Source organism: Tiliqua scincoides, chromosome 1, assembly GCF_035046505.1.
Source record: "Tiliqua scincoides isolate rTilSci1 chromosome 1, rTilSci1.hap2, whole genome shotgun sequence".
NCBI lineage: Eukaryota > Metazoa > Chordata > Lepidosauria > Squamata > Scincidae > Tiliqua > Tiliqua scincoides.
In genome coordinates this window covers 280,041,388-280,184,251 of record NC_089821.1, presented here as the reverse complement: position 1 = coordinate 280,184,251, position 142,864 = coordinate 280,041,388, and the positions used below count along the sequence as shown (strand labels likewise).

The following is a 142,864-nucleotide window of genomic DNA, read 5'->3' as shown; positions in this document are numbered from 1 at the left end:
GCCTCTGAATACCAGTTGCAGAGGAGATGTCTGCCCTCATCCTTTGCTTCTGGGCTTCTTTTTAGGGCAACTGGTGGGCCACTCTGGGAAAAAGGATGCTGGACTAGATGGATCTTTGACCTGATCCAGCAGGGCTTTTCTTGTGTATTTCTGGAAGTCTAGTTGCCAGCTGGCCAGGAAAAAAGGCCCATGTGCCTATGATTTTAAAACCAAAATTAGTTTGGTTTGCAAAAATCAACAAGTGAAGCTATTCATGCATGGTGGTAAGAATGACCAGCTGCTAATGTACTGTCAAGCTGCTGCACAGGAACAGGTAAAAAAAAGTTGGCAAACCGAATTGAAAGAGAAATGGGAGGGGGAGAGTGAGTGTAGCAAGAGGTGGCAAAGAACTGGAACTTTCAGTCTGGTTTCTGGAAAGCAGGATCTCTTAAGACCTTTGCTGCTTAAAAAAATTTCTCATACCTGGACCAAATAAACAAGACAAATAGGAGATGGAACAAAGGGACCAAAGAAGGGAACAGAGCCCTTATTCTGCTCCCTGTCCCCACTCAGACTGGTGGTGTAATCCAGCTGTCACATCTGCCGATTCTTCTAACACAGACAGCTGAATTGTGCTTTTGACAAGATTGCTGAAATATCCAACTATTGCTTTCATGTTTGGGATGCTAGCGTCCATATGCACAAAGATGTAACCTAATGAAAAATCCATGGGATTGTGTTTCTTCACTATTGTTGGCATGGTACAGAGCTTCCATGGGGTGACAAAGGAGCCAGGAGCCTGATCAGACTGCAGGTGGTCTAACACTACATACCCATATACCAACTAGAAAGCAGTTACCCCTACAAGGAGAAGGTGGCAGACCATAAAGGGTACGACTGTTAATTACTTGATTATTCAATGTCTATTTTCAGAACAGATTCAAGGCAGCTTATTTACAGTATAAAAATGCTTCAGCTGAAAGGCAGCTGAAACCTTTTTTCTAACTTAATAGATTGTAGAGGTGTGCAGATCCAAACTGGAACAATGGCAGGGGTTCTAAAAGGGGTCTGCGACCCCTTTGACTGTGTTTCAAATACCCTTGCACTATTTAAACAACACCACCACAAACAGCCATGCATTGCATGTAAAATGTGATTTGGCTGCAAAATGGTCCATAACAGATTGTTTTGTGGAGTGATTCTGACTGTTCTCATCATCAAGGCCTGCTCAAGGTACTGTAAAATTCCTGCTTTTCCTAAATTGATGATTCATCCTATACCTGTAAGGATCTGTAAAGGAGTACTGCTAACTAGACAAAGAGGCACTTTTAAAAGTGGTGTCCTCCTGTGATATCACTAGGGGGTGCGGGGAGGGGGTGCTGACAGCACCAGGTGACACCCTTGGGGGGGGGTTGACACAGAGACTTCTTGGCTTACGATTCAGTCCTATTCCCCACCAGTCCACAGCATGCAGTTTTCATATTGGAAAGTTGACATGCAAGAAACCTATCCTCTATGTAAGCCTTTGCATCCCTCATGTAAAGGCGACAGGGGTGACTGCAACAACTACCGTGGCTTCTCTCTCCTTAGCGTTGTAGGAAAGTTGTTTGCCCGAGTTGCACTAAAGAGGCTCCAGGTACTTGCAGAGAGCGTTTATCCAGAATCACAGTGCAGATTCCGAGCCAACAGGTCCACCACTGATATGGTATTCTCCCTTAGACAACTGCAGGAGAAATGCAGGGAACAACGACAGCCACTCTTTATAGCCTTCATAGATCTCACGAAGGCCTTCGACCTGGTAAGCAGGGATGGCCTCTTCAAGATTCTCCCCAAGATTGGATGTCCACCCAGGCTCCTCAGCATCATCAGATCCTTCCACAAGGACATGAAAGGCACTGTTGTCTTCGATGGCTCCACATCAGACCCCTTTGACATCCGAAGCGGCGTGAAGCAGGGCTGTGTTCTTGCACCAACCTTGTTTGGGATCTTCTTCGCTGTCCTGCTGAAACATGCCTTTGGAACTGCAACAGAAGGCATCTATCTCCGGACCAGATCAGATGGAAAGCTCTTCAACCTCTCTAGACTGAGAGCAAAGTCCAAAGTCCAGCTGAAATGTCTGCGTGACTTCCTCTTTGCCGACGATGCAGCTATCACTACCCACTCTGCCAAAGATCTCCAGCAGCTCATGGATCGTTTTAGCAAGGCCTGCCAAGATTTTGGACTGACGATCAGCCTGAAGAAAACACAGGTCATGGTTCAGGACGTGGACTCACCTCCCTGCATTACAATCTCTGCACATGAACTGGAGGTTGTCCATGACTTTGTGTACCTTGGCTCAACAATCTCCGACACTCTTTCTCTCGATACCAAACTAAACAAACGCATCGGTAAAGCAGCTACCACGTTTTCCAGACTCACAAAGAGAGTCTGGTCCAACAAGAAGCTGATGGAACATACCAAGATCCAGGTCTACAGAGCTTGCGTCCTGAGTACACTTCTGTACTGCAGCGAGTCATGGACTCTTTGCTCACAACAGGAGAGGAAACTGAACGCTTTCCACATGCGCTGCCTCCGACGCATTCTCGGCATCACATGGCAGGACAAAGTTCCAAATAACACAGTCCTGGAACGTGCTGGAATCCCTAGCATGTATTCACTACTGAAACAGAGACGCCTGCGTTGGCTCGGTCATGTCGTGAGAATGGATGATGGCCGGATCCCAAAGGATCTCCTCTATGGAGAACTTGTGCAAGGAAAGCGCCCTACAGGTAGACCACAGCTGCGATACAAGGACATCTGCAAGAGGGATCTGAAGGCTTTAGGAGTGGACCTCAACAAGTGGGAAACCCTGGCCTCTGAGCGGCCCGCTTGGAGGCAGGCTGTGCAGCATGGCCTTTCCCAGTTTGAAGAGACACTTGGCCAACAGTCTGAGGCAAAGAGGCAAAGAAGGAAGGCCCATAGCCAGGGAGACAGACCAGGGACAGACTGCACTTGCTCCCAGTGTGGAAGGGATTGTCACTCCCGAATCGGCCTTTTCAGCCACACTAGACGCTGTTCCAGAACCACCTTTCAGAGCGCGATACCATAGTCTTTCGAGACTGAAGGTTGCCAACTACTACATATGTAAGCCTTTGCAAGAATTTGCAGAGATGGCCTTAGGTGAGGGCCAGTTAGTGAGGGACGGGCATGCGATCAGTCAGCAAAGTCATGGTCCAATGCTAGGAAAAAACATGTATTCCTGAAATGATGTCAAAAGGACTATAAAAACAGCAAGCAAGAACTGAGTCAGGACGAAGCCCATCATCAGCAATGATAAGGTGTTGGTGCACCACTCTCATCTCAGCCTTTCATCACACCAGCTACTGGCAGCCAGTCGAGCTGTGTGCAAGAGAGAGAGAGCATGAATCTGCTTGCAGGGGGTGGTTTACATGGCTGTTCAGGTTTGGTCTTATTTAGACTTCAAGAACAAAGACTGTTCCACCTGGCACCTATTGCAGCACAATTTTTAATAAAATCAATTAACTGTTCCTGTTAACTGTTCCTAAGATGTGTTTTCTACACTTGCCCCTTAACAACTCCTTTGTTGACCTTCGACAACACCAGATGTTCCTATTACCATTTCTACAATATGTTTGAATACCCATTCTTTTGGAAGTATGGGAGCTTCAGACAAAACCAAACCATCATCATCATCATCACACCACTAAATGACTAATTATTATGGGATTGCTTCATTTATAATTATGGAGCAAAACAATTGTGTATTACTGTGTATTTAAAATTAATTAAACTTCTGCGGTGCCAACAGAGAAGGCCTTCCACTGGCAGAAAAATAGTTCCATCAGTGGGTGGTGCTCATAGGATTTGCCCCGAATCTGCAATGATTTCCTCCATTGCCATCCCACTTTTGTATTAGTATTTTATTAGACCTTTTATCTTTCCTCTACTACCGCCTTTAGACTGAAACAAACTGCACACGGGGCTTGATATTATACCTTCTTCCCAGAAATAACTTTTTCCTTTCTGTGGTGTGCCTGAGAATGAACTCTGAAATTCTAAAGCTGACACACTTCTTTGAAAATATTGGTTGGTGCTGATAATGTATTTATTTTTATTATTACAAAATACCTAACTAATTACAATCCTTAGAACATTGATGAGGGAATGAAATGAAAGATGACAATTATTGTGAACATTTGAAAATATAAGAATGTCAAAACTGACAGCAGATCCCACATGAATAGCAGGTCACACCCTTGACCTGTTATTTGCTCAAAGGGAGGTGAGTGATACACACTTTGATGGAGTCTGTGGTTGCACCCTTGGCACAGACAGATCAGCATCCAGTTCAGGCATTTGAGCTCCCTGAATTACAGGTGCTCTGAATTATGGGCAGCTGTGTTGGCACTTTTGCAGAGGTACAACACCATCTGGTTGGCAAGAGCTGGGTCTTTTGAATGACACGTGTTCTGACTTCTGTGCAGATCTCCAGATTGGTACCAGTATGTACAATGGGGACTTGTGACCCAATCCTGTCATGGATTGGGACAGTGTGTGGATGGCTTAATGACAGCGGAACACAGTTCCGCTGTTGTAAAATGGCCCCCGGCAGCAGTCATTTTAGGTGTGCTGTTGCACTGGGGGACATCACTGGAGGTGAACCACCAGACCTACAAACGTAGGTACAACAGTGGCAGGGGTCAAACAAGGTGGGGGGGATGGAATGGGGTTGGAAGGGATTCAACTGGGCAGGGAGGGAGGTGGACTAGGGAAGGTATTAGCAGCACTCGTGCACCAATATCTTATCTCCGTCTGTCTCCCTTACCGCCACGCCTTGGATATACACCTGCTGAACAGCAGGCAAAGATCCAAGGAGTCCATGGCTGGTGTGGAGGCTTTCCCTGGGGGAGTGAGCAAACATTCACTTGCCCTGAGGAGGCCTTTCTAATCCCATTGATACAGTGCACTGCTTGTGTTCTAAGCCAGTGGCTCTCAAACTTTTAGCACTGGGACGCATTTTAAGAATGAGAATCTGTCACGACCCACCAGAAGGGACGTCATGACCGGAACTGACATCATCAAGCAGGAAAATTTTTAACAATTCAAGGCTGCAATCCTACCTACACTTAACCAGCAGTAAGTCTCATTTACTATCCTTATTAAAAGCTTATACATAGTAGCCTGTTAAAAGTACAGATGTGTAACATTTCCCCAAATGCAGTCACATATCATAGTAACATCAAGTCTAGTATATTCAAAATAAAATATTGAAATGAACCCACCTAGTGGGTCCCGACCCACATATTTTTCACATCCAATGGAAAGAACAAATAAATGCCCAGGTGATCTGGAAGTGCTGCATTTGCAATGAAAGTTTCTAAACATCTTCAAATGCAGCTTGCCACAAACAGGAGACACCTCCATGTGAAGAGCATCTTCCCTGCCTCTTTCTTGGGTTTTACCTCATTTATGAGGAGCTACTCTTCTCCCCCACATAGCAAGTGCCTCTTTTTCTGGCTCTGATGTGTCTTTGGTGGGCAGACTTCAATGCTAGATTAAACATTTTAATTTAGCTCTTCTGTCATGGAGAAGTCATGGTTCCCCTTGAAGAAGTCCTTCCTTCCTTCCTTCCTTCCTCTCTCCAGACTACTTTGCCACCTCAGCACTGAGAGAAAATGACCATTACAAGAAGCGAGAAAAGAGGCTTCTATGGCTATATTGACACATAAGAGTAGGGCTGTGAGGGGGATTCAATTTGGCAGGGGGGGGTGGCGGCGGCTGAGTTTTGTTAAGTGAAGTAGGCATATAGGATGGAGCAGGTGGGGTGGTGGTAGAACCAAGGAGAGACCCTTCTTCTTCCTGCTCCCCAGAGCAGGATGGAGGTCAGCTGCCTCCTTCCCACCCTTTTCAGAGGCTATTTTGCTGCTTCAGCCCTGTCAGAAAACAACAATTTTGTTTGTTTTTTTATGGATGGGAAAAGAGTGTGCCAAGGAAATCCAGTGTGAGGCTTTAGGGGGTGCTAACAGAAGGGCTGTAAGTGAGGGGGAGGATAAGGATGATAGAGGAATGTATGGCTATGGAGAGAGAAATAGAGGAGGGAGGAGGAATGGAGGAGGGGAAGCTGCTAGTGTGGCACATTCATGGCCCAGTATGCCACAGGAGAATGCTGCATGCCAAGGGCTCCATAGTATATCATATGACACCCCACACACACACATTGGAGCTGCAATGCACCATGTGCAAATGAGTGCTGCCACCACACACCAGCTTGACCTGCAGCACACACATCAAAGTTATATGCCATTTGTTGCCTTGTCCTATGTCTATTGGGTTGTTTTGTTGCTTGTTGTATTAGCTGTTATCCTGGCTTTGTTAAGTATATACAGTATTTGTTTTTAAATGTTCTGTGAGCTGCCCTGAGTCCTTGTCATGAAAGGCAGGATATACATTTTAAAAAGAAACAGGCAAGGACATGGGCAATGCAGGACACGTGCAAGTAGACACGTCAACATGCAAATGCACACTACAACATGCCACACAGAGGTGTGCACCACTGTTTGCCACATAGGTCCCAGCACCTCATGTGTAAACACACAGCAGCATGCCACCCGCAAACAGTGCAGTCAATGTGTTCGCAACATGTGCTGCAACCTGTCAGTCGAACATCACACACAAACTTATGTGCCACTTCAAAATAAATGCTCAAACCAAAATTTTAATTTTAAAACATTATCATGAAAAAACAAAGCAAAGATATTATAAAACAGGCAGAGATCTATGCAAGAAGAGAGCCAAAATAGATGGGTCTTAACCTGCCATTTAAAAACAACTTTTAGAACTTAGTTAGCCCACCTCCCAGTTCCCCCCCCCCTTGCCTCAATTTTTTGTTGCCCTGTAGTGATGAAGCAAAGTGTTGTGAATTTTTTTGGGAATGATGAGGGGGGAAAAATTTAACTGCAAAAATAAAATACAGTCTAACATTATAATGTCCTTTTTCTTCTTCTTTGCTATGAGGATCACCCCTCTCCACTGAAAAAGTGCCTTGCTCTATTGTTTTCTGCAGTACCACTCCCTGCGCTCCTCAGTGACACAACGGCCCTGTGACATAAGGCTCCAACAAAGGAAACAGACCCACGTGCCGCTGGCTAGCAGCTGATGAATAACCGAGACAGCAAAGGGGTAGCTAGCAGGATGCTCAAGCCTGCTGCACACTCTTCCACCTGGACAGCATAACCAGCTGCAAAGAAGGGAGGGCAGCAGCTCTCTCAGTGCCTCTTCGAAGGGATTTTGGCTGCTGCCCTGCAACAGAACTTGCTGCGATTTCTCCTTTGACACAAACTATAAGAGAAAAGGGACAGAAACAGTCCCCCTCTGGAGTCTGTCACTCTACACCTGGAAGAGTGTGTACCCAGGGGCTGTAGCACTTGGGGCAGTAACATCATGATGACAGTGTCGTGTCATCAGTTCCACTTCCATCTGTGCTGCCACCCAGCCCAAGAAAGCAGCCATCTCGCCCAACTCCAGTATGGTCACAGCGCTGCAGGCATGCCAGAAAAACAACCTCTCGTGGCTCTCCAGCTCTTCGGTCACCCACCCCAGAGTCTTCATTGCGCAACTGGGAGGCAAAAGTGCCTGGCTTTTTTTTTCCTTTTTAAAAAAAATTGTGTCCCCCTTGATGTAGCACCTGGGGCAGATGCCCCTCAAGCACCGCCCTTGTTACACCTCTGCCCAGAAGCCTTTCTCCCAAGTTTTCCCTTCAGACATTTCACAGGACATCCAGAAGACGACACGTGCCAAGATGCATGAGTTGTGCAGGCATGAACTTCTGCATCCCTTTGATGAGAAACTTTTCTCTTTTATGTAACATTTAAAAATAAAGTTTGGGAACCATGGTCCTGATGTTCATAGGACCTTCTAACTTCAGCCCAGTACATCTAGTCCTGCCTGCTACAGCAGCAGCAAACAAGTCGGCCCTCTTCCAGATGTCAACCCTCCAGGTGTTTGAAGAGGATTGTCAGGTCCCCCTCTTCCCCAGGCTAAAAGGACATAACCTGTTCCTTCAGCCTTTTTTCATAGATCTTGTTTGGCAGATCCCAACCCTGGTCATCTTCTGCAGCCAATCCAATTCTTAAGTGTGTTGCTCAGGACCAGGCAGTGCTCCACAGGAGGTCTGACTGATACAGAATCAAACTGCTTGCTTCCTACTTGTGACTTGGAAACAATACTTCTGTTACAGCCTCCAGTGGCAAGACCAAAGAAAGGCGGTATATAAATACCTGTTATTATTATTATTACTATCCAGGGTTGTTGCAAAGACTCCATCAGGACAACACAGATGAATTGGGTACGATTAATCTATTCTGCTATCAAAGTCAGACTGGTTGGCTTGTAGTTTCCTAGACTCACCATTTCCCCTTTGTGAAGACTGGGCTGACATTAGCCTCAGATGCCCTCCTTCCTCAACCTCCAGGATTTCTCAAAGATGATAGAGATTCCAAGAGTACTTCAGTACATTCTTGTAGTGCCTCAGGATGCATCCATCTGGTCCTGGAGACTTGACCTCATTTTCGGTACACAGATCCTATTGAATGCTTTATGGGACTTGCTTGAACATTCCAACTATCCCCATCCATGCTGCAGTTCCCCTCACAGAAGCAGACAGAAGCACTGTCCCTATTTCTACCAACACTGTACTTGAAAGTGGCTGATTCAGATCCTCTCAAACTCTTAGAGGTCATATTTATAAGTCAGTACTAAAGAAACCAGCGGCCTAACCATAATCACACAAGAGGGCAAACTGGCCCTGTTTACTCCATTAATGAGACTTGCATCCAAGTAAGCATTCTTGAGAATGCAGGGTAGGGTTAGGATTTCAGAAAGAGTTTTGTATCATGTAGCATTTCCAAAAACAAACTATTCCCTGTTTTCAAGCACCCTTTTACAGTGCCTTAAAGGTGCTATAAATTAAATATTGTCTATATTTGCAACTAATCTCTTGAGCAAACTTGCTGTGGTCAGATAAATTTCATTGTCTGATGAATGGAAAAGTTCATGCAAGGTTTCACGTACGTTTATTTTAGTGATCAATACCAATCAATTACTTAGGAAACACTTTTATTTTGAATACAGGTCTTTTTGTACAAGATTATATGCTGTGAGGCATTCCCTAAAAAACAATTGCACTAAAATATGCACCGCAACAGAAAGCAGAAGCATTGCAAAAGAGTGCCTGGCTGACTCAGCCTGCCTCTAGCAAGCGAGCTAAGCCACAGGGTGTGAGACACAGTGCATGGTCCACCTACTCTGGGGGAAAAAATTCCCACTGTATCCCCAAACCTGGCAGTCAGCTTCAGACTCCACAAATGAACAACACCTACCCACAGAGACATCCCGAGTAGGATCACCTACTTGATAAAAAGAAATCAGCAGGTGCAGCTTTTTACTGCACAGAGCCAGTGTCTGCAGCTCAATCTGCTGCAAAAGGCACATAAGCCAGGACAGATGCTAGCAATGCTCACCCCAAGGGGAATTTAATTGAGTCCATCTTCCTACAGGGCAGCACCCCCTAGCTGTGGTGTATCCCAATGTTGTTCAGAGGAAGTGTTGAGGTGTGCATGTGGGTATTTTGTTTTCTGAGGAGGTGCCTTTTCCTGCTCCACACAGGCAGCAATGTAGACAGGATGGAATATGCTGGAGTGCCACACTGCTTTTTAAATCTAAAGGGCCTCCTTCTGCAAGAGGGGAAGATGGTAACCTTCAAATGGAACAAAAGAGCTGGGATGATTCATTCTTCCATAGCTGTGATGCAAACAAGGATGCTACTAGAAATCTCCAAGAACCTTCTCCTCTACCACATGAGAGCCTCAGAAAGGGTTAACTCCTTCTCCACTCAACATACACCCATCTGAATAGGGAGGTGGTGCCTTCTGATTGGGTGGTGATGACATAATGCTGTTCACTTACAGCCAATCAGGCAGTACTTTTGCTATTTCAAGCCTTTTCTCCAGTCTCAATAAATCTTTTGCTTTGCCTGCTGCAGTAGAGAGGCGATGGTTTGATGATGAGGCTTTAATTATAGCCTCTTCTGCTGTTCCAGAGAGAGAACATGCAAGGATGAAGTTCTGCCAGATGGTTAGTGAGCTGCTTGCAATATTCCTCCCCATTTTCTCCTGCTTTTCCCTTTACATCATCACTGCCCCCAAACATGGACTGCAGTGTGCTGGGCTCATCTCCTGTGGATACTTCCATGGTTATTCACTGAAGTGTGATTAAGCAATTGGGGGGCGGGAAGTGCCCTGCATTGTGACTAAAATAAAGGCCCTTACAAGACACATGCTGGATGGAAAACAAGGTAGCCCAAGAGAGTTTAGTGCTAGATGAAGCAACCAGATGTCCCCAATTTCATTAATCTCTGCTGCGGGGGGGGGGGGGGGGTCCATGAGACACTATCCAGCCCAATCCTACTTGAAGCGGAGTTGGCAAAAGTGTGGGCAACATGAGGCTGCACCACACCTTGGTCCTTCAAAATGGGCACACTTTGTAGAAGGAGGGTGCAGAGCAAAGGCCCGCCCACAGGGCCAGTTGCTCAGTCTTGTGCACAGCTGCCATCTTTCATAAACGTTATACCCATAATAGGAGGAACTTGGAAAAGTGACTCTTATAATAAATCAAAAGGATGAAAGGCCCTGGGTCCTGATCTATCTGTCGCCCCTTCTGCCAACCACTACTACCCAAGGCAGCCACATCTTCTTGCCTCCGACAGGTGAGCATCTTCCAAATGCTGACACACTGGATAGCTAAAGCAATACATTCTATTTACTGTAGCTATATCAGGTAGTATACGCAAGCAGTCACAAGGCCTTGAGGGTATACAGGTAAAACTGAATACAATGAAATACAATACAATGTTTGCTCATTTTGGATAATCTGCCTTGATCCTCACCTGAAGTGGGCAGATCTTGACTGGCTCAGAGTCCACAACATCTGTGCTGCAGATGCAGAAATATGGAACAACTTCTTCAAACTTATCATGGAAAGTGTAGATGTGGCTCTTGCGTTCAGCATCATAGAATGAGAGCTCCCCCTCATCACAGTCCAGCTCCACTCTGACCCTCTTGAGGCTCTTTGCACACCCATTCTCAGACAGGACTGACTTGGAAGACAGGCCATTCTTCTTCCTGGCGCCCTGCATACGGTACATGTACCCCAACCCCAGCCGGGTATCACAGCCAAGGCTCCACTGGTAGCCACATTGCTTCCTGGCCACTCCAAGGTACCAATTCTCAGTGCCACCAACATCGACCTCCCAGGAGTGAGAACCTTTGGAAAAGGTCTTGGAGCCCAAGACACAAGGCATGCCGGTAGCAGAGACTCGTTCTGGGACATCCACCAACACCCTGTAGTCACAGATGGCGACGCTGGTGAGGTCATCAGAGACAGCCAGCCACCCTGCAGCTGTGTTCGGGTCAAAGCTGAATGGGACTGCAAAGGATACAGGCATGAGGAACGGGGGAAGCACAGGAAGGGAGAGTCAGTAAATACAACCCAATACCTACTCCTCCATTTTACACACATTAGATTTGTCACACAGCAAGGATAAAGCTAAAGGAAGCAGGGACGTGAGCAGGGACAGTTCACCTCTGAATGCTGATACTGGGGACAGAGACCAGCCAGCACCATCATGCTATTTGAGTGCCCCTACAGAAGTGCCCCTACAGGAGTCTGGTTTGACACTGTTGGAAACCAAATGCTGGACTAGAAAGACCTTGTGGCAAGCAAGGTTTATGTTCCCGGAAGGAGGAGAACTGCTTCACAATAGCAGCATTCCTGTTTTATAACTTCTTAGACTTTGTTCCAACTTTAGCTTTGGGCCTGCTGTTGACATGCATTGCCCATAGTTAGAAAAAGAAAATTAATAAGTGCAAGCTGATCAGTCTGCATGTTATATTCACAATTCACTGGGATACATTTTTAATCATAATCGTCTTCTCTTTATCAACCCTCAGGACCCTTAGTGGAATTGGACATTCCACTAAATTTGCAGTCAGCAACCACTGCCCCGTGACTGGTTGTCCCACTCTGATTCATCCCTCATGGTGTGCACCTCTACCAGAATAAAAAGGGAAACACAATCCAATGAGGGATTAGCTTCAGTGCTGCCTTGTGAACAGGCACATCAGTCTACTGCTTGACACAGCAGGGGCACTACATGCAAATCTGCTGTTCCAATGGCCACTCTGCACAAACTAGGTTTTTCCAGTGCCAAGGCACAGTGCAAAAGTTAGTTCCTGATTTTGGTTTGATTTAAAAATATGGGGGAGGGGGGCAGGGAATGGGGAGGTCAGACTGTGGAGCAAAAGTAACAGAACACCAACACTCTGCCAGGGTAAATTTAGTTGTAAAAGCCACCCTGGAGAAAGAAGTTGTACAGTGCTTCTTGAAAGATGCACATGTACACCAGCACGCACACACCGTTCATTTAGGCCAGGGGTGCCCAAACCCCGGCCTGGGGGCCACATGTGGCCCTTGGGGACTCCCAATCTGGCCCACAAGGAGCCCCCAGTTTCCAATAAACCTCTGGCCCTCCAGAGACTTGCTGAAACCCATGCTGGCCCAACACAACTCTTAGCATGAGGGTGACTATTCAATCTCTTGCATGAGCTGTGGGATGAGGGCTCCCTCCACTGCTTGCTGTTTCACATCTGTGATATAGCAGTGGCAGTGAAGGAAAGACCAGCCTTGCTTTATGCAAAGGCTTTTATAGGCCTTAAGCTATTGCAAGACCTTCATTCATTCATTCATATAAGTTCCATCGCTAATATATTCATTTATGTAAATTTATGTAAATCTATCCAAATTTGAAATGTAAATTATATTCTTTCCTGGCCCCCGAAACAGTGTCAGAGAGATGATGTGGCCCTCCTGCCAAAAAGTTTGGACACCCCTGATTTAGGCAGAAAAGCTTGTAAAGAGTATGCTAACCGCCCACTGCTGCCCTCTAGTGGCTATAATAGGCACCCAACTGCCCAACCAAAACAGGATTAGAACCTACAGGACCACAATTTGAGGAGGGGGATGAAGACTTGCAGCAGCTTAATGGGGGGGGGGCATTGGAGGAGAAATAGCTTCTTATCACACACACCCCCAAACGATGTTTCCTGCTGTGGTGTTCAAAACATGTGCTTTAGTCCATATCTACTACTAGTTGCTGCTGCTTTTCCATTCCAATTCCCTCCCTACTGCTTGATGTTGCTTTTCTAACAAAGCAGACTCCTGTATGGATGCTCTAAACCTAACACACAGTTGTGTATAGTGTGTCATCCCTTCAGCAGAGCCATCCACCAAATGTCACGTTGTGGATTAAACAGCAAGGACTGGAACTATTCCTTGGCTCCATTAGTCATATCCTTAAGAGGGGTCAGAACTCATCTCCCTCGCCCACCTTTCACCCATGTGTCCTGAAAGTGTGGGGGGGGGGGGGAGAGAAGAGATACCTTTGTACTATCATAACCAGGCAACTGACATTTAAGGATTGAGTCATTGTCAACTCAGGAGTGAGAAAGTTTTGCCCCCAAATACAGGCACTCACATCTTATCTTGCAGGCTGAGTTTTAAGAGGGCTACAGTTGCCATTTCATCAATTAAAAGCCAGCTCAGGACAACAACCCTCTCCGGAGCTACCTAGCTAAACTGGATCTTCCCAGTCCAAATGGAGATTAAGAATGAGCTTTGGCTGTGTTGCAACCAGATAAATGGCTGGTCAGTTCAATCAAAGGGCTAAATTCAGCATCACACCCTACTGCCCATTTAGGGCAGGCAGATCATACTGTTGCAGTGATGGCAGAAGCAAGAGCTGGCAGGATTCTCCAGGGCGCAATCCTAACCAACTTTCCAGCACTGGCATAGCTGTGCCAGTGGGGCATGCGCTGCATCCTGCAGTTGGGGGGCAGACATGGAGGCCTCCTCAACGTAAGGCAATGTTTGTTCCCTTATCTTGGAGTTGCACTGCCCTTACCTTGGTGCTGGAAAGTTGGTTAGGATTGCACCCACAGACTCTTATGCTGATAGGTGTTCTCTTAGGGCCTGGATCAGGCAAGCCTAAGTTTCCTTGACCCACTATTCCCCATCTCCTACACTTGCCCTTCCCTTCAGATTCCAAGCTCTGCCCTTTCCTTTGGGCTTCCTGCTTCTGAGGTTCTCTGTGTTCTGCTCACAGGGCTCACTTCCCACCATTAGGAGTGATGGGTTCTGAAGCCAATTCATAGACTACAGAACAAAAGGCAAGACAGCATGTTGCCAGCATCTTAAGACTAGCAAAGGGTCACATAAGAGCTCAGGTAGGCTCTATTTGCTTGTCCCGTTTCTTTTTAGACCATGAAGACCACTAAGGATCTTTCTTCCTCCCCCCCCCCCCACTTCTTCCAGTGATCAACATGTGTAGGGATAGAAGCTACAGGAGTTTCATTTCATGCATTCCCTATTAAGGCAGTCCAAGGTGGTTCCTGAAGTTTCTCCTGCCTGCTACCCTCAGAAACCTACCAACTTTGATGATATCCAGCATCTTCTTCCACATATTGTACTGCAAAGAATCCAAGTACCGAGTGACTTCTATCAGCATCCCTGTAGGGACAGCATCTGGTGCTTCTACTGTCCAGGCAATTCTGGGAAAGACAGTCAAGACAGAAAAGGAAACAAGTGATATGACAGACAAGAATCCATTGTTAGGAAGCACCAGTACATGACAGACAATCTAAAGGCTCATTCCTCAATTCAGCTTCCTGGGATCACTGCATTACTTAGAAAAGTCATTTGCTTTGTCCCTATATTGCTTCACTTTCTTCAGGCAGGTACCAGCTCGACCACCAGACCACACCTCCTGCGCATGGGAATGAATATATAGATAATAATAAATTTATTATTATACAAAATCTCATATATGGGAATCTCAAATTCATCTGAAGACAGAGATTCTAGTCCTCATTGTTCTATGCCTTCAAATATGACAAGAAGTCAGCCCACTCCAGTGATCTGCTCTGGATGCTTCAACCTGCAGTAAGGTATGGAGCTCCGGACATGTTTTCTGCCTTCAGTCCAAAATGCACAGGCAAGGTTCCTTCATGAAAATAAATGGGGACATATGCGAGTACCTGGAGACCTCTGGACAGAAGTACGTTTCCACCCACAGCTTAGGTGTAGAGAGAGGCTGGAGCTTAAATAAAGGGGATCTAAGAAGACAAGCACTATGAAATTTAAGACACGATGGAGTGAAAGATGAAATGTGGGAGGGGGGTGTCAAGGAATAAAGATCATCTACTTTTATTACCTAGAGAACTACTGCCAGAGATCTCATTCAGCCCTGCTGAGTGACAAGGCAGAGATAACTCCTGCCTTTCAAAATGGAAATGCTATGAATCAGTAACAAGCATAATACGCACAGGGCTGGCTCAGACACACAAGTGGACTAGGCAAGTGCCCAGGGAGATATTGGGTCAATGGGTCCTCGCCATGTATGGGCTCCTTTGCCCCATATGATCTATGGTGCAGCTGCAGGGAGCCCTGGCAGCTGGCTGCAGCCCAAGGGGTGGTGAAGTGATGATGGTATCCCTTGGCGCTGCCTGTTGGGAGGAAGCTGGCAGCGAGTGAGCTGCCAGCAATAATGAGGAAGAGGAAATTCGATGAGAGCCAAATTGGATGTGGGGAGAATAAAAGGAAACAGACAGGCTTCAAACCAGTCTCCTCCCAGAACTCCTTAGCCTTTGGTGGCCAGAGGGTAAAGGGCAGAGTGTAATGTCTACTGGCAGAAGCCTCAGGTGAGCCTTGGGAGTCCCCCTCCCTGTGGGGTGAAGGCAGATGCTCAATAAGTGGGGTGAACTGCAGCAGGGGGAAGCCCTTGCATCCATCACACCCCCACTATGATTCTGACTATCTGAAGAGACCCATAACGGACTGGACTTTCCATCATAGCTAGAAACATGCACCAAGCAAAGGAGTATCTCGAATCAACTACTTCTTTGAGCAGCATTTCTCATCTCCTCCGGCTAATCATTTTTCGATGAAGCCACCCCTGAGCAGGTCATGTCTTACCCCTGCCCTAGAATTGCAGATCTGCTCCCTTGGGATGACCTTGAAGAGGCAGAGGGTACCTGGCAGAGACATCACTCAAGTCTTGGTCCTTGCACCCCTCCATGCAGAAACAGACTATGCTCCAAAATGCTTGGTGCCCTCAAGAAAGCACACCATGCCCAGAATGGCAAAAAACATGGTGCTGACAAGAAAACCAGCTGCTCCATGACCGAATTAGGGAGCTTCTTACTTCCTCCCCACCCCTTATCACCACCACCCCAAGGCATGTGAATATGGTGCTCAGTTTGTGACTGAACGCTCGGTGACCTACCTGCGTTTCCGGTTTTTGTGTTTCTGAAAAAGAGGGTAGAAAAACATGCATTTGAGAAACTGCATTTTTTCAGAACCGCGAGAGAACTTGAAAACATAATTGTGGTGCAGCCTTGACTGCACAAGGGGACAGGGGTGCTCCAGTGGACTTTTACTTGGGGCTTGCCAACTGCTATGGTCTTTTATAGAAGGGTCACAGGCCCTTGAACACATTCTCCGGTCCCCTAATCCTGGTATGTTGAAAAGCTGACCTGCTCAGGGTTGCATTAAACCCTCCCATCCCATTTGGCTTTCCAGTGGCATCACTGTGGCATCAGGTTATCAGGGCAGGCCACCACCTGCTTTGCCCTTTCTGTGTCCAGTACCTACCCGCACATTCCCCTAGCATGTTCCTAACTGGGCAGGTTGCAGCTTAGGATCCATCCACTGAAAATACTCCCTGTGATTCTCCACCAGAAAAAGAACCCTTGGCTCCACTGCCTCACTTCTCCCTCTGCTCCTTCTAAAGCTGCTCCTTACACTCAGTGAGTTTGACCAGCAGGGCCTTTTCACTCTTTTTGCTTCCATTGGACTCTTCTTAATAGGAGCTTGCAGATCTTTGCTACCTAGCCCCATGGCTTCTGCACAGCTTCAGATCAAGAACATAGACAGCCCTGCCACAAGATGACCTGATACAGCTTGTTTCAGTGGCAGACGGTGGGAAGCAGCACATTTGGGGCATCCCATGGATGTGAGCCACTTTGAACTGTTACTCACTTGTTAAAAGTGAGTGAGAATTAGATTCATTTCCTTACCATGCTCCATCACACAGTTTTCACAAATCTGAAATTGCAGAACTCTGATTTTATTTGCAGGGACCACATGAACAAAGGAACTCCTTTGTTTGCCTGGTCACTAAATAAAACCAGAAGTCCCACACTTCTGGGTTTTGTGGAAACCATATGATGGAGCAAGGTAAAGGACTTTATTTCCAGTGCGCCACAGCAGAAGTGGTGGCAATGGACTTCAGATGGCAGTGTTGGGCAGTATCCCAGATCATGTAGTCACTGGTCCAGAGTATCACAACCAATCCAGGAGAATTACAGAACTTAGTTGCAAACTCCTTTGGTCACTACCTTCTTTCCCCTCTCCTTGTGCACATAACATGCTCTAATGCTTATTCCCCTGTCTCAGAGCTTCTATCACTTTGCTGTATTCCCTATACCAGTGGTTCTCAAACTGGTGGATCGCGACCCACCAGTGTGTGTAAGGCTTCCTCTGTCCCTTTAAGGGGTAGGGGAAGGGGAGGGAGGCAGCAATGCGATCCCCAGGATCGTGCTAAGGGGGGTGGGGGGGTGATTTGCACTTACTTTCAGGGCTGCAGCAGGCTACAGGAGGTGCGGGGAGCCCTGCACAGCGCTCCTCAAGGCTCGGAACTTTCACTAAATGCGGGCACAAAGCACTTCCGTTTTGCAGGAGGTGCTTTGCACTGGCTTTTAGTGAATGATCCAAGCCTCAGGGAGCACTGCGCAGTGCTGCTCAGGGCTCCCCGCACCTCCTGCAGCCTGCTGCAGCCCTGCCTACATAACATGAGTGCAAAGCACCCCCCCTTAGCAACACGATCCTGGGGATCGTGTTGTTGCCCTAGACCCTCCCCTGCAAGAACTTGCTGAAAGAGTAAAGCTCCCTCAAAGTTTGAGAACCACTGCCCTATACATTTCTAGAGCCTGGGAGTTTGATCCATGGCATTTCAAATCCTTTCAAATTCCTGCCAGTTTGTATCAGTACCTTTTACTCTTGATTTCCCCGCTCTCTTTTTGTACAATTATTACTATTGTGTTTGTACCTGTATCTCCATCTCTCTCTTCCTAGCAAAATGGAAGTTCCCATTGGGTGATGCCTCACACAGGTTGTCCTCCTGTGTGCATGTGTTATCCGGCTTATCCCAGACTATGTCTGCTAACAGCATACACGGGATCACGGAACCTAGATTTTATGCTCAGCTGTTAAGAGACTGAGCATGCAGTCTTACCAGTCAGTTTAACCCTTTGGTGGACCAAGCTGTTATTGTGGTACAAAAAAACCAGACCGCACAAGGTGGAAAGACAAGCCATGCCACATCAGTCTGTGAGCAAGGTAGATAAAGTTGCAGCCTGATTCTTTACAGCCCTATCATGTCATGGCACGCTCACAGCATAGCAGCTGCCGGTTCTTCCTGTTTGGCTTGGGGTTGGAACACCTGTGCACCAGCCTTACCTTGAGGAAGGATATATCATCTTCTTTCAGGTCAGCCTGCAGATGGCTGACCTCCTGCAGCAGAATTTGGCTTTCTTCAGACAGCTTTTTTATTTTGTCTTCAATCAGGTCCTGCTTCTTCTGGGTCTCCTCCCGCAGCTCCTCCAGCATGATCTTCTCCTCACTTTGCAGAAACTCATGTAGCTGTTCAAACTGTTTTCTTATCTTCTTCTCAAGTCTGCCACTTTCTGCCTGATTGGTGTGGTGGAGAGGAGAGGAAGAGATAGGCAGGAAAAAAAAGACAGAGTGACTGGGGGAAACCTGCCATATTTTATCATCAGAACTGTGATGCCATGGACTGTGCCAGGGCTAGTAAGTTGGCAAGGGGGCGTTTTGTGGGTGGGGCAAGCAGGAGATGGGTAAGGGGATGGATGTTGACAGAAAACACAGTTGCCAGATCTTTATCAGTGAAAGCGTACATACTTGCTTAACAGAGGATAGTTTCTTACTTACCTGATGAACACAACATACAGGCATGCAAAGTAAATGCTAGAAAAATGCAGCCAGAACATTAACAGGAAGCAGAAACTGTCCTGCTTCTTGTTAACATTTGGTTAGTCTTCTCTCTCTGGTGTGCAGGCTGCCTGCCTGCAAGTCACATTCCTCAGTTAAGCAAGAAGCTGACCCTCTGTTAAGGAAGAAATTGTGTGCTTTCACTGTCAATAAAGAAAAAAAAGAATGGCACGGGGGCATGTTTGAGTAGTGTACTTTATATAGAGTCCCCCCATATCCATGGTTTCTGTATCCATGGGGGGGGGGGGAGAGAGGCTGGAATGGAACTGCCGGGGATATGGAGAGATGCTTGTACGTCTGTATCACCTTTCAACAAAAAATAGTTCACAAAGCAATTTACATAGCAAAATAAATACAACTAGGAAGCAAAGAGACAGCCTTGGGGAGGAACCTGCTCCTCAACACAATTCAGCCCGGCCTTTGAGAGTTCAGCTGCTTCTATTAGCATAACCCTGCTCTGTGTTCTGTTTTGAGCAGCCCTATCCTACCTAAATCACTCCCTGCCAATGGAGCTGCACCCCCTGAGTGCATACTGCATTCTGCAGGGGAGGGCAGAAAACTCAGAAGGTTCATTACCAGCTGGGTTTACTCGGACCTTTGCTATTCAAAAGGACCTGGAAAGGTAGACTGAGGGTGGGAAGTGGGGATAGGATACTTGCAGCGCCACTGCAGCCAATATCTCCCCCTTCCTGATTCCCCTCCCCAGATATTTAGCTAAGGATTCAGACTCCCCCTGCAAAAGGGCCTCCCTCGCATGACTACCTGTGGAATTCAGACCCCCGTGGGTCATCTATGGAAGACTCACCCTCGGATCAATTCAGAGCACAGCATGGCACCCTGTTCTTCCCATCTGTCCACTCAGGCATGGCCACTCAAGCATTGCACAGACAGCACCTTCCCTTGAAATTCAGAAGCAGCGCACTCACCTTGTTGTGGCTAGCAATGCGTCTGTAATTGGACTGCACTCTTCCAAATTCTTGCATCTTATCCCGCAGGGAGTTTTCCATGTCTTTACATTTGGCCTGGGGTTAAAGAAGAGAAGAGCTACCAGCTCAAGGGGTATACTGCTTACATGCACAGCCAGCCTGACCCTGTGAACAAAGTTACACCCAGGGAGCTTCCTGACTTGAGAGTATACAAAGTTTTAAGTGACACAAGAGAAGGGTCTCCAGCTGTCCTTGCCAACTCCATGGATAAACTTGATGAAGGCTTCCACCTCAACTGAGCCACTGGCCTCAACAGCTAGCTGCTGCATCTTGGGCAAGAGAGCAAAACAACAGAAGATCCGTTTAGGGCTGGCAACGAGCAATCAAGGGCCATCCAGTCCCAAAAGAGGGTTCCTTGAGGAGTTTACCCTCCAAAAGATTCCACAGGTTCTATAGGTAGAAAAGGTAGAAAACCTGGGTCCCAAGACTCCATTTGTCTTAGTATTTGACCTTCCTTCCTCCTTTGGATGCCTTGCTGTTGGTATTGTCATTTGTTGAACTACTCTAGCTTCTTTTCCTCCCCCAGCTCTCCTCCTCTTCTTCCTTCTTGCTACAGCAAAACCCCTGGTTTACAAGTCCCAGTTCCCCCAGGGGAGCCCTCCCAATTTCTCCACATCCCTTTTCTTCCCTCTCCTTCCTTGCTTGCGCCATCAAGTGCCCCCTTTTCCTTTTCAAAATTTCTTCTTCTTTCACTTCACATAGGAACTGCTTATGTTTTAGCCAATCGTATGAATGGCTAAGAGTGCGATCCTAACCAACTTTCGAGCACCAAGGTAAGGACAATGCAGCTCCAAGGTAAGAGAACAAAGATTCCCTTACCTTGAGAAAGCCTCCATGACTGCCCCCCAACTGCAGGATCCCACTGGCACAGCTAAGTGCTGGAAAGTTGGTTAGGATTTGGGACCAAAAAACACTGCACTGCTTTTTAATTTCTTATTAATCCCACAATAAAGTTCTTGGTGTTGTACTTTTACCCTTCCCTCTGCCTTCTCTACCCAACCACTGAGCTGTGCCACTGCACATGGTCCCAACATACATAACAGGTTTCCCCATGTGTGCATCATTATGTGTGTTCTAAAAAGCACACCTAGTAACAATTCCCTAAACAGTGGCCTGAGGCCCAGAATCTGTATTTTGCCACATGAGTGCCACCCTTCTGCTAAGCAGCGAGGACTGCCAAGCTATGCAGCACATGTGTTCAGGAAGAGAATTATATATAATTATGTACAAACACACATGCCATGCAAACATATAAGAGAAAAAGATGTACTTGCTTGTGTTATTGACTTGGGGGGGGGGGATTCCCAATGTCCAAGCTCTCTCTAATCCAGCCTAACCACTCCTGTATGCTGAATCATGCATGTTTCAAGCCATCCCACCTCCCACCACCACCTCATCCTCCATCTTGGCTTAAAGACAGGAATCAACATGAGGTTAAGTGACTCACAGCAGCTTACTCTGTGTCAGAGATATACGGGAATTCAGTCTGGAAAATGTGATTCAAAAGTACATCCAACCACCACTGTCTTGACCCTCCCCCACTCAAACTGTTTCAAACTATCTTTCCTCCCCTCCAAGCCATAAGAACAATCTTCTAACTCTTGAGCTCATGTTAAAGACACTTTCTGCACAAGACCCAAAGTCTGTTCACTATTTCCACTTCCCTTCAGTCCCCCGATTCCAAAGCAAAATCTGACTGTATAGCTACAGTGATAACCCCACAATAATCCGGCCAGGGCAAGTCCCAAACCACACAAATGTTTCAGTTACTGTGACCCACACTCATTATTTTCAGCATGTGCTTTCCATATACTGTAAATGCTTCAGGATATCCAACCGGAAACACCAGCCAGTTTGCTGGCTGCATACCTCAGACAAGACTGTCAGTATTTCACGCCATCTCAAGTGCCCCTGGGAATGGGAAACTTGGCATGAAGTCTGGTTTGACAAGAATCACACACAGACACACACACACTCTTACTCTCTTCTCCCCCATTTGTTTCTGGCCAACATTTAATGAGATGTTTTTTGGAGACTTTGGAAGCACATAGGCCTGACTGACTGACATCAGAGGATGGCCATTTCTTCTGTGGAATTCCCTCCCTAACCACGGCCTCCAACAGGCCAGTAGCTTCTCTTTCACCCAGGCCTTTCCAGAGGCAGCCCGAGTGGCAGCTGTGCAGTGCTTCCAAAATGCTGCCTCTGGCCACAAGATGCACTGTTTCCCAGTTGATCTGGTTTGTATATACTGTAGTCAGAATTTTAATTTTGCCAATTGACTGGAATGCTTTGCAGAGCCATTTCTCAAACAAGATTCTGCTTGGCCACACAGTTGTTCGGGACACAAAGAACTTATAACACATGCAGTCACCACTGGAAGACTCAGTACCAAATGGGGTATTTTGTGGACTGACAAGTGAGTACATGGGCAGCGCTCATTCAGTCCACCACCCTATTCTGCAGCAGTAGCCCCCATACTTCAAATGGTTTTCCCCAGGAAAGTCCATCCAGCCACCCAATGCTCTCATTTCATCATCATGTGGAGATGTTTTTGTTTAGGAAGCTGCTCCCAACTGGTAAAAATTTGACTGTTCCAACTCAGTGTTAAATTGTAGGCTTACTAAGCTGTAGCTGCCTTACTAAACTGTGGCTGCAATTCTCAAAGCAGCATGATGGAAATGCAAGCTGCACGCTTCAGTCCCAGCAAACCCTGCTGCTATCAATCAAAACCCCTGTACACCACTCTCCACTCCCTTCCTTTTCTGCACTGCCTCCTCTTCCGTTTCCAATTCAGGAAGCAGGGAAAGCGACAGAAACTGGCAAGTGGGTGGACAAAAGTGGGTCCACATCAGCAATTTGCTGCCTTTGGTGTCTATCTCAGTTGCTCACAGGGATTGATCAGCCTCTGCTAGACCTCACTCAAGTTTCCAATCCACAGTTATGACTCCAAATTATTATTTTCCCCACAGCCATAGAGAGGGTGGGGTTGCTTGGGATAATTTCCCAGGCCCCACACATTAACTGCCATCCCAAGTAGGGTTGTCACCCAGCCTCCAATGCTGTCCAGGGGCAGACCTACCCTAAAGGAATGAATGCAGCTCCCAAATGCCCCAAAGCACATCTAGGTTGCTGATTTTCCCATCCACATCTCCTTTCCAAGTTTTACACAAATCTTGTTGTGCTCCTACTCCTTTCCATTCAATTAACTTCAGCTCAACTGGGGCCTCTGAGGTAGAGGGCTCATGTGTGTGCATACATCAGATGGCAACAACATTCCATTGTCATGTACGTACCTAAGCAAATTGTAACCCAGTCAAACTTCTACCCTACCCTGCCATTCCCTTAGCATGCAGGGCTAAGAGTGCAGAAACAGAGACACAGCAGCAGCACCTTGCTCTGTTACACAGCCAATGGCCAGACATTACGACGGATTCATGCAACAGTTAAGGGACTTCTGTACAACTACCAGAACCAACAAGGAGAACATCTGTACCCCAAGGGCTGGTTATCATACTGCACTCCTGCAGAGGGTGACTGTCACTGACACAAGGGTGACAGTTCCTTGAGTAAACTGGATGACACTGTTTAATTAACTGTGAAGCAGTTTGGGTGTAGCCTGGTAGGGGTCAAGACAGGTAGAATTCAACCTTAACAATAAGCAATGGACTACATGCTTTTCTAGTACATCAGTTGTCCTTCCATTCTCTCAGTCTGGCCTTCTCATTTGCCTGCCACAATGCAAGGCAGCAAGGGGCCTAAGATCCAGCTGTGCAAGGCTTCTGCACCAGCACAACATTCCACAACTATGAAGTTCTGCACCAAAGCAGAAAGCAAGGCCCATCCTGTGCGCTGTGTTCACCGGCACCAGTCACCACATGAAGATACACTACGCAAAGACCCCAATTCATGCAATGAATGCTGCTAGACATTGCATCTGGTGGGAGGGGACTCAGGCCTCTTCTAGGATTATGAGATGAAGAAGAGCTTCTCTCTCCATACGCACTTACCCTGCAGTCCTTGGCCATCTCTGCCACAGGCCTCATTTTGTGGTCCGCGTGCTGCTTGGAGTTTTGGCACACGAAGCAGATCAGCTCCTTGTCGTCCAGGCAGAAGAGTTTGGCCTCCTCCCCGTGCACAGTGCAGAGGGCAGAAGCCTCACCTGCCTGCTGCTGCTTCTCCTGCTTGAGGAACATCTCCACGATGTTAGCAAGCGTGTGGTTGGTGCGCAGGTCCTCCGGGGAGCACAGCGCCTTGCACACTGGGCAGACGTGGCGAGGCTGGCCTGCCCAGGAGCGGCTCACGCAGCCTTTGCAGAAGTTGTGGCCGCAGCAGAGGGTGACGGCATCCTTGAAGGGCTCATAGCAGATGGGGCACAGCAGCTCCTCCTTGATGGTGGCAGCAGGCAAGGATGGGGAGGTCAAACAAGAGGCTTGCTTGGCCATCGCTCTTCTGGGGCAGAAGAAAAAGAGGCATAAGGAGAGAAGGACTCCCTGGAAAACACCCCAAGGCAGCCAGTAGACCAAGACGACGCCCCAGCAAGTGAGTCACGGCTGAGGACTGCCAATAAACTTTGCATGCAAACGCTTCCTGGCGCCCGCCCGCCCCCCGCATTATTTGAATACAGGAACTATTTGGAGTGACAGGCAATGAAGCCAATGGAAGCAGCAATGGCTCCCTAACCAAACCAAAACTGCCATCGCGCTCTCAAACAGGAAGCAGGTTCTTCTTGCTGGCTGGACGGAGGATCGTCCCTCCCAGCGGGGAAATCCAGGGGGCTGGGAGGGGGATGGAGCAGAGGACAGTGGCCATTTCACTCCGGAGCAAGCGCGGGGGTTCCTCCACCTGGAGGAAGCGCTGCAGTCCAGATGCAGCCCCCCCCACGCGGGAAGGGGGCAGGTCTTCGCTTCCCGCGTGGGGCTTCTCCCCACCACGATGCTGACCCCCCAAGCACGCCTTCCTTCCCCTCGAGTCTCTTGGAGGATGGGGGGGGCACTACCGTGCCACGCATCATCTCTTGCAGGCAGTGAACTTCGTGGCGCTCCAGGAAGGAGAGGAGAGGACTTGAATCCGGATTAGCCCCCCAAGTCCAGTGCATTGCCCCGAGAAGGAGGCCCAGGAATCCCCTTTGTGCCACTGACTCCCTCCTTGCGTGAAAACTGGGAGGGGGAAATCGCTCCAAGCAGGAGCCAGTCAGGCGTTGTGAGCCTACTTGGGAGGGAGTAAGAGCCCAAGCCGATGCCAGTTTACTCAGAAGTAAGTCCCAGTATGGTCAACAGAGTTTACTCCCAGGAAAGGTGGACGGGATTGCAGCCTAATCCTATGCCGGTCTACTCAGAAGTAAATCCCACCGATTTCAGTGGGGCTTACTCCCAGGAAAGTGTGGCTAGGATTGCAGTCTAAGAGTACAATCCTTTGCCGGTCTACTCAGACGTAAGTCCCATTATAGTCAATAGAGCTTACTCCCAGGAAAGTGTGGATAGGATTGCAGCCTAAATCGCGGTAAGGTGACCGGGGCTTCCTTCCTTCCTGCCCAGCCATCCCTATGAGCTCAGCGGGCTGGCCAGAGCACAGCGGGGGGGAGAGAGGAAGGGCGGAGGGCGCACGCTTGCCCGCTCTCCAGCCGGGGGAAAGAAAGCCAGCTAGGGACGCGCTCGTGTAAACGGCCGCACCGGGCTGCCGATTCGGAGCGACTCCGGTTCGAAGCGAAGCGGTTCTCTGGTCCTCCTGCCCCCGAGATCAGCGGCTTGGCTGGAGAGGCTGGCCAAGGCTCCGGCTTGAGGGTCCTGAGTGCTGCCCCTCGCCTTGCCCTGGATGCTCTGCACACTGTCCCGTAGCCCCCACGGACCCCTTGATTCTCCCCCCCCCCGGCCCTCACCTCGCTCCGGTCCAGGTGGACGGGGGGCAGGAGGTCCTGGAGCTCCTGCGCCTGGGGCTGCGGGCCAGATTCTCGGGGAAGAAGCACGCCATGGCCCCCCCTGCGCGGCTCCCCCAGCCCAGAGAAAGAGCCTGAGGAGCTCCGCCCGGCCTTTTATGTCCCGGAGTCGGGCTGGCGCTGGAACTCCGCCCCGTCACTTCTCCGGGCTGGGCTGAGCTGGGCTCTGCCGAGCTGCCCTAGCAGGTCGAGCGGCCCTACCTGGGCTGGGGCTGCGAAGACCCGCTTGGCCTGCCTGCGCTGCGCAGCTTCGCACCGGCCCCTCGGCTGGGCGGCAGCGCCTGAAGTCACCGTCTAGGACGGGTAAGGAACGTCCCAGCACATGGACGGAGGGGGTCGAGTGGCTGCAGGTCGCCTCTGCAGGTTCGCTCCGACGTGCACCGAGGTGAGCGCAGCCTCCCTCCGTGCCGCCTCCCCGGCAGCCTTCCAAGAGGTGCGAGCCTAGGCAAGTCCAGCCGCCCCGCTGGTCCCGTCTGCCTCACGGGCAGCACTTGAGCGTTCCTGCAGGTGATGTCTCCGCTCAGACCCAGAGCTCTGCCCCCCTTCCCTTCTCTGCACCGCTGCTTCTGACTGTGGAGGAAGGCAGGGACAGATCCAGTGTTGCTGATCACTACCAACTCCAGAGCCCAGGTCTACCCGGCAGGTAGATCTAGGCTCCAAGTTCAGGTGGGATTGGAGCCCAGATCTACCAGCTGGGTAGGTCTGGGCTCCCACTCCAGCCAATCTCGCAGGCACCCCGCCTAGTGGGCGTTCTCTTTCCCAGTCCCCCCCCCCCCACAAGCAGGAGCCCTTTCCTGGTGCCAGACAGTAGGGAGGGCCACGCACCCATGCCCCCCCCCCATTCTCTTTTTGTATGTTTTTGATGCAGCAGGATGAAGAAAAAAGTTTTCTGGTCCTTATGGATGGTTTTTGTTGCTCGCTGTACCTTATTCTGGGACTGGGGATCACACTGGGCACCTCCCCTTAGAGCCTCAATGGTTTGCAGTGAATATGAAGATATAAACCTTCCTGACCCAGGAGGAATCCATCAGCTCTTGCAAGGGCATCCCTGCTTTGCCAGTCACGGAGATGGTAAACAGACCAGAAGTAGATCAGGGGTCTCCAAATTTTTCAGCAGGAGGGCCGCATTGTATATCTGACACAGTGTGGAGGGCTGGAAAATAAATAAATGGAAAACCGATTACTGGATACAATAAGTGGGTGGGGATGGAAGGAGGAGGGGAGCAGAGGGCAAAATTGATTTGCATGGGAAAAGGGGGGAATGGAGTTTGAAAAAGCATCAAGCAACCTATGATGCAAATCACAAACTTTTTTGTCTCAGTTTCTGCTCCGTTTTAAATTTAATGAACTTGAATTTACACTTATATTTATGTTCCAGGTCTCCCAGCATCTGTATACACATCATTCAGTCACTAGCAGTGCTGAGTGTAATGCAATGTAATTGAATAATTCGTTGCTATTAGATTGCATTATGGTAAGCACCTCTAGTGGCTGAATGAGGAATATACCAGGAAGTGCATCTTTTGAGTTATTTTTACCCTTGAAAGGCTGGGGAACCTTGGGGGCTGGATAAAATCCTCCCAAGGGCTGGATTTGGCTCCTGGGCTGAGGTTCAGAGATTTGCAGAATGGACCAAATTGTTCAGAATGCCAAAATCCAAAGCAGACTGAAGGATTCCAAGAGTACTTTGCCCAAACAGATGACAAAACAGCAAGTCAGATTCAGCATCAGTATGAAGTGATGCTCACAGGAGCAGAAATCCCAAATTTACAGGTACACTGATCAGGTCAGAAGAACTAATTGTGACTATCTCGGAAAAGAGTTCCAGGGTTATGATGGACAACTGTGGAAAAGGCAATTTTTTGGGAGAGGGGCTAGGTGTTTTAGGTAAGGGAGCAATAATGAAATTGCCAGCATGGTTTAGAATAACAGGTATAGCTGTGGTGGTCTCATCGCAAAAGCATTATGTAAAAGGGACAATCAGAAGCTTCTGAAAGCTCTCAGGTAGAGCATGGAGGTGCTGGCATTTATTTATATTATAAAGGATTTATCCCCTGCCTTTGTCCATAGCTTCAAGGCAGCTCACAAAAGAAGCTATTATAAAAATAAGAAAATAGGATAAAACCTATTTATAGGATAAGGAAAATAGGGTAAGACCTGTGGTGATGAGACACAGGTCTATACATGGTATTCTAAATGATGTTGGCAATTTCATTGTTGCTCCCTTGTAGAGAACATCACAAAGCATCAGGAGAGAGAGAGAGAGTACAAATGGTCAAAAGTAATTGAAACAAATACTTTTTCCATCTTCTTAAAAAAAGAGGGAGGAAATAGGCAAAACAAATCTCCTGCATGAAAAAATTCCACAGCAACGGGACTATTGCTGAGAAGGCCCACAAGCTGCAGCTCAGTGCGATATGCAAGAGCATCTTCCTAGAAGTTCTTGGGGTACAGGCAGACTTGTGGAGGAAAGCAGTCCTTCAGTTCCTTGGTCCCAGGTCATGTGGGGCTTTAAAGGTCATAACCAACACCTTGAACTGTACCTGAAGGCAAACTGGCATCCAATGAGCTAGAATAAGGAAGGTGAAATACAGTCATGATATCTCAGTTCTGTGACCATTTTGTGGCAGTGGAAGCCTCTGGTGGGTCTTCAAAAGCAGCCTCATGATAAGCACATTGTAGTAATCCAAGTGAGAGGTGAACAGGGCATAGCTAAGCAAAGCCAGGTCTGACTGACACAAAACAGTAACCAGAAAAAAGTCCACACAAACTTTGCCCATGTGGGTTAGGGTTAAGGTGGGGGAATTCAATGGGTTAGGGTTCAGGTATTTTTTCTGTGGGCAATTCTTCAGGGGGAAAATTCAATTTTCTGTGGGTATTTTTCATGTGGGCTTTATTCATAGTGTTGCAAGGTCAGCAGCAAAGTTCAAAAGCAAACTCAATAGGCAAGAGTGGTGATCGTCTGCAAGCTTTATTTCGTTGCCAGCAACAGGCTTCTCAGGAACTCCTGTCCAAATGAAGAGAGCAATGAGAGCTATGTGGGAACTCTCAGTGCCTCCAGAGAAAAGCAATGTTCCAGTGTGAGCCTTCTGCTTATATAGCATTTTGGTTTCTTTGTTTGAGAGTTGCACACTGTCATTGGCTGGGGGTATGACATCAGAGATGGAGGCTTTCTCAGGATTGGCTAGAGATCACTTTACAAACATTTGATTGGCTAGTTTCAATTTATAGATGCAAAATTTACATTGAGACATTATGGAAAACAACCACTAGATGGCACTCTTTACTCAATTATATTCAAAACTGGGTTTTTCTACTTACTTGACCCTGACAAGAACCATCTGCTTATCTCTAACATTCTTTGTACCAGACTCGTGGGGCTGTGTGCCAGTATTGTTTTCTTTAGTTGTAATCCCATATGTTTGTCTTAAAGGATGTTTAATGATGTATTGTGGTGTAATTATATTTATTTAATACAAGAAAACCTAACCTTTTATTGTAAATAAGGATTTTAAGAGACTTTTCTCTTTATTTTAATTATATCCAGCTTTCTCTGTCAGCTTAGAGGCTCTGACAGAGATTCTCAGGAATGTTTGCTAATTAGGGGCTTTTTCATATTATCTTGTTCCTGTTTCTGCTGATGTCTGTATCTGCCAAACTCTATTTTAATTAGCAACAGATTTACTGTCTTTGCCACGGTCTTCTTCCCCATTAAAATGTCTCTGACCTGTGTATAAACTCTTAGTTATCTGCTATAACTCTTCCTAATTAACAGTGCAAGTGTATCCTGACTACTCCTTATCTGTCTCTCTTTGAGTTGTAATTCTTTCTAGTTCCAATTAAAAGTGACAGGCGGGACATACAGAGTTAGGAATGCCCTCGCCTAGTTAAGAGTCTTATCTGTAAACTGTAACTTCGCTAGGGTCTCCTTGTCAAATTCCTAATTAACTTTAGCCATGCACCTGCCTTTTCAGGGTTGCATTCTGAATCACTTTTGTGGCTTTTAATTTACTGGCTTCCACTTATTCTGTGCTTTAATCAAATTATTTTAACAGCTAAAATTCACTTCTGATGCTACTAACATTAATTTACACTTCTAAGCAATAACTATTAAAATATTGAAACATTATTTGGCTTACATGCTAACTTGGTGATCCTTTGAAATGAACCTTTGGTGTATTAGCCCCTCCCAGTCTTTAATATATGCATTCAAGACTGTATTTTGGTTAAAAAAGGAACTAATAAAATAACAGGAAAGCCTGTCTGACTTATGTCTTAGAATCCAAAAGCCTTCTTCTCTCTGGTTTAAGGAAGCCTGAATGCAAAAATGCTTTTTCCCTTTTAATTCTCTGTTCAGTTGTTCTGACATTCAAGCTTGGGAGTGTATTTCTGATTTAAAATCAAACTACAGCTTAGCTTCATTTATCATACCAATTAGACGTGACAGCTGGGAATTCCAGCTTCTTTCACAAACAGTGCTTTGAAGCTTGAACCTTATCTTGTTCTTGACAGTTCTTAAGAAACATTCCTTAATTTACAACCTGTCTACTGGCTGCAGCTTCAGAGACCAAAAATGCTTTCTTTGTCCCAAACATTGCTAAACATAATATTTTCCTATTTCTTGAACATAGAAACTACTTACTAATTTAGCTGTAAACACCCCTATAACATTGACATTTAGTTCATTAACATACCGTGTTTCCCCGATAATAAGACACTGTCTTATTATTTTTTTTGGACAGAAAAACACCAGAAGGCTTATTTTCAGGGGAGGGCTTATTTTAATGAACATTGACAGCAATTTTAATAAACAGGTAAATGTGAACAAATCATGCCCCCTGAGTTCTTCTTTTATCCTCCATCATGCCCCCTGAGTGCTTATTTTATCCTCCATCATGCCTCCTGAGTTCTTCTTTTATCCTCCATCATGCCCCCTCACTCCCGCTTACATACCGGGTTTTTATGTTGTCCTGCCTCAGCTCTCCTCCGCGGCACTGCTCTCAATGGCGCCAGCAAGCAAATCACTGGGGAAGAACAGGATGACGCGCTCACTGCTGCAGCTCTGATTGGATGCAGCTCGGAGCGCGGCGTGCGTTTCACCCGGGGGGGGGGAGACGGTGCATACAGATGGTACCGTAATGTAGCGTGTAGCGCAGGGGATCACCTTCACTACAGTAGCAATCTCAATAGGGCTTATTTTCGGGGGAGGGCTTATTTTAGAGGAATCTTACACAGTAAGGGGAGGGCTTATTTTCGGGATAGGTCTTATTATCGGGGAAACACGGTAAGTAAACATTTGAACATTTTCCCTATTAAACTGCTAAGCATTTGCTCTGCCCAAATGATCTGTTTTAACATAATTGACTGGCTTTTATTAGCCTATATCAATAGAACTGAAACTGACGCATAGGCATATATCTTTGGACATTTGGAAATCTTTCTTAGAGATTTCTCAATAGATTGTTTATTAATATTTTTATAGCTTGCTTATGAATATGCAATCTTTATGCATTTTGCCTACATTAAGTACCGTATTTTCATTTTTTTTCTTTTTGTACTTGTTTTTTATTCATAAATAAAAGGGGGAAAGGGGGGAAACTTAGACACAGCTAGGCACACCGGCTGGAGAGAAGCATTCCAGGGCATCCAGGAGGAAGGCTAGGTCCAGAAGTATCCCCAGGATGTGAAATTTGAATATTCCCAGGGAGTGCTATCCACCTAGATCACATCACTACTACGTCCGCAGGTCTCCTAACCAGTGGCATTCCTGGGGTGTCGTACGCTTGAGCTCACTCCCAGGGTTTTGGGGTGCTCAGAGTTGTTGGTTCTGAACCCTAGAGCCCTCAAAGATCCCTGTTCGCTTGTACTGCCACCACCCTGTAAGAGCCAGTGCCTCAGTCCAGGGACACCGAGACCCTCTAGGCTTAACTATATCCCTTGTAGGCACTGAGCACTTTCTTTACTTAAAGTCTCAGTCCTCAAGTTTCTAGTCCACAATGAGGATTTTTGGTAGCTTGCTGAACGGCTAGGCAGGATTCTGAAACTTTGTCCCCAACAGACAATGAACCAACATGGTAAAAGGATTTTTACTTTATTAAGTACAAAAGGTTACAAAAAGTTACAAAAGGCAGCAAATGCTAGAGGCATAAAAACTTCTAGGAAACATATCAGCATAAAATAATAAAGCTAACTGGCTATCTCTATTATTTCTTAACGCTCACCTGGGTCAGCTTCTTTTGTCGTTCCTCAGTTACCTATGAGGCCACATGGTCCTGGCCTGGGGCAGGATGTGCATCCACACCAAAAGACAAAGACCAAAGACGAAGACAAAGGGCTCGACACCCCTTTGGGCTTTGTTTTTTATACTTCACAGGCTACCAGGATGGGGTGACTCTGCACTCATTTTAAACTGTCCAATCAGAAACCCTTGAGGTCAGAATCTTCTCGAAGTGGGGCTGGATGCTAGTTCTCTTAGTTCTCTCCCTCCCCACTGGGGATTCCTGGGCGCCTCTCTGGCTACTGAGGTGCTACATTTATCACCTTCCATGAGTTGTAAATACCTTTCAGCTAGGATTCCAGCCATTCTATGTTACTGGGTTACTTTGGTTCAGGCTTTGCAATGCTACTAGGCCTGAACTGCACATATTCATGACATGGGGGACCTGCGCCCAGGGCAACCCCCCATTTTCCACTCCCCCACACCTTTTTCTGCCCCCCAGCCCTGATCCGGAAATAATTGTGGTGACATCATCATCACCACAATTACTTCCATGCACCTACCTTCCCTGTTCCCCTTGTTTTCAAGAGGGAATGAAGGAGGCAGCCGAGGCCCCGACGGAGCCTTCTGCACCACTGGAAAGGTTTGGGGCCACTGGAAACAGCCTCACACCACTGCAATGGAGACCTCCGTGCTGCTTACAAGCGGCGCGGAAGGCTCCATCGGGGCCTGGGAAGTGGCACGCTTCCCCTCTGCCTCTGAGGGACACCCTCAAAGGCAGAGAAGGGGCGCGCAGGAGCACTGTGGAGCAGCAGTGAGAAGCTGCTGCTCCAGCAGCACCAGACTGGGCTGCCCCTCCCCTCCTCCTTTATAGGAGGAGAGGAGACAGGCATCCTAGAGCATTAGCGCGACAGGAATCGCAATTCCCATCGTGCTGCCTCTCCAGGGCACCCTCTCCCCTCCTCCAGAGGAGAGGAGACGGGCGCCCTAGAGCATCAGCTCAATGGGAATTGCGACTCCTGTCACGCTGCCTCTCTAGTGCGCCCCTTTCCTCTCCTCCTGTAAAGAAGGAGGGGTGAGGAGGCAGCCCAGTCTGGCGCTGAGGTGCTGTAGAGGCAGCTTCTCGCTGCCTCTTCACAATGCTCCTGGGTGCTCCTCCTCTGGCGGGGAGGTAAAGCGAGGAGGCATCCCCAGAGGGTTGGAGCCCGGGGCTTTTGCCCCATTTGTCCCCCTCCAGGTACGCCAGTGCTCCTGACCAGGAGAACCTTTGTCTTGTCCAGATTTCATTTTTTCTTCTTCGCCCACCTTCGCCCACATCCACTGGCATAATGATACCACCTGCCAGACCCTTGAATGATCTCTCCCAACGGTTTCATGTAGACATTAAACATCATGAGAAACAGAATAGAACCCTCTGGGACACCACAGTCCAGAGCCCACAGCATAGTCCATCCAGCATTACTTTTTGAAACATGCACTCCTGGAAGGACCAGAGTCCCAACACCAATGGCGCTAAGGTGAGTGCCTTGCATACTTGGGAATCTTCTCCCATTGTAGCAAATGTGCATTAGCATCATTCACATGTTTGTTTTTCACATATTTCTACCGCCCTTCCTGCAAGTAGTTCAGGGTGGTGTACATGGCTCACTTCCTCCTTTAGTCTTCACAACAATTTTTGGTTTAGGCTGACAGGTAGTGAGTGCTCCGAGGTTACCCAGAAAGCTTCATGGCTGAGCAGGAATTTGAACCTGGATCTTCTAGGTCTAAGGCTGCAATCCTAGACACACTTACCTGGGAGTTAGGATTGTGCTGTAAGACCAACATTCTGGCCCTGCTTTTCCTTCTTTAATTGTCACCATATTTCCCTCCAGCTAGTGCAGGAGAAATTATATATTATAATTATAATTATATATGTGTATGTGAAGAAGTAAGTGACAAGTGTTTGCTCCCTTCACACACACTCATTGGCCTACCCATATACCACAGCAGATGCAGTTCAGATGCAGCCCTCCCCCAGTGTCATCCAGATCTCAGGCAGAGATCCAGTCCTGCTCTGCTGCTGCCTCTGCTGCCACGTGCTTCTAGATGGAGACACAGGAGACGGAGCCAGGCTACTTCTGCACGTGACACGTGCTTTGCCAGCCACTGGGTCATAACATCAGTGCATAGTGTCAGTTGAGGTGCAGTGCTTCACTTCCCTTTTGCCAGCCAGGCAGGAAGGACTTGCTGTCCCACATTGGCCAGAAGTCTCATCCATGTCACAAATGCCTCTCCTTTGTTTTCCCTTCTGCATTAAAGGAGAGTCACCGCACATGTATAAATAACAACAGGCAGGCAGAGAGAGGCTCAAAAGCAATTAAACATCAGTGTGACAATTCACTAAGTCCCTGTCAGACCAGTTTTCTATCCATAAATGGAGTATCCTACTGACCTACATACTCTCTGCAATGTTATTGCAGGGTGGATGAAGTAATGAGTAGGGTGCTGTCACAGACTCGCTGCCAACCTCCCCTTGGGCTCTAGGAAGCCTGCTTCAAATAACAGGGAGTTGGATCACTCCATTATTATCACCCTGTATGCTTGTACATCTGGACTCGAGATGGGAATCAGCTAAAAATGCTCTGGGCACTGCAGCTCAATAGGCTGTTATGCTAACACTTTTGTTGCCAGTCCTGTAGACCAGGGGTGTCCAAACATTTTGATAGGAGGGCCACATCATCTCTCTGACACTGTGTTGGGGGCCAGGAAAAAAAAGAATTAATTTACATTTTAAATTTGCATAAATTTGCATACATGTATATATTAGAGATAGAACTTATGTGAATGAATGATATTCTTGCAATAGCTCAAGGCCTATAAAAGACCTTGCACAAAGCAAGGCTGGCCTTTCCTTCACTGCTGTTGCTGCATCACAGACATGAAACAGCAAGCTGTGGAGGGAGCCCTCATCCCACAGCTCAGGTGAGAAGTCGAACAGTCTCCTTCACCCTGAGAGCAGTTGCATCAGGCCAGTGTGGGCTCCAGTAAGTCTTCAGAGTGCCAGAGGCTTATTGGAGATTGGGGGCTCCCAGCAGGTTGGATTGGGAGACCCCAAGGGCCACAAGTGGCCCCCAGGCCAGGGTTTGGGCACCCCTGATGTAGACAGTTGATTTTCCAGTTTTTAATCCTTTGCAAGTTGTCAAATGCAGGTGGGCCTGCTCCCTTTACGGACAATGATAGGGCCATTCACACATTATTACGCAGAGAGGCAAACCTGGGTTTTCCCCTTCACTCAACAAGGAACTGCACCCCACCATGTTTTCCTTGCAAATAGGTCATATTCACACTTCACATGTTGTAGGTGTGCAGCTGGGACATCTGACTTGTCTTTGGTCATAGCTTTTGATTTCAGCCACCACTCACTTTTAAAATTATTCCATCAAGGATTGTGTAAATACACGTCCTCCCAGAGTATATACTTCCCTTAGAGTATAACAACATAGCAGTCACTAGGGATAAGACAGGAGCATAGCCAAATTTGCCATCCCTTTCTACTACACTGTAGAATCACACCTTTAGGAATTTAGTGCACTCCTGCAACAGGTACACATTAGAATTTGCCTTGTTCCTGTTGAGGAGATTCAATTTGATGCACAACCGAAGGCCAGTCCCAACCCAGCAAGTCTTCCATTACCTTGTTGTCTGACACTTCTATTTTCACATGTTCATGATGCTGGGTGCATGCCAGGCAAGCATGACCCAGACCAGTCTCATGGTATTTCGCTTGGGCCAGTTGGCAAGGAAGCCCCAGGACCCACAGGCCTTTAAGGAGGACAATTATTGTTGGAGCAACCCCTGTCCTCTCTAGCTGGCTTGTCTTGGAAAGTGCTCTGAACATCTGCGCATTCAAGCTTGTAAACATCCTGGGAGTGTCCTAACCGAAGGAAACAGGTTTGTTAGGAATCACAAAGGAAGTGCCTTCAGCCTTGGTTTCCCTCACCAACTGTCATTCAAACTCAATCACAAACTTCATGTTAACTGAGGAACAGGCCTCTGGAATAATCAAGGTGTCCCCTCTACCCCCTCCAAATGCAAAGCAATAGCGGACCTTCCCTAGCTAGGGATGGATCAAGAGACATGAAGACTCAGAAGAAGTCTTTTCTTTTCAGAGGGCTCCTCAATGAGCTCACATCAAAACAGCCTCTATGTTATTCTGTTTAGTTTGTCTATAAAAAGCTGCTGCTGTCCACCGTGTTCACCATGCTTCTTCTGTTGCCCATAGTTGTTGTTGGTACTCAGGGACTGCTCAGTTAATAGCTAGGGCTGCATCAAGCACCCCCATTCCCTCCACTGTCCACGAAAGTCTGTGCCAGCCAACATCCAGGCCAGGGATTGGACTGCTCTCTTCTCTTTCTGGCCTTTCCCCCTTCTTCCTTCCACTCTTTCCTCCGAGCAGTGCCCAAAACTGCATCTCAGACATCTGCTGAGCAGCCTGCCAAGATGCAAGCAATCTCAGCTCCCTGGCCCTGCTGATCTCCCTGAAAGTGATTGCCTAATCCTCCTGGGTTTGCCTTTCTTCCCACCTGAAACAGGAGATGGCTATGTCTTGGCACACTGACCCCTGCAACACTAGACTCATCTCAGCAGATGCAAATATGTAATGTTGGCCTTTGGAACCCCAAACACATCCCAAATCTGATTACCTTCTGTGTTAAGTCAAACTCATAATGCATACCTCTGTCCCGTCCTCTGTTGGTTTGGTACAGTTGTTGCGAGTGTGTTTTGAACTCCAGGACCACTTGCTCTATTTTTCTAATGCTTAAGGGGGAGGTCTTGAGGTTTTGTCCAGGGCAGTGAGCACAACTGCATCAGTGGCAGAAAACTTGGAATCAGGGTGTCACTTTTCTGGAGCATGCAGGTGATGTAGTTGCCAGCTGTTTCTTTTCCAGCAATTTCCGCATTGTCTTCTTTCTTTTTAGACCTGATTTGTAATTTTTGTCCTTTGTAATAAAATGCAATTGCAGCACACTGTAAATGGTACTGGTTTTCTGTAAATAAAAAAAGGGGGAAATGAGTCAAGGAAACAATTAACACCTCTCCTTTAACACTAATGGGAGGTGCATTAGTGGTGGATCTCACAGCACATGGACAGTGTAGAACCTCCATTTTAACCCCGTTTGATGCTAATTCTAGAAAGGCAGAGGCTCAGCAGGGCCAGAAGGTTGTAGTGTGGAAGTAACCAAGCAAGGGAATCACAACCCATGTGGTTGCACAGGGCACTACATAGCATCCTGCACCTGTTGAGAGCATAGTAAGAAGTCAAGGTAGCTGAGCCTCAGAGCCATGGGAAACCCAAGTACCTGTAAACTTTTAAAAACAAGATAGACAGGGTAGCGCAAGGGATCATGACAGATAAGCAGGTGGATGACTACTGAGAAAGGGCAGAAATCACTGTAATATCTGTGAATCACAATTTCATTGTTGTTGCTGATCTTGTTGCAAGTCACCAAGTTCTTTTGGGGATCTCTTTAAAGTGCAATCTGCACTACAGACTTGTCTTCAAATGTGTCACGGTCATGGCTCCCCTTAAGAATCCTGGGGACTCTTGTTTGGAAAGGGTGACAAGAATTCTTTGTCAAAGAATCCTTCTCTTCTGCAAAGAGCTGCAGAAATGCAGAAAGACTGGATGGAACATGCATCAGATCCTTTAGTGTCAGCGAGGAGCCTTTGGTTTCAGTTCAGTCCTAATACCTAGCAATGTGGGGTCTTTTCATGTTTGGGACACAAGGCTGGTGTACAGGAATGACCAAGGGTGTGAACCAGAAGGCCCCATTTTCAGTCTCATTTCTGCTGTGATCGCACATGGTGGCCTTGTCCAAACACCTCCTCACAGCCCAGGGAAAAAAATACTGAGCTGCTGATTTACTTGATTAATGTGTGTGAACATGCTGCATCTATGTCAAGGGTTCTCCAGTAATGTACAGCTCAATCCTAGCCACACTTTCCTGGGAGTAAGCCCCATTGACTCTGATGGGACTTACTTCTGAGTAGACATGCATAGACTTGGGCTCGTAATCTATGAACATCTAGCTAGCAACTTTGAAAAACACTGACTTGGTATGGCAACAGTGTTTATCCAGGGTTCACTGGCCCATGATAGCGTTTCTCAACCTGTGGGTCGGGACCCACTAGGTGAGTCACATGCCAGTTTCAGGTCTGTCCCCATGCATTTCAATGTGTATTTTATTTTTAATATATTAGACTTGGTGTTACCATGGTACGTGAATGCATTTGGGGAAATGTTACAGATCTGTACTTTTAACTAGCTACTATGTATATGCTTTTAACAATGATCAATGGGGCTTACTCCTGGGTAAGTGTGGAAAGGAAAGTGTGGAAAGCCTTTGGGATGTTTGGGGAATTTTTTTTAAACAGATTGGCAACTGCTTGGGAGGGCTTGGAGGGTTCTTCTTTATTTTAAATAAACATTTAGACTTACAGTTATTGTAAAATTTTAACTTACTTCTTACTTACAAACTTGATTGATTGATTTTATTTGATTTTTTTCATATGGGGGGGTGTTAAAATTTTTCCTGCTTGATGATGTCACTTCTGGACATGACATTACTTTTAAGTTAATGATACAACTTCCATGGGTCCTGACAGGTTGTCATTCCAAAAAGTGGGTCTCAGTTCTAAAACGTTTGAGACAGTCATGTCCAGTCACTACCCCTTTGTCATAAACACTGAATGTTTCATTCCTACTACTGCAGGAAAGATTGTGTGTGAAAAAAGGCTCTTGCACTTCTCATATAATGGCTGCAACTTAAAAATAGTTCTCCACGCAAAAATGCTCTGCGCATAGAACATACATACACTTGCAGTCCTAGCCTTGTGCTGCCCAGAGCCAGGACTGCAGAATGCCACCCCCCCCCCCACTGTTGCATATGGGGGACCTTCAGAGGGCTGGGGGGCCATGCTCAGCCTCCTCCAGCCCTCTGAAGGCCTTCTGAGGCTTTTGGAAGGCCTAAAACCCCTCTTCAGGTTTTTGGATGAAAACTAGAAGTGATGTTTTAGGCCCTTAGAAGGCCTTTGTTGAGCCAGAGAGTCCTCACTGATCCTCCAAAGGCCTTCTAAGCGCATAAAACCCCACTTCTGGTTTTCATCCAAAAACCAGAAGTGGAGTTTTAGGCCCTCTGAAGGCCTCCATACAGTGCCTCCATACCAGTGTGCTGCAGGAGGGGGAAGCAAGGGGGAGTGAGTGGTAGTGCAGAGGTGCCCCCTCCTCTGTGCCACCTGTGGCATTTGCAACCCTGGCCCCCCAGGTACACCAGTGCATACATAAGAACATACATAAGCCACCTTGGGTCCCCTTGGGGAGAAAGGCAGGGTACAAATACTGAAAATAAAATAAATAAATAACATATTGTAAGAAGAGCCCCACTGGAATGGGCCAAAGACCCATCTAGCCCAGCTCCAGATGCCTCAGGGAGCAGACAAGGCAACAAGAGACCTGCATCCTGTGGTCACTCCCTTGCACTTGGCCTTCTGAGGCTGCCTAGAAAACAAACATATCTAAGGCCCTTCTCCCTGACATGCTAGTTTTCAAAATTAAAAGAATTTTTGGGATGTGGAGTAGTGTCTGAGCCATGCAAGCCCCCTCCTACGACCTGAAGAGGTACAGCCATGACACCATTGACTACTTCAGTGAGGAGAAGGCTTTTGTGCCTCTGATTGCAGTAGTCTTTACTCTCAGGTCAACCTGCCCTGCCCTGAGCTCAGTCTTAGCCCACACAAATCCAGCACTTCACTCTTCATTCCCAGGTCTCCCCACATGGTGGCAGCACAGGCCCGAGCACCAGGTTTTGTGTGGGTGGGTGTTGCTTGGGTCCCTTTATTTTTAGCTGGGGCATCTTTCCAAGTCTTCTGTGCCTTTCAGTGTTCACCTGTCCCTCTGGGCATTTCCTCATGGCAGACGGACAGATGTGCTTCTCAAAGTAAGTTTATGCTTCTTTAGGGGTGGAAAGAAAACCCTCTTAGGCCGGGTAGTCTTCACTTCCTAGTTTCATTATCAAGGAGGAAGCAACACTATTCAGAGTGTTACTGAGAGGTTTCTGGAGGTTCTGTAGGGGGGAAGCAAAGTGTCATCTGCTGACTACTTTCCTCCCTTGCCTCCCGTGGCTGCTGCTGCTGTCTTCCAGGAGGCAGCGATAGCAATGGAGAGGCTGCAATCGCAGGCATGGTGCATTGTTTGACGCTTGGCCCTTTACCTGCCCAGCCAAACTCCCCCACTGTGCACAGCTCGGCTCCTTGTACAAGCTGTTGAAAGGAAACTGAGCGCCACCAGCAGGGATAGGATTGGGCTGATGCTCCCCTCACCTTTGGAGTACCATAGACTCTCACTGGTGATCTGAGGCTCCCAGAGGTTTTGCTGCTGGGACCACCACAAGAGCACAACTGTGAGCACACTGACATACTTACATGCTCCAGTGTGGTCGATTTTAACATTCATTTCAGACATTTATATCTGCCTGTCTGTTAAAAATAGTGCCCAATCATTGCTTTTTGAAAGGTCCGTCTGTGGCTCGTCTTTTCAATGTTTGTGAAAAGGAAGGGCACATTTCTGTATGCATGTTTGAACATTGGATGTCATTTTTTCCATCCAATCTATATGACAGACCTTCTGTGTCTGGTGATCATGTGAGGCAGGTATGCAGATTTTCCATTCTCTTCACATCAGACATCCTCTACCTGTTTTCAAGTTTTGGAGTTGCTAAGCTCAGCACTAATTTTAACAATATCTTTTTTTTGGGGGGGGAGCTGCTTTATTCATTTATTTTTATTGATTTATACTGCTGTGATGTGAACTACTTTTTGCTGAAAAGTGGTATATAAATAGCCTGAACAATAACTAATAATTTGTTTTTGCCCCAAAAGGGCTTCAATTTGGGCTGTTGTCAGGGGATCTATTCGAAGGCTATGTTAGAAAGTCCTCTGCTGACATTAGATGCAAGCCTTTGTCTCACGCAGAATTCATCACCTGGTAATCAAAGGCTCTGTGTGACACAAAAATGGTGCATGCTCTGACACCAACCAAGACTGCTCATAAAAGAGATTCCATTACCACTTCATGGCCCTCATCTCATCAAACATGATCTATTCTGAATCAGGAGGACCGGTTTCATTTGCTGCCCTTGTTTCCTGCGTTGCAGTTATGACGGAAGTCTTTACTTGCAGAATATTTGTGTGTGAGTTTTGCACTCTTCTCTCCTCCTCTTTAAGGAAGTGTGCAGTTAGAAATAGGGGGAGTGGTTACACATAATAATTGTGAGGGGGAGAAAGGGGGGAAAAAAAAACACCACCCAGCCAAATCATCCCTCCCACTCAGCTCTAGCATTCGTGCAGGGCAGGCAGGCAACTCAGAAGTTCTGTTCACCTGCTCTGGTTGCCGAAGGACTGGAACGTTCCTCGCTAGAAGAGAGAGAAACTCTAGCCCCCAAAGGCCATCCAGGATCTCTCCCAGGTGAGTCCCCCTGAGTGTTTCAGGTGAAGGCAAGGTTGCAAAAAGGTGGTGGTTTCAAGTCAAGGCAGGTTCCGCCTTTACTCTGAGGAATGTTATGGCTTGTGCAGTGTGCTGTTGATTGCAGGCAGAGAGAAGGGGAGAGCAACCAGGAAGTAGGTGAGAGAGTGCCTTGCACAGTCAGGGCCTACAGGGCAGGTGGGGAGTTTCTTTCACTGTGACCTCCTGCCTGTTTCCACCTCCTGACCTCTGTCCAGCTGCAGAACTGGGCTGGTGTGTGGCCCTTAAAGTCCCCTCCAAGCAGTTCTGGCTTCAGAAGTGGGCAGGAAAGGAGGAGGTGAGTGACTTGGGCTTGTTGCAGGGGACTGATCTTTAGGGCTCCAGATGTGTTGGTCCCTGGTACACCAGCAGCCCTGCTAAGACTCAGTGGCTCTGGAGGCAAAAACCTGGACAGAGTCTATGACGTGCCTGGCCCTACTGCAGGAACGGAAGCAGATCTATGCTCACTGCCGGGAGGCACATCTTTTAGGCTGAATACTGGTGCCTCCTTTGCCAGCCTGCTCTGACTTGCCAGCCAGGCTCCAACCCGAAGCCCTAATCCTGACTGCTTCTGGGAGTGACTGTATCATCTCTGAGGTAGGATGTTGCATTTAATGTTTGTGCTGAAAAGGTGGCGTTGGTCCTCAGGCCAGTTATGTCTCCTGGAAAGGACAGGCAGACCCCACGGGAAAGCCTCAAAGGCCCTCTATGGGGAGCACCCCAAATCCTCTCACTGGAACAAGAGGTGTGCATAATCACCCCCTTGTATAACTTGCAGGGCTTTCATCCACATGTTCAGTGGGATGGAGTGAGCTGTTTTGAGTAGCTCGTTGATCACATTGGCAGAATTTTTGATCAGAGGAATCTTAATTTTCTGACCAGGGCAGGGAGAGCACCAGGCATTTGTTTTCCTGATGTACGTGGGGTTTGCCAGGGCTCTGCTGCCTGTGTTGGCATGTGAGGAGGGCTGAGGAGCACGTTGGACTCCTGCATATCACAGTTTCTAGTTCTGGAAGAGTATAGCGCACATGTGAAGAGAAAGAGCATGCTGTCACCTTTGGAAGCAACCAACGTACTGTGGCCTCCTTGGCTTTTATAGACCAGTCCAGCAAAGTGACAACTCTGGCAAAGTGCCCACCAGCAACAAAAAACCTGTTCTCTTCTGAGGTGCCAAGTCTGTGTTGTTTTTGCCGCCACAGGCTCATGCAGCTGCTCCCCCTCTGAAATTTGTCACAAACGGTTAGATTGTACTTAATTGCCTGCTTTGTGTTTGGTGCCTTTCAAGAGCCAGCTCTTCGTGCGGACTTTAGAAATATTATCCTGTTGACATTTGGAATGATAAAAGGGGTGGTGTGTGTGTGTGAGAGAGAGAAAGAGAGAGAGAGAGAGAGGGAGAGAGAGAGAGAGAGAGAGAGAGAGGAGCTGGAACAAGTCTCCCGCCTTCCAAAATACACCCCAGATTTTGCTGTTGGAACGGAGAGCACCAGGTTGACTGTTACTTAAGATGCATGCTTTCTGTGTAGGCACAGCACACACTGTGTTCTCACATTAGCAGAATTTAGAAATCTTATCTAATATGGCTTATTATACGGGGGGGGGGGATCCAAGACTCATGATGGAGGTGACTACTGGCCTGTAGAGATGAGTCTTTTTCATTGTAAAAATAAGCGCAGGGGCTTAAACACCCTCCCTAGGTTACTTTTCTCTCTTTGGAAGGGACTACAGCTCTGTGGCTCAATCCCTATTTTGTACACAAAAGGTCCTGTGTAGCACTGGGTAAATGGAGGCCTAAGACCCTGAGAATTGATGACAGTCAGTGCAGACAGTATTGAGCTGGATGCCCTAGTGGTCTCATTCTCAATACAGGGCGGCTTCCTGTGTTCAGATGTCCAAGAAGCCTTGCCCCCCCCCCCCGTTCCCCAATGCATGGAACAGAGTAGTTGTGGTTAGCCAATGGGGAGCAAAAGATCGATGTCCCCAGAACATATGATTCAGCCACCTTGCCAGAGCTAAGCTAGATGAGGTTTGGTCAGGGCCAGGAAGGGAGGTTGCATGGGAGTTTCACAGATACTGCTTTGATAGACCGAAGGTGGGAGATAAATGCACTTGATAGGTGGGTGGTGGGATAGGTGGGAGATAAGGGCACTTGCCTTAATTCCTCCACTACGTGTTCCATGTCATGGTTGAACCATGACTTTGAAGATGAGTCCTGAAATGAGAACATGGGGAGGACCTGGCAACTGGGGCGCATGTAGGGTTCAGCTGGGACCACAGTCTCTCCCAAATAGTCAAGCTGCTCCATTGGTGTATGGTAAAGATGCTGTGATCTCTGGCGGACCTGGAAAAGTCAGGAACCGATCTAAGAATATTGGAGAATGTGCTCTGTTGGGGTGAAGAGGAGATCAGGGGTTAGGTCCTGCCCCCACATCAAGCATATTATATCACTACCATGCAAAGAGCTCCCTCTGGCACATCCACTTGTTTGGATGAAAGAGCCCTCCTCTCCTTCCCGAAAGATGAATGGCCTTGTTTGCAGGTGTTCAATGCTGTGCTGCTTTGAATTTTTTCTTTGTTTAGCACACGTGTGGGGTGGGGTGGGGTGGGGTGGGGGTTTGGGATCATATGGACGGATGACCACCCCAAGAGCACTCTTCCTCTGCATCTAGAGCTACAGCCTGAAAAGGGGGCGAGGAGTTGGCATGCTTAGTCTGAGAAGTGTTGCTGATGGTTTTTAAAACTGACACAGAGGACAAGCATCTTCTGAGAGCTGGTGGTCCCCAAAGTGACTTGCCTCACTGATGGCCTTCAAAGTTGATCCATCCCATTCCGGCTCTGCAGCCAGGTGATCACAACTCTCCCTCTTTTGCACACTTGCAGAGCCCAAAAGAGTCTTGTATGCCACTGGAAAATACTGGAGATCCCCCCCCATAACAGTTCTGTATCCTTTTCCACCAGTCATTTCCGACAGGGTTCAAACTACCCATCACTTCTGTAAAAGCTACAACATAGGTTATGTAATACACAAGCCTACACAGTGACACACAAAGACCTGGTTGTGGCAGATGCCAGGGGAAATGGTAAACCTGCTTCAGACTGCAGGAAGAAGCTCATACCAAAGAAAAATGTCCTGCAGGTGGAAAACATGCATGTCAGGCAGATGATGAGGTTGGAGCCCTTCTCCTCAGCCCCACCCTAGCTTTTTCGGTGCAGGAAAATACCTTGGTATGGAGGAGGATTCCATCATGAGAGACCCTACCCCAGTACAACAGCATGTCAGCCCCCTGATATACATGTCTGTGAGAACAAGGCGTAAGGCTCTCCACCCCCTGTGTAAAATATTTTTGCTTGTGGAATACAGGTGGCCTTGCACCAAAGTGACATGATCAGTGGGTGCAAAAATCTTGCAAATATGCAATTTCTGGATTGGCAAGCAAGAAAGAAGAGAGGCCAAGGATGATGCTCAATAGGAAAGAGGCAGAGGAGATCAGAGGGTGTGACTGGGGAGGCATGCCAGGAAGGGGTTTGAGGAACAGGAGAGGAGAACCATCAGGAGCTGCTGAGACATAAGATAGCAGGAATGATCAAAATTGCCTTGCAGGATCAGACCTTGGTCCACCTGGCCTGCAAAGGAGGAGACCTTTGCCAGATACGGGCTTGTGCCTCTCACAGAACTAGGCTGTTAGCTGACATAGGCCGCTTTTTGCTGCCTGAACCTGAGTGCCAAACAGTGTCATCGCGCCCCCCCCCCGTCCTCCCTTTTTTCTTTATTTCCATTAAAATAGCAGTCCCATTTCCTTTCTTTTTTCAAATCTCTTCTCTGGAAGGAAGATAAAACACAAAGGGGAGAGTACAAGTGCTATGGTTCCATTCACCTTCTACCCCCTTCAGGTCATCTGTGGAGGCTGTGCTGTTACTGCCCCTGAGAACTGACCTGCAGCCTAGCACCTGAAGTGTCCTGCTGCACCTGCTTCATGGTTGGACCAGTCTGGAACATAGAAGACTCGTCCATACTTTTTGTATTGCTTGGACCAGTTCAACTGCCAGGGCCTTCCCCGAAAGAGCCTTGGGAATTGTAGTCCTATGAGGGTATAGCATCCCCTTTTGGTATCCCTGGCTCTTCTCAAAGAATGGCACTTTTCAAAGATGCAGTCCCAAACTTGCCATTGGTTGGAGTGAAACTTCAGTTTGGCTGAGAATTAGTGGCTTTCTTTTTTTGCTTGTGGATGATAAGGGGAACCCAAGAGGCTCTCTAGTTAACCGAAGGACAGCATGTGGAATGCAATCTGTATGCAGTCTTGTCACCAGAAGAGAGACAATCTGTGGGTGTTGATTGCAGAGTCTTCACCAGAGTGGGGAGGGAGGGGAGGAGAGACACAATTTGCACCTAGCCCTGTGTTTATGATGTATTTATGATTTGCTCTTTCTGTAGTGTTTTGACTCTCTTGATGGAAGAAACTCTGTGCTAAAATAGTGGCAACTTTCTATATAATTAAAGAAAGGAACTTCAAAGTTTTCAACAAAAACTCTGCCAAAAACTCTCCCAGATCTGCATGGAAGAATCTGTTCCAAAGACACTTCTCAAGAATAGGCAGTCAAACCAGGCACATGTGTGTCAGTTAAAATTGTGTGTACATTATTTCTCATTTGGCCTTCATGTTTAGAGTTTGGAATTGTTTTTCCACTGATTGCTTCGATTAACAGCAGTGACCAGAGGCGTGGTCCCAAAGGGCACAGCTAGACATGACACAAAAGATCCTTGGTGAGGCTCTCCCACTAGTTTTGTTGGATTGGCACAGGGAGGGATGGGTTAACCCTTTGCCTCATGGGTGGAAAACATGCAGGTAACCCACATGGTCAGTGTTGGCAGGCATTGTTTGCCTCTTTCCACACAGTGCTGTTAACTCATGAAGCCTAGAAAATTTGTTTCTCTAAAGTTTCTCTACAGACATCTCATGTTAAGATTTCCTGGGGGCCCTTACTGCAGGGAAGATACAACAGGCTTCAAGTAGCTTGAAGATACAACAGGCTTCAACATGTTTTGTCATGCAACTATATGAAACCTCTCTCAGACAGAATGCTCATTGGCATTACAAATTTCCCTGCTCCACTTTCTTTCCCACCCAGACAATAAACTGTTTACATAAATAAGCATGATAGAGGTTCAAAGACAATTTAAGAATTAAACCATTCAAACAGTGAAAACAGCCTGCATGTTTAAATTGTTCCCCGTGTCCCACCCCCAGAAATGTGTTTTCCCCCTGCTCTCAGACTTTGGCTTGTGGGGGAGAGAGAGAGAGAGAATCCCATACAAGTTTCCCAGTTAGGGTTGCTAACCTCTCCACCTGCTACTGCAGCAACTTGCTCTGCAGAAATTAGTAGGCAAAGCTTTTCACAGTACAGCGATAAATGTGTGCAGTTCAAGACAGCTGTCAAAGGACCAGGCGCAGAGGCTGGTAGAAAACTTAGCATCCTTGTCCCAGTACTCCAGAAAGTCAGACATTTCTTTCTCCCCAGTAGGGCCCTTGACCATAATCAAAAGTCACATGAGTGAATGGACCGATTCAGCCTCACACCTCCTTCAACAGGCAGTGACTTTCCAGGGCAGAGGACTTTCTCATTTCCTGCTATCCAGTGGCCTGCCACTGGAGTTGCAGGTGTTGGAGGCAATTAAAAATAGTTTCCTCTTTGGGGGGAAGCAGAGTAGCTTAAGCAGCAGACCCCCCCCCCCACCTTTGGGTATCACCCAAGGGAACCTCCCTCACCCTGCTGACTGCTAATCAATAAAAAAAGACAAAGAGACAATGGCTTGTTAAAGTTGCAAAAAAAGAAGTTATTTACTTACAGTTCCATTGAGTGTATATTTACAGCATCTGATTAGGATCAGAGGTTCAGCTATTACTTAGCAAGGCCCTGGAGCTGCCTCGCCCTGCATGCCTTGTGCTCAAGATGGCCTGGGCATCAGAGCCCTGGTGTGCACATCTTAACAGGTCAGTGGTCAGAGGACAAGAGGAAGTGCTCAGAGGAGAGGGGAAGGATAAAAGGTTAGGGCCTCACCCCACAAGGATAACAGAGAGAAGAGGTGGAAAGGTCAGATTCACTGGGCCATAGCTTGACCCCTTCTGGACAGCATCCTGTCCCCTCTGGACAGCAGATGGAGTTGCACAAACTCCAACAGCAGGCACTGGACAGAGATTCCTGGGCAAAATGAATGTGGCTTAGGCAGGGATGGGATCCCTTTCACCCCACATGCCAGGGGCTGCATGGTGACTTTCTGCATACCAAGTGTGCGCCACTACGGACTCTTCCTTGAGGTTTTTTTGTGGTTCCTGTTGGATGAATCTGGTCTCCACTACATATCTGTGCAAAATGTGTGAAGAGGGGTCAGCATCAGGTTGAGTGTGTAGAGGTCAGGTGCAGGGATAGCAGACAATCCTAATCCCTTCACATGCATGTTCTACACACCTTTGTTGCCTACACAGGGCTTGTGTGTGCACCAAGCATTCCCTGTAATGTGAGCAGGTACCAGGCAATGGCATCTGCCTGAGAATACATGTTTGTTCTTGGAATCCTGGGTTGGCTTCAGCTCCCTGCAATGTTCTGGCAGAACAGCTGCTATTAGAGAGCATCGTGTTCCCTCCTTTCTTTCTTTTTTTTTTCTTCTACTGAAGAAACTCCTGCTTCTTCCTTTCAGCACTGAGTATGTTGGCCACCTATGAGCATAACCACTGTTAGAAATGAGAGGGAGGTGGCCAGGAAAGGGCACATTTCCCCCTCCTGACCTGGTGTTGATCATCAGGGAAAATTCTCATCTCTCCCTGATACTGCTAGTGCAGGGTCCCTGGGCAGCCACTCTGACTGAAGCCACCAACCTGGTGCATGTCTGGCTGGACGGTGCCTCTGTTGGAGGCCTGGCATTAGCAGGCTGCTCTCTTGGCAGGGTCCCCTTCTTTTCTGGCATCCTCTCAGTGCCTGCTTATGCTGAACACCACCATGCCCTTGACTTAGCACCATTCTGGGGCATTGCATTGGTGGTGCCCAGTGGCTCCTGAACCCGTTTTTAACACCATCCAAACCTATGTTTGCATCTTTATTTTAAAATGATAGATGAGAATTGTGCCTGTTGAAGAGGCCCAGGAGGGAACACTCAGAACAGGTAAAAATAAAACATTTTGAAAAAGCACATTCTAGCCATAACTAAGCTCCTTTCAAGCCTCATTTCAATGGGTGAAGTGAGCACTCTAAAATAAATCAGTGTGCCTCCAAAGCTGGATCATGCCAACAGACTTTGTTAAAAGGAGGGGCGTTCCTCAGCTCCTATGTGAAGCTGCCAGCTCCTGGACAATAGATGCTTGTGACATGTGCAGAGCCATAATCTGAAGAGCACTTGTGATCAAAAACGCATGCAGATCAAGGAAGGGTGGCTTTTTGGCAGCAGTTCAAACATGTAGCCCAAGACAGCCAGGAATCCTCCAGTCCCCCTGCCATAGATGAGCCTGCTCGCTGTATGTAATGTGCCAGGATCTGCGCCACTCCTAAGCATATGCTGTGCATGGAAGCTTTTGTGTGCATATTTCTGTCGTGTAATAGCCACTGCCCCACTGTGCAACTGCTTGCTGAGAGGCCTCAGCTGGATGGCAGGGCTCATGCAGAAGGTCCCAGGTTCAATCTCCAGTCAAGGATCTTGGGTACCAGAATTCAGAAAGAGCCACCTCCAGTCAGAGGAAGAAGTACTGGGCTAGGGAGAGCCAACCCAAGACCCAAATACCTGAGGCAGACTGCCAGATCCTGCCAAATCCCGCCCACCATCTAGTGATGCACTGGATTGGAAAAGGAAGAGGGGACTAAGCGGGAGAGGAAGTGTGGAGGACAGGAGTGTGGTAGACTGCATCGTCAGACACTCCATCCCCCAACTCACCTCTTCTCCATACTTCCTCTCCTGCTTCGACCTCCACTCCACTTTCCTTTCCAATCTGGGGAATGGGGGGAGAAGGAGTAGTGGAGGGAAGTGGGCCCCCTGTGTTGTGTGGGTGTGGAAGCCCCCTGTGTTGTGTACCCTCCTTTGTCCCATTCTAGGCAGTGATAAGAACATAAGCAGAGGGCTGCTGGTAAGAAGAGGCCCATCTGAGCCCCTGTTTTGCTTCTCATGGCTGGAGATGAGTGAGCTGCCCACAGCCTGCATCAGGTTGATTCAAAAATGCATTTTGAAGTCAAGTCAAATGTGATCCTCCCCACCCCATCCAAAACAGCAGCTTTGTGTGCCAGTAGAGGGGACACCCTTGGCTGCATGGAGCATTTCCAGCCAGGGATGGGGGGGCTTCTCCTCTTGCAATTGTGTTGAAGAAGCCCTCTACCCAGGGGAAATTGCAGGGAATTGGGGACCCTCTGCAGCAGAACCTGTATGCAGATGTGTCAGGGCTTCTCTGACTGAAGCAGGCATCTTACCACCACCACCAGGGAGCTTTGTGGATGTTGCCAGTTTGCAAAGAAGGGGAGGAGACCTGGGGGAGACCCTCTTGGGCTGCAGGGAGCCGGCTGCCCCTTGCAGCTGTAGATTGAGGCCCTTGCAGAATTCTTCAAGAATCCAAGCCAAAGGAAAGGTTGTGGGAGTTTTTGTGCTTGCCTCTTCTTGGAACAGAGGCTTGAAAGTCCCCAAGGCTTGTTCTGAGCTTGAGAATCTTGAGCTTTGCTAGTATCTCTATCCCCAGTGGTTAGCCAGATGCCCCCCAAAAAACCCAGAAGCAAGATGTAACTGCAAAAGCTGCTGGCACTGGAGCAATCTGCATTCAAGCAGATATCTCTGCACTGTTGGGATTGGCCTCCAAGACCCCTTCTGACACAGTGATTCTGAGACATGAAGGCAATAGCCCTCCCCCAAAGCTTACCCCCCCCAATTAGTATCCTGAGGTACAATGTCTCTGATAATGGGGTTCCAAGTAGCCATTGTTACTTAAAGCTGTTGTTAGACTTCTCCACCTTCAGTAATAGTCAGGGCCTGTCAAACATTGGTTAGGACTACCACAGATTTCCTGAGGAAAGGCAATCCAGGGCCCCTGCACACCTATCCAAATAGGTGGAGGTGGGGAATCCCCAGTCAGGGCTCCTTAGCCCTTCTGCACAGAGCCTAGGCACACATATGCTAATAGCGTCTATGTAGAAGAGCTGGATGGACAAGTAGAGGTTGTTGACAGGTCATTGGGTGTAGCCCTGCTCCCCCATGCACTGAAGAGGGCTCTGCTTTCATGCTCACTGTAACTTGTGAATGCAACACACTTGTGGATCACTGCAGTGACACTCGCCAGGGTGCCAGGATTGGATGAGGCTTCCTTTTCCAGTTATTAGAGGGAACAGGCCTCTGTTTGGCACAGTGTGAATGGCTCTTGGGACGGATGTAGAGTGTTTGTTATCCTGAGGATAACTAGTAATGTGAACATGTTCCAACAACTCATGAGTTTGCTGCCCAGGGCACATCACTCAAGTTTGGCAGATCCTTGCAACTTAGTCACTCTGACAGGAGAGCAGAGAGAGGGAACATGTTGATGAGGCAGCCATGAGAATTCCCTGGAGGAATTTCCGGTGTGATTCAGCACATCTGCAGAATTCAAGTCAAGACTGCAAATCCTCTGCCAGTGTTTGGTTCAGCCCAGTGAGAGTCACCTGCACAATCTCTGCTCTCTGGGTAGCTCAGCTTCTCTGTTGGAATATGGGGGATCTGTGACCTGGGTGTGTTGGCTCAAAGGATGAGGTAGCTTGTGAACTCCCTCAGCTCTGAAGTTATCGTGGATATGAAATTATAGAAGTCACAGAAGTGGATATGAAGTTAAATGAAGTTATAGAATGATATAATGAAATGAAAGGGCCTAATGAAATGAAAAAGGTACAGAAGAGAGCCACCAAAATGATTACTGGACTGGGGCACCTCCCTTACGAGGAATGGCTACAGCATTTGGGGCTCCAGTCTAGAAAAGAGGCACCTGAGGGGGGACATGATTGAGACATGCAAAATTACGCAGGGGATGCATGGAATGGATAGAGAGATACTTTTTTCCCTTTCACATAACACCAGAATCAGGGGGCATCCTCTAAAATGGAGTGTTGGACGGGTTAGGACAGACAGAAGGAAAAGATTTCTTTACCCAGCATGTAATTAGTCTGTGGAACTCCCTGCCACAGGAAGTGGTGATTGCATCTCACCTAGATGCCTTTAAGAGAGGATTAGAAAAATTTCTGGAAGAAAAGTCCATCATGGATTACAAGTCATGGTAGGTATGTGCAAGCGCCTGATTTTAGAAGTAGGCTGCCTCAGAATGCCAGATACAGGGGAGGGCACCAGGCCGCAGGTTGTGTCCTGTTGTCTGAAGCACTTGGTGGGCCACTGTAAGATACAGGAAGCTGGATTAGATGGGCCTTTGGCATGATCCAGTGGGGCTCTTCTTATGATCTTATGTTCTTATAGCCATCACATTTCATATAGTATGATTCACTCTCTCACACTCAGAAACTCAACACTGCATTGTAGTTGTTATTAATTTGTGTGGGGAGGGGTTTCCTCATCTTGTCCTGCAGAGAAGAGGGCAAATAAGAACTGAGGTTATACGTGCCTTGCTGTGTGCTCCAGATTAAATCAGGCCGTGCTCCAGCTGTCCTAGTCCTCAGAGACAAGGGCATCCACTAGGCAATGGGTCTTTTTGGTGGTGGTACTGACCTTGTGGAAAGCCTCCTCAAGCAAATCCAGCTGGCCTATAACCTAAACACATTGGGACATCTGTAAAAACTCAGCTTTTTCATTAAGCTTTTGGAGAGGGGTGATCTTTGCAGAGATATTAAACCTTGCCTTTCAGTTGTAGGTTTTGGTTTTCTTAATGCTGCCTTTAATTCATATTTTTGTTTGAATTAGAGCCCAATTGCATCCTCACTGGTGCAGCCATGCCAAAAACAGCCAAATAATGAATCTCCTTTCTTAGGCACTTCTGAGTTTTCCTCTTCTGTTATTTCTAAGTTGGGGCCCTCCTTTGTTTTAGTCACATTGGTTGCCATCCCTAAAATTGTCACCCTGAAACACCACACTGACTAGAGAGTATGTGTCTTTTGATAGTGCTTCTATCTGGCCCTTCTCCTGTAGCTCCCAGGGTAGATTGCAACAAAGTAATTGTACTTATTTTTGCAGCCCTGTAGATTATTATTATGACTGCCAACCTGGCCTTGAGTGTCCAGGAATCAGTATCAGTCTCCAGGTGATGACTGAAAACTGTCCTGGAGAACTGAAGACGATCTCTTTGGCATAGTGGCTACGTTGAGGAAAAAAATATCTCTAGGAACAGCTGTAGACAAAGTTGACAATCCTGTTAATTTTGGGGACATTTTTACTCAATAAAAATGATTTCCATAAATCAGTCCTACTTAACTGATGAAATGTTGCTCTAAGAGTTCCCCACTCCATGGTGAAGGCCTGGACATTGTAAGCAAAGATATTTGACAGGCAATAGTTGGAGGCTGACCAAGCGGATCGAGCCCAGTGGTGGGCATTCAGTGCACCTCTTTGTGCTTTCTGCTTCCTGGATCAGCTGGAGAGAAGGTGGAGTACCTCAAGACATGAGGGATGCAAACATCATCACGCTGTACAAGAACAAAGGTGACAGGGGTGACTGCAACAACTACTGCGGCATCTCTCTCCTTAGCGTTGTAGGAAAGCTGTTTGCCCGAGTTGCACTAAAGAGGCTCCAGGTACTTGCAGAGAGCGTCTATCCAGAATCGCAGTGTGAATTCCGAGCCAACAGGTCCACCACTGATATGGTATTCTCCCTTAGACAACTGCAGGAGAAATGCAGGGAACAACGACAGCCACTCTTTATGGCCTTCATAGATCTCACAAAGGCTTTCGACCTGGTCAGCAGAGACAGCCTCTTCAAGATTCTCCCCAAGATCGGATGTCCACCCAGGCTCCTCAGCATCATCAGATCTTTCCACAAGGACATGAAGGGCACTGTTGTCTTCGATGGCTCCACATCAGACCCTTTTGACATCTGAAGCGGAGTGAAGCAGGGCTGTGTTCTTGCACCAACCTTGTTTGGGATTTTCTTCGCTGTCCTGATGAAGCAGGCCTTTGGAACTGCAACAGAAGGCATCTATCTCCGGACCAGATCAGATGGAAAGCTCTTCAACCTCTCCAGACTGAGAGCAAAATCCAAAGTCCAGCTGAAATGTCTGCGTGACTTCCTCTTTGCCGACGATGCAGCTGTCACTACCCACTCTGCCAAAGATCTCCAGCAGCTCATGGATCGTTTTAGCAAGGCCTGCCAAGATTTTGGACTGACAATCAGCCTGAAGAAAACACAGGTCATGGTTCAGGATGTGGACTCACCTCCCTGCATTACAATCTCTGAGCATGAACTGGAGGTTGTCCATGACTTTGTGTACCTTGGCTCAACGATCTCCGACACTCTTTCTCTCGATACCGAGCTAAACAAGTGCATCGGTAAAGCAGCTACCACATTTTCCAGACTCACAAAGAGAGTCTGGTCCAACAAGAAGCTGACGGAACATACCAAGATCCAGGTCTACAGAGCTTGCGTCCTGAGTACACTTCTGTACTGCAGCGAGTCATGGACTCTTCGCTCACAACAGGAGAGGAAACTGAGCGCTTTCCACATGCGCTGCCTCCGACGCATCCTCGGCATCACCTGGCAGGACAAAGTTCCAAACAACACAGTCCTGGAACGTGCTGGAATCCCTAGCATGTATTCACTGCTGAAACAGAGACGCCTGCGTTGGCTTGGTCATGTCGTGAGAATGGATGATGGCCGGATCCCAAAGGATCTCCTCTATGGAGAACTCGTGCAAGGAAATCGCCCTACAGGTAGACCACAGCTGCGATACAAGGACATCTGCAAGAGGGATCTGAAGGCCTTAGGGATGGACCTCAACAAGTGGGAAACCCTGGCCTCTGAGCGGCCCGCTTGGAGGCAGGCTGTGCAGCATGGCCTTTCCCAGTTTGAAGAGACACTTGGCCAACAGTCTGAGGCTAAGAGGCAAAGAAGGAAGGCCCATAGCCAGGGAGACAGGCCAGGGACAGACTGCACTTGCTCCCGGTGTGGAAGGGATTGTCACTCCCGGATTGGCCTTTTCAGCCACACTAGACGCTGTTCCAGAACCACCTTTCAGAGCGCGATACCATAGTCTTTCGAGACTGAAGGTTGCCAATACAAATACTATTCCAGGCTAAAGAAACCAGGTCGAGGGGGGGCAGTTAGAAGAGTGCATAACTAAGTGGTTTTTGTTTTAAATTGAATCTCAGTAGTACCTGTGGATGATCAGACTTGACAGCCCACTGAATTTCCATTGAACATGGACTAGGCAAGAAATTAAAATATAACCCGTTTATTTTAACAGAAACCCACCTAGAAAAGGAATTAAGTAAAATGAGAAAGAACATCCTGCATTAGGCAATGAAAAATGCCGGAACTTGGTTGGACAGACACAAAAGACAGCTTGACCAAATTAGATGCAGGAACTATTAACACCAGTAGGAGGAGGAGGGGAGCAACTTGAGAACAAAGGACATAAAACCCCCAGGCTTCACTGTGACCTGACCTTTCAAGCTTGCTTGGAGTGTAAAGAGAAAATGAAACAAAATTAATTCCCTAACTTTTGATGGAAATACTGTCCCTGTTGCTAGCTACTTAGATCCCAGGGATCATGGCCTTCTGCATTTACTGGAGAGTCAGTGAGTGTCTTCTGCAAACCAACAGCTGGTTTCAATGGCAGAACATACCCTAGCGTCTCTGTGCCTGAAGTTAAGAAATGTAGGTTTGACAATGTCATAGGGCCACCTGATTGGATATGGGGAAGCCACCTGGCCACTCCATCCCACCCCTTTACCTAGACAGGTAGGCTTGACTACCCAATCAATGGGTACATGCTGTCTCAGTTGGAAGGTTGCCCAGGAGCTATTGTCTCTGTAGGAAGTCCAGAGACATAGATGCACCTGTGCCCATGCAGCCATGTGGCTGTTTGCAAATGGCATTCTCAGGCAAAGGGCAAAGGCTACTGCAGGAGGATGCTCCAGAAGTTTATGTAATGCTTAAAACATCACAGAGGCCTCTGGAGGATTGCAAGTGCCACCGAATAAGGAAACATAGGCAAAAGGGGGAGGGGGACCAGAGCATTTATTCCTTGTTTTCAGAAAGCAGCAGCAGCAGCAGCAGCAACAAAATACTTTTGCCTTCAGTCTGATTCCAGGTTGAGGTCACACCTTGGCCTGCCCAGCCCCAGGCTGGAATTCCTGGCTTACACTCCTGGCCCTTGGCAGTGCTCCAGCAGCACTTACCCTTCTCCTACTTCCTTCCGGAGCGTAACTTACAGGAAATGCAGGCCCTGTCGGAAATGCATGGTGCTGGTTGGCTCAAAAGAAACACTTGCTCCCCAAACAAAACTGCTTGTGTCTCTTCAGTTGTTGTTTGACAGAGGTGACTCAAAAATGAAAGTGAAAGGGGGGAGCAGCAGGAATAAGAGAAGGAGAACTTCTTGTACTAGATGCAGCAAAATCCTTTTTCAGAAGCTGTGAAAGGACAAATCGGGGGCCATCTGTGACAGAGTGAATCATGACAACTCTGGGTGGCTGAGGGAAAAGAGAGGGTAAAGCAAAGGGCATTGAAAAAATGCAGCACCCAGCTTGGGGGGGGGCACAAGATGAGCTCTATTGAACTGGACCAAGGTAAACAGACCTGTCCCAGACTTCCTTGGGCTAAGGCAGCATGCCAAGTGCTTTCACCCTTGCCTGATGATGTGCCAGCCTCTGCTTCTCCCACTCTGGATTGAAAAAGGAAGAGGGAACGGGAGAGGAAGTGTGGAGTGGGGAAACTGGTAGACTCCAGTGGTCCAGTGGTGGACCAGAGCACTGGAGAAGATTCAGTCGTCCGGTCTCCTCTCCCCTCCACACTTCTGTTCTCCTGTTTTCCAATCCAGAGAGTGGGTAGGGGAGGAGCAATAGAAGCAAGTGAAGAACTGGGTACCCCCTTCCAATCTACTGCCTGAGGCAACCACCTCAGTTGCCCTCATGGATGGGCCAGGCTTGCCTGCCTAGTCCAGTATCTCTCCTTGTAGCAGAACTTCTATGGGGACTACTAGCCAAACAAAATCCATGGGATTTGCTTTCAAGTCCTGACTTTTCAGATCAGGCCATTGATGAGGGAGAGGGAGAGAGCTGGTCACAGCCCCCTCCACCCTGAATCCTCCTTGCCCATTCTTTGACCAACCAATATCTGGTTTGCAGAGCCACCTCTGCCTGCCAACTGCCTCCCCAATCTGCCAGCTTCCCTATCTGCACACCTACTCTTCTGGCAGCTGCTTCCCTGCAGTTTCATTCCACAGGCTTATTTTAACGTATTGTTTCCCAACTTCGAGTTTGGTGGACTGAAAACTGAAATAAACAAAGGGAGGCTGCAGGCTTGGAGGGTTTTAGTCAATGCTTTAGGGGCTCAATCCATTGGGAGCACAAGCCTCATTGACAAAAATGGAAGCTGTACAAGAGCCCAGTAGGCCCAGAGGATTGTGTCCCCTCAGGCGGTAGTGGGTGAAGCAGGGGACTGGGAACACCGTCCATCTCTGGGTCTGAGACTAGAGGTCACACTTTTTTCATCTTGGGTGTATTCCTGGGATAGGACATGCAAAGGAAAGCATGGCCACTTTGTGCCTTCAGTTGCGCATGTCTCGCCCTCCAAATGATGACTCTCTTGTGCTTTGTTAATATGCACTTTTATTCACAGGGTATCAGTTCAAAAATTGCATGCAGACATCTCCTAAACTAAATACAGTATACTTAGATGGGAAAATGACTGGCAGTGTTTTCAGAGGGGCAGTCACAGATCTTTTTTCCTGGCATTTGTAGTCTTTGGCTTCCACTTCTCTCCTTTTCATTGTTTGTTCTGAAAATCAGAACAGCAGAGTCTCAAATCAAGCCAGCTAAATTAATCTCAACAGCACCCCTCCACATGTATACACAAACATGCGCATGCACACTCACACACCCCTTCCCTTCCTTCCTACTTCCCCTCCCACACCTGGAACCATAACAGGTTGCATAAGAAATTGTCAAAGAAACTCCCTGTGCCAGAGTTGGAAATGATTCTTCCTCATCTCTCCAGCACAAAACATCATCAGGGGTTATATCGCCAGGCGGTGGTGACTCACTGCCAGCCATTAAGGAGCTGTGTGAATGTGTGTCTTTTAAAAATAAATTAATGGGTTTGTGACTCTATGCTACCTAAACAACTAGGAGGGAACAAGTGGAGGAATGGAGAAAAGAAAAACCTGGAAAAGAGAGAAACCTGCTGAAAGGTCTTGTGGCATGTGTGCATTGTGTTTAATCTGAGGTTTTTGTGCACTGCTGTGGCATGTTCCTTTCTTCGTGTTCCTGGGATTACAGCCCATGCAAGGTCCCCACCCAGCCACATGGGTCAGAAGGTGATGGCTAGCAGTCCAGTGCTTTGGGGTGCAGGTGATCCAAGGTCTCAGAGGAAGAAGGACCCTTTTCTGAGAGCAGCTTCTGCAGGTATGGTCATGTGGCCTCACCAACCTGTTCTGCTATCACTTCTGAACCATGATTCTCATTGGGGGAGATGAATATCACACTCTGTAGAGTTAGGGATGTTTCATGTGCACGGAAACAGGGCACATGAGTGCTCCAAGAAGTTCTCCTGCCCATTGAACTATGCAGGAGAACTCCCCAGTGTATTGCACTCATACAGCCCGTGCTATTTCTAGTAGCAACCTGTGTCTGTTACATTGTACATGTGTTGCAGAGATGTGGCCAGCTCTAGCTTCCTGCTGCATTCGCCACACAAAGGCACAAAGGAAGATTTGCTTGCATTTCGACCTTGGTGTGGGGAAAATGTTGCAGTTATTTGGAGTGGAACATCTTCAGTCAGTGAGATATAACACACTTCTGCATAGCACATCTCATTTGGTCTTGGCATTTCCAGCTACCAGTCTGCTTGGCTGCCCAATACTCTTGTCCTTCTCCCTTCTACCTCCATGCCACAGAATCCAAATTGATCTTTCAGGACTCTCACCTTTTCAGTAACCTCACACTGTTGGTCAACATCCTATTGCTGTAGTTGCCCTAAAGCACTTCCGGCGCAATCCTATGTATGTCTATTTAGAATAAGTTCCATTGTGTTCAGTTGGGTTTACTCCCAGGAAAGTGTTACAGGATTGTGCCTTAGAATGTTTATGAACATTCTGTGACATCCCAGCAGGGATGGTTGAAGAAGGGAGGGCACATCCAGTTGACAGGCATTTAAGAAACTACAAATGTGAGTTCCCAAGCAAGGTGGTGGTCTTTCCCTGTGGTTTCTCCCTGGTCCTGGGACTCAGCTGTGCTGCCTCTGAACATGACTGTGGCCACAACTGTCACAGCTTGTAGTTGTTGGTAGACCTGCATTCCATGGATTTTATGAGTAATGTCTCAAGCCATCACCACCATCGCCACCATATCGTGTGGAAGGGAGTTCCACTGGTGAGTGATGCACAGTGGACAGAAGTCTTTTCTTTAGTCTGTCCCAAATTGTCTGCCAATCTATTTCATTGGGTGGCATTTCTGGTTGGATATTTCTCTAAGATTCTGCTTGCTCCAGGCCATTTCTGGCTTCATATTTGACTATGTTAGCCGATTCTAACTATGACTATGTTAGCCGATTCTCCAAGCCGATTCTCCAGCTTGACAAACCCACACCATTGTTTCCCCCTTCCCCTTACTGAGAAGCAGAAAAACCTCAGGCACCCAACAAAACAGTGGCAAATAAGTGGCAAACTGCCGTGCAGCCTCCCCCGCAGGATGGCAAGTGATGGTTTGTGTTTTTTTCCAAGAAACCAGGTGTGGGCGTGTTTCCCAGTAACCTTTTTGTGCTGGAAGAATGCGAGCAAGCTGGAAGGGAAGTGAATTGGAGCTGGGGGCAAAATTACACTGCAGAAACTCTACAGGAGGTGGGATCACAGGTCCTTCATCGGTCGCTAAGCATTTTGGTCGCTAGGCACAATGGTTGCTAAGCAACTGAATTCCTTTTGCTAAAGTTGCACATGGTGATGCTCCATTTAGAAAGAAAAGGGTGATAAAGGTCTGATACATTTCTCTCTCTGTGTGTGTGTGTGTGTGTGTGTGTGTGTGGAAGAGAGAGAGAGGGAGAGAGAGATGACACTTCTATAAAAAAAGGGAGGGACAATGTTACTGGATATCCCAATAACAGCAAGGAAGTAAAGCCGGGGAGGGGGGAGGAAGTGGCAGAATGATGCACTTATGAATCACTCAGCTGTCTAAGCAAGAACAAGTTCCCTGCCCCCTCCCCTTCACAAGCAGCACATTCCTATAAAGCTGCAACATCCATGTGAAAATTTGGGGAGTCACATGAGACAATGTCTGGAAATAACACCAACCCCAAAATAGTACACGTTTGCACATTATATTTTTAGTTCTACACTTTTAAACAGTCCATCTGACCATGTAATGTGTGAATCAGAAAACAAGTGTATCATAAAGAAAAGAAATGTTAATCAGAAAGCCCGAGATTAGCTGCAACCTCTTCTTGAGAGTAACCTTAGTGGCGCTTCTGAGTCGGTGACTCTTGATAAAGCATTTGGGGGTCATTGGAAAAGGATTTGAGAATAAAGTGGCCAATATTATTATGCAGTTGTACAAAATGATGGTAAGGCCGCATCTGGTATATTGTGTAGAGTTTTGGTTGCCACATCTCAAAAAAGACACAGTGGAACTGATAAAAGGTGCAGATGAGAGTGACCAGAATGATTAGCTGGCTGGGGCACCTCCTTTATGAGAAAAGGCTAGTGTTTGGGGCTCTTCAGTCTAGAAAGAAGGAATCTGAGGGAGGGATGTGTTTGAGACATATAAAATTATGCATGCAGTGGACAGAGGAAAGTTCTTTTTCCTCTTGCACAATACCAGAACCAGGGGTCACTCACTAAAATTGAGCAGCAAAAGAGTTAGAACAAACCAAAGGAAATATTTCTTTATCCAGTGCATAATTAATCTGTGGAACTCCTTGTCACAGGACATTGTAATGGTACTTGGCCTAGATGCCTTTCAAAGGGGTCTGGATGGATTTATTGAAGAAAAGTCCATCATAGGTTGCAGGTCACGATTACTGTATGCAACTTTTGGGTTTAGAGGTAGTCAATCCCTGCATGCCAGATGCAAAGGAGTGGCAACAGGATACAGGTATCTTGTTGACTTGTGCACTCCCAGAGACATCTGGTGGGCCACTGTGAGATACAGGAAGCTGAACTAGATGGGCCCTTGGCCTGATTTAGCAGGGCTCCTCTGATGTTCTTATATTATACTCTCTATGCTTCAGATTCTGCCTGATTCTGCCGAACCCTCATTTCTCTACAGATCAGTATGGTCACATGACTGTCAAAATTGTCACCAGCTCATTCTCCACTCATTCAAATTATATAGCTGCTGACATACTTTTCTGACTTAAACTTAGAGCCCAGTCCTATCCCCAGCCACTGCCTCGCAGTACAGCAGCACCAAAATAGCCGTCACTGTATCATGGGGGGCCAGGGAAGCAGTTGGAGGTCTCCTAAGGTAAGGGAACTTTGGTGAGAAATGATGAATTATAGAAAGGGAACTTTGGCTCCCTTACCCTGTGTAGAGTCCCAGCAGTCCTTATGGGTTTACTCGGAGCTGCACCACTTATTTACCTGGTGCAGAACCAAGGAGACCCATGTCAGGCTCCAAGGCCCAGGAGGGGGAATAGGATTCAGTGGAAGCCAAGACTGCTGTCCTCATCTCCCTTCTGGGCCTAAACTATGCCCGGTCCCATCCCCCCACCCATTTTTACAGCCCGACATGGAGGATAGGATCAGGTGGAGCACGTCCCATGCCGGTCATTCCCCCTGCCCTGTCCTCACACTGCCCTGGAATGCTTCCCCCCATCCTGAAAACCTGTACCGCCGCCCGGCACTGCAACTTACCACCAGGTGCTCCTGTGGCATCTCCACTCAGCGCCGAGGCCCAGCTCCAGTTGCTCCTCCTCCCCGGGTGCCAAAGACATGCCTTAGAGCATTTTTGTGACACCCAGTGCTAGCACTGGAGCTCAGCGCCAGCACCCAGGGAGAATAGGTTTGGGCCCTGTCCACTGCCCCTCCAGCCACTTACATCTGGAATTCTCTTTCTCTTCCCCTGCCAAGGTTAAGCTTGCTCTCTTTTTTCCTTCTTACAAACAAACCACTTTTGTAACTATTTATCTTCACTTTTCTATTTCATTTGCTTAGGCATTTGCAAGGAGGGCCTCGTTATAGTTAGGAGTAGTTTTAAGTGACTGGTAGTCCAATCCTTTCTCCCACCAGCCCATAGCATGCAGTGCTGTTGACAGAGCTGCAACCAGACAGCCCAGGAGAAACAGTAAATATCTTTTTTACAGGGCCAGGAAAGAGGGCCAGGATTTTGGTGTGTGCTGCTGCCACCAAGATCCTTCTCCTTCCACTCTCTGACCACCCCCAGTTCAGCCCAGTCCCTGCCTTGATCCTCCCCTAAACAACCTTACCTGCCCCAGTGCGGCGGCTGGCTTGCACATGGAGCCTCCACCTGTTTGCAGTGGTGGCTCCATAGTGCACAATGGCAGTGTAGCTTTTGTGCTACCAGAACAGGGCTATGTCAGCAGATCATGAGAACCACAGTGATAGGCTCTCAGTAGGATTGGGCCGTGGATGATGCAGTAAATAATCAGTGAGAGGAGTGAAATGGCCCCAGTGTTGCACAGATTTTCAGTCTGGCTGATTTCTCAAACTCCAGGGCAAATCTAGTCTTAGTATTTGTGTTTTTTGTTTTTTTAAACACAGCTGGGATTTTTTTTTAATGTAGAAAACAGTATTCTGGGTGAGGGAACCATTGAGCTGCAGTCCTAGATTACCAGCAAGGTTCAAAACATGGGCCAAAATCAGAGACAGAATGGAAGACAGCCCTCTGTCCTCTTAACTCCTTGGCCTCGTGCGCTAATACCCCCCCCCCATTATCCATTCATGGAACGTCTGCACTGTGTTCTTGAGGGACAGGCTTTCTAATGTCAGCATTTCCCTCTCTCCATGGTGCAGAGCAGCTAACTGAAGAACGAGGAGCAAGGTGACCTGAGCAGCTCCTCGTCATAATAATAATAATAATAATAATAATAAAACTTTATTTCTATCCCGCCCTTCTCCCCAAAGGGACCCAGGGCGGCTAACAACATATAAAACAGATTAAAACATAATTTCACAACAGATAAAAACATATTAAAAAACACATTAGCAGAACCCATAAAAAACAGTAGTCAGATAAAAGTTAGAATAAAAGAGCATAAAACAGCAGTTCTTAGAAGAATCAGGCCTGTAAAAAAGCAACTAAAAGATGTATAAAAGATGTTAAAAAGGCCATGAACTCAGAAGGCTTGGTTAAACAGCAAGGTCTTCAGGCCTCGCCGAAAAGTCTCAAGAGAGGGAGCCATTCTCAAGTCAAGGGGAAGGGAGTTCCATAACGTTGGTGCCACTACTGAGAAGGCCCTATTTCTTGCCGCCGCCCCACGTACCTCCTTAGGCGGCGGCACTTGTAAAAAGGCCTTCTCTGACGACCTGAGAGGACGAGCCGGATTGTACGGAAGTAGGCGATCTCTAAGATATCCTGGCCCAGAGCAGTATAGGACTTTAAAGGTCAAAACCAGCACCTTGAATTGGGCCCGGAAATGAATGGGCAGCCAATGTAGCCCCCGGAGAAGCGGGCTGACAGAGTCAAACTGCCTAGCACCAGTGACCACACAGGCCGCCGCATTCTGCACTAATTGCAGTTTCCGAACCGTCTTCAGGGGCAGCCCCACATAAAGCGCGTTACAATAATCTAACCTCAATGTCACCGTAGCATGGATCACCGTGGCCAGGTCTGCACGATCCAAGTACGGACGCAGCTGGCGCACCAGCTGAAGCTGAGCGAAGGCCCCCCTAGCCACAGCCGCCACCTGGGAATCCAGGAGCAGCTGCGAGTCCAGGTGGACCCCCAAGCTGCGGACCTGCTCCTTCAGAGGGAGTGCAACCCCATTCACCAGGGCTAGCAGGAGCATGATGAATTATGAGAAACAATGTCCATGTAGTGTGTGTCCATTGCATTGCCCAGTTTTCTTCTGGATTGCAGTTTGAACAAAAACAGGAAGAGAGGCATCCAGGGCATATGTCCCCACTTGCCACACCCTAGGTATGCCACTGATGCCCTGACTTGATATAGGGAGCTTCCTTTGCTTTTTCTATGTTCATGTCCTGCCTAGGGGGCCATGCTGGCTCACAACATGACCTCATACAACATGGAAGCAGCACATTTGGAGACCCGCCATTCTGGCCTCCCAGCACATTTCTCCAGCAGGAGTGTTGCTTGTGCCTTGAGCATTGACGATGATCTGGGAGCTGTGCGCCACCAGTCCTTTCCAGCTCTGCTCCTCCTCTACCCCTCCAGGCAGATTATCTCAGCTAAGTCAGGGCCCTGCAGAATTTCTTGCCCAAGAACAGAAGAGAAGTTTGTGGACCAACACTATAATTATGTATATTTCAAGGCAGCGATTAAGCAGCTCCACTTGAGAAGGAAGAGCCTTATGGCAATCCAACTGAGTCCAAGGGCTGCAGGGGAAAAACATGCACTGAGCTAAGTGATCTGGATTTCTTAGTGCTCAGGAGCAAACTGAGAGAGGCTGTAATTAAACGCATGCCTCCTCTTGTAGCGGAAGGCCCCGAGCCATGCAGCAATCAGCTAGGGAAGTGAGAGCATGGGAAGGCCTTGCTTGCTTTTTCAAGCCTCTGGAGTGGGAGTCAGGAATTAAACCCCAGAATGGGAGTGGTGAGAAGCTGAGTGTCAAGTTGAAGGGTTGGGGCCATTTACAGCCATGCCTGAGAGCCAGTGGCCTGCCTGGTGAGCAGAACCACTCTGGTCCCCAGGGACAGTTTGCTGGCCAGGTACTGGGAGATGCTCCACCTGTAGCCCTGTTGGTTCTCCACATAGCTATGCATGGAGCCATGAGTTCCAGATCTCTTAGGCGCAACAGCTCCTGCCATATCCACCCACCACCCTAGTCTGTCCCACTCTCTCTTGCCTGGATTAAGGCTTGCCAAAACTGTTCTCTTGAAAACTTTCAGCACAAAATCAATGGGAGTGGGGGTGAGATTTGCCCCCAAGCCACACCCCAGCTCACCTTTCCCCACCTCTGTCACAAGTTTCACAGTGGTGGCACTCCTCTTAATTTCCCATTAGGCGTTCTAGGAAAGGGCTTCTTCTGCAGTCATATCTTAAGCTGTCCTCTGTAAGCATTAGAGCTTGTGCAATCTTATTGCAGTTTGGAAGATTAGAAAGGAGGTTTCATAAGGATTTACCTTTATTTAACAAAAACTTAAAATATTTATATCCCATATTTCTGTCTAATAGTAAGATGTTCAAGGTGACAAACAAAAGCATTTAAAAAATGAGCATACAATAAATGGTAAACAATTGGAGAGACAGGGCAAATGTGGGGGGGGGGGTCCTGTTGTAGCTGACAGTCACTGTAATTGCCTGTGAAGGTGCAAAAGCACTTGTTTTAGACTGGGGCACAGAGCTCTTGGCCCCTTCAGCATCCCAAACTAATGGGAGATGCACTGTCAGAGCTGAAGGGTTTTCCCCCCATGAGCCTGTTGATCCTGTCATTTGGGTTTGGTATGTATTTCACTTGTAGAGATTTATTAACTTACGGACACTGGCACATTGGCAGACATTGGGTCCTCTATAGTTTTTGCCCACTAAATCTGAACATTTGCAGCTGTTAGGGCATAGCTATATTACCAGAATATAAAAACATAAGAACAGCCCTGCTGGATCAGGCAAAAGGCCCATCTAGTCTAGCTTCTTGCATCTCACAGTGACCCACCAAATGCCCCAGGGAGTACACAGGACAACTCTGGTGCCCTCCTTTTGCATCTGGCATTCTGACATAGCCCATTTCTAAAATCAGGAGTTTGCACATACCCATTCTGGCTTGTAACCAATGATGGATTTTTCCTCCAGTAATTTGTCCAATTCTCTTTTAAAGCCATCTAGGCCAGATACCATCACCACATCCTGTGGCAAGAAATTTCACAGACTAACTACATACCGAGTAAAGAAATATTTTCTTTTGTCTGTCCTAACTATCCCAACACTCAATTTTAGTGGATGCCTCTGGCTCTGGTGTGTAAGAGGGAAAAGAGCATCTCTCTATCCACTCTATCCTTTCTATGCATAATTTTGTATGTCTCAATGGAGTATCCAAAATATGATAGACATCATATGTGGATTTTTTTTTTTAAATTATTGTGGTTCGAAGGTGACTAAGGGCACAATTTTAACCATGAGTTAGTGTCATGAGTTAGCGCCAACCTAGGAGGGTCGCAAACATGCCGTAAAGCATGTTTGCACCTCCTTGGGAGCAAGCTGCGCCAGCGCACGGAGGTGCACTGGCACACGGAGGTTGCATCCAGTCTCCGTGGCAGCTTGCAGGGTGAGCCTTGCATCGGCTGAGCTCAGCCGACACAAGACTCTGGGGTGGGCGGGGCGGAGGCGGGTGGGAGGTGTTCTGGGATGGGGGGAGGGTAGAGAGGGCGGTCCTGGGGGTGGATGGGCAGGCAGGGAGCGGGAGGCAGGGCTGGGATCCGGCTGTTATGCCGGATCCCAACCCCCATTCCCGAGCAGCGCAGAGCAGCCTCAAGCCACTCCGCTCTTCTCAGACGTGTGCCACCTCAGGAGGTGGTGCAAGTTTGAGGAGACCCATAGGGGCTGCAGTGGCTTATCTGGGGGCTGAGCCACTTTGGTGCCCTATCTTGTGCTGGATACAGCACAAGCCTCCTGATTTGTCTGTTCCAGTGCAAGACAGGATTGCGCTGCATGAAGAAAATGGACAAAAATAATCCCAGTAGAGTTTTATGTATCCCTGAAAACAGAATTGCATTTCTCCACTTTTCAGACATGCATAAATGACATGCTTCATGTTGAAGTGACTCACATGATTTACCAGCATATGCCTCTGAGTTCTTGGATGTTCACCACATTTCGCTGAGATTGACAATGTTCTCATGTGAATGTCGGCACTCAGCAAATTCTACTGGAACCTCTCAGACTCTCTGGTTTAGTAACCATTCTTTCTCCTTAGGGAATGGGGAGAGGAATTTTGGAGTGGGAAAGGGGCCATGAATCTGTAAGGTGGTGGAGAAATATAGCACACAAACCAGAACCCATGGCATCTTTTGCTCCTGTATCTCAAGCCTGACTTTCACCTCCTGCCCCACCTTCACAATGCATTGACGGCCATCTTGGTCAGTGAATCAGATGCTAATTCAGTATCGTTCTTGTCCCTCCCCACCATATTTCAGGCAAGCAGACTACCTTTTAAAAATTGTTTGAAACACAGCGTGTACAGTTATTCAAATGGATCTACATTTGTACATGTGCTTCCCACCCACCTATCCACCCACTTAAAAAAAAAAGCAGAATCAATTGTTTTTATATGTTGTAAAACTGCTTCAGGAAGAGGGGTGTTAATGATGTTGGCAGTTTTTGTCCAATCAATACTGTACATTGCCAGCTTTGGCTGTCAGCACACAGAAGCCATTTTCCCTGAGCTCAGTCTCTATAGGGAGCACAACTGAATACATGAAATGCAGTGCAAAAAATTTTCAGCCTCTCAGCAGACAAAAATTCCCAGGTTTCTTCTGGGGAAGCCATGACAGCTGAACTGGTATCAAAAGAGGAATGCAAGTTTTTAGAGCTAAACCCATCACTTCACAAAAGTGGGTCACTTCCTGTCTCTTCAGCTTCTTTCAACATCTTTGGACCACCATTAACTCCCTGATTCTTGGAGCCCTGCTCCAGTCAGTCATCTCCGGGGTGTTGTTTAGCTCCAAGCGTTTTGCTCCGATCTCTGAGGCCTTCATTCTCTCCTAGTGCTTCAGTGAAAGTGGCAAAGGCCACACTGATTCACGTGTCACAACATACATGCTGACAGTCCATCTCTCAGCCTCCATGGGAAGGCGCTGGGAGCTGGACTCTGTCATCTTCTTTTGCATCAGTCTTGCTCAATCTTAAAAGGCTTCTCTCCAGCAAAAGGACACAGAAAGAATTGTCAAAGCTAAATTCTAAGCAGTCCTCTACACTGTGACCCCTTTTTTCAGCACCATCCTGTCGTCAGGTCAAATAAGACATGGTTTACCGCCACCCCTTTTCTATAGCATGTAGGAAACCATCACATGAGCCACAGCAACAGGGCAAGTTGGCTCAAAGTACCATTTCAGCAGTTGCAGATTCAAGAGGGAATATTTCTCAAACCTTACTGTGGAAAATTCTGGGGGTCTGTCCCCCCAAAACCAGAAAGTAGGAGAGAAAGAGTAATGGTGATGGAGAGATGAATGGTCTTTGGAACCCAGAAAAAAATGATATAAAAGCATTGGCAGGTCACTCCTGCAGATGCAAATGAATCCACAGGGCCCCCTGCAAACTGGGAGTCAGTTCTCTCTTGACCTTCTCACAAGCATTCCACCTCTGCCATAAACTCATGCCATCCTTGTGTCAGGACCTGCTAGGCCCAGGGCCAGCAACAATGTACAGAGCTCTGTATGCACCTGCCCCATGTGGTGAGTGACCAGCAGGGCTGCAGCATCGAGAGTCTCCCAGAATGTGAATAGTGACAACTTTCCAGCTAGGTACTGGTGCATGACTCTACCCATTAGGCTTGCTCTTGGCTCTCCTCAAGAGGAGGTACTGTAGTGAGGGGCTGAACTGGACAAATGACCCAAGTTGGTAGAAGGCAGCATCACACAACCACCGCACCTGACTTTGGTGTCAATCAAATCTGGAGTTCTGGCTGTAAAGCCCATTGGTCACAGTGACACTAGAACCAGGAGATGCTTATGAATGAAGGAAAGCAGCCTAACCTAGTTTGATTTTGGGTATGGCTACAGTAGCACAGTGGCTAAGTGTTGGGGCTGTGAATTGGGACTTCCCTGGCTCAAACTTGCCTCTGCTTTGAATTCTCATGAGGTGGCCTTGAGAAGCCTTTCAGACTCTGTCGCGATATGGGAGAATAATACGTAATTCACTTTGCAGGGTTGTTGTAAGGACGCCAGCATGCTTGTGCATGTGAAGCCCTTTACACAATCGGAAAGCATGATGCAAATGTTTAAGGTTAGATTAATAATACTGGTTCTATCCCTCGCTCTCAGATAACACCTGCGGGCTGTTCCACTGGAGGGAGGCAAGGTGACGGGGTTCCTCTTTTAGCCTTTCCCACATGATCTCATCAGCGACTCAGAAGGGGAAGCAGCAAGCCTTCGATACTGAACTGGTGCCTAAAAGTTTTGCAAGCTTTGCTTCTGCTGTTGTGCCTCTGCCCTCTCCTTTCTGCACACTAAGCAGAGCTGCCACCGGTCCCATTTTCTAACAGAGACACGAGGCATTTCCAGAAGTTGCATTTTAGGGGTATAAGACTGGTCTGTGGCTGAACACACATGGTCGATGCCACAATTCGATGGGGATCCACTGCCAGCTTATTTCAACCATACTGGGCCAGACAGACTAACAGGCCAGCTCAGTCTGAGGCGCATCCCTTATATATAAAGAGTGATGCCCACAGTTGCTGCTTGGGGTCTCAGCAGCCCCACCCTGCCCCATCAGATTTCCTGAGAGTCAAATTTGCTGATTCAGTGCCCCCAGACCCTCAGCCCTTTCTGATCTAAGCTGCTCTGAAGGCATTACTGCTCAGTGATGGGGCCAGAGGTCCCAGGTTCAATCTCCAGATAAGAGGAGTCATGGAAAGGCCTTTTTTAGACAGTGTCCCTGGAGAGCAACTGTTGATTAGAGCATACAGTACTGGGCATGGCCAGATGGCTTGATTTGGTACTAAGCAATTTCATATGTTCATTGACACCCACTGGATTGGTGGAGCACATGCTTTGCGTGCTCAAGGGTGTAATGGATTGACCCAGCCCCCATCACTTCAGGATTTTCCCCAGAGGGTGGGTGCTCACTGCTGCACCCTTGTGTGTCCCATCCCTCCCAGACTCAAAAGGGAAAGAGATGGGGAACGAGCAAAGCCGCAGCAGCGCCCCAGCCTCCAGGGAGACCTGGCTGGAGATGACTGGGCGGAGCCTGGAGGCAGTCATGTGCTTGGTGCCTTCAGGCTCCGCCCAAGTTATGCCTCTGCTCAGGGTCCCAGGTTTATCCATTCATTCCTTCATTATATCATACCATCATGGTCTCTTACAAAGGCAGCTCCCTGTTCCCCCATAATTTACAATCTAAAACAATTACATCTCAGTCCTAACTTGCGCTGGAACAGGCAGGCTAGCAAGCCTGTGCTGTATCCAGTGCAAGTCTCGTGCACTTAGTGGCTCAGCCCTAAGAGGAATCACTTCCCCTTAACCCAGGGAAAGCCACTGCAGCCCCAATGGAGCTACTGGGATCTGTGCTACCAAAATTGGTGGCACAAATCTGAGCAGCCCAGGGCTGGTCCAGGCTGCCTGGAAACGGGGTTAGGATCCTGGATAACCACCAGATCCTGGCCCCACTTCCCACTCCCCACTCACTCGCCCCCAGGAACGCCTGCCACTCACCCTGCCCCCGCCCCAAAACACCGAGCTCAGCTGATGCAAACTCACCTTCCCCGGGGCCCGCAGTGGTACAGGGAGGCCTAACTGCCACCAGAGTGGTACAAAAGCACCAGCCTAACTCCAGGTTAGGATTGCGGCCTTAAACACCATAAAAATAATGTCAGCAAATAAAGCAAAACTTATGAAGGGAGGAGAAAAATTATGTTCAAAGTTTCTGCAGACTCTGGGGATGCTCTCGGCTGGCAGACTAATACAAGGACAGTGATTTTTGACATTTTGTCACGGCACACTGACCTCTGTGGTCTTCACATCTTGTGATGTCACTACCAGCTTATCCAGGTTTTGCAGCACTGTTTCAAGAGCAACTGTCTGTAGTGACAAATTGCTGGTGCTGGCAGAGGAAGAGGGACAAACAGTAGAGAGTTGCCCTCAAAATAAAGCCACAAAACCTGGAAGAGTTTTTCAGCGGTTTTCAACACTGTGCTCCAAACTCCTGTGGTACACCTGCAGACCTTTTGTGGCATACCAGTATGCCATTGCACACCAGTTAAAATAACTGATTTAGGAGAAACAGGAACCCTCCAAATCCCCATGAGCACTATACATCTTGCAAATCCTGGGGGCATAAGACCAGAATGTCAGAAAAGCGGAATAAATTCAGCTAATGATGAAAGCATGGGGAGGAATTTCCTGAGAGAACTTTCCGCCTCACAGTGCTTGCTTCAGGGGAGAAGGGTAGTGAGCCTCGTGGTGGGGGCTGCCTTTGAGCAGAAGGGTCACCATGCACACCACCAGGCACTCTCAAGGCGTCTGTCCCTGTAAGCCAGCAGGCAGCTGTGGGGCAAGCAAAATGAGCTGTCAGCTGGGAAATCCCTGCCTCAAACGAAGGGAGGAGCCAGTGTCAGTGACCGAGCGCTTGCTTTGCATGCAGAAAGTCCCTGGTTCAGTCCCAGTTTAGACTTCTCAGCAGCTCTAGGACAGTCTTCTGCCTGAGCCCTTCAGGAGACATTGCTGCCTGACAGAGCTGACAGCACTGGGCTGCATGACCCAGTGGCTTGACTCCAGAACAACACAGCTTTGGGTGTGCTGTTCTTGATTTGCTGTCTTCAAGGCTTGGCTGCTGTGCCATGTGCCAGTGAGAAGGGCCAGTGTGCTGAGGCAGTAGGTTGTGGGCTAGTGAGAGCCCTGAAGCTCGTTGGTGACCTTGGGCAAGTTGCTTCCTCTCTGCCTGGCCCACCTCACAGGGTTGTGAGGTTATGTTGCAGGATATACATAGGACCAATCGAGTGTCTCCATCTGTGGCCCTTGTTACTGTAGCAGTAGAAAGGGGAAGGAACTGGCTGAAATCCTTCCTCCTGTGAGAGCATTCAAGATTAGGAACTCAGGCCAGTGGTGAACCTGCCCCCCCCCCAGCCATGCAAGAAGCTGTAGACATTTTGAAGGCAAGAAAGAATGTGTTTCAAAGCAAAGAGGAGCTTTGGTGCCCCCTCCCATTCCTGCCAGGGCTCCTAATAAACAGGCAGCAGAAGTGCCGAGTTTGGGTACCAGATGGAGAGTTGAAATTGGAAAGGAGAGCAGCGTGAGGCAGCAGGGCGGAGAAGCCAGCCAGGCCCTCTCTCAGGAAGCGCCTGTACTTGTGAGAATCACACCCTCTGCAGATAAACTGTCTTCCCCTTTCACAGGCTGGGGCTGCATTCCTGGGGCTCTGTCGCCCCCAAGTGCCTGCTTTGGCTCATCCAAAGGCATTGGCTGTTAATGGTGGCCAGAGAGCCCTCCAGGTATGTGTCAGCTGGCACAGTTCCTTCTCAGGCCAAGAAAAATGCATGTTTTGCTTCATATATACCTGTTTTTATGTGTCCACAGGGAAATTACACCACAGAAGTGAAACTATTGATTATCGCAGGTTCCTGGTCTCATGGTATATATGCAGCCACCAACCATTTTTCTTTCTTTTTTAAATTTTTCATGATGATTGTATGTTTCACCTGCTTCAGGAAATATTTTGGGTGAAAAGGATTCTTGTTCTACTTATAGAATGGCTGCAACTCAATAATATTCAGCAACATGGACTATCAAGGGAGTCAGTTATCCAGTAGGTGGGAATGAACAGGAGGCAAGTGCTCACTGGTGAGCATGTGCAAGCACTAAGAGTCCTTAAATCTCCCCAAGATTCTCCCCACGCCATCAAGGACAAGGTTCTAGGTGGGCCAGTAGTACAAGGAATCCAAATCACAGTGTAGGGGTTGCCCCAGGGTCAAAAGGAGACTGAAGGTACAGGAGGTCAGGACCACAGATGGCTTAACATAAGAACATAAGAACAGCCCCACTGGATCAGGCCATAGGCCCATCTAGTCCAGCTTCCTGTATCTCACAGCGGCCCACCAAATGCCCCAGGGAGCACACCAGATAACAAGAGACCTGCATCCTGGTGCCCTCCCTTGCATTGGCATTCTGACATAGCCCATTTCTAAAATCAGGAGGTTGCACATACACATCATGGCTTGTACCCCGTAATGGATTTTTCCTCCAGAAACTTGTCCAATCCCCTTTTAAAGGCGTCTAGGCTAGACACCAGCACCACATCCTGTGGCAAGGAGTTCCACAGACCGACCACACGCTGAGTAAAGAAATATTTTCTTTTGTCTGTCCTAACCCACCCAACACTCAATTTTAGTGGATGTCCCCTGGTTCTGGTGTTATGTGAGAGTGTAAAGAGCATCTCCCTATCCACTCTGTCCATCCCCTGCATAATTTTTTATGTCTCAATCATGTCCCCCCTCAGGCATCTCTTTTCTAGGCTGAAGAGGCCCAAATGCCGTAGCCTTTCCTCATAAGGAAGGTGCCCCAGCCCCATAATCATCTTAGTTGCTCTCTTTTGCACCTTTTCCATTTCCACTATATCTTTTTTGAGATGCGGCGACCAGAACTGGACACAATACTCCAGGTGCGGCCTTACCATCGATTTGTACAACAGCATTATAATATTAGCCGTTTTGTTCTCAATACCCTTCCTAATGATCCCAAGCATAGAATTGGCCTTCTTCACTGCCGCCGCACATTGGGTCGACACTTTCATCGACCTGTCCACCACCACCCCAAGATCTCTCTCCTGATCTGTCACAGACAGCTCAGAACCCATCAGCCTATATCTAAAGTTTTGATTTTTTGCCCCAATGTGCATGACTTTACACTTACTGACATTGAAGTGCATCTGCAATTTTGCTGCCCATTCTGCCAGTCTGGAGAGATCTTTCTAGAGCTCCTCACAATCACTTCTGGTCTTCACCACTCGGAAAAGCTTGGTGTTGTCTGCAAACTTAGCCACCTCACTGCTCAACCCTGTCTCCAGGTCATTTATAAAGAGGTTGAAAAGCACCGGTCCCAGGACAGATCCTTGGGGCACACCGCTTTTCACCTCTCTCCATTGTGAAAATTGCCCACTGACACCCACTCTCTGCTTCCTGGCCTCCAACCAGTTCTCAATCCAGGAAAGGACCTGTCCTCTAATTCCCTGACTGTGGAGTTTTTTCAGTAGCCTTTGGTGAGGGACCGTGTCAAACGCCTTCTGAAAGTCCATATATATATAATGTCCACGGGTTCTCCCACATCCACATGCCTGTTGACCTTTTCAAAGAATTCTATAAGGTTCGTGAGGCAAGACTTACCCTTACAGAAGCCATCCTGACTCTCCCTCAGCAAGGCCTGTTCGTCTATGTGTTTTGCTTGTTACCGGAAGTGCTTTATAAAACACGTGTAATGTACGCACATGGAGGAAAAACATTTAGTGTGCAGGGATCCTGTGTAGCAGTCAGTGGCATAGCTGTGCAGTTCAGCAGGGAAGGGAAGCGGGAGGTGTGGATGGAAAGTTCATCAATAGGATTTATTGTACTGATTCAAAAAAAGAAGACAAAAATGGTGCCTAACTGAACTTGCTCATCCATTCACTTAACTAAAAGGGGAAAAGGAGATAGCTCACAATAGACCTCTGGTGTCAGCTGCTGAGAAGGAAAGAGCGAGAGAAATGGGGAGAAGGAAGCCCTGGAAAAACACAGAGGGCTGAGCAAGAAAGGGAAGAAAGGATGTAGGAAGATTGGATGAGTTCCCCAGAAAGACCTGATGTTGAGGAAGTGACGGTTTCAGTGTGCAAGGAAGGAAGAGGAAGGGGGGGAAACTGGGGAGTTTACTGGAAATGGAAGGAAGAAAGGTGCTTGCGGTTTGGACCACAGCAAAAGGCGGTGACTGAGAATGGCTCTCCATCGTCTGAACCAAGGTATACAAGCAAGGATGAGCCTGGGGCAGCCATCACCCACTCATGGTGAGGGAGCCTGTCCCTCCCACTGAATGAATACTCCTAACCGGTGTCGCAGGCCTCCAAAAAGGAGCAAAGGGAGAAACCTAGAGTTCTTGAAGGATCAGCTAAGGACTTGTCTGATGGAGTCCTGAGGCTGATCTTGGGTCTCCATCAGAAACCACTGCAAAAGAGACCACATTCTCTCTCACATGCACAGTACACTCACAGAGAGAGCCAGAAAGCCACAAATATGAAGCATACTGTCAATCCGACCAAACATGAGTCAGAGAAAGACTTTGTACCTGGTGCTGAGGCCACTGTCCTGTTTCTGTGAGGCTTGATACATTGCAAGGGCTGCTGTGCAAGGTCGGGAGAACCTTGGTTCTCTTGCCTGATTCAAAGAGGCAAAGGCTATTGGGACTGCCTTTACAATCTTGGTGTCAATAACATGTATGTGGTCTGGATTGGAACCATGACAGGGTGTAGGGAGCTTTACCCCAACCCCTTATTGCAATCAGAATCCAGATTGCACCTCATGTGACCTTTTTCCCCATGAGAAATGGCTCCCATTAAAGCTCTTTTCTCTTGTAAATGGAACATGGCAGGGTGGTTCTGATGAGGACCACAGAAGAGGGCAGGGTTGACGCCCTCATGTTCCAATGCAGTTTCTCACACACCCCAAGTGCTGCTTACCCCAGAAACATCAAGCAGACACAAGTCTTGTTTTTCTGTCTTAATGGAGGCACAGTTAAGGGTTATTAAATTGCGCCTGGTATGGGTACAGACCCATCAGAACCTGGGGTCAACCAGCGAAACTTCTGGGTAGGCAGAGAAAGTCCTTTCTCACACACAAATTAATTTCTGTTGGGATGGCCAATCACTGAGGCAATGCTAAAGAGGAACTAGATAAATTTGTGGAGCAGGACAGATCCAGCAGTGGCTGTGTGACACCGGCACACAGATTCTCCAGGTTCAGTAACTGGATGCCTCTCAATACCAGTTGTAGGAATGCAGTGTTGGGCAGGGCTGTTGCCTCTGTCACCTGCTTGTGGGCTTCCCAGAGGTGCTGGTGGGCCACTGCAGGAAACAGGAGGCTGGACTAAATGAGTCCACTTGGGTTGATGCTGCAGCCAGGCTTTTCTCTTGCTGTTCTGTTAACCAGTTGCCTCTGGGAAGCCCACAATCAGCACAAAAAGGCAACAGCCTTCCTTCCTGGAAGTCTTTAAGCAGAGGCTGGATGGCCATCTGTCGGGATGCTGTAGCCTGCATTGGCAGGGGGTGGGATTCAATAATCTTAAAGGTCCATTCCAACTCTGTGGTTCTACAGTTCTTATGTGACAACATACACCATCATTTTTTCTCCCCAGCAGATAGCATTCAGCAGCCTTCTGCCTCCTAACCCAGAGCTTCTATATAGACACCAAAGCCTATTGATTCAAAGCCATTGATAGATCTTTGTCCATGCCCTCAGAATAATTCTTATAAGGACTGTGGAGGGGTCCCTGCAGAACAACAGCAACAGCAATCTGTGCACATAGAAATCAAGTATATCATGTAAAGGGCTAGGTTAAAGCCCTTCATTTTGACATGCTAGTTTTCTTTGCAAGGAATTCTTGAATGAATGGGAGGAGCACTTGATCATGTGAACACCCTCCCCATGCAGTTTAAAATGATATGGCCTGGGACTGGGTACAAGCTGACAACCTCAGTGAGGACTGGGTGATTGGTGTGAACCCCTGCAAATTTCCTATGGATTCCCTGTGCTTTGCAAATAATTGAGGAGTGCACTTTGGGGTGCACTGTCAGTTTATGTGGGGTGCTGGGCTTGATCTTGTTTCATGAACTGAGAGTATGCTTGAAAAAGCACTCTGCATTAGTCCCCTGCAGCACTGCTTGAGTCATCAGGGATAAGAAGTGAAGACAGCCCCCATGCCTTTTGTAATGTTCCCCCCCAACTACTCTTTTTGGAAGGCTCAGGGGGCTCTATACTATAGCTAAACCGAAAGGGGCCAAAGGTTGAGGTTGTGGATTTCATATTAAGGTCTCACTGCTTTGCCACCACATCCCCCATAATTTGAGCTCTGCCCCGCTACTGGGCAGTGAAAGTACAGGAGTTCCAGTGAAATACCTCTCAGGGAAGTTTCTCTGCTGCTACTCATTGAGAAAACCCTGCTAAACCTAGAAGGAACCTGTTAGAGAGGAATTTACCTTTTCCTGGTTCTTTTAGCTGAGCAGCCAAATTGAATGACAGAGACTTGTACTGTTCTTTAGTCCATCTTTATTTCTCCAGCAGATTTACCATACAGGACAGAAACAAGACTGTCTCAAGACATAGGACCAGCCCCCTGCAACCTCCTCTTACTCATAGGTTTTTATAGCATTGTGTAAACAAGTCCATCCCTTTTCCAATGAGACCCTCTTATGCAAGGTTTGGCTCTCATCCTGGAACTTTCTGCAATTCTGAATCAGGAGGTCACTTTGCCCTGAACGTCCTGACATGTTTCCTGTATCTGTTCTCCCAGATATTGTCAAAATAAAAAGTCCCTGGCCCCCAGCTGACTGAGCCCTTGGTCATAAACATGTTTTTCACTTTATCTGCTGCGTAAGCAGACTTAAAGCTGGAACTGCAACCCTCTGGCTGCAGCCATGACACTAGGCCTCAGCTGTCCAATCTGCAGAGTAACATTCATTCTTGGCTCCTCACAGCATAGGATAACTCACTAAATATATAATAAAAATAGATTATAAAACAGGTAAAACCACAAAAATCTCCCACAGTGCCCCCTCTTGGCACAGATGGAGTATTCAATCTGAGCCACCAATACAACTTTATATTTTACATATATTGATACATAACGGTATCTGTGGTATTATATTGTAAGTATACTATTACTGAAGAGTACAATCATGAAATACTAGAATACTGATATTAATATACTCTTTTAGGTTTAGACCCTTTAGATCCTTTTGATATGACTTTCTTGACTAGGCAATGACTACATTTTAGCATGACATATATCACCAGTAAGGTACAAATCAAAACTACCACAGTTCTTATTAGGTTATGCAACCAACCTCCTACATCAGGAAACCAACTGAACAAATTAGCCCAGAGTCCTACTATCCGTTTCCCTGCCATATCTTTAGCTACTGCACGTATGTGATGGGCACGATCCCAGGTAGCGTTGTATACATCTGGGATATACACACAACACTCTTGGCTAAGGAGCGCACAAACTCCTCCCTCTGTAGCCAATAAGAGCTCAAGAACAATGAGATGTTGAATCACAATCTGCCTTAGTTGCTTCTGCTCAGAAGCCAAATCAAGCAAGGCATCTGCTGTGTTATTTGCCATTTGCTCAATTACACCTTGGACTCATATCAGACCTTCACCTACTCTCCAGAAGGCTCCCTCACAAGCCCAAGGGAAGGCTGCACAGGAGCCTGTCCAATCATTTAGCGCTCTCCATGTCATAGGCTGAGTTTTATCTACATCTTCCTTGGCACTTCGCACATTTCGGACTTTATCTGTTGGCAATTGCTCTTTAAACAAAACTGGAGGATTCAACCATGCTAAATAACATGAGCCATCCCATGCTTTAGGAAGACTAATATAAGCTCTATTTCTACATGCTCAGTAAACACCATAAAGGAGTCTGAGGTTATGAAGAGCTGCTGAGTCATAGACTCATAGGACCCATCCTGACCACACAATCAGTTTCTCAAAGCGTGGTTCTATAGCCCTATCTTTGCAATAGCAGAGAAAAACTCTACTTGTCTTCCTTAGGTGCATCTGGATATGCTGCAATACACTCCAGAAGATTTCTTTCACGCATTAATCTGAGGGTTTTGAACATCAGAGAGCAATTTAAAGGCTTTGAGTATACCCAATAGGCCCTGCTATGGGAATACTTATCTTCCAAACTTATTCTTTGTCCCCTCTTTGTCCCCAAATGCATGCCATTAAAATATCCTTTACAGACACTAGTGCTTACAGAGTATTCCCCTTGATTTAAGAAACACCACTCTCCGATTTTTGGCACTATTACCAGATATTTATCAGATATGATTCTAACATCCTTCTATGTTACAAAGGTCTTCCCAATGGGATCCTTTAAAGAGGGTGCCCATGTCATGTTTTGTGGAGTTAAAAGGGTTGGTATCACTGGGAAACCATTTTCACTGGACACTGGTAAAAGAGAACAAACCTAACATGATGTATTCTGCAAAGCTGGCATACGCATTTTCATCTGGTGAGCAAAACGAATAAAAGCATTATGTTCATCATTTTGTTTTAATCTAGGAGCCATAAGCAAAGCCATACCGATAATATACACAGACATATTGCATATTTCAGACATATTTCTGGCCCACCTTGCCAGTCGGTTGGGCTGGGTTGCTCCCACGTTGGCACCTCTATTTCTGAGGAGCCTGTTCTTCAGCGCAGGCCCCTATTACAGTGCTCCTCTTGACTCTGGTGTGATGAATCCAGGTAGGAAGTTCTTTCACTCAAACTGCAGTGGGACTCACTAACAGAGTCTCAAAGGGACCTTGCCACTTGGGATGCAACGATGCCTTCTTGTAGGTCTTTACCTAAACAAAATCACCTGGAGAGATAGAATGACCAGCTTCCTACAAAGGCAATGATTGAGATTGAGCAGCATACTTCTGCAAAGTCACTAGATGTTGCTGCAAAGCCTTCACATACTTATAAGTTTCTTCAGTTAACCCACTAGTCTCAAAGTCTTTTGGAAAAGAGGTTAATGGAACTAAAGTAGGAGGAACATGTCCAAACAGAAGTTCATAAGGTGACAATTTAGTCCTTTTACCAGGCATGGTTCGGACAATGTACAAAGCTAAAAGAAAAACTTTTGTTCATTTCATCTTAAGTTCCATACATAGCTTTGTCAAAACACTTTTTAGAGTTAAATTTAATCTCTCTACCCAGCCCGAAGATTCAGCATGACGGGGGTGGTGTGTGTGTGTGTGTGTGTGTGTGTGTGTGTGTGTGTGTGGTAAAACTATTTGGTACCTATAGCTTCTGTCAATAATTTACACAGTTTAGCGGTGAAATGTGAGCCTTGGTCTGAGTTCAAAAATTCAGGCGGGCAGAACTTACAACAAATTTCATTTAGAATCAGTTTACACACAGTTGTTGCATCAACTCGTTTCACAGGAAAAGCTTCTACCCAACCTGTCAGTTTTATCAACAATTACAAGTAAATACTTCTTTCCCTCTGAAGGTACCAGTTCAGTAAAGTTAATTTGAATATGCTGCATAGGTCTATGGGCCCATGGCCAACCACCTGGGGTTTTCACTTGAGTTTTCCCTTTTGAATTACATTGCTGACAATAGTAGCAGCTTTCTACTATTCTTCTAGCAGTTTCATTAATTCCTGGAGATATAAATTGTCTAAGCACAAGTTCGGCCATGTTTTCATCTCTCCTATGAGTATTATCATGAATTTTCTGCAACTCTTCGTATTGTTTACTTCGAGGGAGCACAAACCTGTGCTCAGATTTCTATATCCAATCAGATTGTAATCCCTCTTGTCTCCATTTTTCCTTTTCCATCTCTGGAGCTGCTTGCTGCCACTCACTTATTGGTGTAGTTAGTTGCGCTGCCTGCACTTCTTGTATGGCAGCTACTTTTGCAGCAGAATCAGCAAATTTATTTCCTAAGGAGATAGGATCGGTCTGTTTTGTATGAGCCTTGCAATGCATAATAGCTATCTCTTTAGGCAGTTGGATAGACTCTAGCAGCTCAGCAATTTCTTTACCATGTGCAACTTGTCCACCAGAGGATGTAATAAATCCTTGATGTTGCTAAATAGAACCAGCATAATGTCATAAACTAAAACAATATTTTGAGTCTGTCCAAAGGTTGTCTTTTGCCCTTGGCATACTTGCATGCTGCTATTAAAGCTAATAATTCCGTAAGTTGTGCACTTACTCCAGGTGAAAGACTCTTTGCAATTACAACTGTATCCTGAGTGGTAACTGCATATCCTGCATACCTTTTCCTTTCTTTATAAAATGCAGATCCATCCACAAAAAGCTGAAGCTCTGGGGACTCCAAAGGAACATCTTTCAAATCAGTATGTGGAGTAGACAATATGTCTACTGCTTGCAAACAGTCATGCATGCATTGTTCATTTCCTTCGGCAATAAAGAAGCTGGATTAAGAGTTGAATACCACTTTAAGGTGACTCCATGAGTCATTAACAAAGTTATTTCATACTTAGTCAACCTTTGATTTGTCAGGTGCTTAAGATGTTTAGAATTCAGTAAACTTGCTACTGCATGAGGAGTGTGCCCCACTAGAGGGTGTCCCAAGACAATGTCTTGAGCCTTTTCTACAATCAACACAACTGCTGCTACATTCTTAAGGCAACCAGGCAATCCTCTTGCGACTGGATCTAATTGTGCAGACAAATAGGCCACAGGCCTAGGAGATCCTCCAAAGTCCTGTGTTAAAACTCCTGAGGCCACTGTCTTATGTTCATGAACAAAAAAGTCAAAATCTTTTTCATAGGAAGGGATGCCCAAAGCAGGAACACGAATGAGTGCTAACTTTAACTCTTTAAATGCTCTCAATTGCTCTGCATTAGGTCTCAAAGGTTCTTCAGCCTCTTCACATGTCAGCTCATTTAGAGGCTTCAATAATTCCCTGACTGCTATGATCCAATGGCAACAGAACCCAATCACTCCCCAAAAGCCTCACATTTCCCTCTTACTTTTAGGAAAAGGAATGTCCAGGATTACTTTGATACGGTCAGGATCTAACTGATGTACACCTGGTCCTAAAGTACATCCCCAAAACTTTACCTCCTGCTTTGCCCATTGCAATTTTAAAGGATTTACCTTATGTCTTTCATAGCTAATTGATTCAACAGGTAAATAGAGTCTACCTCATTATCCTCACATGTCTTTGAGGCAAGTAAAATGTCATCGACAAAATGAAGGGTAGAATCTCTAGGTAATTGTACATCCTTTAAATTATTAGCTAACACCCTTGAGAAGACTCCAGCTGTTTCCACGTAGCCTTGTGGCATTCTAGTCTAAGTTAACTGTCTAGGTAAGCTCACCTGTGCACATTCAGGTAAGTAAGGTACACACCTGTGCACACCTGGCTGCCCCCAGGTAAATGTAAACAAATACTGCTTCTCTTGTGCAATAGGAACCCAGAAATAAGCATTACTCAAGTCAATAATAGTATAAAATTGTGCATCTGATGGCACCTGTGACAATATCACACTTGGATGTATCCAAGTGGAAAAGATGGTATCACATAATCATTTATCAATCTAAGGTCTTGCACCATCTGATAGAGTGACTTTTCATCTGATCTCACCTGTTTTTTCTTTACTGCAAGCACAGGTATATTACATGGAGATTCACAAGGAACCAAAATCCCCTGCCTCAGAAATGCATCTATAAGAGGTGCCAGACCTTGAATTGCTTCAGGTTTTAATGGGTATTGCCTCTGCGTCAGTGGAGGCCTTCCCTCTTTCACAACAGGAGAGAGTGGGGCTGCTGATTTTACTAACCCCACTGTATGTTTACCTCCCCACACTATAGGGATTCACTTCATTTTGTACTCTCAATGGAAGTTCTGAAACCTCTTTAGCCTCTAACCCTGCTAAGAGATGAATCTGATGTAAAGGAAATCTAACAATACCATCAGGCTCACAGAATATTTGCGCATGTAATTTGGTTAATAAATCTCTCCCCAAAAGATTTTGTCAGCATCAACGTTCTGAGGAACCCATTTTGAAAACCACCAACTCCAGGCTGCTCTAGTTTCACTGTTGTGCAGGCGCAAATCTCATTCATGAGCCTTTTTTGGTTTTCAGGTTAGAAAGAAGGATTTTGCCTTTTCCCACATGATCCTGCCTGGCTCTGGCCCTGGCTCCCCTGGACCTAAGGGGAGGTTCTGCCCCACATTCTGCCATCAACTGTCAGCCCAATCCTATGCATGTCTACTCAGAAGTAAGTCCCATTATTGTCAATGGGGCATACTCCCAAGTAAGTGTGGATAGGATTGCAGCCTGAGGCATGGTGTAAGGGCTGCAGGGCAGGGCCTACTCTATTGTGGTGCCCAGGCCTTGAGAGGCTCACATGACATGATCCTGGCACTTGACAAAGACTGCTTGTTTCATGGAGTGTTTGGAATCAAACTAAACAGACCTTCATTTCCATATTGATGTTGTGCTATTTAGATATTGTGACATGGAAATGTTGTGTCCTGCCTGCAGCAGTTGTTGGGTGGAACTGAAAGTATAAAATAAGAAATCTTTTATAAATGAAAAAGAAAGAAAGCAGATGCTGGATCTGTATGGCTGGGAGTGGGCTGCGGTCAGGAATGTGCATTTTTCCAGCATTCTATGTGTGTGTAGAAGCACAAACGTGTGGTTTTGGGTGTAGCATTCAGTTTCCTGAGAGTCTCAGCTTTCATTCTAAGAACAAATATCTAAACATCTTGGCTCTGGAAGCAGATCTGGAAATGGCTGGGGAAGCCTGACTAGGCTGGGCAAGGAGAGGCCATAGTGTAGAGGAAGGGCACCTAAGCCACAGGTTGAGTCCTAGCATCTCCAGATTGACTTCTTTCTGTCTGCAACCCTGATTGCTGCTGCTTGCCAATATAGACAGCGCAGAGCTAGGTGGACCAAACACCTGCTGTAGGGCAAGACAGCTTCATGTGTTCTTAGGGGGGCTGTGCAGGGGTCAGTGGGCAGCTCTTCTGTGTCTTTGTCCCTGCCCGTGTCTGACAGAAGTCCATACGCAGGCAATTTGCTTGATTTATGCAGATTGCAGAAGACAGTTTTTCTTGGTGCAGAATTTATGATAGGTCTTTTGCATTCATAGGCACATGGTTAAGGCTTTCTTGGGAGTTCTGTCTTGCTGGTGCCTTTTCTCACATTGCTTCTCTCTTCCCAGGAAGTGATGTGCTGCCTTTAGTGTCTCGCCATCACTCAAGATGATGTCAGGACTGCCAGAGGCCCTGAGCCGGCTGAGGGCAAATTCGCTGCGCAGCTGCTTCAGCCTGGCCGGGCCCTCGGAGTCCACCATGGTGTCCGTGCCCATCGACATTGACAAGGACGAGCTGAGGATTCTCAAAGTCTGCTTCCACAGCAACAGCTTCCATGTGGGCAAGAATTTCAAGCTGGTGAAGTGCACTGTCATGACTGAGATTCGGGTGAGTGAGGGGCAGCGAATCATTTGTTTGGGACCAGGAAAGTTGTGCTCAGCTCAGACAGCTGGGGCTGATTAACCCATAGAATTAGCTGCCACAGCATGTGATGGAGGCCACTCAGCTGGCTTTAAACAGAGCTTAAGTGAAACCTCCAGATTCAGAGGCAGTGTACCTTGGAATTTCAGTTGCTGGGGGACAAACAGTGGGGGGCAGCTGCTGCTCTGCATTTGTGCTTCCTGGAGTCATGTGGCTCTGAGCCAGCATTAGCACAAGGAATCTTTGGGCTGCTGCCCAGCACCCCAGGGCAACCCACTGCTGACATCTGGCTTGGCTCCTGGAAAGGATTAGACTCAGCCAATAACCAGAAACTCCTGGCTGGCTGAGCCCCCCTCCTGTTACCACAGTTTCTTTCACAAGCTTCTTTCATTCTTGGTGGGGAAGCTCAAGCACCAACAGTGTTCTAGCCACTGGGTGCTGCCCACCATCTTCCCCTCTTACACAGCTGCAAAGCTGTGGGGAGGGTATTGAGGGGGGGGGGGAAACATGGCAGATGGCAGCTCCAGCCAGAAGGTCCTTCTTGCTGCTGGCCCAAGAATGAAAGAAACCTCTGTCTGCCACCACAATAAGGGGAGGGTCCTACCAAAACCAGGTGAGAAGGGGTCCACTAGGAGTCACCTTGTCAAGGGCCTGCTCTACTCCAGAGCCAGCACTGATCTGCCTGTTGGAAACAGGGTGCTACCACTGGAAGACTTTATCCTGACCCAGCCAGGCTCTTCTGTCCACTAAAGATTAGGTGATTGTGAGGAAATGCCCACCACTATCATGGGCGGGGGCATGTTGCAAAGAGGGCTTAATGTGTGCTTCTGCGCACTGTGTTGAAACCCACCTTATCTCAGCATAGCTGGAGGACCCAGTGTCAGCAATGGGGGAACCTTTTCCTTGCCACTGCAAAAGTATCTCCAAGAGCAAACCTTCCTCTTCCCTCTAGGTGTTAACAGCAGCCATTCATGTATGTTGGTGAAACTAAAGGAACACAGTCAGGGCACTGTAGCAGGGGGACCCTCCTCCCTGGCCCCTGGCGGCGCCACTGCTATGAATCAACCTCGTGGTCAGTGTAGCCCTCATGCTGGGCTGTTTCTTGGTCTGGCTCAGGTTTGACACAATGTTGTCAACTGGCTTTAGAGGGAAAATGAGATAATCAAGAGTTTGATTATCTGCGATCCCATTGCAAATTTGCTTTTCAGGAGGTGATCAAGTTAATCCTGCAGAGTGGGAGGATTGGCACGAACATCCAGCTCTCCGAGTGCTACGGATTACGCCTGAAGCACGTGAAATCTGATGAGATCCATTGGCTTCACCCAGACCTAACGATTGGTGAAGTCCAGGACAAGTATGAATGCCTGCACCTCGAGGCTGAGTGGAGGTATGGCCCCTTTCCACACACCCCAGCTCCCTGTTGCAATATGGGAAATAATAATCACCGGACTAATTGACAGGGCCATCACACGGTGCTATTAAGCTGTTTGAACACATTTACGCTATAGGAATGCTACATGCATGTGATTAATTTTTAAGGAGCAGTGGATGAGCTGGAGCCCTTGGTGTTCAGTTGAGATTATATGCTGTGATTCTGCAGTAACATGAGAGAGAGTTTTAATTTTTTTTTTTAAAAGACCTAAGTTTCTAGTCCTTATGGCTGTAGATACAAAATTGTTGTTCATATCAAAGCAAGAGAGGGTGCATAGCTCAGTGAAAGAGCAGCTGCTTTGTAGTCAGAAGGTTCCAGGTTCAGTCCCGGCAGCATCTCCAGGTAGGCTGAAAAAGACTGAGACCTTGGGCAGCTTCTGCCAGTAAATGTAGACCACACTGACCTAGATGGACCAAGGGTCTGATTCAGCAGAAAGCAGCTTTGTCTCTGTGCAGAGAGTTGGATGAGCTTAGAAGCCAGAGCTGTTCTTGAATGCATGTTCAATGGTTGGGTATGAGGCTTCTGTGCTCCACAGAGCTCCTTGTCCTCCCACAGGCAAATAGACCTAAATGGATCTTGGCGTAAAATATGCAAAATAAGGGAAATATCCATCACTGATTGAGACAAGACCTGGCTGAGAATTTGGGTCACATGGGAACAGGACTTTAATCTTTTTCAGCTCAGCATTTGCCCAGCTTGCTAAGAATGAATGATCCAACTCTATCACAACCATAGAGAAAGAAAAAGTCTAGAGTCACAATCCTTAACAATGTAAGAGGAGCCCTGGTAGATCAAGCCAAGGCACCCCAACTAGTCCAGCATCCTGTTTCCCTCAGTGGCCCATTAGTTGCCTCTGGGAAGATCACAAGGAGGAGAGGAAGGCATGTTTCTCTTATCTCCCACTAGTGCTCCTCTGTAACTGGAATTTGCCTCAGTGTTGCTCCTGAGGCATCACAGGTTGAACACAGGACTACCTTTCCACTCTAACCTGCAATGAAAAATCTGGAGGATTTTCACCTTAAAGGTGCAAAGGGATAGAGTGATGCTATTGCATGCCTTTCTGGAATCACGGCCAGTTGTGGTTTTCAGTTGTTACCACAAGTTTAACTGTGTGCCACTCCAATCTTTTCCCATATCTATGGGTTTCCATTCTAACTTGCAAAAGGTTCACCCCAGCGATGCCAAGGGATAGAAGGGTGCCACCCTGTATCCATAAAGAATCACAGCCAATGATGGCTTTCAGTTTTTACGAGAAGTTCAGGCCATGTGTGACTCTAATCTTGTTCCATCTCTATGGTCCCTGCAAGCTGCCTTTATGGAGGACAGAATTAGGAGCTGGGTCTTGACCTGACCATCTCCACATTCAGGCTGGACTAGCAAACACCAAATAAAATAAAACATGTCATTGAAGAAGGAAGGCAAGACAGAATTGTTGGAACTGTCCCAAATGACAATTGTGTTCTTTCAGGTATGACCTCCAGATCCGCTACCTCCCGGAGGACTACATGGAGCGCTTCCAAGAAGACCGGCCGACACTTCTGTACTTCTACCAGCAGGTGGGTGCTGAGGTGACAAGACCCCTCCATCTGCCACAGCATCAGTCATGGTTCCATTGATATGTATAGCACTGTGCTGTCCTGCAGGGACAATGTGCCTGGCGCATTAGACAAAAGCAATCTTTTGCTGCAAGTGTCTGGGGCAAGCTGGATGCATATGATGTGTGATACATGCATTATGATGCCTGAGGTGGAAAATCTAAATGGGGCACCATCTGTGGGCAGGTTCTCCTGCGCACTCCCCATTGTAATGAAGAGGCACTGTGCAAGAGCAGCTTCCATTCACTTCCACGAGGTGTGTGCAGGAGAATTCCCTGCTAGATTGTGCTCCAGGATTGGCTCTGTCTCCCTCCTTTGCCGCTTTAACAACACTTAGAATCTTCCACTGGAAGTAGCCACAGTATGTTGGGCAGACTCTACCTTCTGGTTCAGTGAGCATGAAACAGCAAGATGAGCTGGGGATCAGCTGGGAAACTTGCGTGAACTCTTTGGGTCAGACTTTCACAGGCTGCCTCATGTCTTGGATCCAGGAGGTGACTTCTGAGCCAGGAGGAATGCTGCGCTTGCACTCTTGCAACTTGTAAACTTTTCCACCCCCCACTCGGAATCCACAAACATGACTTCTTACTTCCTTATTCCCCCACCCCAAAGAAAGTTCCACAACTTCAGAATGTCAGTAGCCATCTATGCAAAAGGGCACCATTTGCCTGTCTCATGTGTGGTGCAGCTGACACTGCAAGAACTGCAGAAGCATTGCAGCCAGTAGCCAGGAGGTCAGGTGGACAATCCCCAGCTCCCTCCCTTCTGACCTTCCCCTGACTGTGTTCTGTAATGCTCCTGTTAATCCTATGCAGGCAACTTGAGCCCAAATCACTGAGTTTTGTTTATTTTGGGTTGCTATTCATTCATTCATTCATTCATCCATTCATTTAATGCCGTGGCAACCCTGGGTGAAATCACACCCAGGGCCGCAAAGTGCGCCTCCCCAGGCTGGTGCCTGCCCCCCAAAGCTGGCACTCACTTCCCCTGAGGCTGGCACCCCCCCCCCCTCGAGGCTGGCACCCTCCCTTGCTTACCTGGGCATTCCAGAGCCTTGCGATGCATCCCAGATAATTTGGAAAGCCTTCTGAGGGCCTCTGAAAGGCCCTTAAACAGTATTTCTGAAAAACGGGAAGTATTAAGGGCCCTCTAGAGGCTCAGAAGGCTTTCTGAGTGCTCCGGGATGCTGCATGACACCTCACCACCTGCTACCACTTGGCTCTAATGCCAGGGGCACACTGATTTAATGAGATTGTGTGTCTCATTTTTTTCTTTCCTAGGAAACTCAAAGCAGTTAACAATACATATGATTAGACTATATATACTATAACGCACACTACCTGGAGCTATCGCTGGGGATGTTTCAATGGGTGCACCTCCACTCACACTTGGTCTAATATCTCCAAATTTCATGCTTCTCTGGCCATTTCTGCTGTCCACAAATTCAAAGCCTCTGCATGCAGGGCTTTCTAGGTACAGGTTTTGACTCTGATCCATAAAGTACACAGTTCCCTGCCAAAGTTTACCCATTCCTTTGGTGGAAAAAAAGGGAAGTGTGTCTCAGGAAGACCTCCACCTATTGAAATGACCTTCTTATCTCCACTTCTGCCTTTCAGCTCCGGAGCGAGTACATGCAACTTTATGCTAGCAAAGTGAGTGAGGGGATGGCTCTTCAACTCGGCTGCCTGGAGCTCAGGTATGTCCTTGCTGGGTCACTGGGTAGAAGCACAAGCATGTCAGAAAACTTGCAGGCCTTGTCTGAGCCTGTTGGCTTGCATCATAAACCTTCCAGGTGAAACAGCAGTCCATAAAAGGAACAAAACTGACTGAGCTGCAATACAAACAAGACAAAGGAAAACCAAAAATGGCACATAGGTCAAAAGAGACAAAACAAAACCAGGGATGGAGGAAGCACAAGGAGGGCTTCAGGCAGGCCTCCATGCAGAGAAGACTGTAGCTCTGCTGGTGCTGACAGTAATCCCAAGGCCACTTTCAATCCGGTTCTGTCCAATATCCTTTGCCCTGGGAAAAAGAACTATGCAAGTTCTTGTACAAGCTAGGTGGGGTGTGCATCTGGATGCTGTGGGCAATATGCAGGTTGAGTGTGTTTCAGTTTACACGTACTAATTGCCAATGCAGTGGTTTTTGTGCTGGATAGCATTTGTAGCTGGACAGCTCTGTGGATAGCATTTGGCTCCCAGTGTCAACTCCTCCAGCTTGTATTGCCCACTCCTCTCCTACTGGGATGTGCTGTGACTCATGTATTATGTGTTTCTTTTTTTGCAGGAGGTTTTACAAGGACATGCCTCACAACGCCCTGGACAAGAAGTCCAACTTTGAATTCCTGGAGTATGTTGACAATGGTCTTATTTTGCTTCCCCCTTTCCTCCCATCTTCACAAATGTGTTTACATATCTCCGCTCGTATGAAGAGTGCACACTGAATGCATGGGGGTGGAATCACAGCTACAATCCCCAAAGTCAATGTTTTGTTGGCTCAACTTTACAGGGTCTCTGCCCACTTGTTTGAATACTTCCCCTTTCAAAGTTCTACATCATCACTAATTCAGTCTTGAGCCTGATGGGAAAGGTTCCTCTCTTCTTCCTATCTTGAAGAGCCACTGCCAATCAGAGTAGATAGTCCTGGGCTGGATAGACCTATGGTTTGATTTAGTAGAAGGTAGCATCACATATTTGCAGATAAGAATTTTTCTGTTGCCTGTTCTCACCTGTCATATGATGGCCTTCAGTTGACACATTCAGATATAATCAGCAAATGCAGATTCTGCTAATATTTTTAGCCCTCTTTTCTCCCAGCATGGAGCTCAAGATGACATGCATGTGGCTTCTAGGCAGTCTCCCATCCAGGCACTGACCAGGCTGAGAACTGATTAGCTTTAGCAAGAAGGCTGCATCACATGCTAGGACAAGTCCTGAATCTGCTTTCTCTTTCAGGAAGGAAGTGGGGCTGGATTTGTTCTTCCCAAAGCAGATGCAGGAGAATCTGAAGGTGAGGAATTTCTTTGCTCAACTTTATGTATGTTACACAGGAAGGGCCCAGGCAGCCCTTTGGGAGGGAAATCCCTTGTCCTTAAGGCCCATGGTGTAGGGCTCTGGACCTTTTAAAACATCCCAACCTTCCCTATGTGGGTCAGTCATGTACATGGGACACCTTGCCTCCTTTGTGCCCTCCCTCTGTGTGGTCTACACTTGCAGAAAGTGGCAGAATGGACTGTGCCACTTTGGACTGCAGATGGGGGTATCTTGTCTTTGACTGCTGTCCCACCTAAAACAATACCTTCCCTGCAAGTGTACAAGAAGCAGAACTTCTCTCCCTGTTGTGCTAGACTTTTACTTTCAGGGTCAGCTGGATTTCTAACAAGGGGAAGTACCACCAACTTGCAGTGGTACAGTCCACTCTACCTCCATGAGTCTATTACCTCTACATTTACAGATGTAGAGCAAAGCTCAGCAAGACCCAAGCTCTGGGGTACCAGTGGCTTGATATGGGGAGTGTCAGATATTTTCTGCCTCAGGCTTCTGGGTGCAGTTGTTCAACTGGGGCTTGGGGGCTGAAATTTTTTCTTTGCTTTCCTCCCATCCCCTGTACCCAGCCCAAGCAGTTCCGCAAGATGATCCAGCAGACATTCCAACAGTATGCCCTTCTGCGGGAGGAGGAGTGCATTATGAAGTTCCTGGGCACACTCTCCACCTTTGCCAACATCGACCAGGAAAGCTACCGCTGTGAATTGATTGTGAGTGTTGGAGAGATTGGGTGCTCCGGAGGCTGCACAGGCTCTTCCTGACATGGGTTAAGGTGCTGTGTTTAGACCCATAAAGCTGTACTGAATTCTGGCTTTGTGTCTTGAAGTTCCTCACCTCTTCAGGGTGTCATCCTGGCACCTTTTGCAGGCAAGGGCTGGAGTGCGGCCACATCTGCAGTTCAGGGGTGGAATTTGTTGGACCTAGGGGAGGGGCGGAGTTACAGTGAATTGCAGAAGCTCTCCTGCTCAGCAGAAAATAGTTCTGTCCCCTTGCTGGGGGTAGCTGGAAGCTGACCAAGGGGATTAGTGCCTAGTGGCTAGCGCCCAGTTCACTCGTTCCTGCTCTCTGCTTCCCAAATTTGCTGGGTCAGTGGCTGAATGGGAGGATCCGACTGTTACCAGAATTGCTGGTGAGGGAAATTATTAATAAGTGCTTGCCTTTAAAAGATGTAGAGGGACCAGCCCTTCCAGCAGCTTTCAGAGAGAGAATATAAGCAAATGAAGTACACAACTGTCCTGATAAAAGGGGTCTGGGTCTGGATGCAGATCAGCATAATGCAGAGAACCCCCTCCCTCAAAAGGCTGAGAGATAAATGGCTTCCAATCCAAGAGATACAGATTCATTGTAAAAGAATAGACACCACAGTGCACCAAAAACACAATTTCCCAAAAGATCAATAAAGAAATAACAATGGACCCTAACAGACATGTAATACAGTATATTCCTGATTCGTAATAAGTGTGGGGAAGGGAATGGGGAAAGGGAGTGTGGAAGGAAAGGGAGTATGGGGAAGTGTGGGGAATAAGATGGGGAAAGGGAGGAGCCACAGAGGGGAGGGAGAAGGCAAAAGTGCCAAGGCACATAATAGTGACTAGCGTTCTGGAGTGGTTGAGGTGCCTTGCAGGAATCCAGGTGCTCTGAGCAGCATGGAGACCCTGGTGCGACACAGAAGTTGTTGCACCAGGTTAGAGTCACAGCTTGCTGCTCAAAATTCTCTAATACTTCAGGGGCTTTTGAGTTGCTGGTTATGTGCAACTCAGAACCCAAAAGGGGCTCTGGAGGTTTCTGTATTGGGTGTGTGATCTAAAGTGGTTTGTGCATGAATCCAGATGTGCCACTTCCTGGCACAATTTAAAAAACAAAATAGACCTTGAGTCCTGTTGCTAAGTGTTAAGGTAATCATGTTAAGAATATGTTTCTAAAAACTCAGTAATTCATCCCCTTCTTCTTCATTCATCCCTCAATGTTCTGAAACTTCGAAATCCATTGGAAATACTTTGGGTTGGATGAAGGGAATATCTAGCTGAGATACCTGCCCACTGCCTGCATTAGAATCACCCCTCCAGATGGTTTTCTCTCCCTACCTTTTTCAGCAAGGATGGAATATCACAGTAGACCTGGTGATTGGACCCAAGGGCATCCGGCAGATGACGAGTAAAGAAGCCAAGGTATGTTGTAAATGACAAAGGGCAGTAAATACATCAAGAAGAATGTTCTTTAAGTGATGGTCTTAATGCAGTGTGTAGCCTGGTCCTGAAAAAAAAAAATCCCTTTCTCAGCTTCTTAATCACCAACATCATGTAAATGTTGCTCCATTCCAGCCCACATGCCTGGCCGAGTTCAAGCAGATCAAATCCATCAAGTGTACACCTGTGGAGGAAGGCAGAGCTCTGCTGCAGCTTGGACTCACGGGGAACCCTCAGGTGAGAAGGATGGGGGTTCTACTGACAGGAGAGTGTTTGGGGCCTGTGTGAGGCACTGGATCTTCAGCTCTGCCTCTTCTAACTCCCTATTCTGCAAGGCCAACTGAACACTAGCTAGTTAGTGCTTAATCATCTGCTTTCTGGTCAGTCCACAAACAGCAGACTTAAAGGATTGGTAGTGAGCACCTGCCTCCTAGGGTAAGGTCCTGGGTTCCTCTTTGGCATCTCAGGAAAGATCAATTAGTCGGACCAGTCAGGCCTTGGAGAGTTGCTGCCAGCGAGAGAGAAAACACTTCCCAGAAAGCAGCTTCATGTGATTCTATTAGGAGAAGATCCCGGCTGATGGACCAGACCAAGGAGGGTCAGTTTAGTCCCTCAGCATCCTGCTTCTCCCAGTGGCCAGCCAGAGGCCTTGAAGGAAGCCCATAGTAGGGTCTGAGGACAACAGTCCCATCCCCCCTCTCCCCATTGGGATTTCTTTCAGACTTCCTCCTGTGCTCCTAATTTTTGGGGGACTGAGAGGGATAAAGGGATGCAAAGTCATCTTCTTCTTTTGTTCTTCTGAGTCATGTATAAATAATTGCCAGCCAGCTATGGTCTACATGGTCTTCTCACTTCCAGGTGGAAACTGACACGCTCTTTCACTCTTCTACTTTACAGTCCCTGACGATCAAAACATCCTCCCTTGCTGAAGCAGAGAATATGGCTGACTTAATAGATGGCTATTGCAGGTTGCAGGGAGGCTTTGATGAGTCCCTCATCATCCGACCTAACAGAGGTAAGTAGCAAGTCACCTTCAGTGTTAATGTGTTGTTGGCACAGATGTATCAGCAGGCCAAGGGCAGCTCTGATAACCCCAGTCCCTGAAATGGCAGGCCCCTGTAAGGACATGACATTGTGTGGCAAGCTCTGCATGTCTGAATTCCTGGATAAAGTTTAGAAACTCTCCATGTTAAATCAGAAGGAAGGCTGAGCAAGTGATGGAGCAATAACAGAATAGCATGGAAATAGAGTAGTCCATTCATTTTTTGAGTTGATGTTACTTGCGGGACAAGAAGGAAGGCAAGATATCTCATTTCCTCATTAACAGGACAGGGCAGACAACGACCTGGGCTGGGTAGGAATGAAGGCGCCACACCTCCATTCTCTTAGGGTTGCAAGTTTTCAGGTGTTCTCTTGACATTGTTTTTTTCCTCCTCCACAGAGAATGAGAAGAGGATCAGCCTGCCCCAGATCCCTGGACAGTAAGTGGGGAGGATCTGGCCCCAGGATACTGTGGCAACTTGCTGAGGCCAGAAGGGTTGGAAAAGGCACTAAAAAGCAAAAGGCCTTTCCTGGCCAGGAAACTGCATGCAGCAACCAGCGCTCCTAAACAGGTGGAAGGAGTTGGGCATGTATTGTTTGGAGAAGAGCAGTAACATGATAGCTATTTATAAAATATCAGAGGGGCTGTTGTGTGAAAGATGGAGCAGATCTCTTTTCAGATGCTCCAGAGTGTTGAACCAGGACTAATAGGTTTAAAGTACAACAAGGGAGATTTTGATTAAACATTAGGAAGAACCTCCTGACAGTAGTTCAGCAGTGGAACCAACTGCCTTGGCAGATGGTCAGCTCACCATCATTGGAGGTTCTGAAGCAGAGACTGAATAGCCATGTATTGGGAATGTTGCAGTTGTGGACAGCCTGCATTCACAGGGGTTGGGCTTAATGATCTTGTAGGTCCTTTCCAACTTTGCGATTCTCTGATTCTATGTAAACTTGGGCAACTCCCTCCCTCCCATGCCTCACAGAAGTTTGAGTCAACTCAAGTGAGGAATGACGAGAGATGGGACTAGATGGGCAGATTCTGTACCTATTTCTAAAGAAAACTAGGGAGAAAGGCATATGCCAAGAACATTTGATGGAGGACACACAATATATATCTTTATATGTCGGAAGCCTCCAGGTCATGATAGGAGGGGAACTGTAAAAGGCAAGGAGACTTCCTTCAGTTAATAGAATGAGAATAAAATGAGAGCAAAAAAAAAAAAAATACTCTAGCAAAAGAAGTGTAAACTGACAGTAAATGACAATTAAACTGATCATAGGGCTGGCATGTTTCCCTTATGAGGAAAGGCTACAATGTTTGAAGTTTTTGAGTTTGAAAAAAGGGCATTTAAAGGGGAACATGATTGAAACTTATAAAATTGTGCATGGTGTGGAGAGAGAGGTTCTTCTTCCACTCACAATCCTAGAACTGGGTCATCCAGTGAAGCTGATTGGCAGAAGGTTTAGGATATTGTGCTGGCATCTGGCCTGAATGCCTTTAGAAGGGGATTGGACCGACTTATGGTGGAAAAGCTCACCACAGGTTACAAGTCGTGATGACTGCAAGTCTTTGAGTCGCCTTTGCAGGGGAACAGGGGTGGGAGAGAAGTCTGTCTTTCTTTCCTGCTTGTGGCTTCCCAAACGGTGCTGGTCCAGATGGCTGCTGGCCTGATTCAGCAGGGCTTTTCTTATGTTCTGTGTTCTTCCCTCAGGCACACAGAGGCTCAGGAGAGGAGGTCTCAACTAACCGAGAGCATGAGTGGGGGTGAGTTGGATTCTCCCTCCTGCTGCCTAGTCAATGAAGGGATCTTCATCTCTGGGTTCTTTTTTCCATCTTAATAAACTGGAGTTGAAGGTGAACAATAGTTTTCAAGAGAGCCCAATGGTATGCTAGAGCCACAAAAACCCATGTTTTACTTTACACACATTTCTGTTGTCACACTTTTGCCTTAAATTACCAAATGGTTTTTGAAGCATTCCCAAGCATTCCCAAGAGACACTGTATTTATGTAATATTACACTTATATCCTGCTCTTCTTCCAAGGCATTCAAACTGGTGTATGTGACTCTCCCTCACCCTTCTTTTATTTTACCCTCACAACAACTGTGTGAGGTACATTTGGCTGAGAGAGAGACAGAGACAGAGACAGAGCGACTGGTTCAAGATGAGCTTTGTGACTGAATAAGGATTTGAACCTAGGTACCTCCAATTCCAGACAAGCACACTAACCCCTATGCCACACAGGCTCTAAGGGGCATACAGTCACCATAAGGAGTGATATCTCTCTAACCTACCACATTCAATTCTCCAGCCACTGTTAGGATCAAACTAAATGTGTTCTCAAAGGCTTTTTGTTGCGGTTTTGTCTTCTTTTACAAATAGCACTGGGGAGGAGTGTGTTCCCCTCATGGTCCAAAACTGTGGGTAGAGTGATAGGGGGCTTTAGTGTTTTGCCCCTGCTGCTTCCTAGCTTCATCATGCACCCCCACCCTCACACAATACATATAAATTTTCTGTAATCTGAAAAAGGGTGTTTCATGTGCAAGCTGATTAACATTGCATGTAGTTTAATGCAAAACATTACACCTTAATCAAAGCAGTGGAGAACCTCAAGACTGTGACTTCTTCAAGGCAGGAACTGTCTTGTACAAGGAACCTGTAATAAATCATGCACATTGATACTTATCATGCTACAGAGCAAGGAGCGTGTTAAATAAACTTCCCACATCCTTCCTTTGCATTACACCTTCCAGTCACTTAAAATCTTTTATGTCTCAAAGTCCAGGACTGTATTTTTAAGGCTCCAAGTACACAAGGTTACAGCAGAATATCCCTCTGCACACACACCCCCCCCACCACTGAGTTGAGTGGGATAAGAATTGTACATTACATTACACTTTATTACACTGAGTTGTAAGAGGAATAGGTATATATTCTGTGACCCCAGTTTTGCATTGTCAGAGGACCTTCGCCCATTCTGTCTTGGGACAGAAGAGCAGATGATCTTCTCCTGAAACTGTCAGTTATGCTTCCCCTCAAGACAAGGCACTGAAAGGTCTACCAGAAGTGATTCTTGGTGAGACTCAGTCATGTTCTTATGACAGGAATTGAAATTGACTTTTTTGTTCCAGATTCTGAAATTTATGCTGAGATTCCAGATGAAGCCTCCAGACCCAAATCCGGAGGTAGGTGCAGCCCCTGGGCCCGTTTTCAGAGAGTATTGCACCTGCCATGTCAAGGCTGAGAACTGATGGTCTGTGAAGGCACTTGGTTCGGCGGCAGCAGAATACACAACATCACACTGTGATAACAGCTTCCCAGGAGTTGCTCTCTGGCTTCTCATTGCTACAACTTTTGTGCTAGGAGTTGTAGATGGTAGAGGGGGGCCGCCAGTAAGAAGCTACAAGAAAAGGTGGATATGGGTTCAATGTAGAAAACCTTGCCAATTTTGCTTTTTATTGTCTTTTTTTTTTTTAAAAAAAAAAAGAACACCTATTGCAGAAAAACATACAGTAATTTAGTTCTGGCTCAGAGAAATGCTGAGATTCTCCAGCAGCTGCATTCCATGCATTCCATGTTCACCATTCTTTTTCCAAAGGGCAAGGCTTTGGGCCACACACACCCTTATCTGGGGGAAAGAACTGTAAGATCAACACATGGCATCTTTTTAACACTTCTTCAGTGTGCAGAGTGCTTCACGTATGTTATCTCGATGTAATCCTTCCAACAGCCCTGCAAGGAGAGTAAGGCTGCAATTATATACACACTTACCTGAGAGTAAGTCCTATTAAACTCAGTGGGACCTACTTCTAAGTAGATGTGTCTAGGATTGCGCTGTAAACATTGTCACCCCATGTTGCAGCTGGGGAAGACTAAGACCGAAAGTGAGTGCTTGCCTCAGAAGTTCTAGATTGAGTTCATGATTTGAACTGGGCAAGTTTGATCAGTTTAGCTTAGCTGTTTAGTGGTGGCACTTCTTAGAGTTTGCATTTCCCATACATGATGATGCTTTATTCTTACAACAACCTCATAAGGTAGACCAAGTGTAATGTCTGTGAATTGCAAATAGGCAGCTGAGCTGAGAGTGGGTGGCTTAAGGTCACATAGTGAGTTCATGGCAGAGGTAAGATATGAGAATGGTCAGGGTAGTCCTCATGCCTGCCTCCTACACTACACCATTGTCCTGTGCACCTGTAGCCAGGTGAGTCGGTCAGTAGCTGATGCTGGCAGGCAAAACAACACAGACCTTTGTCTCCTCTCAGCTGCAGCAGTGATGGAGGGAGGGAGGCTTTCCCTATGGTGGAAGGTTGCACTTGTCACCCACTGCCTCATTTTCTTGCACAGCTCAACAGTACGGGATCTCTCGGGATGATGTCATCTTGGGCCGGATCTTGGGAGAAGGCTTCTTCGGAGAGGTCTATGAGGGCATTTACACCAACGAGGTGAGTTCAAAGTAATCAGACCTTTATTTGTTTCAGAAGCATATATCTCACCTTCCTTTCCCCATGGGGACACACAAGGAAGCTCACGTCAGTTTGCATCACATCAAAGCACTTCCATACAATAGAAAATGTAATGGGCATAAGGCATCGACTCCGCAAAATAATAATATGTAATAATAATCAGCTGTAATAAAATCACAGTTACCAAGCCATTAAATGCTAAAAGCCATTAAATGCCATTAAATGCTAAAAGCCTTCTTGAATAGGAAAAGATCCACCCTCCCACCTGAGGGCCAACAACAGTGGAGTCAGGCATGCTTGTCCTACTCAGCACCTGCTCCCCTCCGCACCTGCAACCATTCTGCTTCTTGTTCCAGAGCGGGGAGCGAATCCCTGTGGCTGTGAAGACCTGCAAGAAGGACTGCACCGCTGAGAACAAGGAGAAGTTCATGAGTGAAGCAAGTATGTCAGTGTCCTTCCTTTACGAATGTGTGTAACGCAACAAGCAACCTGCAACAAAGGAACTCCATGCCGGGACCTGGCTGAAGGGCGTTTGCAATGGTGGCTTCCACCAGGAGTTGGCCTCTGGAACTCCCTTCTGCTGCCACTGAATCCAGAGGCTCACTCAGACTTCTGAGGGTGCAACATTTGCCTTTTTAAAAAGAGCAGGATTCATGAATGGTCAGAAAAGGTGTGAGCTGCATGACTGGGACTCAAGAGAGATCTGGGTGGTGTAGCAGCGCAAGATGCTGCTTTGGGAAACCACTAAGGCTTTTGGGGCCTTGTTGCTTGGTGGGAGTGCAGAGCACTGAAAGATGTTGCAGTTTCTGATACTGCTTGGGAAGCCCACCGTGCCTGTTATGGCTTAGTGGCTTGAGGGAGTGCAGAGCACTGAAGAAGTAAGAAAAGCTAAGAGAGCATGAGACCGGTGCAGTAAAATGAATGAGAGCCGGGAGACATATTTCAGAGAGATGCAGAGAGGGTGAGGCTGGAACAGATTTGAGATGAGTCTGTCTCTGAGATGAGAGTGAGAGTGCCTTGCCCCGCCTCTTGCCAGCTTTATTTATCTTTTTAACATGTCGCAATCCCTTGCAATACACTGAAGGTTAGGTAACTGGCTATCTCTAGCTAACCACAACATTCTTAAGATAAAGCTCTTTCTATAACCTTTTGCTGTTTTCCAGAGCACTGGCTTTTAGACACTCAAAGTATTAGCAAAGCATGTGCGCAGCCGCAGGTGTGCCTGCCAGGTTGCCAAATATGCAAAGACATCTCAAAGCTCAGTGCCTATGCTTCTGCACTAATTACTACAGGGTGGTGCCTTCCAGTGGACAGAGAATTGGTCCTCTGGAATCTTGTCTGTCCCTCCACTCCCATCCCATTGCTCTGCCCATCTTATCTCTTGTACTTTTAATCCCTGTTTGCACATCGGTCCAGGGTGCATGTGCAGGATTGCAAGTGAAAGAGTGGGATCAAGCAGTATGCCTTGCCCAAAATCTATGTCTACTGTATGTGCTCTTAACTAGACATGCAGAGGGCTTTTTCCAAGGGGTCCAGTTTCAGGGGGGAAGCCCTTGATTCATTATAGTTGCACATGTACACATGCACCACATGGGAGTTCTATTCACACATTGTGTTGCATGTGCACGCAGCAGTAGTCATGCTCTGCGCTCTACATTTTTGAAGGGTTCGGTTCCATGTTGATTTTTAATAGTGAATGAATACACAGTTATTCACATGACAGTCTGTAATGTGAATGCCTGTGTAGATGTGTATAACTCCTAGACAAGTGAGTACTCCTAGACAAGTAGCAGCACACATGCAGGTCACCCCTCTGCACATGTTCATTTACATTTTGGGGCATTTGGTGGGCTGCTGTGAGATACAGGAAGCTGGACTAGATGGGCCTATGGCCTGATCCAGTGGGGCTGTTCTTATGTTCTTAAGTTTAATACATCACCAAAACAAAACTGTATGTGCATCTTCTAGGAGCAGCAAGCTACCTTTTCCAATCCTGAAAGCATCAATTTGATCAAGAGGTGGGCACAGGTCTTTATGCCCAGCTCTTAAGAGCCAGTTCACATGACCACATGACCTGCTTCTCTTCTTTGGATTCCAATTAAACTGCTCTGTGAACTTTTTTTTAACTGAAAAGTGGTCTATAAATATTACTATTGGTATAATTATCATTCATCAGTTGGAGATGTACTGCTTTAGGTAGAGGAAACCAATACAACAGAGAGTGCCTGTGAATGTGTAGAGAGCTACTATCAGTCAGTGTAGGGAATACAGCCTTAGATGTTGGGCCAATTATAAGACTTGGTTGGAGGTGAGGTGGTCATGTGTAGGCTCTCTTCTGTGAAATGGGAATGTTTCAGAACTAAGGGCATTTTCCCAACACATCCACAGCACTGATGAAGAAGATGGACCATCCCCACATTGTGAAGCTCATTGGGATCACTGAGGAGGAGCCAACCTGGATTGTCATGGAGCTGTATAAATACGGAGAGGTAAGGTCTGCAACATAGCTTCCATGGGAGACAGATTAGGTGGAATACAATAGAAATGGAAAGGAGCAGGTCAAGCTGGCTTGGATAAGCTTGGTGGTGAGACTGTTTTGAGAGTTAAGAAGCAAGCCTATACTCACTTTCCTGGGAGTAAGTCCCGTTGAATACAAAGGGGCTTATAGATGGCATTTGACTCCAGAGATAATAGTAAAAATGTATTCAGGGTCATCAAATAAGTGTTGGAAAAGTAAAGAGATTCAGGGGACTTCTTACTATACGTGATGGACATGTGATAAAGCAAAGAAATACTGGAAAACGATACATAAAATGTTACAAGAGATATTGAAATGTGTAATACCATTCAAACCTGAAATATTCCTCCTAAATGTGATATCAGAAATTAAAGATCAATACAAGAAACATCTTATTATGCTTATTCATACAGCGGCAAGAATATTACAGGTGCAGCCTATTTATCCACGGATTTTTTATCTGCAGATTTGTCTCAACGAGAATGGGGTGGGGTACTGAATGTCACACACATCTTTACCTCCTTTGCCCTGCGCTGGCTCTTGCTCCTGTTTCCAGGCAGCCCAAAACACTGCAAAAAGGCTCCACCTCACCCAGGCAGGGAATAGCCCTGGAGCCCTGGAAGAGGTTCCCCTTGCAAAGGAACAGTTACATTCTTGGAGCCCCTGAGCCAGCCGAGGCTGAAGAGGGGAAGGGGAGGGCAAGAACCTCTGTAGCCAGAACACATGCAGCGAGGTGGAGGTGGAGCTCTCACTCACTCACACACACACACACACACAGGTGCCGGTAGCAACAGAGGGGATTGCTTTAAAAGAGAAGAGGGGATTGCTTTAAAGAACCCAGGGAGTGTTTGCTGAATTCCCCCACCCCAGATGGTGCAGGCTATCACAAAGCCTTCCCACCAAGCAAAGCATGCGATTTACAGCCCAATCCTCTCCACACTTTCCTGGGAGTAAGCCCCATTGACTGGAATGCATAGGGCTGGTCTCTTAAAAGATCAGCATCCCACCTGTGAAAGAAACTGGGCAGCTGGCAACGGGAGGGCTCTGGGGGGGAGACAGGAGGGGGAGGAGAGAGGATTGCTTTAAAAAACCCAGGGAGTGTTTGCTGAATTCCCCCCCCCCAATGATGCAGGCTCTTGGGAAGCCTTGGAGAGACAGGTGACAGTGAGCAGAGAGCTGGACTACAAGTCCCAGAATGCTCTGGGGCAGAGGAATTTCCATGATGGTGGTTCGGAGGGTTGCAGGAGCGGCATCAGCAAAGAGGAGGAGGAGAACCTGCAGCGCTATTGGGAGGCCGCCTGGGACACAGAGGACAGAGGCTTCCCAAGCAAGCTCACCATTCCAACTGTGAAAGAAGCAGGACAGCTGGCAACAGGAGGGCTGAGTGGGGAGGGGAGGGGATTGAGAACAGCTGCCTTAGTTTCCTTCCAACCAAAAGTGTCAGGCTGCAGCCTATTTGCTCTATGGACTCTAATTCTATGGACTCTGCACAACACGTTTTTTGTTAATCGCGCCGAGTCACGGAATGGAACTAACGCGGATAAATAGGCTCTACCTGTATATGCACAAATGTGGAAATCTACAGACATTCCAAATAGAGAAAAATTAATAGATAAGATTTATGAAATAGCAGAAATGGATGTTTTAACAGAAAGAATGAAAAAAAGAGGTTTAGGTAAAATAAGAAGATATCCAGCCTTTTTATGACTGGATAGATAATTTTAGATAAATAATATTGATTGTTTAGATCAGGGGTGCCCAAACCCCGGCCCTGGGGTCACTTGCGGCCCTCAAGAACCCCCAATCTGGCCCTTAGGGAGCCCCCAGTCTCCATTGAGCCTCTGGCCCTCCAGAGACTTGCTGTAGCCTGTGCTGGCCTGATGCAACTGCTCTCAGCATGATGGCCAACTGTTCAACCTCTCACGTGAGCTGTAGGATGAGGGCTCCCTCCACTGCTTGCTGTTTCACATCTGTGATGCAGCAGCTGCAGCAAAGGAAAGGCCGGCCTTGCTTTCTGCAAGACCTTTTATAGTCCTAGAGATATTGCAAGACCTTCATTCAGTCATAAAAGTGCCATCTCTAATATATTCATTTATGTAAATTTATTCAAATTTGAAATGTAAATTAATTCTTTTTTTCATGGCCCCTGACACAGTGTCAGAAAGATGATGTGGCCCTACTGCCAAAAAGTTTGGACACCCCTGGTTTAGATTAATCAGTAAACATTATAATGACAAATGAAGTAACATCTGCATGGATAATCTTTATTTTTTTAGTCATTGTTTTAAAAAATCTTCTTTTCAAGAATGCATGTTGTAACCCAAAACCATTATCCTCATGTGTAACCCATGTAGACCCATCCCTAAGTCTATCCCATTTTCATCTCCTGCATCTGAAATAAATAAATAAATATTTTTTAAAAAAAAAGAATACAAAGGGGCTTACTTCTGATTAGACACGCAGAGGCTTGCACTGTTAGTTACTTATTTCCATGGCACACTTAGGATTCATTCTGGCAGTCTAAATTAAATGCAACAGGGGGCTGGGGAAATCCCTTCTTGTAAAAAGGACTGATGTCTCTAGTCCCTATTATGGATGCAAACATGCAAAGCAGTGTTGTGGTCAAGAGAATCGGAAGTGTGGCTGTGGAAGGTCTACACACTCACTGCTTTTGCATTCATGGGAACCAAGCCTCCTCCCTTCTCTCTACTTCCTGTCTCTGGAGGCAGTTTTTGAAACAGCACTAATGAAAGTGGTTTGAAGGGAGGGTTACCTTATGTGAGGGGTGCACACATTTTGTTCATCTCACTGTTGCCTCTTGTCAAACAGGTCATACAGATTTTTGCAATAATATGTATACCTGTAAAGGCTTCCAGAACTCTCTGAAAAAGCTGTGTGCATGTTCAGCCCTGCTCTGCAGTTGGTCTGACAGGTTTTCACACAAAAATGTATTTTTTTGCTGCAAGCAGTTTGCAGGTGGCTGCCTGTTATATCTGCTGGTTTCCCAACAGGTGAACTATCATGGCATCACCCCACAGAATCTGTGAATCCTGGGAACTGTAGCTTGATCAGGATGCTGACAATTGTCCCCCCTCACAGAACCACAGTTTCCAGGGTTCCCTTGGGAAGGGCATGACTGTTAACCCAGCTTTAAATCTGTGGTGTAGCTAGTTCTTTAAAAGGGTATTTGTTAAGAGAGAAGTCTTTCAGTGCCCAGGACCCTTGCTTGTCTTTGCCTGGGGAAGGTTCTCTTGCTTGGGTCATTTGAGTTTTCAAATAATTTGAAATGTGTTTTGGACAAGTCTTGAGGGCTGTGATGGAAGGGAATCCAAGGAGGAGACAAAGGAGTGCCTCCTTAGCTTTGAGCAGAATTTGGAATCTGAGCCCCTGTACCATGGCTAAATCTTTTCCTCTCCCCATTGCAGCTGGGACACTACCTCGAGCAGAACAAGAGTACCCTGAAGGTGGTGACTCTCATCCTGTACACCTTGCAGATTGGCAAGGCCATGGCTTACCTGGAGGCTACTAGCTGTGTACACAGGTACAAGGATTTTTTTTTTTTTGGCACAGCAGAGTCCTTAAGGGGTAGCACATGGAGACACACGTCCACAATGCCAAGCATGCACACAAAGATTCCTCAATGAACAGATGCACAGGTTGGAAGGAATCATCAGGAAAACTTACTCAGAGTACTTCTAGCCCACCCCATTCCCTGGGGCTTTCACAACGACACAGAAGCTTCAGGGAGGGGGCACTGGCTCTCTGTGTAGGGAAGGTGGGGCTCTCAGCAGGCTGAAACTGGCACAGGAGACTTCTATGCTCTGTTTTAAGCCCTAAACAGAGCAACTTTCAGCCATTTCTGAACCTGGTCCTAAGCTTCTAGCCAGCTCATGACAGGAGTCACAGGGCCAATCCCATCCAATTTTCCAGTGCCAGTACAGCCATGCCAATGGGGCGTATGCTGCATCCTGTGGTGGCAAGGCAGTCACAGAGGCCTCCTCAAGGAATGGGAACATTTGTTCCCTTACCTCAGTGACTAAAATTTCTGTGCTATGTAAACTGCTTTGTTGAAAAATAGTATATATTCCAATTAATAATTTAATTGCATGACAGTCCTAAACATTAGTCAAGTGTATAAAAAATGGACATGGATGAATGAGTGATGACCAAGGCATGTACCCCTCATGGAAACACCATTTCCTGCTCACATTTCCCTCACACAATTCCTACCCCACAGTTAGTTCAAAGGGAGTGATCAGCTCACTTTGTCAAATCTCTGCAGGGATATTGCTGTCCGGAATATACTGGTGGCTTCTCATGAATGTGTCAAACTGGGAGATTTTGGCCTCTCGAGATATATTGAGGACGACGAGTACTACAAAGGTAAGAAGGGGCTGTGGAGAGCCCTCTGCTCCAGAATGAGCTACATGCTGCACACTAGAATGAGTCCAAAAGCACATGTCTTCTATCATACATGTTTAGTTTGTCATGCATGCACCTCACTCTATGGCATCTCCATTCTACATCATCTTGGGGGAAAGATCACTGGAGAATTTGGCAGACTAGACAGTATGGACGAGATGGCTTAATGATCTGTCACAGCAAAGGATGACTTCACATATTTGTAGATATTAACTCTGCGGTGCAGCTCAGATGTTTTCCGCAGCCTGGATCTAGCAGCATACTTGGATCTATTTATGGACCCCATCTCAAGTGATAGGGAAATGGCTTTGCATGCTGAGGATTATAGCTTTGGTCTTGGGCATTTCCAGTTAAGGGTCTACGGTGACAGGGTTGGGAAAGCCTTGGCAGAAAACTGCTGCTGGTCAGAGTAGCCAGCACTCAGCTAAGTGGGCCAAGAGTTGGACTCAATAGAAGGCTGCTCCCTATGCTGATTTGTGGAACCTGCCAGATTTTGGGGACTTGAATCAAGACTTCTGGAGCCCATGACACTATTTAATACAGCTAGAAGTGACAGCCTCATTCCTTAGATGCAAGCGTCTTGCTTGCTTGCCAGTCTTTGGTGAACGACTCACTGTAGTCTCTTTTCCCCACAATGCAGCTTCAGTGACTCGCCTGCCCATCAAGTGGATGGCTCCCGAGTCGATCAACTTCCGCCGATTCACCTCTGCTAGTGACGTTTGGATGTTTGGTGAGTGTCCATGAACAGTAGTCACACCTGTGAGTTCTGCCCCTAGATGTAGGTCCAGCAGTGACTGGAGGTCATGGGAGCCAGGCAGGATCCTCTTGGGGAGTGGTGTGAGATGCCATGTCAGCAGGCTGTCACCTTCCCCCAAAGTTCTTTAAAAAAAACAACTGGTGCCTGTAAATAGAGAGGTGGCAACACTTCAGAAAGTGACTAAGGCCCAAATCCTAACCAACTTTCCAGCACTGACATAACTGCACCAATGGAGCATGTGCTGCATCCTGTATCATGGAGGCCTCTTCAAGGAAAGGGAATGTTTGTTCCCTTACCTCGGAACTTCACTGCTATTACCTCGGTGCTGGAAAGTTGATTAGGATTGCACCCTAAGCGCTGGAGGGGAAAAGATTAGAGCCGCTGGGGTTTAAAGGGATATTGACTGGGTGACATGAAGCAACAGACCTCTGGTGCCTACAATCTGATCAACTTTCCTCCTCTCTGCAATTCTTGTGTGCTGTGTCTTCTTTCCGTTCCCCCCTCCCCGGCAGCTGTTTGCATGTGGGAGATTCTTAGCTACGGCAAGCAGCCTTTCTTCTGGCTGGAGAACAAAGACGTGATTGGGGTGCTGGAGAAGGGGGATCGCTTGCCCAAGCCTGAGGCCTGCCCACCCATCCTCTATGCCCTGATGACACGCTGCTGGGATTATGACCCTAGCGACAGGCCCAAGTTCAAGGAGCTGGTCTGCAGTTTGAGGTAAGCAGGAACCTTACAGCCTTACAACCCAGAATCTGCTTCAAGAAAAGCTGCATTCTACAACCTGTGTGGGTGACATAAAGCCTCTCATTTTGCAGAATTTATTTTGTTTGCGGGGATCCACTCGGGACCCTAAAGTCCTGCACCCAATTGGTCAAGGTCATGTATAGAAAGATTCTGAGATTCCATGAGACATCACCCACACACTTTTAAGCATATCATATCTATCATAAGGACTAGAAACTTGTTCTTTTTTCAAACTGAATCCTCAGACAGCTGAATTCTTCACCAAATGTTATATTCTGCATTTTTTTTCCTGTGCTTTGTGGAGTTGGCACATGGAGTGTCCTGCAGGCAGCAGATGGAGCTGTTCTGCACAGCTAAATTGTTCTCTTCTTCTTCCGTCCCCTTTTTGATTTCAGTGACATTTACCAGATGGAGAAGGAGATTGCCCGGGAACAAGAGAGGAACAACCGCCACCGACCCCCCAAGATCATGGAGCCAACTTCTTTCCAAGAGCCCCCTCCAAAGGTGAGAGGAATCTACGCACAGGACAGGAACATCCAGAAGGGCTCAAGGCTCACATAAACTCCTTGCCACTTCATTTTGGGGGTTTCAGAGACAAATGTGAAAAGAGATAGAGAGAAAAGAGATAGAGATAGCATGTCTCTTCAGCACCCCCTTGGGTTCAGTCTATAGATGGTGATGGTGGAATCTCACAGCAACAATTGCTGGAGAAAGAAGAACAAAATAGAATTTCAATTTCATTTAATGTATATATTTTTATAAGTCAGATAAATATGACTCCCAGGGGGACCCTACTGGTTTTCTCTTATTGCCTTTTTTTCAAAAGCAAATACAGTATAGGTGAATCTTGTTTCTTTTTAACTGAATCCGTAACTGTTCACAAAGAGGAATCAAAGATGAGCAGCAATCTCTTATCTATTGTGGAATCCTACCATCCCAGAAGCACCTGTAGCATAGAACATTAGTACTCTTTGCTTGCAGCTTCTAAATTTTCAGCTTCTGAATATAAATTCACTGGTATGGTTTAGGCATTATGGAAAATCATGGTTTCCAACTATGCAAATAAGCCCTGGAAAGCTATATGAGTATACATGCTCCCTCCTCTCCCTTTCTTAACTCTCTGCTTACATAGCTGGGAATCTTCTTTACTTTAACCCTTGGCAAAGCAAGGAACTGTGGCTTTACTCTGGCTTCCAGACCAGGATGGGAAACCAGAGTTTGAATCTGGCTTCACATCCTGGTTTGAAAGTGAGTTAAGCAACAGAGTTAAGTTTGAAAGCAAGAGTTAAGTAACCAACTTTGCATGAGCTCTGGTTCAAAAAACCAGAATTGAAATGTCATCGCTCCACAACTGAGCCCAGGAGGAAGGGGAAAGAGGAAGTGTGTGGAAAGGTAAGAGGAGCCCACATCCTCTCCATTGCTCCTTCACAGTGTGAGAACCCATGGTTTCCCATGATGCCTGTGCTGGCCCACTCTTTTCCTCTGCTTTCATGTTCTGATGATGGGACATAATCTAATATAATGTTCTGATGAAAGGACACATAATGGGATATCTTGAACCACAACAGTCATGATTCCTGGTAGTAATTAATTGCAACTGCATGCTTATGTGCTTTCCAACAAACTTTTAACTAGAACCACTGAGCCAAATTTGTTTTTATTAGTTTCTGCTTCAGACAGATTTTTTTGAAAAACAACTCTGGAAGAGTTCAAGATTTATTATTTATTCCCAAATATTTAATTTCCTCCTCTTGAGTTACCAGTCCAACCAGTCATCTCATATTTCCCTTGTTCCTCTAGCCTAGCAGACCGAAGTACAAGCCTCCCCCACAGACCAACCTACTGGCCCCTAAGCTGCAGTTCCAGGTAAGGTTAGGAGGCTCCTATAACCTGAAGTTTGGGGTAAAGTGCTGACGTTTGGAGTCTTTGTTTCAGGCATTATTCTTAAAGGGTTGTACATTCCATCTCTGGGAGCCATGTGTAGTAGATACATATACCTTTCTCTGAAGCTTTAGATTCGCTGTCACCCTTAAATTTCTTTCCAAATTTGGAGCAGCGACAGCATTTGAAGCTTCTCAGGATTCCTTCAGCAGCCAAGGCCAGGAGTTCTTGTAACCTGCTAAGCTGGCCACTTATTGCTTCAAAATTGCACATCAGAATCTCAGTGCTTCCATCAAAGTACATGAGAAAGAAAAGGTTTCACGGTGAAAAGTCACCACTTTGAAGGAACCGCTTCCTGTGTCTTCGTGTCCTTCTGCAAGAACTGCTTATGGTGCTTGCTAGATTTTCTGTGCCTCCGCAATGATGTCACAGCAGTATGCATTACATGTTTTTGACTCTTAGAAATGCCCTGCTTCCTAGGGCACATAAGAGTCAGAGGGCTATGCTTCCTGTTGGCAATCAGTGACTCAAAACATGCTCCTGAGTCTGTGTACAAAAAGTTCTTGCTTTCAGTGATGACAGTACCTTTTGTCCAGGTCATGTCTCTCTTGCCAGTTCCCCCACACTCAGGGTGGAATTTACATCTTTAGTTAATAAAATCTGATCCCCCACCCCAGCCACCACCTCCATTCCTGCTAGCATTGGTAAAGAGGTTGTCTGATAGACATGTGTACCTCTTAGCCCAACCCAAGAGCCAATGAATCTACATAAGCTTGCGTAGGGGCAAAACCGAATGTTCAGAAGCAAAAAGCATCCAGCAGCCTTTCCTTGTATGTGTGTACCAGTAGCAGCAGCAGCACCTCTGAAGAGGCATTCCCTCCTGTGTGAAGAAAAAATGGGAATGCCTCTTTTGAGGTGATGCTTATACGTTCTGGGATTGAAAATAATTTTATTTCTTTAAAAATCTACTGCCCAATTAGTTAGGGCAGTTTTCATCAATAGAGAATGTTAATTGATACACCTAACCAATGAAGGAGTTACGTGTTGAGGCCCTTCCTCAAGCCGTCTGGCAGCAGGTGCCCAGGATGTTGTCTGTTCCTAATTCTCCACATGCCACTCCCCTCAATGTGACAGTCTCCTTCTGATACTCACTCCCTGCCATGTTTGTATGCCTATTGCTGCCTGTGCCATGTCTGGTTTTGTGCCTGCTGCCTTTTGCCTCCCCCTCTCAGGTGCCTGAGGGTCTGTGTGCCAGCTCGCCAACGCTCACCAGCCCCATGGAGTACCCATCACCCGTCAACTCACTGCACACCCCACCACTCAACAGGCACAATGTCTTCAAGCGTCACAGCATGAGGGTAAGACAGGGCTGGCAGGCTGGCCCGGCCCCCAACTCCATGGATCAGCAGAAACTGGTGCTTCGGTGGCTCAGGAAAAGTTTGTGTGTGTGGCTATGCTCAGCTTGATATATTACCGGGGGATCTAGAGGGCTGCTTTCTCCCCAAACATTTAGTCTGCATCAACCATCACAACTCCCACCCTTCAAATAAGCTACAGTATTTCAAAATCCTCTACTGGCATTCTCAATAACTGAATGGGGGGGAAAATATTGTGTTACTCAGTGGTTTCATTTTCTGCATGGTTAAAAACATGTTTGATATCAAACAATTATTTAAGAGTAGGCATTACTACACATAGGCAAAGGTTCTTCAGATGGAGAACAGTGGGGGCATCTGAGGGCAAAATCTCACTCCTTGCATTCATTCTGGCTGCACTGTAGTGTGAATGGGCTAGAGGGCTTTCCTCCATTGTTGCGGCATTGTGAAGGGGAAAGTTTCTCCAATGGGAATGCCTTTCTAAGCTGCACACTCAGTATGGCAGGCATGGACTTTGAGTCTGCTACGTTGCCTGGCAAGACGCAGTCCAAGGCATTCCATCCTGTGTGGTGGCCTCATAGTGCCTTTTGTGCCCACTCCATATCTGCTGGTCTCTATGACAGTCTAGAGTGCTCTGTCTCCCTCTCATGCTCATGATGAAGTAACCCACCATTGGCCAAGGTTCTGTGCCTCTTCCAGCTGGGGGTTATCAGGCTTCCAAGCCTTATCCAAGGCTGTATCCACCAGTGGTTGTTTAGTGGTCCAGGGACTCCAGTAGAAGATTCCATAGGGAAGAGGTTCTGTACCCCATTAAGAACCTGCTTTTGAGCAGGCCACAATCCAGCAGGTGCAGTTTTATCCATACTTACAGGGAGTATGACTGGAGCAGCTTCACCTGCAGAAGGAGGTGTTAATACTGTTGTGCTCTGTGTGCTGCTGCTTCTGCAAATGCCCTACCCTAATTTGCTCACATGTTGCCCCCAACTGTAACTGGCTTGTTGCCTGTTCCACCCTCCTCTGCCTGTTCTTTCTTACAGCCATATCTGTTTGAGGTTCCAGAAGGTTCTCTGTGTGCCCCCACTGCACAAGGATGAAGGTGCGGTGTGGCATGACAGGGCCTTCATCCATGGAAAGAAGAACCCAAAGGAAGAAAATATAACACATCGCAGGGTCTGGACACATGTACCCACACACACACAAAGGGGAACATTCTTCCTATTGAATTGTCTTAGTTCTTCCCTGCTTTATATTTTATAACCTGCATTCTAGCCAGAATTCACAAAGCGTGAATTCATCCTACAGAATGAAGATCCTAAAGAATTCATCCTGAGCATCATCCTAAAGAAGGTTCTCTAGGAGGTCTGAGACTCCAGCCCAGCTCATTTGACAAATGAAAGTGGGGGGGGGGGGAGGCCACTGAAATGTTAGGATCCAAGCCAGGTAGGAGCAATCATGATTTGGTAAACAGGTTCCCAGCACAACCTGAATATCCTCATCAGATTACAGAGACACATCTGCATGATTGGAGACAGACACAGCTCCTCTGCAAATGAGCACCAGAAGGGGATGAAATGTAGCAGCTGAACAATTTTCATGACAAAAATATTCAAAACACATTAGGAATTTTATTTATGCAATGGTTTTAGCACTTCTCAGGCTTTGTCTGTTACATTTGCCTCCATTTTTGTATGGGCTACTCTGAGAGATTCCATTTTTATTCTGATGTGACTCTGGAATTGATCTGGATTGGTTCTGGGATGATGAGACTGTGGGTGTATCCTTGTATTTCCCCTCCCAGGTTTTTCTCCACCTCCCCCCAAGAAGCCCCCAGCCATTTTGCTGGATGGGGGGGGGGAGCCCAAGGAAGTAGGTTGCATCTCCCCTTTCTGGGGATAGCCACATCCCAGACACAGACTAGAGCAAAGTTCCACAGCTGTGGTGAATGGCTCATCCATGGCTTGCTGGTACCCTGATGAGTCAGGGTGAAACTGGGAGATAGAAGAGAAATGGAGGCACCACTGTGTTCCATGTCTCTGTCTCTTCTTCCTGGTCACATCTACTATCGTGCTATGTGCCACATAATAATAATAATAATAATAATAATAATAATTAATAATAATTAATAACTAGGTATTTATATACCGCCTTTCTGGTCATTGGATTACTCCTCTGACTTTATTCAAGGCGGTTTACATAGGCAGGCCTTTCTAAATCCCTCAAGGGGATTTTTACAATCATAGAGGTTCTAATGCATCTTCCTGGTTTGGTCTCACTTCTGGCCTCCAGTTCTCCCATGCAGGCTGACAAGCAGCTCCATTTCTCACAAGGAGGGCAGCCAAGACGTTTCTTGCTCACACCAAGAGCAGGTGGAATCACTCAGTTTGGCTTGTCAGCTGCTTCAAGGTCTCGCCATTCTCAGCCGTTCAGGGAGCTGCGGGTGTCCTCGAACTGGCAACCTTCTGATGTTATCTTCAGGCTAACAGAGGCTCTACCCTCTAGACCAGACCTCCTGCCCATAATGGCATCACACCCCACGCTTCTCCAACCCAGGCCAAAAAGCTGTCATATATAGCATCCTGGCTCCAGTAGTGGTCAACCAGATGTCCCTGGGTGGTGGTGCATGAGGAGAGCATGGTGGAGGCAAACATCCTCTGTTGATTGTCCCCAGAATCTGTTCATCTGAGGTACAGTGCCTCTGAACAGGGAGGCTCAGTTCCTTCAGCTCAACTTCAAACACTGATTAATCCACTGAACCATGTCCACAAATACTGTACATTTTGAAGTAAATCTCAGAATTGTTATACCATGATAACCAATCATGTAAACAGACCTTCCACGACTTACTGCTGCTCTGCTTGTGTTTCTGCTTTCAAGGAGGAGGACTTTCTCAGGCCCAGCAGCCGGGAAGAAGCCCAGAAGCTGTGGGAGATGGAGCGGGCCAAGATCCGGCAGCTTTGTGACAAGCAACAGAAGCAGATGGCGGAGGATTATCAGTGGCTTCGGCAAGAGGAGAAAGCTCTGGTGAGTGCACAAAAAGGGTGGTATAGAAAGGCCCTGGGGTGATGCTTCACCCAAAAACCTTCTTCCTTCCAGGGCCCTGTGAGCAGGAGCACAGAAGCTGATTTCAAAATAGGTCCAGTATGTAAGAGTGTCCCACTAAAGGCAGCCTTGTGGATTCCTGGTTCACACTGAGGGGACCTATGAGAAAGAGATCTACCCTCCTGGAAAAATGTGGAACAGCTGGAGCTGCTGCTGCTGCAGAGCCCCTTATGAAAGATGCTCCTTATAGCTTCTCACCTGGCCAGAGCATTTACGTTTATGCGTCTCCAATACTGGCCATCACTGAATGGAGTTTCTGCAGCAAAGTTAGGGTTCTCACGCCTTCAAACCTACAACCAGGGCCTATCACTTCTTTGGGGAACAGGGTCTTGCACCAAGCCTTGGTTTTTGTACATTTAGAATCTGAGACTTTCCTGCAGATTGAGTCAACTTTGGACTGGCAGTCTGCTCTGCACATTCATTCCAACATTACAGGATTGCTGGTTTATTGTGACTGCTGATATTTGCACCCCTCCTTTCTCCACCACAGGACCCCATGACGACCGCAAACAGTGACTGCTCTCCCCCAGTAAGTCCCTGAAAAGGGCTGCTTCTCCAGCATCATGGTCCTGACTTTTCTGCTCCCTCTCTAATATCTTTGCCTTGCTTTCTCCTCCTGATGATTCTCAGCAGTAGAAATGTAATGCTGTGCTGTAGTAGGAGCTTGTCAAAAGTTCATGCAGGACTAAATCCACCATCAAACCTCCTAACTGCTTTCTCTCTCCCCTTTTCTTTTCTCTTTACTTAATTACAAGCTTCTCATCGCTGCTATTTAAAACAAAGGAGCAAAGAATGTGGCAGTCCCAGGAAGTGACAAAACCCCAGATCCCAAACTTTGTTGTGAACAGTGGGGGTGCTCAGTGTACACAGAGGCAATTAAGCGGTACAGCAATACCTTGCACTTGGGACAAGAGCACGGATGAAAGTCAAAAATGGATGGATGTCAAAGCAAAGCCTTATCTAGTATACTAATTTATTTTGGCTTGCAAAAAATTTAAATAACTAGCTATAGAATACATAGGAATATGTGTGAAACCTAAACAAATAAAACTAAATCTAAGAATGTTGATGAACATCGTGGAAGGTCAGATGAAATCAGACAAAAGTAGAAAGCACATGGATAAAATTTGTGGTTATAATTGAAAACGGATGAAAGAGCAAAGCGATGCAAGTCAAATGGGTCAAAGTCAAGGAATTGCTGTACTCATGCTTCTTGAGAATTTCCCCCAGAAGGGCAGAGTGGTGACTCCCATTAGTGCTAGTAGCTGATATTTAATCCCAGAATAATATATATTTTACACGGCAAAATGTCACCCTTTTGATTCTTTAGCTTAACTGCGCATCTTCCCATGTGACACATGTACCTGATCAGAATTACAGAAAACACACAAAGGCACCAGGGCTACACTGTGCATGTCAAATGCCTTCCTAGCTCCAGGAACCTCCTGCTGCTCATTTTGGCCTTCTGAGTGGAATAGGAAGTGAGAGCAAGTGCAAACACTCCAGGTCCTAAGATCATCAGAAGTGCCCTGCAAGATCAAGCCCTAACAATCCCTTTATACCGCCCTCCTTTTTTCCCACAGTGGCCAACCTGATGCCCTAGTGGGCAATCCTCCATTCTCACTGCCATACCTGCTGGAGTTACTTGGCTGCCTCTTCCCCTTGCCATGGAACTCCTTGCCACAGGATGTGGTGCTGGCGTCTAGCCTAGACGCCTTTAAAAGGGGATTGGACGAGTTTCTGGAGGACAAATCCATTATGGGGTACAAGCCATGATGTGTATGCGCAACCTCCTGATTTTAGGAATGGGTTAAGTCAGAATGCCAGATGTAGGGGAGAGCACCAGGATGAGGTCTCTTGTTATCTGGTGTGCTCCCTGGGGCATTTGGTGGGCCGCTGTGAGATACAGGAAGCTGGACTAGATGGGCCTATGGCCTGATCCAGTGGGGCTGTTCTTATGTTCTTATGGAGTTCTGGCCTAACAGGCTTCTGTGTCTCTCCTGGAGTTTCACATTTCTCCTCTGAGCTGCTGGAAGCCTTTGCCTGTTGCTTGGCCTTTCCTGGTCTCCTCTCTCCAACGTCAGGCCTGGTGCTCCCCCTCCTGATGAGGACAGTCAAATTCACCCCAATGGCTCTGGGAAGGGAGGGTGCTTCCCATTGCCTACTGCAGCAAAAGTGCTCTCTCTGATGCAAACTACTGCCCTAAGCAGCTTTCTGGAATGGCCTGCACTGTTTCTCTTTGACTTTTCAGTGTGCCCTGTTCCTTTCTGCATTAAGTGTTGAGCCCCCAGTGTTTACTGGATTTGTCTTGTTTCTCTCTACAGAAACTCCCTGAGAAAGAGACAGGTTACAGTGAGTATCTGCCCCAATTTGTCCCATGGTTGTCTTGTATGCAGAAGCCACATTACTGAGATGTTGGGACTGCACTAGTTACTGCTGTTCTTTCTATTTATGTATGACACATGACATGGGGAAGGGTAGGAAGGGGGAGAGGAGGCCCTTACTTCAGGGTGTCTGTGAGCACCCATGTCCATAAGCACTGGGACAGGTTTAGGGGGTACAGTATAGCCTGAAGTGGCATGGGAGAATGGGGACAGCTCTATGAGGGAGCTCTTCAGATAGCTGAAGGTGGTGGAGCTGAAGAGTGAAGGTGATGGAAAGGGATGTCTCTGCATGAGAATGGAGGGAGGGGGAGGGCCAAGGTCCAGGAGTACTTGAAGGAGGGGTTTGGGAGCTCACGTTGAATCTGGGGTAGCAGTCCCAAGGTCTTAGTGCAGGAAGTTAGGGAGGGGCACAGGTAGTTGGCTGAGACAACCACTATGAGGACCAGAGTTTTTGCTGAAGTGAGAGGGTTGTTTTTATGAATTAAGTTAATAAATAAATAAACCTTGAATTGGCTGCCAGTCTTTATAGTAATATTGCATGAAGGAGAATACAGCGGCAGCAGCAAGAATCATAAGAATAACACTGTTTTCTTTCCTTCTATTGATGGCTTAGCTGAGTTTACAGGCCTACCCAAGAAGCCACCCAGGCTTGCAGCCCCCCAGGTATGTAAATGGTCCTCCCTTCCTCCTCCCCCCAGCCCTCCAGCCCCTTTCCAGTTTTGAACCAGACCCTGGGCCAGCTGCCATGTGTCATTCTGGCATGGAGGGGGGTGTGAAGTGACCAAGAGGAGTCCTGTTACAAGTGCTGTACCAATATCCTTGGCCCAGTTGTTAGCACCACAGACTGCTCAGATGGGGAGGGAAGTGAGGAGACAGGTTTCTCTGAAGCCATCCATTGAGTCACGAGACTCAAAGCTCAATCCTATTATCACCCCCCACCCCCACCCCGTGCTTAGAGTGTCATTCTTCCAAAACTTCTCCCTCAGAAGCAATGGCATCTAAATATTTTCTCACCTAAGTATTTTCTCCCTCCCCTCACATCACTCAGTTTTAGTGGAGGTCCCTTGGTTCTGGTGCTGTGTGAGAAGGAAAATAACTTTTCTTTGTACACGTTATCCTTCCCTTGCATAATTTTCATGTCTCAGTCATGTCTCCCCTCAGGCAACTTCTTTAGAGTAAAGAGCCCCAAGTGCTGTAGCCTTTCCTTGTAAGGGAGATGCTCCAGCCCACTAATAATTTTGGTCACTCTCTTCTGCATCTTTTCCATTTCCACTATATCCTTTTTGAGATGTGGTGACCAGAGCTGGACATAATACTCCAAATGTGGCCTCTGCATCAATTTGTGCAATGATATAATAATATTGATTGCATCATTCTGAATCCCTTTTAAAATTATCCCAAGCATGGAATTTGCCTTCTTCATAGCTGCCACACACTGGGTTGACCTTCTCATCAAGCTGTTCACCAGCACCTGGAAGATATCTCTCCTGATCTGTCTCAGACAGCTCAGAACCCATGAGTGTATATACAAAGTCTTGATGTGCACCACTTTACACTTACACTGAAGTGCATTTGCTGCCCATTCCCCAGTTTAGAGAGATCCTTTTGGAGCTCTTAACAATCCCTTCTGGACTTCACCATCTGGAAGTTTGGTGTCATCTGCCGAGTTTAGTGTCATCCTTCTGCTATCAGACTTCTGGGGAAAACATCTCCCAACACTGACCCCAGGCCCCTTTTCAGATGTCACTTCAGCCGAGTCCCACAGCCAACCTGGACCGGACAGATGATGCTGTGTACAGCAATGTCATGGAGCTGGTGAAGGCTGTTCTGCAGCTGAAAAATGAGGTCAGCAACCATCCACCGGAACGGTACATCTTGGCTGTTAAGGTAATGCAAAGCTTTCCATTTTCTCTGGGGCTGTAAGCAGGGTGGCACAACCCAGAATGCCACCTGATGCCACCTCTGGTCAGGTGAAAAACCAAAACCTTTACATGCTGCTGCTTTCATCTTGCATGCTGCTCTCTAGCCTGGAAGTAAGGAACTGCTGCTGTCTTTTACAGGGACAGTTCAAATGTGTCCAGGAGCCCCAGACTTCCAGGTTGGATGGTAGTGCTCAAGGAGCATTGCAAAGAGAGGAATAATCTGCTTGTTGCTCTAGCAAGCAAGAAGCAGATCTTTATGGCTTCCATTGGTGGCAGCTTGGAGAGAGGCAGCAGCACAGCAGATTAGTGTGTGGATTACCTCAAATCCACTGCCCCCTCAAAGCCCTCACAATCTGCTGCTGATGCAACCTTCATCAGGTGGCCTCATGGACGAGCCAGCTATGGTTGTGAGGGAAGAGCCAGTGGAATGGGAGATCCTGCAGAGGCAGCACCAAATTCTGAGGATGAGCAATTACTGTACTGCTCAGTGTTGGCTGAACTGGGAGGATGGGCAAGACAAGACAGATGAACCCACGCAGTGAAGGAGGCCTTGCTGAGTTCAGTCAGCCACAGGGCCAGGCTGGCATATCCTGAGGTAGCTTCAGACCAAGGGAGGAGGGGACGTCCTAGTATTGGGAATGGTTGCCAGGCTGCCTGTGCTTGGCCATGTTGTGAAGGGTCAAGAAGAGTCCTGGAATGAATGTCCCCATGAAGCTTCAGTATGCCATATAAACCTCATGACAATGTACTGGCCACTGTCTCTCAGAAGGTGCCTCTTTTCCTTGAGAGTTCTGGGGCTAAATGGATCCGACTTGTTAAGGCCAATTTGGAAATCTTAACATCACCCATTGCTTTTTCTCTGGGCAGGACGTGGGGCTCTCTCTTCGGAAGCTCATTGGGAGTGTGGATGCTGTCCTTCCAGCTCTTCCCCCTTCTTCGCGCACTGAGGTGGGTCACACAGAATTTCCTCTTCTTGGCAGTGGGGTTCTTTGAATTTAAGGCAGCCTCAGAAAAGCCTCCTCGTGTCCTCCTCATGGCAGTATGTGGTGGCCCACTGAGGGTATTTGAAACTGTTTCCTTGGAGGAGTCCATGTAGAAAAAACCAGTTCCATTTATATCATTCATGTGGGTTTGGGGAGTCAGTGCTGGCTTTGCATGCAGAAGGTCCCAGGCTCCATTGCCAGCAATGGCATTCCTAGGGAGGATGGGGGGCATCAAAAGCCCCTGGATGCTACACTGAAGGGGTGGCAAAATCACTCCCCCCACCCAGTTGTGTCCCCCCATTGCTAGTGTTGTCACCCACCCATCTCCACTTTAAAAAGTAATGGTGGAGGGTGGGGGCCCTTGGAGCAGCACAGAAAAGCTCAGAGGGTGCTCGCAATCGCAGCCACCTTCAAAGCCTTTCCACATCACTCCAAGGGCTGCCCCCCTCCTCAGCTATTTTTTTTAGAAGCAGAGGAAGGAGGAAAGGCAACTGGGAAAGATTCTGAGATGCTGCAATTGTGCAGCCACTCTGAGTCTTTCTGAAACTCCCACCCAGCCTCCTCCCTTTTAAACAGGGGAAGGAGAGGGTGGGCCTGAGGAGGAGGGACAGCCTCTCCTCAGGACCACCCCTTCCTTCCCTTTTTAAAGAAGAGGTTGGGCAGGAGTTTCAAAAAGGCTCAGAGTGGCTGTGCGATTGCAGCCATCTCTGAGCCTTTCTGAAAGGTCCAGCCAGCTTCCTCCTCTTTAAATCGGGGAAGGAGAGGTGGGCCTGAGGAGAAGCTGCCCTTCCTCCTTAGGACTACTCCTTCCTTGCCCTATTTAAAGAGGAGGAGGCTGGGTGGGAGTTTCAGAAAGGCTTAGAGTGGCTGTGCGATTGCAGCCACATCAGAGCCTTTCCTAGCCACCTGCCCTCCTTCTTCCCCCTTTACAAAAGGGAAGGTATAGAGTGATGCGGAACTGTACCGAAAACAGTTGAGAGCTTGCAAACATTCTCAGTGTGGTTTGGGAAGTAATCATGGTGATGTGATGATATCACTGTGATTATTTCTTTGTGAGGGGGTGGCATTTGTTCCCCCCAGTGGCACAGTTGCCAGGACTGCCAGTGATTGCCAGTGAGAAGGATGTCAGGGAGCAGAGCTGGGGCCTTAGAGAGTCATTGCCACTGCAGACATAAAAACATAAGAGTCCTGCTGGATCAGGCCAAAGGCCCACCTAGTCCATCTTCCTGTATCTCACAGTGGCCCACCAGATACCTCAGAGAGCACACAAGACAACAAGAAACCTGTATCATGTTGCCACTCCCTTGCACCTGGCATTCTGAGGTAGCCCACTTCTAAACCAGGAAGTTGCATGCACCCATCACAGTTTATAACCTGTGATGAACTTTTCCTCCATACATCTGTCCAATCCCCTTTTCAAGACTTCTAGCCCAGGTGCCATCACTACATTCTGTGGCAAAGAGTTCACAGTAGTCTGACCCAGGACTTGCCTGCTTCAGGTCCATGCTTGTCGTCCAGGAAGTTCCACATTCAGGCATCAGTAGCATCTCCTCTTGGAAAGATCTCAGGTGGCAAGGATGAGAATGGCCCACCTCCACCCCCAATACCCTAAGGATGTGCTGCTACTCAGCGTAGAAAGTGCTGGGCTGTCAGTTTTGACAAATGGGCTGACTCTGGATGAAGCAGCTTCACACTTTCATTCATGAGCAGGAGGAGGTTGAGAGCTGCACAGGAATCTCTTCTCTCCTGCAAAACTGAACTCCCTCTAGAGCTCACTCTGTTCCCCCAGAGATAAAAAGTCCCATATCGCTTCTATTATTAGTACATATCACTTCTAATATTATTATTATTATTATTATTATTATTATTATTATTATTAATTAACAGTATTTATATACCGCTTTTCAACAAAAAGTTCATAAAGCGGTTTACAGAGAAAAATCAAATAATTAATGGCTCCCTGTCCCAATAGGGCTCACAATCTAAAAAGATGCAAAAGAACATCAGCAGGCAGCCACTAGAAAAGACACTGCTGGGGTGAGGAGGGCCAGTTACTCTCCCCCTGCTAAAAAAAGAGGAGCACCCACTTGAAAAAGTGCCTCTTACTCAGTTAGCAGAGGTTCTGGCCTCTGAGCGGCCTACTTGGAGGCAGGCTGTGCAGCATGGCCTTTCCCAGTTTGAAGAGACACTTGGCCAACAGTCTGAGGCAAAGAAGGAAGGCCCATAGCCAGGGAGACAGACCAGGGACAGACTGCACTTGCTCCCAGTGTGGAAGGGATTGTCACTCCCGAATTGGCCTTTTCAGCCACACTAGACGCTGTTCCAGAACCACCTTTCAGAGCGCGATACCATAGTCTTTCGAGACTGAAGGTTGCCAACAACAACAATATAGATCAAAGTTTCACTGGTTCAGTTGCTTGGAGGAGAGGCCTCAAAATGTCCTACTAAAAGAAGGCAAGCCAGCCTCAGTGGGCCCTCTGAACTGACCTGCAGCCTTTGTGTGTCTCTCGTGGACAGATTGAGGGCACCCAGAAGCTCCTCAACAAGGACCTTGCAGAGCTGATCAACAAGATGCGTTTGGCGCAGCAGAATGCTGTCACCTCGCTGAGTGAAGAGTGCAAGCGGCAGATGCTGGCAGCTTCCCACACGCTGGCCGTGGATGCAAAGAACCTGCTGGATGCTGTGGACCAAGCAAAGCTGCGAGCCAACCTAGTCAGGGTTTCTTTTGAGTGATGGAGAGGGCTGGCCTTTCTATATATACCCCCCTCCAACTTCACTGCCCCGCCTCCCACCTCACCACCAAATGCTTGTGTCTTTGATTTTGTCCCGTCTGTCTTCTGAGAGCAGAGGAGGAGACTCCTGAGAAGCCATGCTCAGGCAGGGAAGGGACTGTCTTCCAGTGCCCCATAGGCCATGCTGCTAAGGGGGGTGGTGGGCTTGGAAAGACTCCCCATCCTGTGGGGAGATGTGAAGGCGAATTGTTGGACTCTGAGCCTGCGCCCCAGCCCCTGAAGATGGCTCCTGTGCGTTCTGCTTCCTTTGAGGGCACAGGTGGCCGCCTTGGGCATCAGGCTCACTGGTGAAAAGGACTAAGGAAGGGATGAGTGAAGCCCACTCTGTTCTGAGAGAAGCCAGAGGATGGTGAATCATTGCTCCTGGGTTGCCCCAGGGCCTAGCCTTGGGAGAGGGGGTCTGGCTGGGCCATCCTGCAGTCATTCCTACAGGGACCAGGGCTCCTTGGAAGAGAGAGACTGTTTACGTCTACTTTGTACATTGTATAGAAAAATATATAAATATATATTTAATGGCCACATCTGAACTGTGTGTGCAACTCCCGTCCTTACTTTTCCCTCACCCACTCCCCAGAATTCTTTTTAATTTGGGGTGAAGCCGAACCACTCTGGAAAATGGATCTCTGTGTAAATGAAGCTGCTCTGAAATGGATGCAGAAAACCACATTCCACCTCTGAAATTTCAAATTCAGACTCATGCAGATGACTGAGGGGAGGTGGGAAACAAACAGTGCCCCCCTCTCTCAACAGGCACATCTAGATGAAAAAACGTATCTAGATTATAGGCTTAGAAAAGAATTTTTTAAAAATAAGCTTTGAGTTTCCTGGCAGGGCTTTGAAATTGAATTTGTCTCGCAACTTGGAACTCCCTTTTAATAGCCAAAACTGAAGTCTCACCGAAAGCACCCAGGGTATGAAGGATGAAAAGCCATTCACGTGTTTGCAAATCCCACTCTACTGAATGTGGGGATATTATTTTCTTCTGAGGTTCCAGAGCCTTGTGTTTTTTTTGTGCCTAAGGAACAGGTGAGTGGATTGCTCTCCTTTTCTCAGGCCCACGGCAGTCAGCTTGGCTGATCCAAGCTTCTTTGTAATATTATCTTGTGTGTTATGGAAGCCACTGTTTGATATGTTGTTTTTGAACTGAAAATTGTACGATTTGAGGGCTTTTGCCACTCGTCTTAATAAAGCTGTTATTTTGCCTGAGATAAATGAGATACAAAATTCTGTGGTTGACTTCCTGTTCCTTTGTGAAGAGTTAAAGAGCTGCTGGACAAAATCTTGTTATCTAATGACCTGATGTGGGCCCACTGCTCTGTGGCCGAACACATGCTTTGCCTGCCGAAGTTCCCAGGTTCAATGTTTGTCATTGCCCAGGGGAGGAAAATCTTGGTGATCAGGACTCAGACACCCTCTGCTGAAGGCTTAGAGAGTCACTGTGGGTCAGAGGCCTGGGCAGATGGACCTGGGGCCCACTCAGGATAAAGAATCAGCTGCATGTGCTCACCTCGGGCACAATCCTAACCCACTTTCCAGCACCAACATAAGGGCAATGCAGCTCCAAGGTAAGGGAACAAACATTCCCTTACTCTGAGGAGGTCTCCTTGAGTGCCACCCAACTGCAGGATGACCCACACATCCCATTGGCACAGCTATGCCAGTGCTAGAAAGTTGGTTAGGATTTGGGCCTTAAGGTCAAGAGCTGAGCCTGAACCCCATCACCTGGCTGCAGGGCCAGCTTTAAGCCAATTGGATCAAATGCTCCCAAGTGGAGCAAATTTACCCCAAATCTTTGCCTCCTTCCACCAACCTGGTGCCACTTCAAGATGCAATGGTCTATTTCCTGCTTACTTGAGTGAGAAGCAGATAGTTCCCCTCCTTACTGTGTTCCTTGTGCAATGCAGTGGAAGTGTGGGACTTCTGGTTTTCATAGCAGTGCACAAGGAGCACGGCAAGGGTGTCAGGACATTGGGTAGCGCAGAGGCAGCAGACCTGAAGACATCAGGCAGTGTTCCAGATTGCGACACCCCGCTTATACTGTATTTACGTGGATACTTTCCTGCTAGTCTGCTTCTGTGTTTCCATCCTCTGGGACTAAAAGAGTCGCCCTCATCAGCAGCTGAGAAGACCAGAGGTGCTTGCATGGAGAGCCCTTTGCTTATCATGGGGCTTGAGTCCAGGCTCATCTCCAACCAAAAGAATCAGGCAATAGATGATGGAGAAAGGCCTGCCACTATCTGATATCCTGCAGGGGCACCACTAGTTGGAATAGGCCACAGTGAGCTAGAGTGGGCAGTGGCTGGACTAGAAAAAGGCACCTTCAAAGGAGGTGGGATTGCTGAAGATGCTTGTCTGACACAGCTGCAGATGGGAGTGGGCCAGGGCCAACAGGCAGGTGGCCAGTTACTGACTGTCACCCTGCTTTATTCCCCCTTCCTTCCAGGAGTGGTAGCATTCTTGGCTTCCCAGGTACGCCCTTATCCAGGCACTTGCCACATTTGGACCTGCTGAGCTTTAGCAAAGTGGCTGAACCACATGCCTTCAAACCATGCCTTGAGATGTGATCCGCCAGGCACATGTTGCCCTGGCCTGCCTCTTCTGGTACCAAGCAAGCCCCTTTGGTCACAGCAGAATTTCCCCTCCCTCTCTGTCAGAGGAGACCAAGTAGCACATCCTTGTGAATGAGAAAGGAAAGGATGAACCTGTTGATGGAGGGCAGTTACACCAGTTCCCCTTGTGTAATGCATCATCCTGGAGTTTATAGTCACTACAAGGGGGTAAAGAAGAGCCATTCCCCAGGCGCACCTGAGAATGAAGAATTGAATGCGGTCAAGCAGATGAAACAACAAAGCTGTTACTATGGGAGCTCAGGTGCCATTACTCCAGAGGGAGGGAGCTTCGGAGGAATGAGACTCCAAGTACTACATGGTTACAGAAAGGGTGCCCTACAAGCCTGATTTTTTAAAAAAAAGTTTATTCTTTCTCCCAATTGCACTGCAGTGAACAGGTAGATTCTTCACAAACCATGTCTGTGCCGCTCAGTGATCTCACTATTTCATCTTTGTCCAACACTTACACATCCTCAGGCAAGGAGGCAGGTCATATGATCATTGGTGAACTGCTGAGGATGACAGACTGAGGGGGGGGAAGAGACGGCATAGTAAAAAAGCAGTCCCCACAAGGAGCCAGAGAGTGATTGTCCTCCCTCCTCCACGCCAAGACATTCATGGAAATCGGAATTTTTTTTCCCCGTCCACTTTAGAGTGTTCATGTTTTCAGTCTTTGAAATGTCTGTCTGCTTTTTGGAATCTTTTTGGCATCCTATGACTAAGAGCTGCATGCATTACACCTGCGCATACATACATAGGTTTAGAGTTTGGTACCTGGAAAAGAATTTGGCCTTCTGAAAATCCTGATTGTTTTTATCATTGTAAAAAATCCCTTGCAGCCCCCTAGGGCTAGAGACAGATAAAGTTACTGATAAAGACTTGAAATGATATTGTTGGTGGCATATGGCTGAAACCATATGGCTGGTGGGAGGCACTAGAAGAGGAGCTTGGTGTTCAGGTGGGAGGAGCCTATAAGCATCATTCTTTCTTGGAAAACTCAGAGCAGCTGACCTGGGATGGCCAGTGCTTTCCCCTGGGACTTTTCTTGTCCACACCCACCAAGTATCAACACCAGAGTTAGTAGAGTGCCAGATGCCCATCAGAGCTCATCCCATGTGGTTCAGTTCCAGAACTGGCACCAATTAGGCACAGCCTGGTTCAATAGTCTCTATACTGAGGAACAAAGAGAAGTCTTGACTATGCAGGGCTATGCAAATGAAGGAGTGGGAGCAGACAGATTCTCAGTGATTGAAGTCACTAGGAGGCAGGGAGAAGATTGAGCTGATAGTCCAAGAGCATCCGCTACTGTACACTCCATGGATGCTTGCAGTTCACACAGCATTCCTCTCTCTCTCAGACACACACACACACATACACAGTCTATCATAGGCATTTTGCTTAGTGCTGACATGCAGCAGCCGTCAGCAATGGTTTCCTCTGCAAGCCAAGGCCTTTTGCCAGTATGCAAAATGCCCCCTCCCCCATGCCCTGAAGAACCATTGTAGCAAGCTTTCAGGCCTACACATGGTCTCTGAACAATGGCAGATGAGGCTGATTTGGGGGGAAAGGCCAAGTCCCCAGGACTCTGGCTAGTTTGTGGGGGGGGGGGGGAGAAATAAAAACAGGTCCTGAGAGCCAAACAAGAATCCACCTCAACTTCAGCCTGGATGGCCACCACTTTGCGGTTCTGCCCACAGGGTGAAGAAGAGATTTTCTGAACTTGGAGGCCACTGGGTGGGTGCCCTCTCCCCCAAGAGCCCAGCCTCTAGATCATGCCTGCCAGGAAAGGGGGGAGGAAAAGGCCAATCGTCCCCAGCAAGCAGACGATGATGAACGTCCAGAGGAAGAGCCGGTCAACCACCATGGCAACGTACTTCCAGTCTTCTTTCACCTGCAAAGATGGGAAAAATCAGGGGCTGGTCTCTTTGGCCCCCTACTTACTGGACATGTGTTTGGCAGGCACCAGGGGCAGTCCACCACTATGGAACCCAAGAAGCTCTCTCGCTTTCTGCTTTTAGGCAGGCCCTGAACACTCTTTTATTTAGACAGGCATTTGCCATCACTCTGGTTTTGAGCCACTTTTTCACTGCTTGGCTCTCTTTTTGATGGATATTTTTCTTTCTAATCTCTGCCCACCCCACTTTCCTTATGTTATAGAAAGTGGGGCACAATCCCTCATCCATAGTTCTTCCAATGGGCCTCTCTTCCCCTGCCTGTTTTGGGACACCTCTGCAGCATCTTAACTCTTCCATCACTGCAGCTGCCACTACATCCCCTAAAGTCTGCCTGCTGGCTCCATACTGCCCTTAGAATTGCCTCATAAGTCTCACCTTCTGCCTTCCTCCTCCTCCATTTGATCATCTCCTTAGGAGGGCCTGTTGGGTCATGAAGGGCCTGTTAAGAAGGCCTGTTAAGAAGGCTCTCGGAAAGGAGGGTGGGAAAAGACTCCACCTGCAACTTTGGGCATCATCTGCCAGTTCTGGGAAGACAATGCTGGGCCTGACAAGCTGCCTCCATCTGTGGGATCACCTCCACACATACAAATCTGCCCACCGCTGGAGAACTTGGGGTATGCTCACTTGCAGGACCTTTTGCCCTCTGAGGCGCATCTGGGGTGACCACAAGAGGGCTTTCTCCCTGTGGAACTCCCTGCTGTGGGAGGTGTGACCAGCTTCCTCCTCACTGGCATGTGGATGCCAAGTGCAGTCCCCTGCCTGTCTCTGAGGAGAGGTTTTGTGCTTTCTCAGCCTATGTCTGACTGACTGCTGTAATGTCATTTGTTTTACTGTTATATTGTACTGTGTATGAGCTATGTTGGAAATCCAATGGAATAGCAAAATATAAAGCTTTGAAAGTGGTGGTGGATAGACCTGACTCAGTATAAGGCAGCATCAGAGTTTATCGGAACTGCCTGCACGGTCTGGCCAGGGCCCTGTTTCCAACAGCAGCCAGCCAGCTTCTGAAGAAGCTCATAAGCAAAGTATGACAGTGATGACCACCCCCAGTTCATGGCCTCCCAGCTCCCCTGCCTTACTTCTTCTCCCACACAAGATCTTCTTCTGTTAGCCTCCTCTGTCTTCTTCTCCTGTGCCCTCTCCCAATCTTGCCCCTTTAGGTTCCTTTTAAAAGATTGGACAAGGATGGGCCCATTGACAGCTCACAGCACAAGCCAATGCTTGTCTACTCAGAAGTAAGACACATTAAATTCAATGGAACTTACTCCTAGGAAAATGTGCATAGAATTGCATCTGCAATTGAACTTCCAAGGGCTTAGGTAGTCAACCTGTGTGTGCCAACCAGAGGCTCAGAACCTGCAAGGGAGGTGCCACTGCCATGTGAATTTCTAGAGGTGTCTGGCTGGTCACTGTGGAGAGGACCATTGACCAAGATCATGGTGGGCTGGCCTCAGTCCAGTTGGATTCAGTCAGGTTCTTACATTCGCAAAGACACCAACTCACCGAGAAGTCTGCATCCTCAGCCCGCAAGTGGTTTGCAATGTAGTGTACACCTTCCAGGGCCTTCAAGATGCTTGGAGAGAGCTGCAACCCCTGTTCAGATGATGCTAAACTCTCTGTTTTGGTGGCTGGGCGCTGCACCAGTTCCACAAACCCCCTTCCTAGGTGACGGGCACAAGTGTAGCGGTACTGGAGGCAGTGGCGATGACAAGCGCCTTGGAGGGGCAGGCGGCCAGCATGCCTCCTCTCTTCATTGCCATCCTCTTCTTCATCCCATTTGTCATCAACATCTGTCTCCAGCCAGCATCGTGATGTACTGAGATTGGCAGGGGGCATGTCATACTGCCCAATCACCTCCTCGCTGGCCACTCTCAGTCCTGGTGCCAGCACTGGGGGACGCTTCATGAAGAGCCAGCGGGGAATGAAATCTAGGAAGACAGTGTGGACCCATCGGGGCATCTTGTGGGTGCTGGGTGACCGGTGGTGCACGTTGAGGACGAAGACAGTGATGACAATGGAGAGAGTGACAAAGATCATGGTGAACAGCAAATACTCACCAATCAGGGGGATGACCAGGGAGGTAGATGGGATGATCTCAGTGATGAGGAGGAGGAAGACTGTGAGGGATAGGAGAACTGAGATGCAGAGGGTAATCTTCTCACCACAGTCAGAGGGCAGGTAGAACACCAGCACGGTCAAGCAGGAGATGAGGAGGCAGGGGATGATTAGGTTGATGGTGTAGAAGAGAGGCAAGCGGCGGATCACAAAGCTGTAAGTGATGTCAGGGTAGATCTCAGTACAGCAGTCATACTTTTTGGTGTTGTAGGTGCCCACTGCATTGATGATGGCCCACTCGCCACTCTCCCAGTAGTCCTTTAGGTCCACGTGACGCTCCATACTCTCCAGGTCAATCTTAGCCTTGTCATAAGTCCATGAGCCAAACTTCATTTTGCAGTTCTGCTGGTCAAAGGGGAAGAAGGTCACATCAATGCTGCAGGAGCTCTTGTAAATGGCTGGGGGCACCCATTTCACACTGCCATTAGAGAAGAGGTGGGCCTTGGTCATGTGTGTCACTGCAAACTCCCCATCAGCACTGAAAGGAAGAGCAAGGAGGGGCAGGCATTAAAAGGAGGAGACTATAGAGCAGCCGGTAAAAAACAACCACAAGACTTCCTGTCATGCCCAACCACCTTCCTGTCAGGACCAGATCATAAGTGGACAAGAGAAGATTCCCTCGCCACCCAAGCACCTGAGTCAAATGCCAATCCCTCCCTCAGGATGGTGCCTCACATTGGGGAGTTTCCGATTCCCTGCCAAAGCCGACCTCCAGCACCAGGCTCAGGTGCCTCTGATGCCCCCTTCCTGCTCCCCACTTTCCCTTTGCTAGATCAGTAACTAAATGCAGAAGAAACCTGGGTAGTTTGTATCCACTGACCATGAAATGGTCATCTGAGGGGGACAGATACACGTATCCTTGAGGGCAGAGAGACGAAGGCAACATTACAGAGGGAAGCCAAAAGGTCAGGCGATGCAAAAGAGAGCAGTGGGGGTGTCTCAGCACTCTGTAGAGCACAAATGAAGACCCCTGAACTATGGCCCACATGGGTTAAACTAGTTTCAGTTTCAATTTATTTGCTTAAAACCATAGGTCGTCGCAATACATTAAAAGAAGAAGAACAACAAAATATATAACAATGACCAATAAAAACACTCATCCTTAAGATTTATGGAGTTTCGCACGGATCTTTTTTGCAGCTTTGGCAAACTTTGCTACTTGATAAGTGATAGTAACATCTGTACCCGCAAGCAAACTACATAGCTGAGCAGGCAAGGGTCTATCATGCAATAATCTAAGTATACCAGCAAGAAATTGATTCCTAGGATGTTCATACAAGGGACAATTAAATAAATAGTGAAAGATATCATCAATAACCCCTAGTCCACATAGACAAACTCTTTGATAAAAAGGGGTATTATTATATTTCCCCTCCAACCAGGCCGATGGCATACATTGAAAGCGAAGAGCCGTAAATGCTTTTCGTAACGGAGCAGCAGTTAAATTTATAAAATAATTTTCCAAACCAAAAGATGTTTTATAAACATGAAACCAAAATGCAGATGACATTTGGGGAATAATACATAAATCCATCCTCTTAGAATAAAGGCTAATTTTTTCTTTGAGCAACTTCTTGATTTCATTAGTAATAAGAGTAGGAAGGGACTCTACATTGAGTCCATATTCATCCATTATAGGTCTAACCAAATTTGCCCAAGACTCTTGTGCAGGATTTTGAAGTTGCTCTAAAAAACATTTCTTTGGAAGGCGGGAATCATTCATGGAGTTCAATTTTAACCAGTACCTAATGAGTGCAATATGACAGCTAGCTTCAATTGAAATCAATCCCACCTCAGCTCTTAAATATACAATTGGCGTTGCACGGGGAACAGATAAAAGAGATCGTATAAAAAAATTCTGGGCCAATTCCAAAATAGTGGACTTTGTGTATCCCCAGACCTCAGCCCCATAGGTTATTTGAGGAATTATTTTTTTGGCAAACACCTCAACAGCTGGAGCAACTAAACTTCCCCCATGAACTCTAGTAAATTGAAGTAAAGATTGAGTAGAATGAGTTGCTTTCAAATTAACTGCATTAAAATGGTACTTCCATGAGAGTTGAGCACTAAAATGGAGACCAAGATAACTAAAAACACCAAGCTGTTCTATAGGTTTTCCATCAAGGTTCCATCTATGAGTTTTTCTGTTCCTCCCAAAAACTACAACTTTAGTTTTGGCATAATTAATAGCCAAATATTCTCTTGTGCAAAACTGACTCAATTTGAGCAAAAGCCTCCGCATACCCACAAGAGTGGTAGAAATCATTGCAATATCATCAGCATATAAAAGAGTTGATAGCTTAACATCCCAAATTGAAGGTGGAAAAAAATCTGGGCCACTCAATTCCTTCACAATATCATTAATATAAAAATTAAAAAGAAAGGGAGCCAACAGGCATCCCTGCCGAACAACTCTGTCTACAGGAATTGCCTCAGAAAGCAACCCATTCGCCCCTAATCTGACTCTAAGACTGGTGTTTGAATGAAGCATCTGGATTAAAAACAACAATCTTCTATCAATATTAGTCACAGCCAATTTTTGCCACAAATGGTCTCTATTAATAAGATCAAAGGCCGTGCTAAAATCCACAAAAGTGACATAAATCTTCTTTTTACCCAACTGGGAGTACTTTTGAATCAAATGATGGAGTACAAAGCATTGGTCTATAGTGGATTTCCCCTTTTGAAACCCAGCCTGTTCTTCTGCAATTATTGAATTCTCAGCGGCCCAATGCTCTAGTTTACTCAATAAATATTTAGAATACAATTTGGAAATTATACTAAGAAGACTAATAGGCCTAAAATGCTTTGGATCAGCCTTAGAGCCTTTTTTATGGATAGGGACAATAACACTAACTTGCCACCCCTGTGGTATTTTCCCAGACTGGTTTATATAAGAAAACAACTTAGCAAGAACTGCGCTCCACCAATTAATGTTTGACTTAAACAATTCACCGGGAAGCATATCCTCCCCTGGCGCTTTGTTATTTGGCAAGGAAATGATCAGATTTTTTACTTCGTCCAAGGTGACTGGATCCCACTCAGGGAAGGATGAAAAAAGGTGACAATTTAAACCCAAAGACAAACGTGGGCTATTCCCATAGGAAGAGGAACTGAAGAGCGATGTAAAATGGGTATGCCATTGTGTAGAAGTTATTTGATTATCTAGGGCTCCAGAATATCTCTTCATTCCCCTTGACACTATTGTCCAGAACCTGGCCGAATTTCTTTCCAGAGCTGCCAAACCAAGCTCTAGCCAAGTTTTCCTTATATACTCTTCCTTTTTCATCCGTATCAAATTTTTATACTCTCTACGCAGTTGGACAAAAGAAGAAAAATTTTCCCGTGAATCCTCTTGTCTCATTCTCCTTATTGCCCCAGCCAAGATACGTTTTTGGGCAGCACATTGAGCATCAAACCATCCACCATAAGACTGAATTTCTGTATGGACGGGCTTAGAAGTGACTACAAAAGGTTTAATTTCTTGAACAATTTTTCCAAAAGCTTCCAAGGGATCTGGAGAAAAAAGAACCTGACCTCTTAAAGATAATAATCTAGAGGACAATAAAACAGAAGTTATTTTTTCTTGTAAATTTCCAGTCCAACGCAGCCTTCTCTCTCCCTGTGCTACTAAGTTTTCTTCAAATAGTTTCTTTTCCGAGACTTTACTAATAGGCAGGGAGAGAAATAACTGTATTGGCATATGATCACTTTCAGGTCTAATAAGTACCTTAAAACTTTTGAAATAGGATAACATCGAGTGAGAAACTATCATATAATCTATCACACTTTTACCCCTTGGCCCAAAAAACGTATACAAGCCCGAATCTGGATCTAAATCTGTTCCATTACAAATATAAAGCTGATATTTGTAAATAAGACTAAAAAGAAGGTGTCCAGCTCTATTTATCCCTGAATCCCTTGAAATCCTAGTGGGAAGATAAGTTAGATCTTCAGCTGAAAGGCCCAATTTTGCACCCATAACATAATTGTTTTCCCCTATTCTGGAGTTCAAGTCTCCTGCCAACAAAATTAAAGGATCATTATGCTGGTCAAACAAATTGGAGAGAACCAAATCTAATTCAGAAAATAATAAATTACCATCACACCTTAAGATCTCTGGAGGGCAATACATATTCAACAGGAAAAGATTAAAACCTACAGGCCAAGAAACCTGTAAAGTTAAAATGTTGGAACTAATGCCTATATTCAACTCTACAAAAGTTGGATTTCCATCAACTGAAATTAAAGTAGCCAAGCCCCCCCCTTGGTCGTCCTCTTGATTCCGATTTTGCAGCAGGGTGGAAACATACTGCAGAACCAGGGAGAGAAGGGAAGGCAGATGAGGAAACCCAGGTTTCTTGGAGAAAAATAATTTCAAAGTGAGAACAAAAGTCTTTAAAATCTTTCTCTGACAATTTAGAGCACCAACCAGCAATATTCCATGAAATGACTCTAATGGAGGATCTATAAGAATATGGAGGGGAAGACAGTCAATGCTGATCATTCCTTTCTGTAACCTCACATATATGAGAAGCCAAACTTATTTCAGTAAGCTTAGAATCTTGCTTCTTACTATTTATCAATAGCTCCTTCCAGAGCATTCCCACTTTCTGCACCGTGTTTTGTTGTTCCTGATGAGGTAGAGCTCTGAAAGCCTCCAGTGCCTCCCTAGTCAGCTTGTCCTCATCCACATCCAGTTGAAGCAACAGGTCCATAAGCTGAGCGCTTGAATCACAGCTGCAAGAACCAGATTTTACAGGTGGCCTCATTGTTTGTAAGGAGACATAGGACAGATCTTGGGAGGCTTTATCAAAGATTGAAGGCTCTTCGGAGCTGGGCAAAGACCTTAAAGAGTGTTCCTTAGTGTATTCTTTGTCTGCCCCCTCAGTTGCAGACTGTGGCTTATATGGTGAGAGAAGCAAGTCTGGGGCAAGGAGAGCTGTTATATTATCAAAGTGAGGATCTGCTGCCATCAGCAGACCTGGACGATTAGTTGTTATCTCTGTTTCTCCCACTTTGGATATTAAAGGGAGACTGGGGCTCCCCTGCAGCTCTCCAAAGCATATTTCCTTTGCCATAGGATCTTGGACCATATTAGCAGCTTCTATAACAGAGTTTGACAGCTTTTTGGAAGGTGGACTCAGACCTATAGAGATATCAGACTCCATCAGCTCACTCACCTCACTTATGGGCAGGAGGTCTGGTCTAGAGGGTAGAGCCTCCATTTGCCTGAAGATTAACATCCACAAGGTCGCCAGTTCGAGGCCACCGGCACCGTGCGACCTTGAAGCAGCTGACAAGCTGCAGCTGAGCTGTTCCATCTGCTCGGAGTGTGGGAGGATGGAGGCCAGAATGTTAAAACCAGATCGGAGTGTAACACCTTGAATGTGGTGGTTCTTGAAAGAGAGAACCTTCTTTCAATTTGTAAAAATCCCTGCGTGGATTTAATAAGCCTGCCTGTGTAAACCGCCTTGAATAAAGTCTTGAATAAAGACCAAGAAAGGCGGTATATAAATACTGTATATTATTATTATTATTATTATTATTATTATTATTATTATTATTATTATTATTATTATTATTATTATTATCATCATCATCTCAGATACCAGATCTTTTCCTTCATGCCTGCGATTAGGTTGTCTGCTTTGTTCCAAGAGACTATCAAGTCTTATCTTCAGATCCACCAATTCATCAAGCCCATGTGCTTGATATCTGATCTTCTCAATAACTTGTCTTGCAGGTGAAATACCATGGAGATCTGGATTACATGTTGTTGGCATATCTGACTTCCCAGATATAAAGTTAACACCAGCACTTTTAGCTTTTTTCCTAATTAATGATCTGGTGCCTAGCTCTTTAAAGACACGCTGAGGGAAGATATCAAATCTTCTGAGCCACTGTGCTGAATGAAATAACCGCAGAGGCACTCTTGCTGAACCGAAAACAAGAAAAAGTCTTTTGTACGTTAACTGGGAGGGTAAAAAATGAAAATGCTTTATGTCCGAAGGGACAACCTGGTGGTTCAAAAGTTGGGAGAGGGACAAAAGCATTGTTTCTTTAGATTTCCAAAGATGGGCATCTCTTCTGGGGAAGTGGATTAATATCTGATTATTTTGGAATATTTGCTGCACTTTTCTTTGTTCTTCATGTTGTGCTCTACTACAGCCTGTTGTCTCTGATATGGAGGAGGATGATTTAATGGCATCCCTGGCAGCATTAATTACCGGGGATTGAAACCTGGCAGCATTCAAAGTTAGCTGAGCTGGATTCTGAATTAAGGCTTCTAATTGCCCTTCTATTTTGTTTAGGCGACCTAATATCACTAGCAGTGTCTCTGCAGATATAAAGCAGATTTCTCCCAATTGTTGAAAAGTACAACCAGAGGCAGGCTGCCTTATCTGGACGCCATTAGACTTATGCTTCTGTCTGGGGGAAGATTGTTTTCCAGCTCTTCCAGTTTTCCCCCTCACTTCAGTTGGACACAAATTGATATTAGGAACCCCTATTACTGAGTCATCTATAGATTCCACAGGTTCAGTTGCCAGGGCAGTGAGACTGTTGTTTATACTCACAGCACACTCGGATCCAGTGGGGGTGGAGGAGGGGAAGAAGCTTTCCATTCTCAGTTGTTTCTGTTTTCTCTTCTTCTTCAAATTTCCCCCTTCTGGGCGCTGGGTTAAACTAGACACAGCTTTAAATGTGTCAGTTTGACCCGGTTTATTTAACTTTGAGAAATGGGGGGGGGCATGCAAAACCCATGAGTACCTCCACTCTGCCACAGATCCTGTTCCAACTGTGCACCCCCTGAATGGTATTAGCAGGAACAAAAATTAAAAGCTTCCACTGGAAGCCAAGTGAAGATTTTTTTTTATTTTTTTTCTGCACAGGGTGTGCAATGAGGATAGACACTATGGCAGGGGTTAAGTGCTAAAGCCCCTCCCCCCAAAATCCTGGCTTCTCTGCTATGAAAAAAGAAAGGGGAAAAGGGCAAACAGGGCTCTTGGGCTCTTGAAGCTCTTCATCCCTTGGGCAAACTTGGGCATCTTGTCTTTTTGTTATTAATCTTGTATTGAAAGTCTTCATTATGTCCCAATCACATACAATTATAAACAAATGTAGAAAGAATAGAAAGGGAAAGATTAGGGAGGGGAAAGTGGGCAGGTACACTGTTGTCTCTCAGGTATAGGACTGGGCCACCAGTTTTATCATACTGTATTCCCTACTTTATTCTGTGAGGTCCTCCCACTTGCAGCTCTTCATCCCTCCATCTGCATTGCAAAATTCCAGAGTGTTCAAATGCACAGACCCTGCTAAGGACTTAATTTTTGCCTAGCCCACAGGTGTACACATTTGATCCCTGCTGTGTATATGCCACGTTGGGCAGAAATGGCTTAAAGTAGTTCCTCCTCTAAATACCACTAGATGGCAGCACAATGCCAGCCAATGGAAGAGAGCCCTTACTATCCTCGGTTTTGAACAAGAATTGCTTATTAAGTCCTTGTTTGTCCTGTACCATCTTGGCATTTCTGTCAAGGCCCTCTGTCTGTTGAGGAAATGGTTCCTCTTTCAAGGATTTAAAAATGGGACCTGCACAGGGATGGCCCATTCATGAGGCCAACTGAAGCAGTTGCCTCAGGCAGCAGAATGGTGGGAGCACTCATCTCTGTCCACCTACTTGCCTCCACTTCTGCCCCTCTTTCTCATGCCCTGGATTGGAAAGGGAAGAGGAGAACATAGAGGAAGAGGCACTATGACAGGGAGGAGAGTTCTGAGCTGGAACACTGGAAAGTGGGAGGAGCAGGGATCTAGAGGTTCAGGCCTATACCTGGACCATCCATTGCTTTTGTGTTTACTGTGACTGTGTAAGAAGCAGGACTGCCCAGGCTGTCATTCCAAGGCATGTGTTTTTCACTAGTTTCCTCTTGTCAAGCCACACCACATTTTAAAGAATGAACCCAAAGCAGAAGGCAGAACAAAAGACCACAGATATTGCTCAAGCCCACTTTTGGAGCACTTCTATGAAAGCAGAAGAATAAAAAACAAAACCTGTTGGAGCAGACCAAAGAGCCAACTAGCTCAGCATGCTATTTCCAACAGCGGCCAGCCAGATACGTCCAGGAAACTCAAGCAGGGCTTGAGGGCAGTAGTGCTCTCCTGTTGTCCCTAGGAGTTCATGATCTGAGGTGTAGCTTCTGAACACCTTCTTTCCAGAGCTCCCACCTGTCACTCACTATGAGGGAAAGGGAATCCCACAAAAAGGCAGGCTGATCAAGAGAAATAGTGCCAGCTCTCATGCACCCTTCCTGCTCCCCACTTTCCCTTTACTATATCAGTAAAGGGACCAGAAGTGATTGTGAGGAGCTCCAGAAAGATCTCTCCAAACTGGCAGAATGGGTAGCAAAATGGCAGATGCGTTTCAATGTAAGTAAGTGTAAAGTCAGGCACATTTGGGTAAAAAATCAAAACTTCACATATAGGCTGATGGGTTCTGAGCTGTCTGTGACAGATCAGGAGAGAGATCTTGGGGTGGTGGTGGACAGGTCGATGAAAGTGTCAACCCAATGTGCGGTGGCAATGAAGAAGGCCAATTCTATTCTTGGGATCATTAGAAAAGGTATTGAGAACAAAACGGCTAATATTATAATGCCGTTGTACAAATCAATGGTAAGGCCACACCTGGAGTTGAGTCCAGTTCTGGTCGCCACATCTCAAAAAGGACATAGTGGAAATGGAAAAGGTGCAAAAGAGAGCGACTAAGATGATTACGGGGCTGGGGCACCTTCCTTATGAGGAAAGGCTACGGCGTTTGGGCCTCTTCAGCCTAGAAAAGAGGCGCCTGAGGGGGGACATGATTGAGACATACAAAATGATGCATGGGAAGGATAAAGTGGATAGAGAGATGCTCTTTACACTCTCACAGGTGTAACCACACAGGAAGCTGGACTAGATGGGCCTATGGCCTGATCCAGTGGGGCTGTTCTTATGTTCCTAGTAACTAAATGTGGAAGAAACCTTGCTAGTTTGTATCCACTGGCACTATCTCAGGTTATAGAGAACCGAGCAGAGCAAGGCCTTCTGGGAAAAAAACCATTCCCAGAGAGCCCTAAACCTCACCACCACCCAGGAAGCCAGCATGTTGGCTGGAGTCACTCAGTAACAAAAAGTCCCTGATCACATTTTAGCTAGATGGTCCCTAGAGTGACTTACGTGCTCAAGGAATCCCCAGACCTTGTGTGGGTGTACAGGTGGGTGCTCTTCTCAGAGCTCCCAATGAATGGAACTGGCAAAGCCCACTTCCTGAGGGCTTGGGAATATGTCACTTTGATGTCATCATTACCTGTAAGATTGGAACTCACCTGATTACACCATCCCACCCACCCCTCTTGACCTAGGGTTGGACAGATTTGGATGCCCAGTTACCAAGCACATTCCAGGTCTGGAGGGGAGTGGCCATTTCAGACAAGAAGAGAAGCCAAATCCACAAACAGCACATGTTTGGAGAATCAAGGAGCTGCTAAACAGCTTGCAAAGATTGCCTCAGCAGCTTTTGAGGCTGCTGAACCAGCACTGGAATTTTTGAGGTGTTAGAAGTGCCCCCAAACAGAACAACAGACAAAGAATTTGGGGGGGGGGAGAAGAGAACAGGGCATTCATCACACTTACCCATCTGAAATTCACTTGAAGTATATGTAGGAAGGGCTAATGCATTGGTCTGCTTCCAGCAAAGCTACCTACATTCAGCAAACCAAAATAATTCCCAAGCCGACAAGGCCAGCACAGATTGTCTCTCATTTTTCAGATGAGAAGTGCAGGTGCTGAAGCCTCTTGGAAGCTGGGGACAAGATATGCTGGGGCCATATGTGAGGGCCGTTAGCCCTTGACTTTCATTGTGGCCCTGATCCGAATGACATAAGAAGCAAAAGCAAACAAGGGACTGACACTGTATTGAATGGAAGTGTCCTGCGGCCCTCGCTTAGTGGGTGAAGACACTCATCACTTTTGATGACTTCCACAAATGCTGGCCTGTATTGGAACTGGGCTAGCCCTGGTGCTAAACCTGGTGCTGGGCTAGCCCTGGCTGGGCCTCCTCAGACTAACCCACTGCATTAACTCTCCTCCCATATTATGTGCCAAGGAAGGCAAGAAATGACAGCATGCTCAGGCTAAAGAGTGTGACCCCTTATACCTCTACCTCAGCACCACTGCTGAGAGATGTGAGAGATGTGAGAGATGCTGAGAGATGATGAGAGATGCGAGAGATGAAGGAGCTGCTTGTCAGCTTGCGTGGGAGGAAACCGGAGGCCAGAATGTGATACTAGATCAAAAAAAGATCCATCTGAAATGTGGTTTTTGAAAGATAGAACCTTTCTTTGATTGTAAAAATCCCTATGGGGATTTATAAAAGCCTGCCCATGTAAACTGCCTTGAATAAAGTCTGAGGAGAAATCTGATGGCCAAGAAAGGCAGTATATAAATACATGTATTTATTATTATTATTATTATTATTATTATTATTATTATTATTATTATTATTATTATTACTTGTTATACAGCACGATGTCTGGGATCCAGATCATCTCGGAGGGCACCCGGATTGAAGTGACGTTGTCGAAATCCTCCGGGTTCCACTGCAGTTTGTAGTCATTCCACTCCTGTGGGTGAGACAAGTATTCTCAGTGGTGGTGCCTGAGGCTGCCATTTCACCCCACAAATGGACAGGGCTGGCTACCTGCTCCAGTCCTGCCATTAGAAAATTGTGTGTCTGTTTTATCAGTCCTAGAGTTTCTGTCTTTGCTTTCCTGGCAAGACTAATACTCTCTCTGTCTCTGTCTCTGTCTCTGTCTCTGTCTCTCTCTCTCTCTCTCTCTCACACACACACACACACACACACACACACACAAAACAGTGCCTACAGAAGGATCCCAATTCAAACTGGAAGCAGAGCATGAAGGATGGGGGTTTAACTTTTTGCTGCCCCAGACCAGGCATTAAAGTTGCAGTTGTCCTGGGAGGGAAGCTGCTGTGATCCAAAATAGCAGCTCTCCCAGGTCAGCTTTGGTGGTCTGACCCAACCCCTTCCATGCCACATTGCTCTCCCAGCTGATTTTTTTCTGACAATGCTTCCTGCACAAGCCTAGGCATGTCTACTCAGAAGTAAGTCCCACAGAGTTCAGAAGGACTTATTCCCAGGTAAGTGTGCATAAGATTGCCGCTTTATAGTACAAGCCTAAGCAGGTCTACTCAGAAATAAGTCTCATTGTGTTCAGTGAGGTTTACTCCCAGGAAAGTACGTACAGGATTTCAGCCTTACTCGTTTAACCTCGCCTAGTTTGATCTGAAGAACTGCATCAGAGAGGAAATTCTGACAGATGACAGCTTTTCTCAGCCTCCAAGCATTCCAGCCTGAGAAGCTGCAACCCTGCTGAAATGCGTCCTCCATTCTCCACAAAGAGGGAAGGCATTGTTGCTTTGTAAAATAGTGTTGCATTTACTATCTGATCCCCCCCCCCAAAATCAGGGCCCATCCCATCCATGATGAGGCCAGCTGAGACAATCATCTCAGGCAGCAAACTGGTAGGGGGATGCCTGCTTCTGTCAGCCCACTGATCTCCACTGCTCCTCCTCCCTCTCCTCCAACTCCCTGGATTGGAAAAGGAAGAGGGAGGTGGAACAGAAGAGGAAATGTGGAGAGCTGGAGAGTGAAGAGCCCACCAATCTCCTCCATCCAGGGCCCAGTAAAGGGGGTAATTTGTACCCGGGCCCAGGGTCAAAAAGGAGAGTCCAGAAGTTTCCTGGGATCTTGCATTTTCTGATCTCACCCAGACTTGCTGCCCACATGGGATGCTGGGGGCACTACTATGGGCAGGGTAGTGGCTGCTGCCAGGTCAAGGAATGTATACGTGACACTTCTTAACACAGTATCAAATCTGGGAGGAAACTGGCCAGCTAGAGTAGCTCTTTGGCTTGTGGATCCGCTTACCATGAAGGAGAATATAGGAGCTCAGGGACACAGCTGCGGGTCTAGAACTGCTGCAGAAGTAAGTTTTGATATGCACAGGACACTTTCCATTCCAGTGTGAGCCTAAATAAGTTGATGCTAATTTTCTGCAATGGTTTTCTATATTTAAAAGATTTTAGAGGCTGGCATCTCCCTAGATAAGAAGTGCAGAATCAGGCACACTGCCGTAGATGCCAGGGGGTCTTGTCCAGCCCTGCCTTTGCATCTACTACCACCCTCATACGGTGATGGACTATGTCCTCCTGTCCTACTTGCCTGTTTCAGCCAAACGTTTGTGGTCATCATTTGGTTCTTTTCATCCTTGGTTGGCAGAGAATGCAGGAGAGAGAAGAACAGCTGGATTGAAATGGGAACACGCAATTCCTACAGTGACATTCAGCCTTTTCAGAGATAGATAAGACAATCTGGTGAAGAATTCAGTCCATAGAGATTTATTCCCAAAGCAAGGTCATGGAAAGGTTTTTTAGGAGCAATGAATAATCCATAAACACAGCTAACAGCTCAAGACATTCAAACTCTGCAATTAAAATAATGTCAGCAACAGCAGACTAGTTAAATCATAAAATGGCAGAACATTGAGCGTTAAAAGCCTGTCTAAATGCTTAATTGTATTCAAGGTGTTGTTTGCCCATGTGCAGGGAGAGATATCCTACATATCCCCTTTCCTGGCCTTGATCCACCTTCCTGGGTCCACTCAGACTTGTGCCAGCAAAGTAGCTGGCTCAGATCCAAACAGATCCAGCAAGGCAAGGAAGACGTAACCCTGGGCAAGGGAACAAATATTCCCATACGTGGAGGAGATCTCCAGGACTGCCTATCCGTGCAGGATGCAATATGTGCTTCAATGGCACAGATGGAGGGGATGTAGGTAGGACTGGGTTGTTAGCTGTGTTCCACCTCCTAGAATACACCTTTGCACACAAAACTGACAAGTCAAGCCTATGCATGTCTACTCAGAAGTAGGATTTCAGCCTTAACCTTACAAGAGGCAGAGTTCCTGCAGCAGAAGAGCTATGGTGCCAGATTCTGACTGCCAGGAGCTCTTTCCTGAGACCACCACTTCCCAGCACCTTACAGCTGGTGGCACTTTTCATAATGTCCCAAAGGAAGCGTGCCCCTGGGTGCTTATCTTGACTGCAGCCCATCTTGGTTTCTCTGTTCATATATGTCTATGCAACCATGTGCATGTTCTTGTGCATGTAAAATATAATAGGCCATGCGGCTGCATTGACATCACAAAGCCAGTTCAGAGCAAGGGAGATCACTGCTGCCTTGCCATCACTCTGAAGAGTCAACACCTTCTACTATGTTCACAGTGTCCCTCCCTTCCCCAATCATTGAAGAAGAGAATTTTTGGCAGATGCTGCAAATGTTTGCAAAAGGTATACACACACACACATACACACTTTAGCTTAGCCTTGGGGTAGGTGGCAGTACTAGCAGAGTGATCAGGTGCTGCTTGGTATACATACCACATCAATCAGCTGAGCAATGGATAACCCAAACCTGACAATGACGACATCAGAGGTATTGGGAACTGGCCTGGACCACTTGTTGTAGGCATTGAACAGGTACTTGAAGAGCCGTTCCTCAGCCTGCGTATGCGTCCGACATTGGACAGAGGCTGAAGCAAAAGGAGAATGTCAGGAGCAGATACGCTAGACTTAGCCAGCATCAGATACGACAATCTATTGCATGTTAGGTAACAAATGCCACCAAGTGCTGACTCAGCAATTTTTATGTGTACATTGGTGTGCTGCGAATGATCTGGATGCATGCCACGGGAGTTTGGAGCACAGCGGTTGAAAATCCCTGAAAAACTCTTGTGGGTTATGTGGCTCTGTTTCTAGGCCAACTGACCGTAGTAACAAATGGTCTGTCTTGGATCTCTGCTGGCTAACGATGACAAAGTGACCAAGACCATGAGAGGCCAGTGTACCATGAGATGCAAAGTGTTGAAAACCGCTGTGCTAACTGCATGCTGACAGTTCAGTGCAATCCAAAATCAAAATTAACTACAAGGATCAAATGTCGAACTCAGCCAAATATTTAAACTGCACCAGACCGCACTGGATTAACTATTATGCATAATTAGCTGTGGAGAGTTCAAAGCACTTCACCTACATACTGATAGATGCATTATCATGAAACAATGTTGGTTCACTGGCCAATGGAGGAAATACATACATGCCCACAAAGATAAGGAAAAACTGGATGGCACAGGCCTGCAGATTAAGATTGACAGGGAACCAGTTAAGAACCATCTAACTGGCCTAAACAAATTCAGGTCCATGAACTGCATTCTAGGTGTCAGGGCCCCCCTGACTTACCTGGGGGAGACCTAGGGGGAACAAAGCTGCTTGCAGGGTGAAAGAGGGGCTCAAGGCAAGGAGGAGGCAGACCCCTAAGGCCAGCTGCGGGAGGAACACTAACTGGGAAAGCCAGGAAAGGGAGAAGGGGGAAAGAGTACAAGGCCCCAGCCTTTTATTCATCCCAAGGAGGAAGGGTTGGGGTCTGGAGGGGTCGGTCACCAGCATAAAGCCCAGCTGGGCCAGGGATGAAGGCAGTCTGGGCTAGGCAGCTGGCTGGAGCAGAAGCCAGCCTGCCTGTGAGCCAGGACTAGCTGGAAGCCCAGAAGACCCAGCAGGTGGGAAGAAGGACCAGGATGATGCAACCCCCTTCCTCCACAGTCCTTGCTGAGGCCCCTGTGGCCAGGTTGTTGCTCCTGGAGACAGCATCCCTAGTGCCCCACTGCTGCCTCTCACAACTCGGAGGGTCCCCCACAATCCGGGACACCACACTAGGGTACTGAAAGAACTTGTAACTATACTTGCAGAGCCTCTGACAATTATCTTTGAGAAATTCTGGAAGATGGGGAGGTGCCACTAGACTGGAAGCAGTGAATGTATTCCCAATCTTTAAAAATGGGAAAAAGAAAGACCCCAGAAATTACAGACCCCTCAGTCTGACTTCAATACAAGGGAAGATATTAGAACAAATTATAAAACATACAGCCTGTGGAAGTCCTGGAGCACTGCCTGGAGATGGCTGGGGTCTGCATGAGGGCCAGTTGTTTGAGATTGAATCCAGAAAAGACAGGAGCCCTCCCCATCAGTAAATCCTCGATGCAAGTACCAAAGTATCTACCCATTCTGAATGGGGTCACACTCCCCCTGCAGGATCTGGTGCGAAATTCAGGAGTGCTCCTAGACTCACGGCTCTCCTTGGAGAACCAGGTGGCAGCTGCGGCCAGGAGTGCATTTGCCCAGTTTCGGCTGGTGTGCCAGCTGCGGCCAGACTTGAGTCAATCTGATCTGATCACAGTGGCCCACGCCTTAGTGACTTCAAGACTGGATTACTGTAATGCACTCCACGTGGGGCTGCCCTTGAAGACGGTTTGGAAGCTGCAATTAGTGCAAAATGCAGTGGCCCAGGTGGTTACTGGAGCTAGGTGATTTGAATCTGTTGGACTGCTGCTTCAGTAGTTACACTGGTTGCCCATTCATTTCTGGGCCCAATTCAAGGTGCTGG

General features: G+C 47.0%; 3 protein-coding genes across 6 annotated transcripts; 1 reads left to right on the top strand and 2 right to left on the bottom strand.

The window, feature by feature from the left end:
* Positions 1-9,033: 9,033 nt before the first annotated feature.
* TRIM35 (tripartite motif containing 35) lies at positions 9,034-26,128 on the bottom strand. Of its 2 annotated transcripts, none has more exons than XM_066626721.1 (7): positions 26,020-26,128; positions 24,152-24,593; positions 20,085-20,180; positions 18,607-18,837; positions 16,373-16,395; positions 14,518-14,639; positions 9,034-11,460 (listed from the first exon to the last, which is right to left on the bottom strand). In XM_066626721.1, the coding sequence occupies exons 1-7, from the start codon at positions 26,109-26,111 to the stop codon at positions 10,892-10,894; spliced, it is 1,575 nt and encodes a 524-aa protein (XP_066482818.1). In that variant the 5' UTR covers positions 26,112-26,128; the 3' UTR covers positions 9,034-10,891. The 2 variants fall into 2 exon arrangements, with proteins under 2 accessions (XP_066482818.1, XP_066482819.1); XM_066626722.1 differs by lacking the exon at positions 26,020-26,128 and adding an exon at positions 24,825-24,888.
* A 15,557-nt stretch (positions 26,129-41,685) lies between these two features.
* PTK2B (protein tyrosine kinase 2 beta) lies at positions 41,686-121,830 on the top strand. Of its 3 annotated transcripts, XM_066626717.1 has the most exons (31): positions 41,686-41,795; positions 83,695-83,953; positions 85,195-85,373; positions 86,887-86,974; positions 88,630-88,709; positions 89,300-89,362; positions 89,968-90,022; positions 90,627-90,767; positions 92,151-92,225; positions 92,379-92,480; positions 93,141-93,258; positions 93,685-93,724; positions 95,000-95,052; positions 96,420-96,473; positions 97,633-97,730; positions 98,108-98,192; positions 100,140-100,240; positions 103,695-103,810; positions 104,552-104,652; positions 105,332-105,421; positions 105,961-106,165; positions 106,588-106,696; positions 107,993-108,058; positions 109,306-109,431; positions 112,324-112,470; positions 113,039-113,077; positions 114,873-114,900; positions 115,546-115,595; positions 116,673-116,819; positions 117,722-117,802; positions 120,355-121,830. In XM_066626717.1, exons 2-31 carry the CDS (start codon positions 83,735-83,737, stop codon positions 120,568-120,570), a joined length of 3,072 nt encoding a protein of 1,023 aa, XP_066482814.1. In that variant the 5' UTR covers positions 41,686-41,795; positions 83,695-83,734; the 3' UTR covers positions 120,571-121,830. The 3 variants fall into 3 exon arrangements, with proteins under 3 accessions (XP_066482814.1, XP_066482813.1, XP_066482812.1); XM_066626716.1 differs by lacking the exon at positions 109,306-109,431; XM_066626715.1 differs by lacking the exon at positions 109,306-109,431 and having other exon boundaries at positions 115,537-115,595.
* A 3,173-nt stretch (positions 121,831-125,003) lies between these two features.
* On the bottom strand, positions 125,004-140,919 carry CHRNA2 (cholinergic receptor nicotinic alpha 2 subunit). The gene is made up of 4 exons (XM_066611984.1): positions 140,806-140,919; positions 137,857-137,966; positions 126,697-127,786; positions 125,004-125,129 (listed from the first exon to the last, which is right to left on the bottom strand). Exons 2-4 carry the CDS (start codon positions 137,889-137,891, stop codon positions 125,004-125,006), a joined length of 1,251 nt encoding a protein of 416 aa, XP_066468081.1. The 5' UTR covers positions 137,892-137,966; positions 140,806-140,919.
* Between the last annotated feature and the right edge of the window lie 1,945 nt (positions 140,920-142,864).

Coding starts and splice junctions, on each gene's coding strand:
- TRIM35 (XM_066626721.1), bottom strand. CDS start 26,111: ATGGCGTGCTTCTTCCCCGAGAATCTGGCCCGCAGCCCCAGGCGCAGG. Junction 24,594..26,019: donor TCCACCTGGACCGGAGCGAG/GTGAGGGCCGGG, acceptor CTTCTGCCCCAG/AAGAGCGATGGCCAAGCAAG. Junction 11,461..14,517: donor GCTGGATATCATCAAAGTTG/GTAGGTTTCTGA, acceptor TATCCTTTGCAG/TCCCATTCAGCTTTGACCCG.
- PTK2B (XM_066626717.1), top strand. CDS start 83,735: ATGATGTCAGGACTGCCAGAGGCCCTGAGCCGGCTGAGGGCAAATTCG. Junction 95,053..96,419: donor AACCGAGAGCATGAGTGGGG/GTGAGTTGGATT, acceptor TTTTTGTTCCAG/ATTCTGAAATTTATGCTGAG. Junction 98,193..100,139: donor GAAGTTCATGAGTGAAGCAA/GTATGTCAGTGT, acceptor ACACATCCACAG/CACTGATGAAGAAGATGGAC.
- CHRNA2 (XM_066611984.1), bottom strand. CDS start 137,891: ATGATCTGGATCCCAGACATCGTGCTGTATAACAA. Junction 127,787..137,856: donor GACATCGTGCTGTATAACAA/GTAATAATAATA, acceptor TCTTCCTTTCAG/TGCTGATGGGGAGTTTGCAG. Junction 125,130..126,696: donor CTGAGGATGCAGACTTCTCG/GTGAGTTGGTGT, acceptor CCATCTTTGCAG/GTGAAAGAAGACTGGAAGTA.